The sequence below is a fragment of the Micromys minutus genome (assembly GCF_963924665.1).
Source record: "Micromys minutus genome assembly, chromosome: 29".
Taxonomy (NCBI): Eukaryota; Metazoa; Chordata; class Mammalia; order Rodentia; family Muridae; genus Micromys; species Micromys minutus.
In genome coordinates, this window is record NC_137964.1 from 19,123,278 (window position 1) to 19,266,839 (window position 143,562).

At 44.8% G+C, this 143,562-nt stretch overlaps 5 protein-coding genes and 3 pseudogenes across 8 annotated transcripts; 5 read left to right on the plus strand and 3 right to left on the minus strand.

The window, feature by feature from the left end:
- Positions 1-11,351: 11,351 nt before the first annotated feature.
- On the minus strand, positions 11,352-47,807 carry CRCP (CGRP receptor component). The gene is made up of 6 exons (XM_080940662.1): positions 47,682-47,807; positions 40,128-40,164; positions 38,798-38,896; positions 34,926-35,020; positions 25,338-25,395; positions 11,352-12,447 (listed from the first exon to the last, which is right to left on the minus strand). Exons 1-6 carry the CDS (start codon positions 47,687-47,689, stop codon positions 12,298-12,300), a joined length of 447 nt encoding a protein of 148 aa, XP_080796788.1. The 5' UTR covers positions 47,690-47,807; the 3' UTR covers positions 11,352-12,297.
- LOC308439240 (ubiquitin-conjugating enzyme E2 Z-like) lies at positions 31,607-32,346 on the plus strand (annotated as a pseudogene). Its single transcript has one exon. The product of its transcript is annotated as a ubiquitin-conjugating enzyme E2 Z-like (transcript).
- On the minus strand, positions 33,271-33,893 carry LOC308439241 (ATP synthase F(0) complex subunit C1, mitochondrial-like; annotated as a pseudogene). The gene is made up of 2 exons: positions 33,877-33,893; positions 33,271-33,671 (listed from the first exon to the last, which is right to left on the minus strand). The product of its transcript is annotated as an ATP synthase F(0) complex subunit C1, mitochondrial-like (transcript).
- Positions 47,649-63,922, plus strand: ASL (argininosuccinate lyase). Its single transcript, XM_080940661.1, has 18 exons — positions 47,649-47,773; positions 52,756-52,833; positions 53,023-53,077; positions 56,317-56,511; positions 57,245-57,328; positions 57,538-57,594; positions 57,738-57,835; positions 58,965-59,042; positions 59,163-59,240; positions 60,340-60,392; positions 61,410-61,472; positions 61,884-61,998; positions 62,143-62,227; positions 62,348-62,407; positions 62,638-62,721; positions 63,208-63,288; positions 63,380-63,486; positions 63,672-63,922. The coding sequence occupies exons 1-18, from the start codon at positions 47,688-47,690 to the stop codon at positions 63,814-63,816; spliced, it is 1,602 nt and encodes a 533-aa protein (XP_080796787.1). The 5' UTR covers positions 47,649-47,687; the 3' UTR covers positions 63,817-63,922.
- A 1,733-nt stretch (positions 63,923-65,655) lies between these two features.
- Positions 65,656-66,448, plus strand: LOC308439124 (catechol O-methyltransferase domain-containing protein 1-like; annotated as a pseudogene). Its single transcript has one exon. The product of its transcript is annotated as a catechol O-methyltransferase domain-containing protein 1-like (transcript).
- A 10,556-nt stretch (positions 66,449-77,004) lies between these two features.
- Positions 77,005-90,448, plus strand: GUSB (glucuronidase beta). The gene is made up of 12 exons (XM_080941255.1): positions 77,005-77,254; positions 78,969-79,154; positions 79,382-79,563; positions 79,897-80,039; positions 80,396-80,583; positions 81,332-81,475; positions 81,666-81,844; positions 81,950-82,096; positions 84,448-84,532; positions 86,179-86,355; positions 89,207-89,342; positions 89,849-90,448. Exons 1-12 carry the CDS (start codon positions 77,045-77,047, stop codon positions 90,016-90,018), a joined length of 1,947 nt encoding a protein of 648 aa, XP_080797381.1. The 5' UTR covers positions 77,005-77,044; the 3' UTR covers positions 90,019-90,448.
- A 2,660-nt stretch (positions 90,449-93,108) lies between these two features.
- VKORC1L1 (vitamin K epoxide reductase complex subunit 1 like 1) lies at positions 93,109-138,925 on the minus strand. Its single transcript, XM_080940769.1, has 3 exons — positions 138,650-138,925; positions 100,971-101,080; positions 93,109-97,629 (listed from the first exon to the last, which is right to left on the minus strand). Exons 1-3 carry the CDS (start codon positions 138,841-138,843, stop codon positions 97,403-97,405), a joined length of 531 nt encoding a protein of 176 aa, XP_080796895.1. The 5' UTR covers positions 138,844-138,925; the 3' UTR covers positions 93,109-97,402.
- LOC308439242 (non-histone chromosomal protein HMG-17-like) lies at positions 120,471-125,907 on the plus strand (the record flags this gene model as incomplete). Its single annotated transcript, XM_080940992.1, has 2 exons — positions 120,471-120,744; positions 125,807-125,907. 2 exons carry the CDS (start codon positions 120,471-120,473, stop codon positions 125,905-125,907), a joined length of 375 nt encoding a protein of 124 aa, XP_080797118.1.
- Positions 138,926-143,562: the final 4,637 nt, after the last annotated feature.

The window sequence follows — 143,562 nt, forward strand, 5'->3', positions numbered from 1 at the left end:
GGAGGTTTGCAGGTGCTGGATCAGCCTGGACTACATAATAAAACCATATCTGAAAAAAAAATTTAATAAACCCAGCACTAATTTGATTCTATGACCTAACAGACAATATTATCACATAACATTTTCCTTCCATTATTATCTGGCTGCTCTTACTCCTGGTCATTTCCTCTCTCTTCCATTGTGAAGAAATTGAGGCACAGTAGTTATTTGTCCTAGATGTGGCACTCTGCCTTTCTCAGTAGCAACAAGTCTGTCTGTCTCACTTTGGGCGACATATCGATGCCTCAGTGAATACAGAATCTAAATGTCCCCATTATAAAGTGACCGATTTTGTCTTTGGAATAAGTCTGCTGAGAGATACTTGGAGTATTCTGCTCCCTGACCACTGAGGATTCCCTGCCCAGGCCCCACTGAGCTCCAATCATTCAAGGAAAGTGGAGCTGACCAGTGTTCAGGATGTGAGGTGACCAAGAACCAGTGCCAGCATAGGCAGGAAGGGAAAGAAACCAGAGCAGAAATCTGTGCCTAGAACCATGGAACAGACTGTACACTGAGTGTGGGCCATTCCGCATCTATCCATCAAAACCCTCCAGGCACCTCAGTGAAGCTTACCTTTTGCCCTCATGGAGAGAAGCCAACTTGTAGGAATGGAAGAGGCCAGGGGTCAACACGTCCTTCCTTAGCCCCTACTGGTCCATGAGAAGGGTTCGGGGGGTGGGGCTGGAGGATGACTATGCCTGTTAGCTCGTTAAAACACAGCATTATTTCCAGAATATTCCAAGGCTCCGCAAATCTGTAAGGCTACATGCTTCTGGATCTGGGGTGGCCCTCCTCCACAGCAGCTCTACATGCTCCTGCCTGTTTGCTCGGCTCCCTACAAATATTTGCCGTGCTGTTGTTCCTGGCTCCGGGGTAAGAGGCAGTGTAGAATGGGGGAGGGAAGCAACAGTGACGCCCACAGGACACAAACACAAGCGTGGACAAATTGGCTACGAGTCCCTGGATGCTTGACAGAAGGTCTATTAATTTCCTGCAGTGCCATTTAACCAGTGAGTCATTTACAGCCTAAGGTAACGTTTCTTCTCTTTCTTTCCTTTCTGCCCTCTCTTTCTTTTTTCTTTTATAAGAGGGACAAGATCTCAGTGTGTAGACCAGCTTGGCCTAGAATTCACACTGATCCATCTGTCTTGGCTTCCCAAATGCTGGCATTAAAGGCCTGTGTGCCACACCCAACTGTCTGTGTGTGTGTGTGTGTGTGTGTGTCCTCTCCCAAGTAAAGCCATGGGGCTGTAACACAATGGTAAAGAACTTACATATCATACACAACACTATGGACTCTATCTTAGGGTTTCATTGCTGTGAACAGACACCGTGACCAAGGCAACTCTTGTAAGGACAGCATTTAGTTGGGGCTGGCTTACAGTTCCAGAGGTTCAGTCCATTATCATCATGGCAGGAAGCATGGTAGCCGGCAAGCAGACACGGTGTTGGAGGAGATAAGAGTTCTACAGCTTGATCTGAAGGCAGCCAGGAAGAGGTTCTCTTCCACCCTGGGCCAAGCCTGAGCACAGGAAGAGACCTCCACATCTACCCCCACGGTGCCACACTCCCTCCAAAGGGCCATAACTACTCTAACAAACCATTAGGAACACACACACACACACACACATACATAGGTATACTGTACTGGGTGTGCTTATTATTTTTTTCTCTAATACACTAATACATTTACAAACCATTGGGAACACACACACACACACACACACACACACACAAGCCTGCACACATGAGACAAAGTCTCATACAACCTGTGGGGGATGCTGACTAGAACTTTCAATATAGCCTAGACTGGCCTTGGACCCTGACCGTCTCCCTTGCAGTTTTCCAAGTGCTGGATTCCAAGCCTGCACAACACCTGACCTCCTGACCTTCATTTTTGTTTTTTCAAATTCTTATCATGACGTCATCAGACTACCTCATAGAGCAGAGCCTCCAGAGAAAAAACAGTATTTTGAGCCATTTAAATTTTATCTTTACATGTTTTTTTCCCCTTTTCACTTTTCTTCTGTGTGTGATGCACATGAGTGTACACACGTTTTTGTATGTGTGGAGTGAAGGTGCCTGTGTATAAGTGTGTGTATGCATCTGTCCAATGCTGATGTAAGAAATCATTCTATTCCACTAGCCACTGAGGCAGGAACTGGAGATCAAGCCCAGAGCTTGTCAATATATCAAGTCTTGCTAGCCAGCTTGCTCTAGGGATCCTCTGTCCTCTGCCTGTGGGAGTGGGGGCAGAGTTACATGTGGGCCACTACACATCGTGGACTCTAGGGATCTGAACTAAGAGACTGTGTGCTTGTGTACCCATGAAGTCATTTCCCCAGGTCTCTGCTTCATATTTTCATAAATTTACAAGCTCTCTACTGGACTCTATTAGGAAAAACGCTGAGCCATGTGTGGCGCCCTTCCAGTTCCAGTACTCAGGACTGGAAGCAGTGGTATTGCTCTGACTTCAAATACACACTGTGAGTTCCAGGCTAGTCTGAACTACAGACTGCAGCCCTGTCTCAGAAACCCAAAAGGAAGAAAGAATACATTAGCATTTTTATAAGAATTATGCATAATACATAAGTTTATTTTTAAAAGATTTTTTTAAAAGATTTATTTATTTTATGTATGTGAGTACACTGCAGCTGCCTTCAGACACACCAGAAGAGGGCGTCAGATCCCATTACAGATGGTTGTGGGACACCATGTGGTTGCTGGGAATTGAACTCAGGACCTCTAGAAGAGCAGCCAGTGCTCTTAACCACTGAGCCATCTCTCCAGCCCTTAAAAATATTTTTAACAGACTTAATTCATTTGTTTCTCTTGTATAAAAACCCTTATGTGGTACCCACAGCTGGAGCCCGAGTCCTCTGAACAGAGACTCCGGTGTGGATTTTCACAAGATGATCAGTGAATTCCTGATATGGAGACTTGGTGAACACAGTCTCTTTCCAGAGGTCAGGGGTGAGGTAGCTGTAGGCCTTGGAGATGGCATCAAAGGTGGCCTTGGCGAAGTTGCCCAGGGTGGCAGTGCAGCCTCTGGCTGAAGTGTAGCAGTCATCTATACCGGCCATCATCCATAGCTGCTTGGGCTCAGGAGCAGAGACAATGCCAGTGCCTCTGGGGGCAGGAATGAAACACACCAGCACAGAGCCACAGTGGCCTGTCACCTTGCATGGCACAGTGTGGGGCTTGCCAATCTTGTTCCCCCAGTATCCTCTCCACACAGGGATGATGGAATGCTTGGCCAAGATGATGGCAGTGGCAACTTCCTTGGAGCACTTAATGCCAAGACCAACATGACCACTGTAGTCCCCAACAGGGACGAAAACCTTGAACCTGGTCCGCTGGCCAGCCTGAGTCTGCTTCTGCACTGGCATGATTTTCAGAACCTCATCCTTTAGAGATGCACCCAGGAAAAAGTCAATAATCTCAGACTCCTCAATGGCTAGGGAAAGCAGACAGATCTCCTCCAAGGACTTGATCTTCATGTCCTTACCCATCTTGGTGATGGGGATCTTTGTCTTCAGCTTTATCTCCAGGAGCCCTGTGGCCTCAACCATGACCTCTGCCCCTAAGACTGCTGCCGAATCCTCCATAGATGTCCCTGTAGCCTCCTAATCCTGGAACCCCCGGCCCTCCTGCTATATCAGCATCATTTGCCATTTGATGTTTTCCTGAAGAAGTTAAAGATTTATTTTATGTGCACATATGATACATTAAAAATAGAAAGGTGATAGATGATAGTTGACAGATAATATAGAGAACAGATCTGATAAATGATGTATATACATATCAGTTAATAGAAGTTAGATAGAGATAAAGATGATAGATAAGAGATAGATGATAGATAGATAGATAGATAGATAGATAGATAGATAAGGAATAGATGATTAATAGGTGATAACTTGCTGTTGAGCATGGTTGTGTATTTCTATAATTCTAGTATTCAGAAGGCTGAAGCAGGAAAATTCAGAGATCTTCTGTCTCAAAAACAACACCCAATGCTAGGTGTGGTGGCCAATTTGCAATCTCATCACTTGGGAAGGAAAAAGGAAAAGCTATTAGAGATGGTAGAGAGGAGGGAGGGAGAGGAAGGAGGGAAAGTGAGAGAGAGCAAGAGAGAGCGAGAGGGAGAGAGAGTGTGTGTGTTTCATGGAGCCAATAAGGCATTCTGGCCAATTGTATCTAGGTTACATTCTCTGGAATAGAAACAATCCAGATTTCCAGAACTGGAAATAGAAATGCTGGAATTGAAGTTCTAGATGGCCAGTGACACATTTTATTCATTAGCATTGATGCAGGCCGGGTTGCTTTCCAAGAAACCCTGCCTTCTTCTTCCCTTTTCCAGCTCTTCCTGGTGGAAGACACCAAAGGCTTACGCAACCTGGAGGGAAAGTTGTGCCCTTGCATGGTGGCCAGCTCTCAGGAGGAGCAGATGCAAGCAGGAGGTGACAGAGAGGTGAATCCAGCAACTAGCCCCTGCCAGAAGGACCACACTCCTCCCTGTCTGGAGGCCCGCCTCCATAGTCCAACTATGACCCTATTTACCCTGTGCTTCTGAAGTCCAACCAGGGCTTAATTCTCATCCAAAACTGTGTCACAAAGTGTGGCAGCTTTAAAAATTGATTCCATATGTCACATACAGCACTGTAAGGTTTGGGGCTATAATAACTACACCCTTTGTTCCATACTTTATTCTGGCTTGTTGATTGGTTGGTTGGTTAGTTGGTTGGTTGGTTGACTGGTTGGAGACAGAGTCTCTCTGAGAAGCTCAGGTTGCCCCAGGACTCATTTTGTACTCCATGCTGGCCTCCAACTCTTAAATCTCCTCACCTCAGGCTTTCAAGTGCTGGGCTAAATTGTGCCATGGCTTAAACCCTGTAATGTTTAATCTTGACTTCAAATGTGATGGGATTTACAGTCACCTGGGACACAAGCCTCTGGATGCATCTATGAGAGTCTCTAGGCTGTGCTAACTGAGGAGGGAAGGCTCACTCTAAATATACACAGCACCATCTTCTGGGTTGAGAGGCCTTAGGCTGCATAAAAGGTGATTTGAGTCAGTATTCATTTCCCCTGTTTCCTGGCTACAGGTGCAGCCAGACTTCCTAGCTATGATGGACTGAGCCCATCTTTGAGACAAATAGACCTTTCCTTAAATGGTTGTCACAACAGTGGGAATAACAACTAATACAACACACACACACACACACACACACACACACACACACACACACACACATTCCAAATCTGGAGCCTAGTCCACATTGCTTGAGAAAAGACCATGGGGAACTCTGTGGCAAGCCTCAAATTAAGGACTGGTGTATAAGGTAGCCTTTCTCACTGCTGGTACCAAATCCCAACACAATACAATTAAATAACTGAAGGATTTATTCTGGCTCCCAGTTTGAGTAGACAGGTTGTTGTGGGAAGGCTAGGCACAGTGGTAGGAGCATTAGGCACAGGGTCCATCTCCCCTAATCTGGGAGCAGACAGAGACAAACACTGGGGCGCAGCTCACTTTCTCCTACCTGTGTAGTTCAGAAACCCAGCCCATGCAATGGTGTGGTTCATATTAGGTTTGACTTCCTACCTCCCCAACCTACTCTACAAACTCCCTCCCAGCCACGCTCAGAAGCTCATGGCTTTGGTGACTCTAGATCCTGTCAGGTTGACGATATCAGATGTCACACTAAAGTGCCACAAGAGAGGTTAGGTGATGAAAGAGCATCTCAGGACCGGGAGAAGCTGGCCTGGGAGACCATGATCTAATCAAGCACAATTACCGGTGCCACGATTTGCTCTGGAAGGAGCTCCAACTCTCCAGCTAGGCTGTCCTTATTTTCACTTCATCTGCAACAAGGCAGAGACCCTCCCACCCACAAAGATCGGCTCCAGCCTTGCTTGCTCTTGGATGATGAAATCTACCCAGTACTCTGAGGGACCACAGAGCCCCAGCATACAGACAGTAGTAGAGCATTTGCCTGCATATGCAAATATATATATATATACTTGCGAATCTTACAGCAAAGGCCTCCAGTGTGTTTACAGGTCTTATAACCTGCTGCAGAATGATCTCTTGCATGGACTCTAGACTTGGCGAAATGCTAAAAGTGGTGGCAGGGAAGCTCCCAAAGGAGGGCCCAAACTAGCCTGAGACTGGGATCCTTGGGATTTCAAAGGGGGGTGGGGTGGGGGAGATGACAACTGTGAGGAGAATCCAAATGCCAAAGCATTTATTAGACCTCACTGACACAGAAGGATCACAGGATCGATCACCGGTCACAAGTTCATGGCTATCTTTGATCACATAGTGAGTTTGAGGCAAGCCTGAGCTATATGGGACTCCATCTCAAGAGAAGTAAGAGAAGGGGAAAGAGGGAAGGAAAGGAAATAAGGGAGCAGGCTCCGTGAGGAATGTGTTTGTCAGTGAGGATGGCAGGAAGGTACGCCCAGAGCTGAGGGTGGGCAAGAGCTGTTAGGCGACCCCTACACAGACACAGCGACATCAGAGCTGGCGTCAGTAGTGGACGTAGTTGTGCTGTTGGCAGCCATGGGCAGGGCTCTGTGGTGAGCAGGCTGGTTTCCTCATCAGGTCTGGGCACCGATCCTGGAGGCTCGATTGCAGGTGGTTCCGAGTTTCCCATCTCCCACTAATAACTGCTTCTTTTGTGCAAACTGACTGCAGGACGTTCTGATATACATCAAGAAATCTTATCCGACCCAGTAAACAGAACTAATCGGTGAAGGGGGTGCATTCAGATGAACTGTAGTTACAGCTACTTGGTAGTTAAAGTGTGTGTCATTACCAATGGCACCAGGAACTTGGTAACAAACACATCATTTGGAGGCTGGGGCTACAGCTCGGTAAAGTGCTTGTCTGGCATGCACAAAGACCTGGATCGGAATCCCGGGAATATGTAAAGTTGACACAGTGAAGGAGCCTACAATCTTAGACTCAGGAGGTGAAGAGGCAGGAGGATTGCAAGTTCAGGTGAGGCGGGGTGGTGGTGGTGGGACACGCCTTTAATCTCAGCACTCAGGAGGCAAAGGCAGCCTGGTCTTCAGAGAGTTCCAGGACAGTCAGGGCTATAACAGAGAAACTCTGTTTTGAGGGTTGGGGAGGAGGGGAGTTCAAGTTAATTCTCAGCTACACAGCACGTTTGAGATTAGCTGTGGATACACAATATCAACTCAAAACAAAATAAAACCAACTAAACAAAAGAAGAAGAAACACAAAAAATTGAGTATTTCTATGAACTTGTATGGCATAACTCCCAGAAGATATTAAATATATTGAATTTAATAATATAGTAAATAGAAATATAGCACATAGCAAGTTCTAGAACAGGCTAGGCTACAATGTCTCAAAATTAAACAAACTAAAAAGATAAAAATCAGTAAGACCAGAAAGAAAGCAAGAGGCAGATTACATACAATGAGATCAGTTTTATTTCAAATTAATTGTGTAGCCACACTAAAATTTTCTAAAGAATAAATTTCACTAACTTCATCAATTATTTGACTCTATACCCTCAGCTGGGGGCAGAGGGTATGATGGGGAGGAAGAGGAACCAACAACAAACCCTAAACTCTTTGTTTTCCTGTTGGTTTTGTAGACAGGGTCTCTTTATATAGCTCTAGCTGTCCGTACATCAGGCTGGCCACAAACTCACACAGATCCACCTGCCTCTGCCTCCCCAGTGCTGGGATCAAAGGCAGACCCCACCGACGACTAGCCTCAACGCTTGTTCTTAAAAATCAAGTTTTATTTACCAGTCTGTGCTCTGTGTTGGCAACTCTGGCACAGGTAGGTGGAGTTTAGAGGACAGCTCTGTGGAGTAGGCTCTCTTCTTCCACCTTTATGTAGGTCCCGGGCCAAGTCTGTGCAGGAAGCACCTTTACCCCAGGAGCCATCTCACCAGCCTCTAAGCTCTCTTAAATAGCGCTGCTGTTCCCAACGGCATGTGTGAATCTGGTCAGAGACTGTTTAGACAGGACAGGGGACTGAGTGAACATGCTGATACAGGGTTCTTAGAGGAAGAAGCAAACGTGGGTTGGGGGGATCAGGTGTGGTAGTATACATGTGCAATTCCAGGACTTCAAAAGCGGAGGCAGGATTGCAAGCTTGAAGCTAACCTGGACTGCATAAGCGAAACCCTGGCGCGATAACCAAAACCAAAACACTGACTGTGTAAAGGGGCTGGAGAGGTGGCTCAGTCCTTAAAGGCATGTGCTCATGTGGCTCACAATCACCAAGACTCCACCTTAAAGCACTCCAGTGCCCTCTTCTGGCCTCAAACAGCAATGCAACCATGTGCACACAGACAAAGACAGGCAAACACAAAAATAAATCTTAAGCGGGGAAAATAAAACTGTATTTCCTTTTACTTGCAATGATGTCAACACCCTAAGCTTGACCTTGGTGAGGGCTGTTTGCTTGCTCTGTTTTCTTTTCCTTTCTCTTTCTCTCTCTCTCTCTCTCTCTCTCTCTCTTTCTTTCTAAGGCCACAGGAGCCCAGGAAATATTTTGAGGGGCTTCTGCTAACAAATCTGAGGCAATTTGAACATCAAAATAATTTAGTAAAAAAATTTTGGGGGCTAGTCTCCTATAGACCTGGCTAGTCCCAAATTCACTAATCAGCTAAGGATGATCTTCTGACCAACGTATGCATGGTGGACCCTCACCAATAAATAAATGCAGTTTACAAACAACAAAAACCAAATAGCCATACGTGGTAATGTACATTTGTAATCCCAGAACTCCAGAGGCTGATACTGGACTGTAGACTGAATGCTCCTAGACCAGTGAGAGACTGGCTAAAAGCAAAACAAAGTGAATGGTTACCAAGGAATCCACTTGAGGTTGTCCTCTGACCTCTACACACACACAGAGACACACACACACAGACATAAACACAGAGACACACACACACAGACATACACAGACACACACACACAGACATACACACAGACACACACATACAGACATACACACACAGAGACACACAGACACACACACACACACACACACACATACACAGACACACACACAGACACACACACACAGACATACACACAGACACACACACACATACACACACAGACATACACACAAACACACACACAGACACACACAGAATTCAGGGAAAATGTGCATTTATTTGTATATCACCTATATTTTTAATCACATTTTATAAATTTGTTTTCACGTATTTTAAAAAGAAAACAAAAGGTCTGACATAGAACAAGGGTCTTGATGATTACAGGTTTGGAGGGGAGGCAGCAGAGACTCTACAGAGGAGCTGCAGCATCAGGGGCTACAGCTGGTGAGACATGGAAGCTGGGTCTCCATGGAGCAAAGAGTAGGTCTGGACCTGGGCGTCTATTGATGTCCTTCACCATAGCTGGAAAGCTGAGCACTCTCCGTGAAGCCTGAATGTCACCGCATCGGATGCGTCCTCCTAGTCTTGAACACTTCTAGCCCTGGGCCAATCAATCCACCAGGCTCAGGCCACTGTCCACCCTTAGCTCAGGTTAGCAGCTCTGGGGATCTAGACACAGGCCATCCTCTCCCATCCCAGTCCCCAAGATTTTGCCTTGCCAGGTTGGTTCTTGGCTCCAGGCTTGATGCTGCTCCCCACGGTGACCTTGCCTACAGCTGCCGACTTCCTCCACGGTAGCTTAGCCCCTGGCTTTCCTTCAGCAGTTCTTGCTTTGTGTGCCTTACTCTAGCCCTGACTCTCTGCCCCCTCTATGACTCAGGACCCCACCCTCACTGTGCATGTTCTGATTCTCCCAGCTGAGGCCCTCACTCGGGGAAGAACTGCAATATTTAACCCATAACCTCCCAGCTTTCCGGGTTCCCCCAGCGTGCCCTGCAGGACAACTTGGAGCTTCTGATTCTGTAAATAAAATTACCAACTCAACCATGACCAAAAAGACATGTAGGTGACTGATGAAGCCAGAATAGTTGTAGCTCTAGCCCAGAACCGACTGCAGAGTGAAGAACATAGCCACCCAGCATGCCACAGCCTCCAGCCCCCGGATTGACTGCTCAACCCTTCTGCTGAGTAGCTTTATGCCGACTTAATACAAGTGGACTCCTTTAAGAAAGGGAACCTCAGGCTGGAGAGATGGCTCAGTGGTTAGAGCACTGGCTGCTCTTCCAGAGGTCCTGAGTTCAATTCCCAGCAACTACATGGTAGCTCAAGAATATTTGTAATGGAATCCGATGCCCTCTTCTGGTGTGTTTGATGACAGCGGCAGTGTAACCACATATAAATAAATAAATGTTTAAAAAAGAGAAAAACCTCAATTAAGAAAATGCCCCATAAGATTTTTCTGTATGCAACTCTGTAATGCATTTTCTTAGTAACTGATGTGGGAGGACCTAGCTTATTTCTGAACAAAAGCTAGGTGAGCAAACCAGGAGGAAGAAATCAGTAAATGTTCTTCCATGACCTCTATGTTCCTTCCTGCCCTGGTGGTCTGTAACATGAAAGTCTAAGTTGCTTCTGGCATGACCTCTATGTTCCTTCCTGCCCTGGTGGTCTGTAACATGAAAGTCTAAGTTGCTTCTGGTCATGGTGTTTGGTCACAGCAATAGAAACTTTAAAATAATCCCTTTCATTTTCTTTTGAAAAAGAATTCAGTAACCCAAAAGGGAAATCAGAAAAGAAATGTTACCAAGCAGTGAAGCAGGCTTGATAATAGGTCTCACATCAGTCTGTGGGGTCTACGCCTGGAGCAGATAGATAGTCCTGGGGTATGTGTCCCCAGCTTGCTGGCTTTGAGTCCTCAAGCCACTGTTTCTCACTATCAGTTTCAGTGTCTCCATCTGTTAGGCAGGGACAATGCACATGAGCCACCAACCACCGCTCCTCCATACTAGAAACTTTTGTAGCCAAAGCCTGACAAAACAGTGAACAGGAAAATAGGACTGTCTTGCTTCAAGTCTACAGTTTGAGCAACAAAGATCCGATCGTGACTTGGAGAGATGTCTCAGTGCAAAGCATCAAGTAAACTGCCCAGCCCTTGGGCAGTTTTACAATCCTGTGTAACTCCAGCTCCAAGGGATCCAACTGCCATGCTGTTCGAAGCACACACACACACACACACACTCACTCAGACACACACACTCACACAAAAAGGGCTTTAAAAAAGAGGTCTCACAACACCCAAAAGGAACTAATTCCCTCCCCTCCCCACAACACACACACAAACACTAGAGGTATGGTGGCACACACCAGTTCTTTTGTTTTGTTTTTTTAATTATTTTTGTTTTTAGAAGACAGGGTCTCACCGTATGGCGCCGGCTGGCCTGGAACTTGCTGTGTGAACCAGGCTGGCCTCCGCCTCCTAAGTGAGTGAGTGACACACTTTGAATCACAGCATTAAGGAGACTGAGGCAGAAGAATCATAAAATGTCTGATGACAGACAGAATCAACAACATAATGAGTTCAAGGTAAATATGGACTACGAGAGACTCTGAAAACAAATGCTTCTCGTTTTGTAGTGTGCTAACCTATGCTACCTGAGCACTCTGAAACAAGAGTGCCATACCCAGGTGCCCTTTGACCTTGGACCAGAAACAGGAGTCAAAGTAAGACTTTTTCTTTATTTTGGCCTCACCCAGGCCATAGCGCTGTGGGTTAGCCACAGAAAATGGACTAATTTCTTTGTATGTGTGTGGCATGCATGCATGTTAGGTGTGTTTACATGTGTTCCTTACTGCGTACACCAGGCTGGGCTCAGACTGGAGTTTTCTCTTATCTCCTTTTCTTGCCTCTTGTTCTGCCGAGGACATTCCTCTACAGTGAGCTAAGCTCTGGGTCATTTCCCCTGGAGCAGCTGTGTGCAGCTCTGGGAGCTCATGACCGTCTGAATCCTTTCCCCAAGCTCCATTCTACCCAGCAGTGCCTGACACTGCCTACAACACAGTCATCAAAGCGCCTGAATGGCTCTTCACTGTGTATGAGTGTGACAGGCCACACAAGTCTCTCTACCCCAGAGAGCTGCACAGCCATGCTCCCCCATCTTGAGCCCTCTGCCCTTCTCTGACCCCATGTTTCTTGAACTCAAGGCACAAAGATTTCTTTTCATCTTATTTTTGTGATTTCTTTTTCCCCCAACCAATCCCAAGATCAGAGAGGGTATCAGGCCGAGCAAACAGTTGTCTGAACATCCAGGAAATGGCTGCAGTGGCTTTGAGCATCACGAACAACCCGGCCAGCTGTGCACATCTATGCTGGCTCCTCCTCTTCCATTGCCACGTCATTGCTAGTGCTTTTGCTCTGTTCCTCCTCTGGACCTGCAGGCAGAATGCTAGTGACAGTTTGCAGGAGAGCTTCGATCTGCTCCTCCGTGAGCCGCTCTTCGCTCTCTTCTACCATCTACAAGGGAAAGGAAGCCTGTCAGGGTTAGAAGTAAGCAAGCCTCCCGGCCCAGCCATGCAGTCCACAACGCCAGCCCAGCACTTGGTCCTGAGCCAGCCAGAGCCTCATCAAAGATCCACAGTAGGATGACACCAGTTCAAATCCCAGCTCAAGCCAGACCAAGTACAGAAAATCACAAAATGAGTCAGTGAAGCTGATTGTCTGTCCGTCCATCCATCTGTCTATGACCAGGCTGGCCTCCAACACTCAGAAATCTGTCTGCATTTGCCTCCTGAGCTAAAGGTGTGTGCCGCCACCATGTCCAGCTTGTTTTTCTTTAAGTAAAGGAAAATCCTAACTATTCTATTTCCATTCCCATCAATACATTAATGTTGGCTGTGCAAAGAAATTTGCTGTTGGGGGGGTGACATGGCTCTAGGTTAATTTTTGGACTTCATAACAAGCACCCCTGTCACTGGAGTGGTGTTGCCCATTCACTCTCTGCTGCTTCCCTGGGCCACACACTTTCTATCTTTGACTGGTTTCTCCTTACCCCTGCCACTCACCAGAACTCTGTGGGAGCCTCCTGTGTGCCTGTAACCACACTAGAAATTTTATAAGCATGATCTCTTACAACATTCAGTACAAGCCTATCGAGAAACAGAACTGGACTCCAAGCCTGTCATTCCCAGGAGAAAAGGCTCCCAGCTAACGCATGCCATGTTGTCCCTCAAAGGCTGTGTGTGGAAGGTTTGGTCCCCATCTTATGGCAGTACTGGGAGATGGAAGAACTGTTAGTAGGTGGGGCTTAGAGGGAGGATTCAGAATGCCAGGGATGCTGGGACCCTGGCCTTTTTATTCTTCATTTCTAGTTTCTTAAGGTGAGGAGTTCATGGCATGACATCGTCACAGGCCCACAGCAACAGGGTCATACATACTTTGCAAGATGAACCTTTCTTCTTTGTAAGTTGATTATCTTGGGTATTTCATTAGAGCAAGAGAAAGCCAGCTAACACAACCCACATGGCCCCACTTGTCTATGAAGAGTGCAGAACAGGAGTCTGACAAGTAAGTAGGAAAAGAGAAGCTGACGAGACAATAGCTCGGTGCTTGGAGCACTGGCTGCTGATGCAGAGGACCTGAGTGGGGTTCCCAGCACCCATGGCAGCTCATAACCACCTGCAACTCCAGCTCCAAGGAAGACAATGCCCTCCTCTGACTTCTGCAGGCCATACACACATTCATACAGACACATAAATGGAAAATACATTTATGATTTTAACTTATTTGTATTTTTTATGTGTATCAGCATTTGCCTACATGTGAACTACTTGTGTGTCTGAAGCCTGCTAAGACCAGAAGAACATATTAGATCCTTTACAACTGGAGTTAAAGATGGTTCTGAACTATGTGGGTGCTTGGAACTGAACCTGAGTGCCCTGGAAGAGCAGCAAGTGCTCTTACCTCTTCATCCTCATAAAAATACATCTATAAAGCAGTATCAAGTATTTAAAGACTAGTTTCACATGGACACACAAGCATGTGATAAACACTTCCTGGATGAAGGTTTCCTTACAGCACTCTGAAATCTGGCAACTGATACAAAGGTGTTCCAGAAAGAACCCTGGCAAATAAAGGAAAGTAAAGCAAGGAACAGGTTCCAATCCTGAAAAGGATGTCAGTCTGACTGCCTCCTCTTACAGACACAGGACTGTTCACTTAAAGATATCACAAGACATGTCCAAGAGCACACCCCAGGTGCACACAACACCTCCACTCAGCCAAATGATTTCCATAGCTAGAGAATAGTTTTGGGTGTTTCAAGTAGGGAGTGTCCTGAACAAAACCATTTTTTAGGTTCTTTGGTTTTACCAATTTAGAGAAGGTCTTAGGTAGCCCACGCTGGCCTCAAACTTGCCACAAAATCAAGGAGAGTCTTGAATTTCTGATTTTGCTGTGGCCACCCTCCAAGTGCTAAGATTACTAGATGCAGACCACCAGGCTGGGTTTGTCCAGTGTCAGGAAAGGAACTCCAGACCTAGCAGTGGCTAAGTCGCCACTCTAGCAACTGAGCTACATCTTCAACCCAAATAAAACCTCTTTACTGAACAAGAACCAATTTTTAGAAGGAAAGGCTGGAAGGGGCAGCAGGGAAGAACTTGGGGGACCCTGCATCAGCACCATGAGGCCAAGTCCCAAGGGGATCATTCCTCCTTGCACACCCCCATTCCTTTGTGACTCCTCACAGACATGCTATCTACCAGGGACCCCACAGCCACTACAACTGGCAAGGTCAAGACTGGCAACAGTAACTAAGAACAGAACACCCACCAAATAAAGGCAAGACCAAATATCTACACCAAGAAGCATCTGCAGCACCATGACTCCATACACACAAACAACCAAGACAATATGCCTTCTGCAGAAGCCAGCAACCCTACTGTGACAGACCTGGGAAAAGTAATGTCATTGAAGCACAAGACAAGGGCTTCAGAATAACAATTACAAGTATGTTCAAGGCCTGTAAAGAGATGGGATGACTGTCTTAGTGGAGACTGTGAGAACACACAGGTGGGTGAAGTAGTGAGAACAAACCGGGGTGTGAAAGAGGAATTTAATAAAGAAACAGATCACTAAAGAGAAGCCAGACTGAAATAAAACCCAAAGTGAAAAACTCGGAAGTCAAACAAGAAGCTGAAAGGTGAGCTGTACTAATAGATTGAAAGACACAGAAGACAGAGTTTCAGGTCAGAAGACAAGGTAAAAGAAATGGGTAGCTCAGTCAAATAAAAAGTTAAATCTAAAAATTAAAATTAAAATCTAGGCATTAAGCATCCAGGAAATCTGGGACTTATGAAAACACAAAATTTACAGATAGTAAGTTTAAAGGCCCAGATAATTATTTTAAACAAAATTATAGAAGAAAAATTCCAGTCTAAAGAAAGAGACACCTATCAGGTACAAAAGGCATAAAGGACAAAGGATATTAAAGCTGCGAGGGGAAAGACCAAGTTACATATAAGGCAAACCCATCAGACTAAGACAAGACCATCCCATATTCCAAGTGGTATCACAGTTATAATAATAAAAACAGCACGATATTGACATAAAAACAGACATGCTCATTAATGACATAGAATTGAAGATGCAGGCATAATTCCACATATCAACACACACCTGATTTTTGACAAACAAGCCAAAAATATACACAGCATTTTTAACAAATGGTGCTGGTCAAACTGGATAGTTGCATGTGGAAGAATGAATATAGATCCATACCTACCATCCTCACAAAACTCAGTTCCAAATGGGACAGTTTCAGATCTCAAACATTAAGACCAGATATTCTGAATCTGACTGAAGTCAAACAGGGCATAGGCTTCAACTCATCTGCATAGAAAAAGACTTTCTGAACATGATACTGGATACCAGAGGCATTGATAGCAACAATTAGTAAATGTTACTTCAGGAAGCTAAAAAGCAATGGAGAACATCATTATGTGTGCAAAGCAGCAGCCTACAGCATGGAAAAAATCTTTAGTAATTATACACAAAATCTTTATTAGTTATATATAGTGATAGAGATTAGTACCTAGAACATGAAAAGAACTTTTTAAAAAGACTGAAGACCAAGAAAACACTAAGTTTTAAAAATGGGGTAAACTAAACAGAGATCAAAAGATACAACACGAATGGCTGAGAAACACTTAATGATGAAACAGCCAACACCCTGGGCCATCAGGGAAATGCTGCAAACTAAAACTGCTTTGAGGTTCCACCTCACCTCAGTCAGAACGTTCAAGATCAATAGAACAGGGCTGGAGAAATGGCTCAGTGGTTATGAACACTGACTGTTTTTCCTAAGGTCCTGGGTTCAATTCCCAGCAACCACATGGTGGCTCACAACCATCTGTAATGGGATCAGATTCCCTCTTCTGGTGTGTCTGAAAGTAGCTGCAGTGTACTCACATTAAATAAATGAATAAATGAATGAATGAATAAACGAACAAAACAAGTGGCAGCAGATGCTGGTGAGCTCACAGGCACAGCAGGCGAAGTGCAGCACCTTTCCATTGCTGACAGTTCGAAGTGACACAGCCACTGTGAAAGTCAGGGAGGAGGTACCTCATGATCCAGCTACACCACCCCTGGGCATACATCCACAGGACTCTACATCTTACTATAGAGACACCTGTTCATTCATGTTCATTGCTGCTGTATCTATGATAGCCAGAAACTAGAAACAACACACATGTCCATCAACTGATGAACAGATAATGAAAATGTGACCAGCAATGGAATATTGTTCAGCTGTTAAGGAATCTGCATAGGAATGGATACAGTTAGAACCAATCATCCCAGGTAAAGTAATCTAGACAAACACTCAATGTTTTCTCTCATATGTGCATGCTAGCTTTTAGGCTTTACTATGTGTAGAATGCCCACAGAGATTAGGTAGCTAGTAAGTAACCAGGGGGAAGGCAGGGATCCCCCATGGAAGGAAAAATAGAATGCAGTGTTATAAAGAGATAAAGAGACAAACATATGGCACACACCTTTAATCCCGGTACTCAGGAGTAAGAGGCACGTTGATCTCTTTGAGTTTGAGGCCAACCTCCTGGTCTATACAGTAAGATCTAAGACAGCCAGGGCTATGTGGAGAGACCCGGTCTCAAAAAAAAAAAAAAAAAAAAAAAAAAAAAAAAAAAAAAAACAGCCAGAAGCTGGAAAGAACCCAGATGTCCTTCAGCAGAGGAATGGATACAGAAATTGTGGTACATTTACACAATGGAGTACTACTCAGCTACTAGAAACAATGACTTTATGAGATTCTTAGGCAAATGGATAGATCTAGAGAATATCATCCTGAGTGAGGTAACCCAGTCATAAAAGTACAGCCATAATATGCAGTCACTGATAATTGGATACTAACCCCAGAAAACTCTGAACACCCAAAAAACAATTCACAGACCATACGAAGCTCAAAAAGAAGAAAGGCCAAAAAGTGGAAGCCTCAGTCCTTCTTAGGAAAAAAAAAAGTGTGTAGCACTCTCTGAGAATCTGGTACACCTAGACATTAAATCATTAATAATTCAAAAGCTGAGAATGCAGCCTTGTAGCAATTCTTGGTATTTAAAAATCATTATGTTTAATCTTTACACACCAAGAAAACTTTTGACTATTTCCATGTTACGTTTTGTTTTACATGTACTTTATGCTCATTGTAACTAGTAAGATTTCAATGCATCAAACCTTTAAAAAAAAATCAAGTACTGACAAAAATATATTCATATAGTTTTATGCAAAATGCTTTTAAAACCTTTATATTTATCTGTTTTTTAAAATAAAGTTGTTTAATAAAAAATATTATCAATGATGTTCACATTCTAAAATATGTATACATATATTGCAAAATTTATGTTTTAGTTTGGAGAAAACATATTACATCCATGTGTCAATGAACCAGAGAGGTAAAGGAGAGTACCACATTTTAATTAAAAACAGTACTACAAGCTGGATTTGAAATGACTTAAAATACCCAGGTGATCTGCTTAGCCCCATGAATGTGTTTGAATCTTGCATCTCTTAGCTATACATACTATTTATATCAGCTAAGCATCTGCTTTGAGGGTTACTTCAAATACAAATGTGGAATGTTAGCAGTATTTACAACATGCTATTATTTTACAAAGTAATAAATTAATAGTAATAAAATTACCTCAAACAAAATAATTAATAAGTAATTTTATCTAATGCAATATTCATATTTTATAGTATAAATTCCTTTTGCAGCTGAAGTAATTAGTCTTTACCAAAAGGTTTATATATGTGGCTAGTGAAACATTTGTTCAATAGCATGGCTAACCAGAGAAACACGTGGTAATTTGTCACTAGGATTTTGCCTCTCTGGACTTGAAGTCTTTTTCAAACACTTGTTTTGAATTTTTAGATTAAAATTCATCATTTTAGATTTTATATCTAATGATGTGCTATATATAAAACAATGTGAAAAGTTATGAACTAACATCAGAGTAAACCGGTCATTTAATTGAAATCTATTGCATGTGCTAGAAGTGGGTAAGTTATAGCTTCATTTCAAACATGACTTGAAATCTTAGCATTAGAGCTTTTTAGAACTGTCTACATTTTCCTTAATGTGCATCTTCAATTGCTCAAAGCCTTCTTTCATGTTCAATTTAACCCATTTGTATTTTGATGTGCATATACTTATGAATACCTACCAGTATAAGTAATTATATACATATGTAAACTTATTTATTATGGCTTATTATTTAGTCACAATATTTTTATCATAAATCCAAAAAACAAATTTGAGTTTCACGTAACATGTAAATGTCAAAACATGTCAGTCCTATTTCTCTTTTTAAAGATAGATCTACCTTATCTATCATAACGTGGTCTTTATTGCTGAACTGCAAGAGTAAGCATTTATTTTTATCAGCTATTGAGAAATATTGTTCTGTGACTGTGAAATTCATCTCTGGAGAAAACAGTCCTATGAATATGGATACTAGACAAAAAACTAAATGTCTGCTTTCAACATTAAAAAAAAACCATCAATAAACCATCAACAAAAGAGATGAAGGAGAAACAGAGCTAGTGCCCAACTAGAAGCTTCACACCTGCTGACTCACAGGCACAGTACTAGAGGGTACATACACCCTACCAGAGGAGAAAAGCAGTCATTAACAATCACCCAGCCATGGAACCTGTCTCCTAGGTATTCTGGTACAAGAGTAGTACAAACGTCATAGGAGTGTCCAGGCCTGCTATCTGGATTTAAAATCCACTCCACGAGATGGAGACCATGTGACACTGCTAACATGGCCAGGGACCTGAGACTACACAGGCCATGGTCCTAAGGGAAACCTGCAACTATTCTGCTAAGGGAACATAGGAATGAAATGATTCCTAATGACATACTCCTATACCCAGAGCTTAACACATCACTCAAGCCTCATCAGAGAAGCTTCTTCTTGTCACAGATAGGAATCAACAGACCCACAACAGGACAATGCGCAGACACTGGAGCACTCAGCTCTAAATGAGAGACCCCTCCCTCCCATCAAGGATCAGGGGTCTATGCTGAAGAGGAGGAAAGATTCTGAGAGCCAGAGGTGATGGATGACACTAAAGAAAGATACACATAAGAACTCACAGAAACTGTGACAACACATACAAGACCTGTACAAGGGTAACCCATCCTGGAGAGGAAGGTAGAGGTGTGGGGGGGGGGACACAAGGGTAACCCATCCTGGAGAGGAAGGTAGAGGTGTGTGGGGGGAACACAAGGGTAACCCATCCTGGAGAGAAGGTAGAGGTATGGGGGGGGGGGGACACAAGGGTAACCCATCCTGGAGAGGAAGGTAGAGGTGTGGGGGGGGACACAAGGGTAACCCATCCTGGAGAGGAAGGTACAGGTGTGTGGGGGGGAACACAAGGGTAACCCATCCTGGAGAGAAGGTAGAGGTATGGGGGGGGGACACAAGGGTAACCCATCCTGGAGAGGAAGGTAGAGGTGTGGGGGGGGACACAAGGGTAACCCATCCTGGAGAGGAAGGTATAGGTGTGGGGGGTGGGGGGGACACAAGGGTAACCCATCCTGGAGAGGAAGGTAAAGGTGTGGGGGGTGGGGGGGACACAAGGGTAACCCATCCTGGAGAGGAAGGTAGAGGTGTGGGGGGTGGGGGGGACACAAGGGTAACCCATCCTGGAGAGGAAGGTAAAGGTGTGGGGGGTGGGGGGGACACAAGGGTAACCCATCCTGGAGAGGAAGGTAGAGGTGGGGGGGCGGACACACTCTAAAGTCCAGCCTCTAATCAAGAGGCTATGCAACTGAAAACCTACTGGGGAAAGGAAAACCAGTTTTGTCCAGTGGAGTGCACATGCGTCACACTTCAGGCCAGGCCCTGTGCCCAGGAGTAGGGCCAACAACATAAAGCAGACTCCATGTTTGTTATGCTTTGTGTTTTACTTTGGTAATTTTTGTCTTATTGGGGTTTCTTTATTTGTCTGAACTTTTGTGGGGTTGTATTTTTTCCTTTGAGAGAAAGAGAGAGAAAACAAAGTTAGAATACGATCAAAATATATGTTAGGAAATGTTTTAAAATAATAAAAAATTAAAAAAGAAACAATTCTCTAAAAATGTATTTTTATATAGGTATATATATGTTGATACATGCCTAAATCCCAGTACTTGGGAGGCAAGGGCAGGAGGATCAGCCCAGCCTCAACTACATATTAAGTTTGAGTCTATCCTAGGCTACATGAGACCTTATGTCAAAAAAAGCATCATGTTTTAAGATCAGACCAACAAAATTAATAGCAGTAACCAACACAGTGTGCCCCCAAAGAGGGAAGGGGTTTGGAGGGAAATACCTGATTTCACTGTTTAATCCACAGGGAGGACTGTAAGCTCCTGAGTAACTGGCAAATGTTGCCAATTAACAACCTGGCTAAAGCATCTCTAAAGAGCTCCATCATGCCAGGAGCCACACTAGAACCATACGGACCAGGACACTTTTGGGAGGTGGTGACGTGCAGAGCCCGAAACCCTGAAGCCAAGACAACGGCCGATGAGTGATGGCAGGCAAGGCATTCTGGGAGCAGCTCTTTGCACCCCAGTGAGCAGGCAGCAGGTCTCCAAGCTCAATACCAGCTCCTTCTAGAATGCCGACCAATGCTGTCCAGCAGGATGGAGTCCTCTGCTGTGAGGCCGTCCTTGGTAGATAAGAACCAGTGTCACTGCCCTCATCAGTCTCTAGGTCTGGTGGCTGCAATGCCAATCAGGAGTCACCAAGTGTACCCGGAGCAAAAAGGCAATAGCTCTCCAATTTCACCAACTTTCCTAACAGCAGAAGCCTTTTTATGAGAACCAAATCCTCAGGGATAATTATAGTTGGGAAGATGTTTTAAACATAAGATTCTCAGTTCTCAGGCACGGAAAGAAATCTAAGCAGCATTATGCTAAATGAAATACACTCCGAAGAGAATCTTTTCTTACAAAAGAGAGCTTAATTACTCCTCTTGGACCACCAAGGTAATCAACAACCACACCATGCCTCATGTGTCCCCTGAACACATGCGAACAGCTCGAGGCTCCACCTCACTGTTCCCCAGTACCAACGTTGTTCACGATATAAAGGCAAATGAGAATGGAAAACCCCAAGTGCTAGCAGCCAGCTTGGTGAAAGACAAATCTCTGCATATACAAAGCTCTCTTAATCCCTGGAGGCTGCCAAATGCTCCAGAAGAGCTGCTCCCCACTGGAAGCCGCCAGCCCTAGCACACAGCTTTCCTCGCATGACCCCAAAGCTAACGTAAGGCCAAACAGCTCTGAAATCAAAGGCTTTAACCCTGAAAACATTTTAAAGTTTCTTTTTGCTTGCATTTTTCAAAGTTTACAATCTTTGTGTATGTGTGCACTCGTGCATGCTCAAGCAGGTGTGCCACAGTATGTGCGTGTGCGTGTGTGTGTGCGCGTTCCCCCTGTGCAGTATGTCAAGAGAGCCGATTTCCACTGACTCTCCTCTCACTGTCACCCATCTCCCTAGAAGGGCCCCAGGATTGCAGACACCACACAACCAGCTTTCTGCAGGCTTGGAGGATTTGAACTCAGGTCCTCAAGTTTGTGGGGCTTTACCCACTGAGCCATCTCTCCCATCCCATTGCCTAAGAATCAGAACCTTTCTGAGCGCTAATGCAACTTCTCCTTAGGTAAAACTAGATAGAAAATTGTACTTCTGACCTCATTTGATGGGTTGTAGTTAAAACAAAACCAAAAACAGAGGTTTACCTAAATCACTGAAATATAGTGTACAATTTCTTTGATCTATATGTTACAATATATATATGAAAAATGGCCTTAAATGAGATATCCTGGAAATAAGGTTCAAGACTAAACAGAGAATCCATCTTAGATTAGGAAAACTCAGCCGTAAGAACTGCAATGACTTCCAGCTATTTGGTCCAGCAGCCCACGTAGCCTCCGAAACCTCCACTTCCTGTACTAAGTTGAAGTAAACCCTACAGCGAGCACCAGTGGGGGCCTGGGAGAATGTGTAGTAAGCCATGGAATTAATGTGCAGGACATGACCTCGTGAGTTCACAGGGTTCACCAACACACACACCTACAGAGGCTTCCTAGACTGTTCTAAACAGATTACAGCAGAGCAAGCTGGAGTCACACAGCAGACCCACTTCTTCACAGAGCCTCCAGTCAGTGGGCAGTCACCAAGGGACCACACCAAACCCAGAGGAGGCACTTCTTGCTCTCAACTGAATTCTAAAAAGCATGGGCGATGTAGCTGCCTTCTGAGAATCTGGGGAGAACGTATGGCTGTAGTTACTACAGAGAGTCTGGGAGAACGCATGGCTATAGTTACTACAGAGAAGCTCTCCAGTCCTCTGGTCTCCAACGTCTGTGAAACCCTCACTCCTCATGCTCTCTGATAGACAGGATACTGCTCTAAGCCCCAGTAAAGGGCTTGCTACCATTTGCAGCTAGTTGTAGGTGAAGAAAAAAAAAATCTGACTAGAAAATGGTCTAGCTTCAGGGAAACAGGAGTTTGTAGAAGGAGAAGCGCCTAAGGAAACACCACACCAGTCTTCTCACTGGGTGTGATGGGTGATTTTAGGAGTCAACCAGACTGTGTCCTAAAGCATACCCAGCCAATTGGCTAGGTTTTGGGCGCATCTGTGCTGTGCCTCTAGAAGCCTGTGTGTGAAGTAATGGACTTGGTGGAGAATATCCACTTTCAACGTAAGTGAGCACCATTCAAGTGGTGGTCCCATGACAGCACCATTCTTAACCCACATGTGCCCTGGAGAACATTTCACCCACATCCCGGCTCAAGTTCTGGCCTTTAGGTTGTCGGACACACACAGCCATGTCAGCTTCATACTGTTAAACCATCAGCTTCCTTGATACTGAGGACTTCACACCTGGACTGAGCAATCTTCTAGTACCTTGGGGTCTTCAGCTTATAGAAGGCTTTCAGGGGGCCTTGGGGGGGGGGCTCTGTGCTCTTATAACCTTATGACCTACTCACCTAGTAAGCCCCCCTCTCATCTCTGTCTCTGGAAACACAGCTTGGAAGTGGAACAAAGTCAAAGTCCTGATCAGACCCCAATGAGCCCCTCACCGGAATAAAAGGTAAGAATCTTTGTCCTCCTCCAACACTGAAAGTGACACTGACTAGGCCTTCGAAGGTGGCTGACGTGGCTGAAGCACTTGGTATCCGTTCTCTCACTCTCTCACTAAGCGAGCCAGGAGCTTTTTACAGGCTCAGGATGGGGCCATGCTAATCTTCATGTCTCCTCTCATAATACCATATGGTGCTGATTAAAGCTGGAGGAGACCCAACATGTGATCCTAACCCAAGGGACAGGGATTGATCCTCCTCTCGCCTGTAGGATGAATGTGTCTAAAGTCGAGAACAATGAGAACACACAGACGAAGAAGACCTGTGTTTAGCATAAGGGCCAAGTCCCCCAGGAAGCTCCCCAGAATGGAAGGAATTTTTATAATTTAATTTTGGGTACATTCAAAAGGGCAGGAAAAAAAAAAAAAAACACTAGGAAGACAATGAAGGTTTTAGTCAAAAATTAAGTACATTATAACCTCTGAAATGTTGTAAATAAGAAATTCTTGAAGATCATTAAGGTAATTTAGCCACTGACTTCCACACTTTTTGTAAATCTTACAAAGAGCTGACTGCTTTGTTCTTGTTTTTTATTGTGTATATTTTTTCTAGATAGGGGTATATCAAGTGACCCGGGCTGACCTCAAACTGCCATCCTCTCGTCTCCGCCTCTACAACAGTGGGATCACAGGCATGCACCACCAACCCTGAAGTCCTGGCTGTCCTCAAACTCAAACTCATGGAGTTCTGCTGCCTTTGCCTCCAGAATGCTGGGATTAAAGGCGTGTGCCAGCTAAGAGCTACATGTTTCTAAGACAAGCACTGGAAACTAATTTACACTTCTCAAAGCCAAAGGCTTTTCTGGCAGTGACAAGACTGCTTGCTGATGCTCTGTTCACGTGCCAGGGGGAACCTGCAACAGCTCATAAGAGAAGCCTCTCACGGGCCCTCACCTTCACTTTCTCCCTGAGCTCCCTCTGTCCACCATTGCTGAAGCCGTACACTGTGACTGCTGCTGAACTTTACACATTCTGAGACCCCACTAGATATTTTTATGCATGGAAATCAAACCACATTTATGGCTTAGAGAATTATCTGTAAGCCAGGTGTGCTCACTCTTGCTTGTAATCCCAGCACTTGGGAGGCTGCTGGCAGTGGAATCATGGGTTCGAAGCCAGTGGGGCTGACCGGGACATCCTTTCAGACAGGGATGTACAGAGGTCAGAAGCAGGGGAAGGACGAAATGACTGCAGGCTGCGTTGTGAGATGTCGACAAAAATGAATGCTGTGTAGCGAGAGCACAAGCAGAGGTGGGAGTGACAGAAAACAGGATAACTGGGAATCAGCTAGGACAAGAGCCTCTGCTTAGAGACTGGCCCAGGAGGACCAGAGAGAAAGACAACATGTGGGAAAGAAAGAACGACGGGGAAAGGGTGTGTGGGGACACTCTGAGTTTAATGTTTTTATGCAACATCTGGTTGGCTATAACCTCTACAGGCAAGCCATGGCCAGAAAGGCCTAGAATAGCGGGACACAGGCTGCCAAACCCAGTTAAGGAATTAAATTTCTAGCATCCCATTCCCTCACATCCACATTAACTAGGACCAATTGCTGAGGCCTCTGGTCTCTCCCTTCACTTAGGGCAAGGGTGGGTGTACAGGCTTTGGCTGGTTCCTCCTCTGCCTTTCTGCATCTCCAACCTGCAAAACAACCCCGGAGTCCAGTGCCCTTCCCCCCACTCACCAGCTGGATCTCAACAGCAGTCATTGGCCTGTGATTCAGCAGCTGAAGCTTCTCGGCTCTGTCAAAAGAAAAGCACAAACTGCTTAAAACTCTCGTGCTCTAAAGAACCTTGAGTCTCGACCAAATTACTCTCAGAAAAGAACTGGAGAATCACTGCCATGTGGCCCTGCAATAAGGGAGACTCAGAGATCGCTACTCAGAGGTCCAGTATCCTACAGGATACACAGGCAGTGTTTCCTAAGACAGCAACAGCAGAGGTGCAGCTTCAAATCGGGCAGATTTGAGTGAATCGGCTCAGTAAGTAGAGGGCTCTCCTGCAGACCTAAAGACCTGAGCTCCGTTCCTGAATTCTGCAAGGTTGCAAGAGAAAACTGACCCCTGAGGGTTGTCCTCTGATCTCCCCACACTGAACACCCCCACTGGTACAACAAAAAAATTTAAAAAACAAAAACGTAAATCCCATTTAGAAAGAGAGCTCTGGCTGTGCATGGTGGCCCGAGCCTTTGATCCTAGCACTTGTGAGCAGATCTATGTGAGTTAGCGGCCAGCCTGATCGATAAAGTAAGACCCTGTCTCTAAAAAACAAAGCAACGACAGAACCCCATAGGTGTTATACTAAGCTTTACTTGGAAAATGAGATTTTTTTTTTAATTCCTGTTTTCTTAATTCAATTAAAAATACAGATAAAATTATCTTCACTGGTTAGTTACTGCATAGAAATGACTAAGAATTCAGTTTTGAGAGTAAAATGATAAATTGCTCAGGTTTGTTTTGATTTTTTAAAAGAATTTTTATTTTTAAGATGTAATATATATTACATCTTCTAAGAAGGCACTGGATCCCATTACAGATGGTTGTGAGCCACCATATGGTTGCCTGGAATTGAACTCAGGACCTCTGGAAGAGCAGTCAAGTGCTCTTAATGGCTGAGCCATCTCTCCAGCCCCTTAAAAAGAATTTTTAAATGTTTATTTATCTAATGTGTGTGTGTGTGTGCACACTCCTGAGTGTGTATTTGTGTGAAAGTCACAGCACACATGTGGAGATCCAAGGACAACTTGCAGTTGTTTCTCTTTCTGCCATGTGGATTCCAAAACCAAACTCAGATGTTCAGACTTGGCAGCAAGTACCTTTACCCACCGAGGCATCTCATTTTTATCTATGACAGGCTGGTCCGGAACTCGATATCTACTTGAGGATGACCTTGATCTCCTGATCCGTCTGCCTCATTCTCAGATGTTAGGATTACAGTATGTGAAGGTCAATACAGATTGTCACCCTGGCAGGATTTATCACCACCATGGAAAAAAACCCCTGGACATGCCCATGAAGTAGTTTCTAGATTAGATAAATAGGGGGGAGGTTGCAATATAGATGCTTCCATCCCATGGGCTAGGCTTGTGGATTAAATAAAATTAAAGGAGAAAGTGGGCTGAGTCCAGACAGGGGCTACAATGTGAGCATCTGCCTCCAACTCTGGCTGCCATGCTTTCCCCCATATAATAGACATACATATCCCCCCATGATGGACATACTCCTATGATGGACACACCCCCCATGATGAACATACTCCTGTGATGGACATACCCCCCATGATGGATATAACCCCTCCATGATGGACACAACCCCCATGATGGACATACCCCCATGATGGACATACCCCCATGATGGATATAACCCCTCCATGGACACACCCCCCCATGATGGACATACCCCCATGATGGACATACCCCCATGATGGACATACTCCCATGATGGACATACCCCCATGATGGATATAACCCCTCCATGATGAACACACCCCCCATGATGGACATACCCCCATGATGGACATACCCCCCATGATGGACATACCCCCCCATGATGGACATACCCCCCATGATGGACATACCCCCCATGATGGACATACCCCCATGATGGACATACCTCCATGATGGATATAACCCCTCCATGATGGACACACCCCCCATGATGGACATACCCCCATGATGGACATACCCCCCATGATGGATATAACCCCTCCATGATGGACACACCCCCCATGATGGACATAACCCATGATGGACATACCCCCCCATGATGGACATACTCTTTCTCTTCTCAAATGGCTTTTGTCAGGCATTTCCCACAGCAAGGAGAAAAGTAGCTTCTACACAGTGTTACTCAGATTTGAATTATCTTAGTAAAACAAAAAGAAGCCAGGCTTGGTGGCTCAGGTCTGTTACCTCAGAACTGAGGAGGCAGAGACAGGATAGTGAATTCGAGCCAACCTGGGCTCTGAAGATAGTAATTACCATCTGACCTCAAACTTGGTATAAGACCAAGGATGACTTTAATACATTATCTTCCTGCCTCCACCTCCTGTCAGGATTACAGCAATTATCATCTGACACAAGAGATACACAGCCCACTGCTGAAGGTTCAAAGGTGACAGGACTTCAAAGATGTATTTAATCTTATTTTGTGTGTGTGAGCATTTGTCTGCATGCGTATCATGTACACTACACATGGATACCAGAAGAACGCATCAGATTCCCTTGGACTGGAGTTAGAAACAGTTATGAGGGTCTTTATGAGTGCTGGGAACCCGACCCAAGTCCTATGCAAGAGCAGCAAGTGCTGCTAACCAATCAGCCATCTCTCCAGCTCCAGGAACAAGACTTCAGGGGGAGAGGAATGGCTTCACTTTCACCATCCCGACACAGGTGATAAAGTTCTACATTTCCATCTCAGTCCAACTCATCTTTTAGCTCTGTTCAACACAAATGAAGTTTAAAGATAACTCTGGGTGAAGATGAAAAGCCACACCACAGTTGCCTTAGCCAGGTTTTTGGGACGCAGTGTGAGCCATGTACCTCCCAAGCCTCAGGTTCATGCCTGTAAAACAAATCGAGTAGCACTTAGCTCATGAGGGTCACGAGAGGCAACAGTCTCACATCTGAAGTGGCCACTAGCATCACTTGCCTGTTTTCCATTTGGCTTACAAATGGGAAACACTTCTGATACAGGGAAGGATGGGACATGTCCAAGCTTCCTGCTACTCAACCACCCCAGCTCACATTAGCCGTACGCTTCTAGCAGAAACATTCACCATGACAACAGCCCCACAACTGTTTCCCCACTGATGCAGGTACTAACAATCACAGCACATGTGCTGTCAAGTTCTATGACTCTGCATCCCCTAAAACATTTAGTAATCATCTACTCAACAAATGAGACTTCACATAGTGGAGTGCTGGCCTCATACATAGGGGGCCTTGTGCTTGGTCTGCAGCAGGACGGGGAGGCAAGAGGGAGAGGAAAGATGGAAAGAAACACAAAGGAGAGTGTGTGGAGAGAAAAGGAAGGCTCTGCATTGAGCCCTAAGTTTTCTGGGCAAACAGGGAAGCAGGGCTGGGGATGTGGCTCAGAGACTCCTGCCGACCATTCGCAGACCCTTGGCTCCATTGCCAGGACCAGATAAACTGGGCATCCTGACATATACCCTAACCAACCTCTGACCTGCACGGCCAGCCACTGTTTCCTTCAGTCTCCTCCCATGGATCAGTGCCACTCTTTCTTGCTGTCCACTTTCTTTCTGACTGTTCTTTCCAAGCCTCTTAGAGATTTCCCCATACAAAAGGCACAATCTCAAGAGCTACTACAAGCTTCGATGGAGAAATTCATGTTTCCAAGCTTTGTGAGCTGAGCTTCAGACCTCTGTAGCTAAGTGCCTCCCACACTTCTCCACGTAGATACACCAGATGCTTTGAAATCAACATACCTGAGGCTATTGTGACAACTGTTTCCAGCACTCTTAGCTCCTCTAATCTAGAAGGACCTGCAGTCAGAAATCTGGGAGCCACCCTTACCACTCACCCACCGCCAAGACTCAGCTCCCAGGTACTTTTGCTTATGTGCCCACCTCACCATTACCTTAAATCCCTCCAACCTCTTGGTAACAGGACAAGAGCTCCATCCTCTGGACCCTTCCACTTTTCAATACAAGTAAAATGTCTTTTAAAAGACTGAAAGCGTGTGGCTGCAAAGATGGCCCATCAACTAAGAGCTTGTCAGAAGATCCATTGGTTCCCTGTGCCTACATCAAGGCTAACAACTGTCTGTAACTCCTACTTCAGAGGGTCCGACACCCTCCTCTTCCCTCGTGGGCACCAGACAATACACATCCATACATGCATGCCATTCCCAGCAAGTCCAGAAGGTACTAAATCCTCTGGGTGCTAGGAACTAAGCCCAGGTCCTCAGCAAGAGCAACAAGTGCTTTTAAGCCCTGGCCCATCTTTTCAGCCATGATGCTCCCAAAGGTGTTGGTATAAATTTAGGTTTCTCTAGTTTGCCCCATAGAATCCTGTGAACTCTTCAGCAGTCTACCTCCAAATGTTTTCACTTCCATGAAACAATCTAAACTACAGACTGATACAGAGAAGCCTCAGGCCAATCCCCAACTCCATACCTAGCAAACAGCATTTCTCAGCTGCATTCGGGGCTTCCTTCATCTTACCATCTCCACTTATAAACCACACAGTATGTCCTAAAACCGACACTCAATGCCTCTCCACGATGCCCCCTCCATCACAGCACTGAGAGTCAGACTGAGTATAACACAAATGTAATCTGAAGGGCAAGCTAAAGGCAGGGCTAGGGAAGCCCTGACTTCTAATAGAAGCTTGTGGGAACTCTGAAGAGGTAAGAAGCAGGATTTTATGATCTGAGAGCAGATCTGGTACGACAACTAGGGAAACCTGAGACTCCACCATCTGTACTTGAGCTTGGCTGGTCTGAGGTACACATCCCAAAACTATGGTGTTAAACCCCTGGAGTAATGTGTGCAGAACAGAGGGGGCTCAGAATGACTGCAGACCTAACTGAGCTGGCCCGTGAAGGCTCAGGTAATCCCACATAGCTGTTGCTTACAGCGGTGATCTCAGGATCGGACCAGGGCTACTAGTCAGATACTGAGAAATAAAGTACAGGGCAAAAAAAAAAGAGTACAGGGCAAATCTAAAACATTAAAGAATCAGTTCTGGGTGGAAACTTGGGTAACATACTAAAAAATTACTTAACACACAGTGCCAGAGTGACTTAGAGTTGACCTCCAACTGTATTATGATGAAATCCACCAAGTCAAACAAAACCCAGCTCCTGGCCTGACCTCAAGGACTCCAGCAGTCAAGATAACTACACAAAGTAATAATCCCTGGAGCAAAACAGAAGGAAGGTGATTTCAAGATCAAATGTAGGATTTAAAGAACACATCAGTAGTTCCTCTGTTAAACATGATTCTCGTTTTAAAATGCACTGACTCTCTTAGTTGGCATTCACCCCCTTCACCAGCCACGCAGGCCAAAAGGCAGAAGCCAGCCCCACAGTGAATGAAGCCTGTTGGATCCCTCTACTGGACATTGTACAACACTGCCAGGAGCTCTTGCCCAATATGATTATTTCAAAGGTTACATAAGGCTTGATAAATAATTAGTTTAAAGACAGCAAATTGGAAAAGGGAGCCAATAATGCTCTACTGAAGTGTCCTTTCAGCTTATGGAGATTACAACCAATTTTGAATCAATTTGCAAGTTGGTTCTTATTTTATAGGTCTCTCTCTCTCTCTCTCTTTCTCTCTCTCTCTCTCTCTCTCTCTCTCTCTCTCTCTCTCTCTCTCAGGGTGGGGAGCAATACTGGTGCTGGAACCCAGAGCCTCGGCCATGCCCAGCAAGTTCTCCACCATGAAAAAGATGCAGAGACCATACCCAGACAGTCCACACAAACACCTAGAAAGGACTTGAAAACCACTCGTGAGAAGGCTCAGGGATTAAGAGTGCACTGCTTTTGCAGAGAACCTAAGTTCAGTTCTCAGAAGGGTTGTGTCAGGCAGTTCACAACCCTCTGGAATCCTGGGGGATCTGCACTCACCTGAACTTATCGATGTACAAACACACACTCGCATAATTAAAATGATTTTTAAAAGCAACTGCCATACTTATTAATGCCTATTGCCAATGGTAACAATGAAAACCCTTAGAAGTTTGGCTACGCACTACAAAACAAATAGCAGCATTAACAGAGGCTCTGATGGGATTGCCAGTCTAAACTATCTAAATATAGTATTCAAAAGGCCCAGGATACAATTCACCAAGTTATTTCAACAAGGAAAGTGCAACTTACTTTTAGAGGGAAGGAAGAGATGGCAAACTCATGCTAACTTGGATCTTGGAATTATCAAAGATGTCAGCTACCACAACATGAAACAAAAGTGGTCTTGAAATGAATGGATGACCAGTCGTTCTAGCAAAAGGAAGTCATTCAAAAGGGGGAGGGCCGCCACAGTTGGTGTGGCTGGATCAGGGGCTGGCATTGGCACAGTATTTGGTAACTTGATTATTGGCTATGCCAGGGATATCATGTCCATTTATAAGGAGCCTCCTCCAGTAATGTGGGTTATACTTGACACTGCTGACGTAACTAAGATTCATGCATTGATCACGGGCCCATTTGACACTCCTTATGAAGGGGGTTTCTTCCTGTTGGTCTTTCAGTGTCTGCCTGACTATCCCATCCACCCACCTCAGGTCAAACCGATGATAACAGGCAGTAACACAGTGAGGTTTAATCCCAACCTCTACCGCAATGGAAAAGTCCGCTTGAGTATTCTAGGTACGTTGACCAGCCCTGCCTGGAGCCCAGCCCAGAGCTTGTCCTCTGTGCTTATCTCCATCCAGTTCCTGATGACTGAGAATCCTACCACAACGAGCCAGGCTTTCAACGGGAAAGGCATCCAGGGGACAGCAAAACTATAATGAATGCATCCGCCAAGAGGCCATCAGAGTTGCAGTCTGTGACATGATGGAGAGCAAGTGCCCCTGCCCTACCGGGAAGTCAGTCCCTCTTGATACGCCTCAGACTGATTCCACAGAAAGTGCTGGAAAGGCTCCATAATGAGAATGCTGAAATGGACTCTGACAGCAGCTCATGTGGGACAGAGACAGACCTGCACGGGAGCCTGAGGGTCTAAACCCTGCTCCTCTGCCCCTCCCCCAGCTCGAGTCCCAGCAGAGCCTCTCCTCTCACCCCGGGGACAGGCGAATAGTAGTGACTAAGTGTGTTTTTCTTGGGGTGGAGCACAGGAAGACTGATGCTATCCCTACTTTGTTTGGCTGTTCTGTCTGTAGTCACTGTCCTCCCTTCTGCCCTACCCCCATTCCCTGGGGATTTGTGAACATGGACAGCCAACAGCTTGAAGGAATTGTGTGGCTGGGACTGAAGACTCCTCCCTTTATCCTTCCCTCTCCTTGTCACTGGCGCTGTTCCTTTCTTTGAATTTAGCTACAGTGATCTTCGGCTGATTGAGTAAGAAGTTAGTTTTCAGTGGATCGGGGTCAGAGAACCCACCCTTCCCAGTTCGATACAGTCCACACTTTTCAGGTTTGCTGTTCTGGTTCCCGGTGAGTGGTTAGTGATCCACATGATGCAGGCCTTCTGCTCAGTGTCCAGCCCTGAGGAATGGAGAACTGCATGCCCTGCCCGCTGCTATAAAGGTCTCTCCCTGGAGAGATAGGGAGAAGACAGGGCACAAAGAGGGATCTCTCTCTTGGGAGGGCAGAAAGCAGAGAACTGGACAGTCACTTGGGGAAAAATTTTGACGACATGGAGGCTGGGTCATATGTGGAGATTTGAAAAGGGACCCTGCTTCCAATTTCCCTCCTCCATTCCCAGAGCTAGTCCAGGGCTGAGAATGCCTTTGGCCTGTGGGTCCAGTGTTGTCTGTTATCCATGAATTGTTCCCACTTTCAAGTGACAATCTTTTCCTTGGTCCTGCCATGGGGCAGAGCATGTCTGGCATAGAGAAACAGTGTTTAATAGTAAAGCTCAGCACACTCCAGCACCAGGACTGGCATGGAGTCAAAGCAGCAAGGACGGCTGGGTGACCCATGAAGCCTCACATGGCGAAGAGGATGAGGAAGGCGACCATCAAACAAAAGAGTCCCATGGCCTCAGAGAGGGCAAAGACCAGAATGGCATAGGAGAAGAGCTGCTGCGTGAGAGACGGGCTCCTAGCATAGCAATAATCAAGCTACCAAGCAATGTGCCAATGCCAGCCCCTGATCCAGCCACACCAACTGTGGCGGCCCCAGCACCAATAAACTTGGCTGCTGTGTCGATGTCTGGGAAACAACACTGGTCTGGAATTCCCGTCTGGCCACCTGGAGAGGGGAGCTGTTGCAGGAAGGCTTTTTAGATGGGCCTCTGGTCTACTCAGAGACAGGCACAGGCCTGATTGGATCCCTGGTACAGGAGCGGATCAAAACCGGAGAAATACATTTTTCAATCTTGCAGCTTCTTGGTCTCAGCGCTCAGCTCCCCCACTCACCAGCAGCCTAACTTCTATGCCCTGATTTTAAGTTGAGAAAATACAGGAGTAAAAGAGATGTCTTTATATCTGACTACATAAATGAAGTTTTCCTTTTTTTCCCCTTTTGGTGCAATAAAGTTTGTTTTGGCAGAAAAAAAGAAGAAGTGGGGATGAAGGGCATGGACGCCGTACTGGAGAGATGGCTCCATGGTTAAGAAAGAGTACTGGCTGCTCTTTCTGAGGACCAGGGTTTAGATCTCAGTACCCACATTAGGCAGCTCACAAACCCTTGGAACTCTAGCTCCAAAGGATCTGTTGTCCTCTTGTACCTCCAAAGGCAACTACACACACACACACACACACACACACACACACACTCTTTAGAAGCTATTTGTGTTCAGTGTTCTTTAAGAACTTAGTACTGTGTGAGCCATCATCATCCTGAGGGATAAGACAAAGCTTCCGGAGGGCTGGGTCAGTGATTCAGCGAGATCCACCTAACGTGTGCAAGGCCTAGATCTGATCCCAGGACTGAGCACACAGACAGTGAACTTACAGAGCAACTTTTGGAAGTTACCAACACTAGGGCTGATCTTAAAGATATGGGAAGGTTTTCTCCAATGCAAACCCTTAATCTGTGTTTTTACCATTTGTAAACTAAACTCCCATGTCAAAGGCCAAGAAAAGTTGCTGGTAAGCACCTAATGTTCAGATAGACTATAATCAAGCTGCTTCTACTTCAAGCAAACACAAATGTCAGGTGACTTCATTGACCGACCTTAAGAAAGTACTTACATAGAATGTACTTTTGTGGTTGGTTGGTTTTTTTCGCCTGCCTTCCCTCCCCCTCCCTGCACCCTCCAGTATCCAACAGTGCTGGGGATGAAACCCCCTCATCCATGCTAGGTAAACACTGAGCTATACTCTCAGAGCAGTTCAGACTTCTGAACCCTGCTTTTAATCTAGTCTAGCTGTAATGACAGGCAGTAAAGAGCTTCCTGAACCGAAGCTTCCTGAACCTGAAGAAAAGACTCTGAGGGAAGCACGCTGTGGCTGCAGAGCTGTATGTGTGAATCTCAGTTGTCTTTCTGCAATACTGTGATCCTACCTTAAAACAGTGCTGCATACAACTGTGAGACCACAGTGGGACTGAATGCAGACATGGCTGCTGCATACAGCTGTTCAGTGACATTACTCTTACCAAATTTCTTGGTACCTGTCATCCCCTGAGGATAACTTACTTGGTCAGCTTGTGGCTTTTCATTGCTGTGAGGAATTCTTGGACGATCTCTGGACTCTGGTTCCTACATGGTGTTTTTGATATGTATTTTAATGTCTAAAGAATAAATACACAAAAAAAGGCAAACGTAAGTTATAGAAATTATGAGGCTTTTAAAAGAGATCTATTTTTATTTTCATGAGTCTATACATGTATGTGCACTTTAATATTTATGGAGGCAGAAGGCTTCGAAACCTGAAACCAGAGTTCCGAGCAGCTGAGTCACCTAGCATGGGAGCTGGGAGTCCAACATGGGCCATTCCAAGCCCTAGGATATAGACATTTGAATAAGCTGGAGAGATGGCTCAGTGGTTAAGCATGCATACTGCTCTTGCAGAGAACCCGGGTTCAATTCTTAGCAGCTACATGGTGGCTCACAACTGTCTGTAACTCCAATTCTAAGGATCTGATGCCCTCCTCTGACCTCCACAGGCAAACAGGCATATACATGGTACAGACATACATGCAAACAAAACACCCATATACAGAAAGTCTTAAAAGAAGAAATTTGACTAAGGAAAAAGGAAAGCAGTGCTAGAGTTTAATAGGCTAAATTTTCCAGAATTTTAAGAGTTATTTTTTTATTTTTAAATTCTGTTTCCTGTGTGTCTGTATGTACGTATGTTTGTAGAAGTACAGGTTCCTGCAGAAAAAGAAAGCAACACTGAAATTAGCTACAGGTGGCTGTGAGCAGCCCAGTACAAGTGCTAGAAACCAGACTCAGGTCCTCTGCAGAAGCAATAAGCGCTGAGCCATCGCTCCAGCCCCCAAGGCAGTCAAGTGTGACAGCACGAGCTTCAGGTTTAGCTGACTCATCACTATAATGTAATACCTTCTCGCTGTTTCCTTTTGGTTCCCAAACAGGTTAGGAGAGAACAACCTTAGGAATTTGTTTTGCTATCTTCCTTTTTTTCTTTATGCTTCTGGATTTTTCCAAGTTTTTCCTTAAACAAAGCCTTGGGTTTTGTGTGTGTGTAGTAAAGAATCTGGCCAGCCAGGTGGGGATATATGCCTTTAAACCCAGCTCTAAAGAGGCAGAGGCAGACAGAGCTCTGTGAGTTCCAAACCAACCTGGTGTACAAGTTCCAGGCCAGCCAAGGCCTGTCACAAAAGACTGAAGAAAAAAAAAGAAGAAGAAGAAGAAAAGAGAATTTGTGTTTGCATAGAGAGAGTTTTAGCCTTTGTCCTAGACTTGTAGGTGGTAATCTTGAGGTCCTTGCACTGCTACCCCTGGGCCCCTGGGTCATATGCTTATCAGCATAACTTATTGGCTAGCCCTACCTGTATAGCTTTAGAGCAATGGTTAACCAGTAAGACCAGTGCACACAAGCCCAGTGGGGCTTCCCCGTGCCATTCCATGCCTGTGCCACACAATGACTGTCAGAAAGTAACATGGCCCAAGTCTATGTGACAACAGTAGGAATCATGACTTGGGTATCCTCTGGGTTTTTGTTTTTTTCCCTCTTGGCTAATTTTAACCCTTTCTTTGTAGCGAGCTGTCACTGTGAATGTAATAGCTTCTCTCCAGGGACGTGAGGGGGAACTCACCTCTTGCTGGTCACTGGACAGATGGTAAGCATTGCTAAAACACTGTTTAAATCAATATTAGTGTTTTCTCTATTCTCATCATAAGCACTAGTTCCTTCCATCTTCTTGTAGATAAGCAAAGACCCTGTGGGATGAGATGCTTTCACCCCCTCACAGCTGTGCTCTCCTGTACTGAGTTACAGGACTATCAGTCAAATAATCAGTGGGCTACCACACTGGCACAGCCATTCTGATGTCTCCTAGAGGTCTTGGGGAACTGCAGTCGCTGCTGCTTGCTGTGGCTCCTGAACAAACAGAACTGTTTTGAACAACCCACACTGGATTGTTGTTGTTGTTGCTGTTGTTGTTACCGCAAGCCACAATCAACTCCTGATGATCCTGCACACATTACCATGCAAACCAGAGGAAAAGCACTTCCCGATGTAAGACTTGTGTGAAAGAGACGAGGCTATGATTGAAGCAAACATACACCCTCATCTGCATGTGAGGCCTGCTGTGGTCACTACAAACAAATACCCCTTACTATGGTTGGTTGTAATTTGGCACACATTAGAAATTACCCGAGCAGGAAGCCTCACCTAAAGAAGTATCTGACTGTCTTAACTGATGTGGGGAGTCCCACCCAGATTGTGCTAGTAGTCCAGCCTCTCCTACTAACTTGCCCCATTGTTGATGCTTCCTAAGCTGATATCAGAAACTGTTTCCAAGTTTTGTCATGGACTAGGGACCATCAGCTCTCCAGGAAATGTGTGGGCTTCCAGTCCCACATAGGGACTACTTAGGTACCCAGCTTTGCAGACTGAGCAACTACCAGTTGCCCCCACCCCAAATGACAGACGGCCATTGTGGAACTACTCTGCCTGCTGAGGGACTAAGTTTCAAGCACCAAGTAACTACAGGGTTCTCAGCTCTCGGGTGTGATTCTACCATCGTTACTGTTTTAAAGCTAACTGTGCGTGTGTGAGAGATATTTTTTTTCATCCCATTAATTCCATTTCTCTAGAGAACCCTGACTAGCACAGCCTTCTCTGACTATCTAAGCAGGCTGTTTGGCTCGTTGGTGAGATGACTGGGGGCACACCTTCATCCTCAGTGCTGCCTGCCTTCCCTGATGTTGCAACAGGTTCAACAAAATGCTTCTTTTGGGTGATTTGGGTTTTTTGTTTTTTCTTATTTGCTACTGCTTTCTCCTTTTCCATCTCTAGTAGGCGAGCCACACTGGCAACATGGGGACGTGAGAGACAGCAAAGCAGCAGCCCAGATGGTGGTGGTGCAGCAGCAGAGGTGTTAACTGCAGAGCCGCTGGCAGCCCAAGCTACAGAAGTGGGGGGGCAGCTGGAGAGACCAAGCTGCAAAGGTGGGATGGGCAGGCTGCTCTGACAACGGAGACGACACAGAGCGTCAGGCTGGCAGCAATAGCAACAAAAGATCAATGGCAGCCGCCCCTCAAAGCAGCCATAGCGGGAAGAGAGCACCCAGACAGGAACAGGAGAGACAGTGAGAGTCCGAGGGAACGGAGGGCTAAAGCCAGAGAACACAGGCTGTAAGGAGCCACAAGTAGCCAGGGCGTGGTGGCCCGTGCCTGTAAACCCCCGGCCCTGGGAAGTATGAGCAGGAGGATCGGGAGTTCAAAATCTTCCTGGACTACATAAGAAGCCGGGGCTATGTGAGACCCTGTCTCAGAACAGACAGACCGAGAAAAGAGAAACTGCAGGTGTACACAGCTGCTAGAAGAGTTCCAGAGAGCTAGCAAGTGTTTAGGGCCAAAGGCGTCAGGCACCATAGGCCTACAAACTGTAACCCTGGAACCATCAAGGGCTGAAGAGTCCTAACTCCTAGTTGCTGGGAAGCTACAATGTCAACTGCTGCCAAGAACTGTGCAATCCTGACTTCCTAGGCCTGCCCAGGACCTGGACCGCTCAGAGCTGGAAGTCACACTACCAAAAGCCTGCTCGAAGTTATAACACTAGAGGGCACCATGCGCTGCGGCTCCCACCCGCTGGCTATCACCTCCAAGGAAAGAAAAGCTGCTGCAGACCAGCACTCTATCACTGTGAGAGCTTCCCTGCCTGCCTGCCCAGGACTCTCAGCCAGCGAGAGGAGAAAAAGGATCCTAGCCAGCTGAGATCACCTTATGGTGGTTCAGGTAGGGACCCCGACTGTGCACCTAGTGTCTACAAGGGAGGGCATTTTATGCTGTCTTACTGTCGGGTGGCCACACCCCTCCCATTTTCCTAAGCAACAGCCACCCTCCTGGCTGACGAGACCCTGAGAAGTGGAGCTGACCTCGTAGGTGATGGAGTTCAAGTTCTGCTGCCCGGCACTATGTTTGTTCTTCCCACTCTCCTTCCGCTGCTCTTTGAGATCCGTTAGTAACTGGAACACCTAGGAAGGGGCATGGGAGATACCGGTCAGTAACACAGAGAGATGTGCCTCTTCAAAGGGTTTAAGACAGTCAGGTAAGGCCACTTTCTTTTCACAAGCCTGCTTCCCAACATCTGGTCTAGAGCAAAGTATTATATCCTAGAACCATGCAACATCTTTTAGATGCTCTCTTAGCTAAGTCAGTTCAAATCGTCCATTTAGTCAGAATACTGGAAAGATGGCTCAGACATGGCTGTGAGCACTTTCTGCTCTTACAGAGGACCCTCACATCAGTCAGCTCACAACCATCTGTAACTCCAACTCCAGAAGATCCATGGCTTCTATGAGTACATGCGCAAACACACATACAGACATACTAAAAATAATAATGTAATATTATTATTACCATAACAATATATTACTAGTACCTATTATGAACGAGAGCCTCCCTACTTCTCTGAAGAACTATATTATTATAATATATTATTAAAATTAAGACCCTTAAAAAATAACCGCGAAGACTATTTAAAAATATGTATCACAGGCCCAGCCAGTAAAAGCACTTGCTATCAAACATAGCAACTTGAGTTAGATGCCTGTACCCACATGATAGGAGAGAATCAATTCCCACAAGTTCTCTGTCCTCCTTGTGAATGGGGATACACATCACACAGAATAAATAAAATGCAATTTAATTTTTGAAATCATTTATCACTAGTCCTTCTATCCCAAAGCCTTTATAAGTATTTGAAAGCAAAATTTCCCAAGCTAAATATTTTAAAGGGGCTTTGCTTAATACACAGTCTAGTATAGCAATTTCTTTCTATAACAGAAAGAACATGAGACAAATGATATAATATAGCATTAAAAAAAAATAAGAGCCAAGGATATAGCAGTGGCAAACTGCTTAATATGTCAGAATCCCTGGGTCCCCAGCATAACAAGAAAAACGAAGGGAAATGCAATGGATTCTTAGAAGTCAACTTTCTCCATAAAAGAAAAGCAAACACGGACAGACTCTGGAAATTGCAGAAGAGTACCTATCATGAACCAGGGCCTCCCTGCTTCCCTGAAGGACCATGTGTAGTTCACCAAAGTCAGATCACTCCAAGATCCATCAGGGGCCACCTGTCCGGTGTTGAAGCTGAAACTTCAAATGAGTTCTCGTTTCTAAAGGAAACTAATGCAGTATCTTCACGAGCAGAGACTAACCAAAAGCGGACAATACAATGGCCCACGTGGGGGTCCTCACCTCATAGTTACTGAGCAGTGCAGCATTCGCATCCTTCCTGCAAAAGAACAGTGAGCACTCATAAGTTCGCATCCTTTCAAGGTTAAGTGCCTACAAAATAAACCCTTCAGGCAGGGCCAGCTATCTCACTCAGGAATTCGGAAACAACCTAGAACTAGAAATGCCCTAAGTTCTGCTCCAGTTAGCTGGCCTTGCACCAGTAATTTCAGATAGAGACAGCGTTCCTTCTTCTTTTAATATTATTTCTGTGTGTGCATGTGCCTATGAGAGTGTATGCATGTACTACACAGGTGTGCCTGTTGTGTCTATATTGTGTCTGTTCTTTTTGTGCACAGAAGTCAGAAGATGCACTGAACCCTTTAAAGCTGGAGTTTGCAGGATGTGTGCTTATGGGTGCTGAGATCTGAACTCTAGTTCTTATTATTCTTAACCACTGAGTCCCCAGACTTTCGTTTTTACAGACAGCATATCACAAATCCATTTCTTAATGGAAGACTAAGATACCATGTTATCCCAAATCTATGAAGACAGAAGTTGAGGGGTCGGAAATCTAGCACAAGTTAGCTACAAGAACATAGAGGCAAACCCTCAAAGGAACCCCACTCTAGAAGGGTCTGTAAGTATCAAGAGCATCAGAAATGCCTGGAGATTCAAGTGCTGATTTGTCATGAGCCAGCATCCTTGTCTCATTACCACCACCAATCACTGGCATCTTGGACAGCCTGAGTCCTGCCATGCCGACAGAAACGGCCCATGTACTTTAACACTGGCAGTGTCACCAGGAACTCCAGAAAGGGTCAAGGATCTTGTGCAAGAGTCACAGAGACGTCATATAACTAGTTGCTAAAAGCCTGGTTTTTCCCCTGGTGTAACAGCTGATTAAGCAAACTGTCACCAACCCTGTGTGAGCACAGCTACGGCACAAATAACTGATCCACTCGGCAATTCCGCAGAGATAGCACATCAGGAACGGCACAGACCACACGGTGCGTTCCACACCATCCAGAAGAGGATGGATTGCTGTAAGCAGCCTGGAGCTTACTATGATAAATAAGTAACAACACAGTTTTGAAACCAGACACATATAGGTTCTGATTTCCTCTCTGTTAAGTGTAAAATGTAGATTTATTGGGCCAATTTCTTCCCAAGATCACCCTAGCTAAAACAAGATATGGGGATAATTTAGTCCAGCGTGGGAGGTGGAGAGATGGCACACTGGTTATAAGCTCTTGCTGCTCTTGTAGAAGAATGGAGTTCAGTTGCCAGCACCGACATCAGACAGCTTACAACTGCCTATAACTTGTTCCAACACTCTCTTCCAGTGTCCAAGGGCATATGCCCTACATGGTACCCAGGCAAGCAGACACACACATACACATATAAATAGTTTTCAAACAAATTCAAGTGCAACTTGATTCTAGACCCCCACACTATCACTGGCCATCTGAATTTTCTAAAGTGAGATCCTCTCTACAAATAAATCTCACCTATAACGTGTAGCTTATACTGTACTCATTTGTAAGGTCACATAATGTGATTATCTAGAACACTCCAAGTACCTGAGAAACAACACTGTCATTATGTTTACCTAAGCTCCTAAACTTCTCACTTCAGAAAGATGCTCAGATGAAACTCAATGACAGAGTTTAAGATTAGGACCTCCATGAATGGGAGCTCTCGTTTTAAAAAAAAGAGAAGATTATTTCCGGCTGGACAGATGGCTCAGTAGTTAGGAGCACTAGCCACTCTTCCATTGGACCTGGGTTCAATTCTCAACACATACATGGAGACTCACAACCATTTGTGATTCCAATTCTGGGGGAATCCTATGCCCTCTTCTGATCTCCAAGGGCACCAGGCATGCACATGGTATATAGACATACATGTAGACAAAACACCTATGTGTGCAAAATAAGTAAATATGTCAACTCTCACTGAAACCTCTTGCAGGAACTACTGACAGGATTTCAACTCTACAGATGACGAAGCTGAGGCCCAGAGATTAAAAGGACTTGCTCACACATTAGGAAGCCCCAGTGAGATGGAAGACTAGGAAAAACGAAACTAGACTCTGTGAAGGGAAGCTAGTGACAGACCCCAAAACCTTCAGGTGGAGCAGTCTAGAACAGACACCATGCCGTCTGCTCCTTCACCAGGAGCTCGTCTAGATGGTGAAAGGACAGCACAGCATTCCAGAGCTGTGGGCCCAGGGATGGCTGCTTTCCCTGGCCAACAATGGCGGAAGAGTCTCCCACAGCTGACACAGGGGTCACCTTCGGCCTCAGGTCAATAGCACAGTGACGTGAGCACAGAGCCTAGCCACATGCTATTGGTAATTCTGCAAACAGCCTCGATTTCACAAATCTCCTGCTTCATCCCAAAGACACCTCGCCCAAGTCACAGAGCATTCTATTCAGAAAGAATCTAACACAAGAAAATGGTGCAGGACTCAGCTGGAAGAGGGCTTGTCTAGCATGCACAAGGGCCTTGGTTCCAAATATACCAGGCAGGGCGCCTATAGAGATGGAGGCAAAATTATGGAAAGTTCAATGTCACCCTGAGCTACACAGAGTAGGAGGCCAATGTGAGCTAAACGAGAGCCTGTCTTTAAAAAAAAAAAAAAAACTGAAAAGTCAAATCAAATCATGTCCACTTAGGCAGGAAAGCAGCCCACAGGCTTCCTGTTTCTGCCTGAAATTGAGTTACACTTGCTGCGTTCTCAGAGCAACACTGCTCCTGGGAGATCTCTTCAGGGACCAACGGCTCCAATCCCCTGTCACTGGTATATGTCACTTCCAAATCACAAGCTACTCTGCTGTTGTGGTTGAGAAATGTGACCTTGCCACTCCAAGTCACTCAAGATAGCACAGAAGTGGGCACGGTGCTGTGCACTTGTAAGAACAGCACGCTAATGGCTGTGGCTAGAGGACTGCATTGGGTACACGGTCTGTCTCTCTGTCTGTCTGTGTCTTTCTGTCTCCCTCTCTTTCTCACACACACGTGCACAGATGTAAGAATCTAACAACATCAACTCCTTCTCTAGCAAATACAGAGAGGGAGGGAGGGAAGGAGAAAGGAGACAATTGAGAATTCTCTTTCACACACAATATGAAAAAAAAATAGGGTGTTGGAGATTTGGTCCAGGACCTGCCACATGTTAACCAAGTGCTTACTACCAGTCTCTCCAGCCCTCATGCACAGTTAGTCTGTCTGAGGACCAAGAAAACGATCCAGATACTGCACCCTGCAGACAGCCTCTGGCTGGAATTAATAAACCAATTAATCCGTTGCTTTCCAGCCCTTCCCCACCTTCCTCTCCTTAGTTTCCATTCCTTTTTGTTTTGAGGGACAGTGTCTCACTGTGTAGCCCAGGCTGGCCTCTATGATCATGACTCCCCTGCCTCAGGTATCTGAGTGCTAGGAATGTGATTGTGCACCACCATGTCTGAGAGACCTTACAACCCAGCCATTCAGCCAAATAGTCAGATTAAGTGCCAAAACATTCTAGGCATAATTTTATTCAGCACGAGAGACTGATACAGGTCAGTGCTATGTAGCACATGTGCTTAGCATGCAATCCCTGGAACCAAACTTTCTGTCAATGTGTATACGAAACACCTTTTCCCATGAAGGCCTACATGAGCCGTACATCTGAGAAATTTCTTTCTTTCTTTCTTTCTTTTTTTAACTTTTATTTGTATGAGTACACTGTAGCTGTCTTCAGACACACCAGAAGAGGGCATCAATCTCATTACAGATGGTTATGAGCCACCTTGTGGTTATTGGGACTTGAACTCAGGACCTCTGGAAGAGCAGCCAGTGCTCTTAACTGCTGAGCCATCTCTCCAGCCCCACTTGGAAATTTCTCTTTTAAATATTTTTTATTTATTTATGTATATGTGTGCACACATGTTCAGGTACCTACAAAGGCCAGAAAAGAGCATAGGATAGCTCAGGGAAGTTACAAGGCGTCACAGGCCACCTGACGTGGGTACTGGGAACTCAGTTCTTCTTCATGGGCAGCAAATGTTATTAGTCCAAAGGAAATGCTATCAAAGGTAGTTTCTACCCTCGATAAGTTCCTACAGTCACCACTAGGTTGTTGGCGTAGGAGGGCAGTTACTTAGTGTTCTTGAACAATTCCTTAGTGAACTGAAGCTGACTTACTATTGGAATTTTACCCTGCAAAGTTTGCTGAGTGTGCTGAATCAGTCCAATGGAAGTAAACAGCCACTCTGGAAAACAGAATTCTGAATACACAGAACAAGACGATCTATTGACAGTCTTTCCTTAAAAGCACACACAAATGCACACAAAACAAGTGAGCAGTGCCTATTGCCACACACTTGACTTAGGAACGGAATGACGAATGGAATTGCTAAACCTCTCTAAGCTTGAGAAACGTGCCATCAATTCATGTTCTGAAAAGCTACCCTTTGATACAAGAAAACAGAAAGCGTCAAAGTCAATGGACACTTCACCCACAGCTCCCGTCTCACAGACAGCCAACCGACCCTCTCTTCTTAAGCCTATTGCTGGTCTGTGATGTGCCTGCTGCTTCTCTTCTCTAAGTCTCTACACTGCTAGCTGTAAAAGGAAGATAATGTCCACTTCCCAGCTCCAGCTATATAACAGACCATATACTAAGACACAGGGTGCTGCACAGATGGCTCAGCAGTTAAGAGCTGGTACTGCTCTTGCAGAGGACCTACGTTTGAATCCCAGCACCCACATCGGGTGGCTGACAATCACCAGTAACACCAGTTCCAGAGGGATCTGACGCCCTCTTCTGGCCTCCAAGAACACTGTACTCATACACAAACCCACAAACCGAGACATATACACACATAATAAAAAACAGTGGTGGTGCAAACCTTTAATCCCTCAGCACTTGGGAAGCAGAGGCAGGCAGATCTCTTGAGTTTGGGGCTAGCCTGGTCTAGAGAGTGAGTTACAGAAGATCCAGGAATACTCAAAGAAAACATGACTCAAAAAAAAAAAAAAAAAATTGTTTAAGCCTTAAGAAAAAGGGGGCCTTGGGAGTACCATGACTTAGGAACTTAGCTCAGTTAGCAGAGTACTCTCCTAACATGCATAGACCTGAGCCCCATCCTCAGCGATGCATAAACAGGGCATGGTATCATATACCAATTAGAACAGCACTGAAGAGTAGAGGCAGGAGGATCAGAAAAGCTCAAGGTCCTCCTGAGTACATATCAAGTTCAAGGCTAACCCTGGATACATGAGACCCTAGCACAGGAAAAAGGAAAGAAGTGGGTAACATACAGTCTAATGACTGGAAAGGAAAAAGAGATACACTCTTTATGTAAACAACCTGACAAAAAATGATAAAAGGTCAGAAACATTTTTGGGAACCACCATCATAAAAATGAGTAAAAACAAGAGAATATATGCAAAGAAAGTGTCCCAAGATGAAATACTATGGTGTGAAACATTTAGACATCAGCAGGCGAAGAGGAGGAGCAAGAAACGGACGCCAAGCAGCAGGATGCAGGAGAGCCGGGGGACGTGTTAGAGAGCTGACAATGTTCACGGTTTCACACACAGCTACCCAAGGATGGAGAAAGTTGAACCAGACAGCCTGAGCTACACAGTGAGAGACCTCCATCTCAGAGTCTGAAGGCCTAATGTAATGTGGCTTGAGGTGAAGACAGGACATCTGAATTCCATCATCCTCAGCTAAACAGCAAGTTCAAAACCAGCCTGGGCTACTTATGACTCTGTCTCAAAAAAAAAAAAAAAAAGGCTGACCAACTGTAGTATATATAACAACTGAGCAGAAGAAAAAGAAACATGGATGAAAATAACACAATCTGGGTATGTCAACCATGGACATATAGAGTCTACAGGTAGCATAGATTAAAAAAACTTCATTTGCCCATCAAAAAATATTTTTTTAAATAAGTGTGAGAAAAGAGGCTGTTAGAATGGCTTTGTTGTTGGGAGAGTGGCTGTCTAGCATACGCCTTCCATCCCAAACACCACAATACGATAATGGGGTGCCTATGGCTTAGTGGTAAAGTACTTGCCTAGCATCCCTAGGTTGTATCCCCAGAACCAAATAATAATAATAATAATAATAATAGTGATAATAATGGAATAATGGTGTGGAAGGTGTCTGTCATTCAGTGGTACCTGCCAAGCGTGAGCAAGACTGTGGGTATCAGCCCCAACATCACAAAAAGATGACCATAATGAGGAGGAGTTAGAAGAGGATATTCCAACAGTGGAGATGTAACTCAGAAATTTGCCTAGTTGCCAGGTAGTAGTAGCACACACCTCTGATAACAGCACTCAGGAGGCAGAGGCAGGTGGATATCTGAGTTCAAGGCCAGACTGGTCTAAAGAGCATGTCCCAGGACAGCCAGGACTCTACAGCAAAACCTTGTCTGGGGGGGGGGGGGGGGGGGGAGAAAACTTTGCCTAGTTTCCTGGTTAGTCTTAACTGTCAACTTGAAACAGCCTAGAATCATCTATAGGAGAAACTTCAATGACAAACTGTCTTTTACCAGGTTGGTCTATAGGCATGTCCGTGAGGGATTGTCTTGATCATTAAATGATGCAGGATGGTACAACCTGGCCAACTGATGGTGGCACAGGCCTTTAATCCCAACACCTGGGAGGCAGAGGCAGGCCTATCTCTGTGAGTTCAAGGCCAACCTGGTCTACAGAACTAGTTCCAAGAGAGCCAGGACCATAGAGCGAAACCCCAACTCCCCCCCGCAAATAAATAAGAATAAAAAATAAAAGAAATGGGGATGATACAGACCACTGCAGGTGCTCCAGGGCTTAAAAAAAAAAAAAAAGAAAAAAGAAAATGCCAGAGAGTAAACCAGAAAGCAGAGTTCTTAAACTGTTTCTGAAGCTTCGGTTTCCTGCCTTGAGTTTCTGCCCTGACTTCCCTCAGTGATGTCCTGGAAGTGTAAGATGTAAAAAGCCCTTTCTACCCCTAAATTGCTTTTGGTCATGGTGTTTGTCACAGCAACAGAAAGAAAGCTAACACACCCAGTATGTTCACAACCCTGAGTTCCAATCGCAATTTCCAAAGTAACGAGGTAACAACGATGGCAATGCAGGTCAATGGCAAAGCCTTTGCCTAGCAAAGTCCTGGGTACCATTTCCACCATTACAAAACGATGATGGTGATGCCGATGGCTGGGGATCTGACTCAGTAGTCGAGTGTTTCCCGAGCATAATATGCAAAGCCCACATCACAAGATAATGATTATGACTGGGACGCATCTCGGGGTCACACTACTTCCAGTGCATGTTTAATGTGTTGGGTTCCATTCCCAGAACCAGAAGAAAGAGAAAAAAGAAAACACCTCTATCCTTCCAACATTCCCCTCCCCAAAAGATGTGAGAGGGGAGCGGGTTCCCACACCAGCAGGGTCCCTCCCCTGCCGCCCCACTTCCAAGTACTTCCGGCCCGTGCACCCCGCCCATCCGTCCTGCTTGCGGGTCCGGAGATCTAGCCGCCAGCCACCTCACGGTCCCCAGCTGACCCCGGTTTGCCCTGGACGTGTCGCTTACACTTCCATGTTGCCTCTGCCTCGTCGTACGCAAACGCTGGAAGAGAAGAATCTCACGTTTCGCCAGCACTGCTCGGCTCACCGGTTCTGTGTGTGCGCACGCATGTGTGTGCCGCAAGGCACTCTGGGGCCGTCGTGGTGCATGCCGGGATCGCGGCGGGGCTCGCCCGGATCGTCCTTAATTTTAGGTGTTCCTACCCTGGTCTAATTTCAGTCTGTCAGGCGGTTTCATAGTGTAGGTTTTGTTAGGGTTTGCCTTGTACACGGTAAAATCCCTAAACCGGGCGTGCTGCCTCACACCTGTAAGAGGCTGAGGCAGGAGAATTGTCATGAGTTTCTGGCCAGCCTGAGCTACATAATTACTTTCAAGCCATCCGGGGCTATTTGAGACCTTGTGTTTAGAAAAAAAAGAGAGAGAAAGAAGAAGCCAAGCATGGTAGCACAAGCCTCTAATTCCAGCAAAAAGTTAAAGAGGGAGGCAGAGAAACCCAGTCTCAAAAGACAGAGACAGGGCTGAGAGATAGTTTAAGAAGCACTTAGGAAGCTGAAGCAGGTAAAATGCCTTGAGTTTGAAGACAGTCTGGGCAATATGGTGAGTTTTAGTCAGTGTATACAATGTAGAGATCCTTTTTCCCATACAACCGTTAAATTTTGGGAAGGAGGGGAGACAGATTTTCATTACGTAGTCTTTCAAACTCTGAGATCCGCTTGCCTCTGCCTCCCAGTGCTGAGATAAAAGGTGTGAGTGAGCCCGCGCTGCTCAGCCATGTTTGCGGGTGATTGTGTCTGAACAGTTTATTAGAAGGCGGGGTATGGTGGCACATACCTGTAATCCCTCTACTTTGGAGATGGAAGCAAGAAAATCCATTTCTCATAGTCCTCTTCAGCTACATGGGGAGTTTGAAGACACCCTAGGCTATATGAGAACCCTGTCTAATAAAAACCAACATGTGTGTGCATGTGTGTGTGCGCGCACGCACGTGTTCAACAGGTACATCCAAGAATGATTGTTCATGTCTATAATCATGGTCCAGAAAGCCAAGGCAGAAAAATTATGAGTTCACAGAGGCCAGCCTGAGGCACATATAAGACCCTGTTTGAAAATAATAAGAAAAAATTAAAACAAAATTAAAAATCAAGTAACTAAAATGTCATCCCGGGCCCAACTGACATAAGACTGAAGGGTCCCCTGTATCTGTCTTGAACAGATTGGGTGCCACAATGCTGTGTTCGTAGTGTTAACCGCTCAACAATCTTACAGTGATTGCCCCCTGGGCACTGGTGATTCAGATATGAATAATACACATTCCCCAAGCCTGCCAACAGCCTAGTAGGGGGACCAGCTCAGGGCATAAATAACCATGACACACTGTGTTTAGACTCTAGTAGAGACAGGAGAATGACTAACAAGGACAAAGAGGTGTCCCAAAGCCAAATGTGTTTGAGGTGCGTGGAAAGAGGGTCGTTCAAAACCAAAGCTTCAGAGATAGACTCATGAAAGACAGGCAAGTGCCTCGGAGAGCCCCACTATAAAACGGTTCAGAGATGAATGCAAGTAGGGAATTGGCTGACACCCAGGTTTAAATACCATCCACCTAGGTACCTGCACAGTGAGCTTAACCTGGTTGATACATCAGTTAATGTTCTGAACTACCTGGCTTTCCTTTGTTTTGAGTCAAGGTCTTAAGGAGCCCAGGCTGGCCTCAGACTGGCTATGTAGCCAGGGATTCCCCTGAACTCTCTGTTTTCCTATCTCCACCTCCCAAACAGTGCTGGGGTTGCTTGGGAAGCACTTTCTCACTGAGCTGCATCCCCTGCCTTTCCTTGACAAGTGTTTGTTTTCATCTCAAGGACTGGAAAGGCAGGTGATTGTCATGTGAGGCTCGGTGGCAACCCAGTTAGCCAGTTGTTCATTAATGTGATCCCTCGGGTAATTAGCATCTGACAAGCCAGATCTTGGAGAGATTTCCCTGGATAGATGTTATGTTTGTCTGAGATGCTAGATGCAGTGCCTAGCCCTCACACTTCCTGTCTCCGTGTCTTTAGGCAAATCACTCCTTCTTTCCTAGACTCTCCTTTCCTCACCTGGAGGAGCTTGGTGATTATCAGGGACACCTTCTAGATGTGCTTGTGAGAATTTGAAAAAGCCATCTATATAAAATACTTAACACAGTGCCTACAATACTGTTAGAACTCAAGATATTGCCAGGTGTCTTGCACACGCATGTCACTCCAGCCCTTGGAAGGCTGAATCAGGAAAATGTCAAAATTCCGACCAGCCTGAACAACACAGTGAATTCAAGTCTAGCTACATAGAGTTCTTGCCTCAACACACACAACAGAGCAAATAAAGGAAATACAAGTACTGATATTTTTATTACATTTATATAGAGGTGATGCCTCACTGGGCAGTGTGGCACATGCCTTATCCCAGCACACAGGAGTCAAGGCAGGCAGATCTGTGAGTTCAAGGCCAACCTGGTCTACAGAGTGAATCCTAGGATAGCCAGGGCTACACAGAGCCTGTCTCGAAAAGCCAAAGAATGAAAGGAAAGAGAGAAGATGTCTCTAGTTAACTCTTCTAAATATTTTTCATTTATTTTGTTTGACACAGGGTCTCATACAGCCTAGTCCCACCTTGAACTCACCTATGTAGATGAGGATTGACCTGGAACTCCTGGCCCTGCTTCCACCTCCTGGGGGCTGGAAATCCAGGCATGAGCCACTATGCTAGTTTTAAGGAGCATTGGGAATCACACTGGGAGCTTCATGCATACTAAGCAAGCAGTCTACCAACTGTTTTCCCAGGCTTCTCCTAAGGTGTCTTAAACGTTCTCTTTAGGTAAGGACCAGAGCTTGAGGTTTCCTAGGGTGATGCTCACAGAAAGAGAGTGATTTAAGACTCTCAATTCCTCTCTCTGAGCGGGCTCTACTCTGAGCTGTGCCACCAGCTCTTCATTTGGGAGAGTTTGGGCAGGCACTCTATTGTGGAACCAAACTCCAAATCCTTTCTGGATGATTGGAGACAAGTGTTCCCTGCTGAGCCATGCCCCTTGCTCCCCATTTCATAGATTCTAAGCAGGCGCTCTGTTTCTGAGCCATGCCAGAAGTCTGAAGCATTTACTGTTATCTAGGTCTGTTGCGAATGAATTCGAAAACGTGTTTCTTCACAAGGCATGGAAGTTTGATTAAAGCCCTATATTGTGTGATACAGACACTCTGGCAACTGTTGCACATGCTCCCCAGGGGCTTCCAGTCCCATCTTGGCTATCACTAGCATATCTGATCTGTTCGTGATCAAAAACATTCATAGTCCACAAGGAGCTGTAGGGATGTCTCCAAGATTAAGAGGATGTGTTGCTCTCGCAGATAATCCAGTTTCAGTTTCCAACTCGAAAACAGTGGCTCACAGTCACCTGTAACTCCAGTTTCAAGGATGACGACTTGCTCTTCTGACTCCCATTGGTGCCAGGCACATGCTCAATGTGCCTACATACACGCGTCCTCCATGATAGACACTCATGCCTGGTTTCCACAGTGGCCCGCTGCCCACTCTTCCAGCCATGCTCCCGTGCTGATTCCCTGGGTAAACCTAGACCTCCTGCTTTGAAAATGAACGTGGCAGACTGAAGGATGCCCTGAGTATTAATCCTCAATCGCCGGTTAAGATCCCTTTCTAGACTCTCTAGAGAATACTAAAGGGGCTACAGCCCAACATTTTTTTAGTGCTTTTTTTTCTTCTTGTACATGAATTTATGTAGTATGTGTGCATGTGTGTGTGTCCTGTGTAAGCATAGAGTTTAGAGGACAATTTGGTGAAGTCATTCTCTCTTTCCACCATGTGGGTCCTGGGATCTAACTCAGATTGTAAGACTTGACAATAAGAGTCTTTACCCGTTGAAGCATCTCACTGGATCCATCTTTTCTTTAAATACAGGTGTTTTCTGGGGTGGGGGAGGGGAGTGTGTGCACCACTTGCCACAGAGCATGTGTAGAGGTTGGAGAACAGCGGTCTGGAGTCCGTTCTTCCTCTGGAGTCAAGGCCATTCTTGCCTTTCCTCTTATTGAGACGGGGCTTCTCTTGCATTTGCCACTACTCCAAGTTCCAGACTAGCTGGTCCCCCAAACTCCCCAATATTCCTTCAGTCTTCTCGCTGTTTTCAGTAGAAGAGCTGAGACTACAAATGAGCCCCACAGCTGACCTTCTATATGAATGATTTCCAGGGATTGAACTCAGGTTGCCAACCTTTCAAAGCTAGCTCTTTTGCTGAACCATCTCTCTAGGTCCTGTATTCAAACTCTTGACATTCTTACCTCAGGCTCCCGACTGTTGAGATCACAGGTATGGGCTATCACAGGTAACTTAGCATTTAGCAGTTATCTTTCCACAGCCTGACTGCCAGCCATTTTTTTTGTTTGTTTGTTTTTTTTTTTTTTTTTTTTTTTGTTTTTATGTTTTTTAATTGAAAACAGGGTCCATAACCCAGGCTATTTTGAGCTGGCTTATGCAGGTTGGAAAGATCTAGAACTTCTGATCCTCCTACCTCAGTCTCCCAAAAGCTGAGGTTGCTGGCATACACCATCACACTTCGTTAATAGTCTGTGTTGACCTGGAACCTGGAGCAAGCCTTTTGCCTCAGCCTCCAGAGTACTACAAAACCATACCTGATTTAGCATGTGACCCACCCTCTACCCTCTACTCTGAGAGGGTCTCACTATCTAGTCCCGGTTGGCCTGGAACTCACTAGTTAGACCAGGCTGTCCTTGAACTGGCAGATCCACCTGTCTCTGCCTCCCAAGTACTGACATTGTTTTGAAACAGGTTCATCTGCAACCCAGGCCTAGGACTCCCAGCAATCTTCCTGCCTCAGTCTCCCGGGTGCTGCTGGGATGACAGGCCTGTCATCTGTCTTCACCCTAGCACACATTTTATGTGCTTGCACTTCTGTACATCTAGTGCTGACTCGCTGAAAATCACCTCTTCCTGCTGCTATTAGCTCAACCAGAGGTGGTCCCGCCCATAAGCGTGATTGATGAGTCACACCCACCTCTCCCAATTGGTTCTACTCTTCCAGGAGGCGGAAACAAAACAGAGGGGCAGCAGACGCCATCCGGACCAGGAGAAACCAGAAAAAGCCAGGAGAGACCAGAAGGTACCTGGTCCCCGAGAGTCTGATGCACTAGGTCCGGGGAGCGTGGGACAGAGGAACAAACAAGAGGGAACGCGAGGCCTGTGGCGCGCTTGCTGAGTGCTGCCCACGTCCCGCAAGCCGAGCAGGTGTCCCAACTCTGTCCCTGCCCGGTAGACCTCACGAGGTGGTCAGTGTGGTCTTGTCTTCCAGATTCGTAGGACGGAAGCTCCAGGAGGAGGAGGAGCCGCCCAACATGGCATCGGAGGTGTGTAGGACTGAGGGGACTTTGCAAAGGAGCGGGGAGGAGCCAGTCGGGTTGAACCGCGTAAGGGGCCACCTCCTGCCACACAGACCTGCTGTGAACCTGAAATTCCCGACCACACTTCTAAAGACGTTGGGATTAGACTCAGGGAAGTCCTCTTCGTTATCTGCCCATTGAGCGCCGCCAAGTGGCCTATGTGATAATCTCACTATTGGCCACTATGTCGGGCTGTTTTCCCCTTGTTTTTGTTGTTTTGTTTTGTAGGTTTTTTTGTTTGTTTGGTTGTTTTTTTTTTTTTTTTTTTTTTTGAGACAGGGTTTAAATGTGTAGTGCTGGAACCAGGTTGGCCTCGACCTCGGAGATCCACCTGCTTCTGCCTCCCTGAGTGCCAGGATTAAAACCATGAGCCACTGAGCCGGGCATTTTCCCTTTTTAAAAAATAATTTTAAATGTATATGTGTATGGGCTTTTTTGTCTGCATGTATGGACGTCTGTGCACCACGTGGGTGTCTGTTCCCTATGGAGGTCAGAAGAGGGTGTGGGATCTAAAGGGTCTTTGGGAGCCACCATGCGGATGAGGATCAAACCTGGGTCCTCTTTAAGAGAAGCCAATGCTCTTAATGGCTGAGCTGTCTCTCTCCAGCCCCTGTTTATCTTTCTTTGAGACAGCAGCTCACTTTAGCCCAGGCTTAGACTGGAACTCACCTCTACCCAGACTGGCTTCAAACTTCTGACAGTTCTCCTGCGTCCACCCACTGAGTGTTCAGATTCCCTGTGTGAGCTAAACACTTCCCGCTTACATTTTTCACTTTTAGCTTTCTTTATTTGATTGTTTGTACGAGAGGATGTACATCTGTGAGCATGGCACACATGTGGAGATCAGAGGGCAGCTTGTGGAAGTGGAGTCTCTTTCCAGCAGGCTTGGCAGCAAGGGCCTTTACCCAATGAGCTACCTCACCTCCCTTGCACCCGGCTTTTCACCCCACATCCTCTTATCATGCATTTGTTCCCATGTCTAGGAAAAGTTGAGCCCCTAAATTGTACTTGAGGTCTGTCATATGGAACCAGTCAGGAAGTAGGGACCTCTCTCCCCCCCCCCCGCCCCAGTGACCCCCTAGGGTGTCGCTGTCCTCTCCTTTGGGCCAGAAATTCCTGGCTGCTCTTCCTATTTAGTGAAAGGTGTGCAAGACATAGGTCTTCCGTGGACTTGATCGATTTAATCTGGGGACTGGAATAATGACAGCTATTGGGTTCCACCCATATGGGATGGATCATGGAGTCATTACTTTGAACTCGGAGGGGAATGGCGGCTGTAAGGAAGCAGATGCCTGCATGTCCAGTCCCTTCTGATCTTCATTAGCTTCAATTAGCCCCTTTCTCGTAGCTCATCATCCAGATTATTGCTTGCGTTAGGAGCCAGGGCCGGACTTTGGAGCCAAACAGATGTGATTTGTACACCAGGGTCAGCCTTGACCTCATAGTTCCTTTGTGAAGTAGGGGTGTTGGTATCCACTTGGTAAAAAGGATATAACCACAGTGCCAGCTACAGCGGCACACGCCTCTAAGCCCAGCACTCAGGAGGCAAAGGCAGGAGAATCTCCGTGAATTCAAGCCCAGCCTGGTCTATAGAATGAGTTCCAGGACAGCCAGAGCTACATGGAGAACCCCTGTCTTGAAAAACAAACAAACAAACAAAAAGAAAACCCCAAAACTATTAATCCTCCTACATCTACCTCCCTAATGCTGGTATTACAAATGAGTACCGCTACACCCAGCTTACAGTAACTATCCCGATGCTTCTCTTGTGCATTTGAATTGAATCTTGCTCATTCCACACAGCCGCCTCTGTGCCTCTCCCCCTTCTCCCAGGGTCCCAGCCCGAAGCACTTCCCTCTCCTTCTGCATCGGTCCTTGCCCACTTAATAACACCTCACTCTGACCTCCCAAGATCCTTTCGAAAGTTTTCCAGAGCTAAGTGTGATGGCTCACACTTGTATCCCTAGCCTTTGGGAGGCGGAAGCAGAAGGATCACCAGTTTGAGGTCAGCTTTAACTTTGTAATGAGCTCTAGGTCAGCCTGAAAGACAGAGCATGGCCTTATTCCCACAAGCCAAAAAAACATGGGTGGGGTTATAGCACAGTAGTAAAACACCTGCTTAGAATCCCCCAGTAGGGGACTGGGATGTGACTCAGTGGTAGAGCACCTGCGTTTCACAAACAAGGCCCTAGGTTAAATTCCAAATATGGGGAGGGGTGGGGTCAAAGGGAGTGTGTGCCTGGAAGCCTGCTGATGGAATCAGAGTTCGCTCCTGGAACACAGTGGTCTGGGCTACAGATGACCTCAGCTCGCCTTAAGCCATTCTGTGGGTTGGTACTAATTGTTCTGGCGGCTGGCCTGCTTATTAAGGAGTTGCTATTACCAACACACCAGGCACAGAGGCCGGAAATCTGGAAAGGAAGGCAGTGGCAGGATCCTTCCTGGGCCTTTCCCTATAGGCTCCTGACTTGCTCCCCATTCTGACTGTCTGGCCCTGACCCATAGGCCCCCAGGGGCCCCTGGGGAAGGTCTTTGCAGAAGATCCAGCTTTTGTTGAGGTAGCTAAAGATCAGGTGTAGAACCTCACAAATCTGGGGGTGATGCTGGAGGCTGCTTCTGTGGATCAGAGTCCTTTTGAGTGGTGAGCCCCAGGGTGGCCACCAGGAGCCAGAGCAAAGAGAATGCTCCCTTGATACTCTTCAGGGCTCAAGAGGCAGTGAAGCCTTTGTGATGATTTGAATATTAACTAAGACACCCTGACTCGAAAATAATAAATATTAGTAATAAGGTAGAGTACAGTTAAGAAAGACACTCACATTGACCTCCCGGTGCACACACAGCGAGTTCCAGGATAGCTAGTGCTACAGAGAGAAACCCTGTCTCAAAAAACAACAACACAAAACAAAATAACAACAACCACATAATGTGACCTGTCAGTTAAAGGAAGGTCATTTTGGTGTGATCCCAGGAAAGCCACCCTGGACCATGCCACGTGGTGAGAAAGAACCCTGACTTCTGTGTCTGTCATACCCCTTACATGCTCACCAGAACCCGAGCCTCTGAGTTTCAGTTGCCCTATTTGTCCAGTGAGATTAATGTCTAATACCTATGCCTCCCCACCCTCCGCCGCTCCCCACCCCCACCCTTTCTAGCTAATTCTCCTAAGGGTCCCTTTTGAGTCTGTTCTGTTCTATCCTCTTGACCAGAGCGGGAAGCTATGGGGTGGCCGGTTTGTAGGCGTTGTCGACCCCATCATGGAGAAGTTCAACTCGTCTATCTCCTATGACCGGCATCTGTGTAGTGTGGACGTTCAGGGGAGCAAGGCCTACAGCAGGGGCCTGGAGAAGGCGGGGCTTCTCACCAAAGCCGAGATGCAGCAGATACTGCAAGGCCTGGACAAGGTAATCTCCAAGTCACAAGCCACACCCTACATTTCATTCCCCTGGGAACCCAGGCTCCCGGCCAAAATCCCTAACACTACATCCAGCTTTATTCCCTTCTTCTGATGCTGGAGATCGAACTCCGGGGCTGTGTGCATGATGGGTAAATGTTCTACGCTGAGCCACGCCCCCAGCCCATCATTGGGAGATTCTAGGCAAGTGTTCTGTTCTCTCACTGGGCCTTGTTCCTGCTTTCATATCCTGGGGCATAAGCTGTAGAATGCCAGGTTTGTTGTGTGACCTTGTAGTAAGGTCTATATAATACTATAATACTGCTATAAATGACTAGTTCTATAGTTACCACCTCTATCCTTTTTATTTATTAATTTAGTTTTACTTCACGTGCATTGGTGTTTTGCCTGAATGTATATCTCTATAAGGATGCCGGATACCCTAGAACTGGAGTTACAGACAGCTATGATCTGCCATGTGGGTGCTAGGAATTGAACCCCAGATCCTCCGGAAGAGCAGCCAGTGCTCTTAACCCCATCCCACCCCAAACTCTTTCCAACCCTATCTTTTAATGACTTCTCATTGCTCATGACCAAGGTGGACTGGGTCTGAGATCATCCCTCAGGGATGGAGAAGTGTTCTATGGGTCAGCTTCCATGCAAGGGCATTTAACGGGGACCAGGGCAGGGAGACTCCTGGCTCCTGATACCTAGATACCCTGAGTTGCCTCTACCTTCTTCAGGTGGCTGAAGAGTGGGCCCAAGGCACCTTCAAATTACACCCTAACGACGAAGACATCCACACAGCCAATGAGCGGCGCCTGAAGGTATGGCATACCCTTCTTCGTAATTGGTCTCTGTGTCTTGCCTTATCCTGGCACTAGGTATCCGTGGCAAAGCAGAAATGTTAAGAGTCTTGGGCAGGTCAGGGGTCCCTTGCATACGGAAGGAGAGCCATGGGGTTGGCAAGGACCCCTACCTCGACTCCAGTGTCACCGTGAACAGAGAGTCCCTAACCTCTGCCTCTTCGCTCCAGGAACTCATTGGTGAAACTGCAGGGAAGCTACACACAGGCCGAAGTCGCAACGACCAGGTGCCCCGTCCCTCCTGCCCTGTGCTATGAACCTTTCAACCGTGGGAACCCAGGAGGCTCTTGGGTGCTCAGCTACAGTCCATGGGGTTCTCTAGGGAAGCAGCAAACTTTACTCCCTGAGTTTGGCCTTCTCCTCTCCACAGGTGGTCACGGACCTCAGGCTGTGGATGAGGCAGACCTGCTCAAAACTCTCCGCATTCCTCAGGGTGCTCATTGAAACCATGGTGGACCGGGCTGAGGCGTAAGTCCCCCGGGGATACTGCCACAGGAATTTTCTCCTTGGAGGGGGGGAATCTAAGCAAGGAATGAGTGTGGGTAACCGTAAACCAGCTTTGCCAGAAGGTCTGCACACAGCATGGACAATGGTTCCCCTAGGACTGCACAGTAGATAGGGCCTGGTCTTACCTAGTCCTCCCTGGTCTGTGGTCTGTAGATTCTAGCTTCTCCTGGGGCCAGAGGTGGGTCCATGTCCAGCGAGGGCAGAATCTCATACGAACGGCTGGGAGGAAGAATATAGAACCAAGTAAAGGTCCAAAGACTCTCCTGCACCCTCCTGAAGGAGGAGAATGTCAATATTCCACAGGCCCAGTTGGGTTTGGGTTTTTGTTTTTCAGAGTATTTGTTTATTTGTGCTGTTGTTTATTTTTGTACGCATAAGCGTTTTGTCATTGTGTGACTGCAAAGGGACATGAACTGAGGTAGGGGTGGGTTGCTGGGAAGAATAGTGGGGTGAGGGCTAGTGAATACAGGCAATCAAATATAGTGATAGCTAGACACTAAGGGTAGCCTGGGGCTTGCTATGTAGCCCAGGCTAGCCTCAAATTTCCTTTCTCCCTTTCCTTTTTCTATCTGTCCTCTCCTGTCCTTCCCCACACCCCCCCCTTTTTTTTTTAAAGACAGCCCAAGCTGGCCCTAAATCCACTATGTAACTGACACAGACCTTGAACTCCTTCCTGGTTCTCCTGCTTCATCCTCCCAATCGCTAGGATTGCAGGTGTTCACCACCACACCCAGAGCTTGGGCTTTGCTTTTGAGACAGGGTCTCATCGGTAACCCAGACTGTCATCGAACTATAGAGCCAAGGCTGGTCTCAATCTTACGGCCATCCTTCTGCCTCAACTTCCCGGGCTCTGGGACCCCAGACTCGCATTGTCATACCCTGCCTGGTTTGGTATTTGAGCTCACTGAGTCACTTTCGGTTTCATCCAGTCTGCAGCATCTGGTCCCTTTTTGAGGCGGAGCACCACAGGTCTATTCTTGCCTTCCCTGAAAAGAGCCTACCCTGTGAGGTTCCAGGTGTCCTAAGCAAGCCTTACCTGTCCCTGCCAGACTTCAGTCCCTCAGGTCTCCTGTTTCTTTCCCGACTACAGGGAACGCGATGTCCTCTTCCCTGGGTACACACACTTGCAGAGAGCTCAGCCCATCCGCTGGAGCCACTGGATCCTGAGGTGAGCTGTGCAGAGCAGGGGCGGTAGGAAGCCACACAGGCCCGGGGCTTTGATGGAAGGGGAGGCTCTGTCCCTGGTGTCCGGCCACCAACCATCCACCCCATTCCCTATTTTTCACAGCCATGCTGTCGCGCTGACACGAGATTCAGAGAGACTGCTGGAGGTGCGGAAGCGGATCAATGTCTTGCCGCTGGGGAGGTGAGCCAGTAGTCCTCAGGGTCCCCAAGGCCTGATGGAAGCTGAGGGTGTATTGCTACCCAATCAACAAGACTGAGGGAAGCGTAGCGAGTAGGGGGAGGGGCTTATGAGGCCCTGCCCCTTCCTCAGGGGGTATATATAGACAGTTGTGGTTGCTAGGGGAGGGACATTTCTTCAGTGGTTAAGTTGTCTGTGCTCCTATTGGTAAGCACTCATGCATGTGCCTCTTAGTAACCTCAGAGAAACTGGGTCACAAAGACATAAAATATAGGAGTTGAGAAGAAGAAGGGATTTTCAAGGTAGGGGGGAAGACAAGCGAGGGTCGTTGAGAGAGCAAATATGATTAAAATACATCCTAGACGTGTATGTAAATGCCATAATGGAATCATATGTATAATAAACATGCTAATTAAAACTTTAAGGTAGGCCACAGAGACGGTCAGTGGTTTAGAGCACTCGCTGCTCTTCCAGATGACTGAAGTTCAGTTCCCAGCACCCACACTGGGTGATTGGTGTATAACCTACCTGTAACTCCAGCTCCAGGAAATCCAGTGCCCCCTTCTGGCCTCCATGGGCACTGCACATATGTGGTATACCTTCACACATGCATATATGCACACACATAAGTAAGAGTAATAAAAACAAGACTTTAAACAAAACTGCAAAGGCTGGAGAAGTGGCTAAGAGCACCGGCTGCTCCCACAGAAGGACCCAGGTTCAGTTCCCAGTGCTCACATTGGGTGGCTCACAACTGCCTCTAATCCAGTTCCAGGGGCTCTGAGGTCCTCTTCTGGCCTCTGTGGATGCCTAAATGCACACAGTTCACATACAGACAAGAAAGCATACACACAATATTTTCAATGAAAATGAAGTAGACTGGCTCTGCCTTTCAGATCTCTAACACAGAGATAACCAAACTTGTAAAAAATGTTGACAGCCCAGCCAGCTTCCCATCTCAGACCGTGTTCCCTGCCTGGTGAAAGCCTTTTGGCTCTTAAGGTGGTCAGGCCAGGAAAGGGGCTGAGCAGCTAAGGCTTACTTCTGGGTGTTGCATGTATATGGTACACAGAACCTTAATCCCTGTGAACTGTCTCTACAGTGGGGCCATTGCAGGCAACCCTCTGGGTGTAGACCGGGAGCTACTCCGTGCAGGTGAGGCACCTTGCTCATCCAACATCTTCTTCTTCTCTGGAGACTGTCACTCTTAGCATCTGCTGGTCTCAAAGACACATGAGAGGACGTGTGGGGGGCACGGAGAATTGGTGCCCACAGAGAAACACTAGGGGACCCAGGAGTGTCAAACACACAGGCTATAGGTTCGCCAAGACTCATTAGGAACTGGAGAGTCTGGCCCCAAGTACTTTATTTTAGGCATATTTAAACACACCACAATTTGGCGACAATTTTCCTGATGATAATTAATTCAGTCCTATGTGCACAATAGAGCTTAATACATGACTACCTTGACGCTCTTTGAAAAGTACACGTGACAGCTTCCATAAAGATGAGTTCTACTCACTGACAAGCTCCTGATTAGGATCTGGGGGTGGAGGGCTGGAGAGATGGCTCAGTGGTTAAGAGCACTGACTGTTCTTCCAGTGGTCCTGAGTTCAATTCCTAGCACCCACATGTGGCTCACAAGCATCTGTAACAGGACCCAATGTCCTCAGAGCAACAATGTACTCATATACATAACATAAATAAGTAAACCTTGAGGAGGAGGAGGAGGAGGAGGAGGAGGAGGGAGGATCCGTGGGAGGATCCGATATAGTCTCATCTACATAGTGCAAAAAATCACCAGCTCTTAACTATATCCATTCCCAGGCTTCTGGGCAGAAAACAGGTTATACATCCCTCACCTTGTAGTCTAACCTGTGTAGCATTTCTGGTTCCCCCAGTGCTCATCCAAAGCACAAGAACCTCAGCTCCTCTCACAGTGGGAGGCCCATGGGTACTGAGACAAATGGAGTTGCCTATGTCAGACTTACCTGTTGCTGGGAATATTTAGACTTCCTTCTGTCCTCATAAAATCTGTAAAGAGACCCTCTTCCCCACCCCATACCCCTCTTCAATTCCCATTTCCAAGAAGGGGTTAAGGGTGAGGCTGGGCATCCAGGTTTGGGCACTGCATGCCTTCCAGTTCAGCTGTTTTTCCTCCCTCACCCCCAGAACTGGACTTCGGGGCCATCACGCTCAACAGCATGGATGCCACCAGCGAGAGAGACTTCGTGGGTAAGACCTGGGAGTTCAGGGGATGCACATCAGATAGTGTGCCTGCTTAGTGAGCGTGAAGCTCTGGGTTTGATCCCCGACACTGCATGAACTGGGCACCGTGGTACACAGCCATAGTCCAGCACTTGGGAAGCAGAGGCAGGAATATCAGTCATTGACGGGCATCCTCCGCTAATTCATCTGAGGCCACCCCGAGCTACATAAGACCTTGTCACAAACAAACAAAACCGAAATAACTACTACCAACAAAAAGGGACATCGAAATGACTCAGTGGGTAAAAAGGCACGTACTACCAAGCCTGGTAAACCTGGATTTGATACCCTGACTCCCCCCAAGTTGGCCTTTGACCATCTCTGAGTGAACACCCACCAGAGAGTAAATGAAAAGAAAAGGCCTGCTGTCTCTTCCAGCTGAGTTCCTGTTTTGGGCTTCTCTGTGTATGACCCACCTCAGCAGAATGGCAGAGGACCTGATTCTCTACGGTACCAAGGAATTCAACTTTGTGCAGCTCTCAGATGCCTACAGGTAAGGCTCATATCTCAGTACCAACAGGAACCTTTTCCTACCATCCCGTTGCACCGCAGCCTTTACCAGACCTACCCAGCGCCTCTGCCAGCAGGCCAGCCAGGCATAAACAGACCCATCAGTCCTAACACCTCTGTCCCCCAGCACCGGAAGCAGCTTGATGCCCCAGAAGAAAAACCCAGACAGCCTGGAGCTGATCCGAAGCAAGGCGGGCCGAGTGTTTGGACGGGTGAGCTGGGCAGGGCTGGGGGCAAGGCTTCCAGACAGACCCAGTAGGGGGGGTGGGGTCTTCAGGGGACTTCTTGTTTGGCTCTGCTGTCCCAGTTGCTCAGCGTCACTCTCCCTGCAGTGTGCAGGACTCCTGATGACCCTCAAGGGACTTCCAAGCACCTACAACAAGGACTTACAGGTATGAAGCTGGGGATGTCATAAGGAATCCTCCGGTCTATAAATACCTCTCAGAGCTCTGATAGAGCCAGACAGATCCTCTAGAATGGGCACACAGTCTGTGACTACCCTCAGAAGTACCCTGCCTTTCCTCGGTAGCAGGGAGAGGTGCTAAGAGTACCCAGTGAAACAGGGATGAGGCCTGGGTGAAGGGCGGGGCTGCTGATCCCTTATCTGCCACACCCCTCCCAGGAAGACAAGGAAGCTGTGTTTGAAGTGTCTGACACCATGACAGCTGTCCTCCAAGTGGCCACTGGAGTCATCTCTACATTGCAGGCAAGGCTAGCCTTCCTCACCTCACCTACCTCTCCCCCACTCACCCCAGACAGGGATTTGCAGGGGAGGGAATGAGACCAGAAGACCTGGGAGGCGGGTGGATGAGTTAGACACCAAAGCTCCAGGTTTAGGCTAGAGTAGGATTTTTGTTCTGTTTTGTTGTGTTTGTTTTCTGAGATGTGGTTTATCTGTGGACCCCTGGCTGTCCTGGGACTTACTCTATACACCTGGGTCTTATTCTTGGCCTCAAACTCAAGAGATCCAACTGCCTCTGCTTCTCTAGTGCTGGGACTAAAGCCTCAGCCACCGTCACCTGGCCAAGTCTTAACCCTATCTCTAAAGATAAAAACAAACTAATAATAAAAACGTTCAAGCAGAGAGTGGATTGCTCTCAGGGTGGGCCATAACTCAGTTGCTAAGGGCATGGTAGGGCAGGCTCCAGGGGACCCCCCCAAGCTCACTTTTTGCTGGACTGAACGCCTCCAGATTCATCGTGAGAACATGGCACAGGCACTCAGCCCTGACATGCTGGCCACCGACCTCGCCTACTACCTGGTCCGCAAAGGGGTGAGTGTGAAGCAGCTGCGCTTGGGGGACAGACAACGGTGGTGTCTCCGGAGTAAACAAGTTCCTGACCGCTCTCTACCTGGGTATATAGATGCCGTTCCGCCAGGCTCACGAGGCCTCAGGGAAAGCCGTGTTCAAGGCAGAGACTAAAGGAGTGGCTCTCAATCAGCTGTCCCTGCAGGAGCTGCAGACCATCAGGTGTGGTGGACCCCTCCCTCCCTCCCGCTCTCCCTTCCGCTGTTCTCCCTCCCCCTTATCCCCAACCTCTCCTCACTCCCAAACCCCCATCTCCACCTCCACGCTGTGCTGATTCTGAAGCTGATTCTGGGCAGCTGCAGGCTGAGAAGCCCCGGCTACTCTGACCCCATCCTCTTTCTCGCCAGTCCCCTGTTCTCAAGTGATGTGAATCTCGTGTGGGACTACCGCCACAGCGTGGAACAGTACAGCGCCTTGGGCGGCACAGCACAGTCCAGTGTCGAGTGGCAGATCAGCCAGGTGCGGGCCCTGCTGCAGGCCCAGGAGTCCTAGATTCCACCCACCCAAAGCTGCTCCCCAATAAAGTGGAGCCCTGAAGAGACCACCACAAACATACGCCTCAGCTTGTCATCCTCATGAGTGGGCTTGGGGATTTGTTGAGCTGGCCAATGGGGTCATGAAGGAAGTAAGAAACAAAAAAACAAACAAAAAAAAAATGAATGCCAATTCGAGTCGAGAATCTGAATCAGTCATTTCCTCCTACACCTTAAATCCCAGACACACACACACACACACACACATACACCACCCTTAGTGTAGACAGTATAGCTATGAATGTGAGATCAACATAAAATCATAAACGTAAAACATGATGAAGAGCTGGTGTAGAGGTTGCCACAGCACACTTACTCTTGCGGAGATCCCAAGTTAGGTTCCCAGCACCCACCTAGGAGGCTCACAAACCTCTGGGAACTCCAGCTCTGGGGACCTGGTGCCCTCTTCTGGTTTCCATGGGTACTGTGCTCATGCCTATCACACACTCCTCACCACATACACATCCTTTTTTTAATTAATAATCTTTTTGATCTGGGCCGTGGTGGCACACTCCTTTAATCCCAGCATTCGGGAGGCACAGGTAGGCAAATCTCTGAGTTCAAGACCAGCCTGGTCTATAGAGGGAGTTCTAAGACAGCCAGGGCTACACAGAGAAACCCTGCCTCAAAAAAAAGAAAGTAACTTTGAGAAAAAAAAAAAAAAAAAAAAACCAACATCACAAGGATCTAGGGCTACGTGGGATACTGTCTCAATAAAACACATCAGATAAAAATACAGTACAATGGCGGTGGGGCACCAGCCTCCACCTGTCGTCAGTGAAAGTGAGAAAGGACGACAGGAGAAAAACTTGCTAGCGCTGGAGGCAGGCTGTTGTAGAGGCTCAGGAAAGCTCCCTGATCATCCTGGGTGGAAGAAACCCGTTCTTAGGGACACACGGAGCAAGTTGGGGGACCTGCGCTGTAGCCTTGTCCAGAATATCACAGAAGGCAACCTCTCAGGCATTCCTGGGGAAGCAGATTGGCAAAATACAGTGTCTTTGTGCATGGTGTGAACATAATTCTGGGCAGTATGAACTAGAGCCACAGGCAGTGCTGTGGAAGTTTTGCGTGTGTGTCTATGTGTGTCTATGCGTGTGTGTGTGTGTGTGTGTGTGTGTGTGTGTGTTGAGTCAGGGCTTGGAGCCCAGGCTAACTATGAGTTCACTAAGTAGTTAGGGATGACCTTGAACTCTTGACTTTCCTGTTTACACCTGCCTCATCCCAGGGTCATAGGTGTGTAGGTTTATGTGCTGCTGGTGGTTAGGCTGAGCACAGGGCTTTATGCATGCCAGGCAAGCATTCCATCAGCTACATCTCCAACCCTTCAAACAAGTCTGTACCAAAGGTAGACCCGGGAGATGATTTGCACCAAGTCCAATGACCTGGGAACAATCCCCCGGAGACAACCAATCTTCATAGCCGTCCTCTAACCTTCACATGCATGTCACAGCATGAACACTCCCAGGCATGTAATTCAGCAACCCACACACAAAGTGATGGTTGGTTGGTTGTTAATGGCCCAGTGGTTAAGAGCACTGGCTGCTTTTCCAGAGGACCCGTGTTCTGTTTCCAGAACCTATATGGCAGTTCACAACTCTAGTTCTAGGGGATCCAACTCCCTCATCTGGTCACCACGGGCACAGACATGTGGCATCGATTCATACACACTCATGTAAATCAAAACAACAACAACAAAAAACAACCTCCTGTACTAAGGAGGTTGGAGAAAGGGCTCAGCCATTAAGAGTACATATTATGCCCAGTCCCATCCTGTCTACTCCAGCACACAGGACCTCCGCCACCGCTAGCCCGCACCATGGCCCAGCTTGTACCTCGGCTATCTGTCCCCGCCTTGCTGGCCCTGGGTTCGGCCGCGTTGGGCGCCGCCTTCGCTACTGGTCTCTTTCTGGGGAAACAGTGGCCTCCGTGGGGGTCCAGGCGGCCACAGCGCCTGTTGCCCCCTGAGGATAATCCCCTGTGGCAGTATCTGTTGAGTCGTTCCATGAGGGCACCCGGCGCTGCGGAGCCTGCGACTGCTGACCCTGGAGCAGCCGCAGGGGGATTCCATGATGACTTGTGAACAGGCCCAGCTTCTGGCCAACCTGGAGCGGCTCATCAAGGCCAAGAAAGCTCTGGACTTTCACGGTCTACTCGGCCCTGGCCCTAGCCTTGGCGCTTCCCGAGGCTGACCGCGTGGTGACCTGCGAGGTGGACGCAGAGCCCCCGCAGCTGGGACAGCCCCTGTGGAAGCAGGCAGAAGTGGAGCAGAAGATCGGCCTCCGGCTGCAGCCTGCCCTGCAGACTTGGATGAGCTCCTGGCGGCGGGCGCGGCCGGAACCTTCGACATAGCGGTGGTGGACGCCAAGGAGAACTGTACTGCCTACTACGAGCAATGTCTGCAGCTCCTATGTCCCGAGGCGTGCTCGCCGTGCTCAGAGTCCTGTGGCGCCGAGAGGTGCTCCAACCTCAGCCCAAGAACAAGGCTATTGAATGTGTGCGGAACCTAAACGAGCGCATCCTGCGGGACGCCAGGGTCTACATCAGCCTCCTTGCCCCTGGATGATGGACTCTCCTTGGCCTTTAAGATCTAGGGTTAACACCAAGCTTAGGGCTTGGGTGTGAGAACTTAAGAACCCCAACCAGTGACCCAACTTTTAAACCTGACCATAAAAATACTGAACATCCATGTCCAATGGGGGGGGGGAGTACGTATTATTGTCACAGAGGACCTGTGTTTGTTTCTCATCACCCACACAGTGGCTCCCAACCACCCGCAACCCCAGTTTCAGAGGATCCAACATCCTGCTCTCACCTCTACCTGCACAAGGCACACATGATGCACATACATACATGCATGCAGGACAAACAGACTAAAATCTAAAATAAATATATTAGAATAAACAAGACTTAGGTCACCTACAATAAACGCTGTCTCTAGTATATTAATTAGGGTTTCTTACCAAGACATGGGCAACTTTTTTTACTTTATTAATTTATTTGTTGGTGTTGGTTTGGATTTTTTCAAGACAGGTTCTCGTTATATAACTCTGCTGTCCTGGAACTCACTCTGTAGAATAGGCTGACCTAGAACTCATGGAGATCTGCCTGCCTCTGGGATTAAAGGCATTAGCCACCACCACCTGCTACATGGGTAGTTTATGACTGGTCACTCTACTGAAATAAGGCACATTCTCTTTGGGGTTTCCTGCATGCTAGACAAGCAGACAAGCTATGACTTCAACCATGAATAGTTTTCCTTTATTTTTAATTTTTTAAATTTTGTTTTGTTTGTTTGTTTATTTGTTTGTTTCCTTGTGTGTGTGTGTGTGGTTTTTTTGTTTTGTTTTGTTTTTTGTTTTTTTTTTTGTTTTTGTTTTTGTTTTTGTTTTTGTTTTTTTTTTGAGGCAAAGTATCCTGTAGCCAAGGCTGGTCTTTCAACTCAGGATGATCTTGAACTCCTGACCTTGATCCTCTTGTTCCTCTCCCCGGCACAGGGATCACAGGTTTGAACACCACTCCTGACCTATGGAGTGCCAGCAATGGAACCCAGGGCTTTCTTGCATGCTAACCCCATTATAATGAATACTTTTTTAAAAAGATTTATTTTTTAGGCTTATCTATGTATAAGTGTGCATCTGTGTGTGTGTGTGTGTGTGTGTGTGTGTGTGTGAGTGTGCATGCCACATGTGTGCATGTCCCAGCTGAAGCCAGAAAAGGACATCTTATCCCCTGGAGCTGGAGTTACCGGCAGATGTGAGCCACCTGACCTAGGTGCTGGGAACTAAGCTGAGATCCTCTGAAAGAGCACTAAGCTCTCTTCCCCTGCCCCCCAAGACAGGGATTCTCTGTGTAGCCCTGGCTGTCCTGGAACTCACTCTGTAGACCAGGCTGGATTTGAACTCACAGCTGCTTGTCTCTGCCTTCCAAGTGCTGGGATTAGAGGTATGCAGTATCACCACGCAGCCGCATGAAGCCCTCGTAGTTGCTGAGCCATTTCTCCTGTTCAGCATCCATTGTTCCTTCCCAGCTAACTTTTCTCTTTCTATCCAGCCTCTAGTGATTTCCCACAGCTTTGCCCACCCTGCAGATTTTTTCTTTTAACCAGATCATTTGTCATCTGCAGTAACGTGACCATTGTCTTCCTTAAAACCTCTACTTCACTGCCAAGAACTGACCACTTCACTGCAAAAGCTGCTCACTTCAATAGCCACAAGCCCAAGATTCAAGAGTGGATTACCTCCCGCCCCTAGAGGCATTACAGGTGTGGCTGCTGTGTCAAAAGTTCAGCAGTGGGTGGCAGACAGGAGAGAGGCCATGTCTATGTACAGTGTTCTGATCTATGACGATTAGTAGCCTAACACTCCCTGAAGAGAGCAAGCCTGAGATGACCAGCAGTCCAGCACCCGGCAGGCCCAGACAAGCTCCCAGAATAGGGAGCAAGCTGAAGAATAAAAGAAACACACCTGGGACTGCTGGTCCTGGGCAAGAGTGAGCCGGAGACAGAAGACACTTGCCTGGGGCCACTTGGGCAGGCTAGGTGAGGAGCAAGCCTGAGATAGCCACCATGGTACACCAAATAGGGAGCTAGCCTGAGATGGTTACCAGGCTGGCACTCCCCAGGCCTCAGGGGACGGATCATGTCCAATATGACCCTGCTTGGCACCATAATGTACAAGTGGAGATTTTTTTTTTCTCTGTTGGGGGAAGGTTGCACGGGTAGAGGGCACGTACAAGGAGAAGGGCAGATGAGTGGGAATGGGGTTGTTGATGTGAAATTCACAAAGAAGCAATAAAACGTTCCAAAGAAGAAGAAGATGAGTGGACTGAATGTCACGTTTGTTGGAGAAGGAGGACTAAGGAGAGCACGGGCCTGATTGGTCATTCCTAACTCTCCTTATCTGGTATCCATCACTTGTTGGCTAAGGAACAAGAACTGTGACACAATAGATCATCTACAACCAGGTGGCGGTGCACACCTTCATCCCCAGCACTCAAGAGGCAGAGGCAGCCAGATCTCTGTGAGCTCTAGGCCAGCATGGTCTACAGAGTGAGTTCCAGGACAGCCAAGGCAAGAAAGAAAGGAAGAGAGAGAGAGAGGAGGGAAGGAGGGAGTTAAACCAGCTAGCTAGCAGCATCCCTCCATGGCCTCTGCATCAGTTCCTGCCTCCAGGTTTCTGCCTTGAGTGCCTGCCCCAACTTCCCTTTCCTCCCCAATAATTTGGTGATGGTTTTATCAATACCACTAGAAACCGTAATTATGACACACTCCCTTGTTGGCTGGCTTCTGGTTTCTTCTGGCTTTGAACTGGCCAAGTTAAGAACTTGGACACAATTGACAGAGTTCAAATTGCTGTCAAGATTTCTGGCTGAGACATTGTTTCATTTTTTTTTCCCAAGAATTATCTCAAAAAGGAGTGTTAAAGAGCCAATAAGCCTTGTTTACAACCAGAAAGTCTGTGACCTTTGAGTTTGGCCTTATCAGCTCTGCTCTCAGTTCCTGGATCTGAACAGTGTACTCCAGGGTAAACACACACACACACACACACACACACACACACACACACACACACACACACACATATCTTAAAAAACAGTTTCAGTTACAAGAGAAAATTCTCTAAGATAAGAGGAATACATGTAGAAGCTCATTTTTTTCAAACAATCTTTATACTATGCTTAATATTTAAACTCTGGTCAATCTTTGAATCTGGTTCTAAATAATATTGCTGGATTAATTTTTTTTAAAGATTTATATATTTATTTTATTTATATGAGTACACTGTAGATGTCCCCAGACACTCCAGAAGAGGGCATCAGATACCATTACAGATGGTTATGAGCCACCATGTGGTTGCTGAGAATTGAACTCAGGACCTCTGGAAGAGCTAGCCAAGGCTACATAGTGAAAAACTACAAAAAAAAAAAAAAAAAATCTCCAAAGTTTCCTGTCTCAGTGAATCAGTTGCCCAGCTGGTAGGTTTTAGGGAGGTGTCTGGGTATGACATAAACATCTAACTTGAACAATGGATTAGTGTATTCATGAATTCTCACTGAACAAACCACACTGAGGAAGGACCTCAGAAAAAGCATGTCACTCTGGGAATGTTCCTGATGCTTATTCCCAGACCTTGCCTCTTCCTTTTTTGGTTTTGTTTTGGTTTTTTGTTTGTTTAGTTTTTCAAGACAGGTTTTCTCTATAGCCCTGGCTGTCCCAGAATACCCTCTGTAGACCAGGCTGGCCTTAAACTCAGAGATCCTCTTGCCTCTACCTCCTGAGTGGATTAAAAAAGTGTGCCACCAGTACCCAGCAAGAATTTGAGCATTTATAAGATGACAGAAAATTAACTTGTATGGCCTACTTAATCACAGCTTAAGAATTTAGCAGCTTTCTACTTTTCTTTAATTGGATATTCCTACTTTTTTAAAAATTGGATATTCTCTGTATTTACATTTCAAATGTTATCCCCTTTCCCCTCCCTCCCATCCCTTCTTTCCCTTCCCTTGCCTCCATGAAGGTGCTCCCTCTCCCAATCACCCTCTCCCACCTCAGTGCCTTGGCATTCCCAGAATTTAGCAGCTTTAATAAGATTAGGATTTTACAATTTTATTCCTGTTAACTTTTAGCCTTAACATTTAAAATTTTTTAAATTGAAGATCTCTTAGTTTAAAATAGAACTCTAAATCATAAATGTAGCCCATAGAGAGGTGAGGAAATTTATAAAACCATAAATATAGTCCATCGAAAGATAGGAATGCTTTTTTATTTTATTCTTTTATAGAACACCATTACAGAATATTATAGTTTCTTGTATGACTCAGTTTATCCAAATAATTCAAACTTAGTGAAGTTAGCAAAGACGAGGAGTCTAGACACACACCTTTAAATCAGTTGCTGTTAATCCAAGTAAACTGTAGGGATTTATAAGCATTATGTATCTGTCCTGGAACTCACTCTGTAGGCCTGGCTGGCCTCAAACTCACCTCTGCCTGCCTTTGCCCCCAGAGTACTGTTATTAAAGACATGTGACACCAACACCTGGCTTACATATGTTGTCTTTGCTTTAAAATTTCAGAACAAAACAAATCATCATATAAAAACATCTACCCTAATCTGAAATATCCTGGGGTTTTTTTGTCTTATTAGTCTAAAAGGGAGATGACCAGAGTTGAGTTTAAGTTATGTATAAACATGAAATAGTAAATTATGATTACCCATGTATAGATTTTAAATTATTAACCTTTTTGTTACACCTTTAAGCTATTTTTTTAAAACTTGGAATTTTATGGTTTTCCCCTGCCCCCATCCCACCTCCCAAAATGGTTTTACAGATCCTGAGAGTAAAAAAGGTTTTCATTTCAGCAAGAGTTTTGAAATCTATGACTTTGAGTGAGGGAACAATTTTTGTAAACAAGAACCAAGAAAGAGGGAGATGTCAAAGAGTTAAACATCTGTAGTTACACTTATCCATCCTAGCTATTATATAAACAGTTTTTTCTTAACTTAAATAACAAGAGACCGTAACAGTAACAAGTAAGTTTATCATTTGTTGTGAGCAACTCTTGCTAAGCAGATCTTAGACAATATCTGAAGCTTTACTTGGTATCTACAGCAGCTTTTCCACTGTTGCATAGGTGGACTCTCTCTTTACTCTTAGTTTCTGTTGGGTTTCAGGAATCACCCCACAAACCATATATGAACACTGATCTCAGTTAAGCAAGAATAGTTTATTGAACGCACACCCTAATGCTGGTCAGACCAGGGACATGGCTCAGAATTATCTGAACTATGACAACAGCTATCTTTTTCTGTCAACTTATAAAGGAAAAAAAAAAACAAAACAAAACACAGGGAGTGTTACCCAGTGGTCAGCTCTGACTCAAGATTATTTTAGATATAACCTTTGATTTTAGACGTTGACTTTTGATTTGACAGGTCCGAGGTAAAGCTTCATGGAATTTCTTAAGGTTAACAAACCATATACAGAACATTTAGAACATACAGAACAAGACAGGGGGTGTGGTCAGCATGTCCTTGCTCTGAGCCAAGTTACTTCTCTGTGTCAGTGACTGGCAGGGATGTTACAGCAACAGTATAAGATCGTTGGCAGGCATGAAACAGAATGGCTACAGCTATGCTGGAGGGCATGGGTTAGATCATAACAGTTCATAGTCTGTATACCCTCGTTTCTCCAGAAACCCTGGGGCTCCATGCTATTAGGGCCTAACTGCACACAACCAGCTGGAAGGAGTGACTGAAAGCTTAGGTGAAGGTTCACTGACCTTGCTTATCTTCTTTTGCAGGAATATTAACTTTTAACAAGCCTAGCCCTGATTGATTTAAGCAAGCACATCTAAAGAGTTATTACTTGGAAATGTTAGACACTAGTTTACTTTATTTCATAACCCGTTTGTGTGGCGTCTGCAGATGGTGGCAGACAACCCGAAGAGCTTAATAAGTATTTGTTTTCTTGGAAAGACATTAAGTTGTAGGGTAATAATCAATGTCTATCATCTAGAGGTCATTAAACAGAAAAGGATAAAACCCACACATCTACAGCAACTCAGAAAAGGTTGGGGCATCAGGTTGTCTTGTTTTCTTTATGGATTTTTGTTTGACAGATTTTTAACCATATCCAACAAGCTTACAAACCTTGAGGTACAGAGAGTTTATATTTTAGCTTTTTAAAAGTATATGGTGTCTTTTCCTGGGCTTAGGTTAGAAAAGGGAAACCATACTTCAACTCCAGAGCTGACTTTTTAATAAAGGACAACAATAAAACAACATCTTAATTCATAACCATACAAGAAAAAAAAAAATACCTAATATCTGCAAAACGAAACCCAGTGATTCGAGGGAAGGACCAGAGAAAGGTGAATACGAAGAAAGTTTGGAGATAAGAAATTCCGGGTGCAGGCCAGCTGCAGCAGTGCAGAAAGCAGCAGGCAGTGGTATCCAGGAGGGCTGCATGCCCTAATCGCCGGGGAGTGGCCACAGCCAGAGCTCCACAGTCAGAGCTCTTGACCTCTGAGCCATCTCTCCAGCCCAATTCTTACTTTCAATATGCATATTTGGGTAGGTTGTAGTCTGGGATCCCCAGGACCTATCAAGTACACTTTAGACCTTGATTCCTCTGGGGCCTATACCAGAACCCTGGCCCTGAGTTTGTGGTTTCTCAGTAGTCTTGCCGGGGCCTCCAAATATAGAGTTTGTGACCCATGGGGAAAGACCATAGAATAAATCTAATTATAAAGAAAAGATTTATTGATCAGCTGCTAGCAGGATGAATAAATAGTCTCTGAGCCGAATTTGAGATTGGCATGCAGGAAGGGTATGGGGAAGGACTTTTAAAGGGGAAAAGCCACATGAAGACCTTCAATATTTATGCAAGCAAGTGAAAACTGTTCTGTTCTGCCAAGTTAAGTGGTTAAGGCAACTCAAAACAATATTTGGACATCTGTATAAGCAAGTTACAGAAGCAAAACCAGCATTTAGTTATATTTGAATAAGTGTATAGACACAGCTGTACATTTCTGGGTGGGGGTCACTGAGTCAGGGTTACTGGGGACTTATCTTCTAGGGACTGGAATCAGAAGCAAATGGGTGAGAACCAAGATGGATGCCTAGCATAAAATGGAGCTTCTTTAGCTGTCACATTTACTCATTATGAGAGTTTAGGACAGCTCACTTGTTAGGGACAAGGACAGGAGGGAAGAGTTTACTCATCAAGGTCAAGGATATAGAAGCTTCCAGGAGGAGGAATAGGCTAGACCCAGAATCAAGTCAATTTAGTCAAGCATGGGTAATGTTTGCATGCTGCTAATCGGGATTGCAATTTGAGAAAATACAGATTTGGTTACAATAGTTCAGGTTCTTTAAAACAGCACTGCATTTATAGCTTAAGATAAACAAACTGGCCTGGGCAGGTGGCTCAGTTGGTAAGGTGACTGCCGGGCAAGCATGGGGAGTCTGAGTTTGAATCCCCAGCGCCCACATAAAAAGCCAGGCATGAAGCACCTGCAGCCCTGAGCTGGAAAGACAGTGAAAGGTGACTCTCTGGAGTGCTCCAGCCAGCCAGTTTAATGGAATTCCTGAGCTCCAGGCCCAGTCCCAAAATACAAGGCAGAGGGGCTTCTGAGATGGCTTAGTGAATACAGGTGTCTGCCACCAAGTCTGATGACTGAGTTCAGCCCCTGGGGCTTACAGGGGAGAAGGAGAAAACCAACTCCAGCCAGAACTTCATCGGAACGTCACACAGTGCAGGCACCCATGCAAATTAATATATAAATAAATGAATTAAAATTAAAACAAGTGGGATGGGACTTCAGAAATGGCTCAGTGGTTAAGAGCACTGGCTGTTCTTTTCAGAGGACCTGGGTTCAGTATCCAGCACCTACATGGTGACTCATAATTATCTGTAACTTTAGTTTCAAGGGAATCAGTGTCCTCTTTTGTCCTCCAAGAATACTTCATACACCCAGTACACACACATAGGTGCAGGCAAACACCCATATGATATATACATACATACACACACACACACACACATATATATATATATATAGATAGATAGATAGATAGATAGATAGATATAGATATATGAGACTACTATGTGGCCCTTCTTTCTACCTCAACATCCTGAGAGCGGGGTCACAGGTGTGAACCGCTATGTCCAGTTTATGGAAGATTTTGTTGTTGCTGCTTGCCGCTGTTCTCAGTGTTTACTTATTTTCCGTGTCCCAGTGTTGCGCTGGCGTGTGTGTCTATGCACCGTGTGGTGCAGTGTCTGCAGAAGCTAGAAGAGGTCATTAGCTCCTCTGGAACTGGAATTAAAAATGGTTGTGAGCTGCCATGTGGGTGCTGGGAATCAAACCGGTTTCTCTGGAAGAGCAGCCAGTGATCTTAACCACTAAACTATCATCTCTCTAGCCCTCTCCAGTGAATAAATAAATAAACATAAAATTAGTCTTTTTTTAAAAAAAAAGTCAGGATTGACCTCTGACCTCCACCTGCACCCGGTCATGTGTATAACGCCTCTGAAGGCAGGCACAGACTATAAATGCTCAACTATAAACAAGTGGATTAGAAGCTAGCATGCCTGTGTTGGTCAAGTTCTCCCCCTGCTAAGGAACATTTTGACTGTTCAGCTTCATCCCCAACCCCTTGACAAGTATACCGATAATTGCAACAAAATTTAGGTATTTTGTAACAACAAGGAGGACAAAAATTGGGAGCGTTTGTAAGAGTGGTTGGGGACCCTTCTATTGTGCTCAAGGTCAGCAGGCTTTAATAATGCATTAGGGAGCAGGGACTAGTGGCCCTTTAATCCCTCAGGAGGCAGGGACAAGTGGATCTCTGAGTTCCAGGCCAGCCAGGACTAAACAGAGAAAACCTCTCTGGAAAAACCAAAACCAAAACGAACCACAAAACAACAACAACAACAAAAAAAAAACAAAAAAAAAAAAAAAACAAAAAAAAGCTTTAGGGACCTGCCTTTTGGCTCAGTCTGAAAATCCAAATGCACATTGCGGGGTGGGTGTATCATTAGTCCAAGGATTTAGGTTGAGACCTAAATGATATTCACCTTCATGTTAAGAATAGGAAACTGAGCAGCATATGCCTTTAGTGTCAGCATTCGCGGGAGGCAGAGGCAGGAGGATCTCTATGATTTTGAGGTCAGTCTGGCCTACAGAGTTCCAGGACAGCCAAGGCTACAGAGAGAAATCCTGTTTCCCAAAATCAAAACCAACCAACCACAAAACAACAACAACAAAATCCACGTGGCCATCAAGACTGGCTTAGCTGTCTTACTTCACCAAGAAGGAAATCTGAGCATTTAAAAGTCTGCTAGAGGGTTGGAGTGATGGACTGGGGGCGGGGGAGGCGGGCGATACTAAGACCACTGAGGACTATGGTGAGCAGGGAGGGGGTGTGGGGGTGGCTGCTGCAGGTCATGTGACCTGCATAGCACTCGCCTCAGCCTGCATTTGTGACTCCTAACACAAGCCCAGGACACACTTCTTTTATGTCCCGTGCAGGCAGTTCTACAAGGATCTTGAACTTGGATGTGGATGCTCCAACTCTGCCCAGAGTCCTAACGCTCCCTCTTTGCCTTAGAGGCATCAGTAATCGGAAGGATTACTTAAAATTCCAAGATCTCCAGGGTACAAAACATATTCTAGGCCAACCTAGATGCCTTGACACCATGTCTCAAAAAACAACCAAATAACACAATAAAGTGCATATATAACATACATAATTATAATAATAAATTATATGATTACAATTATAGATTGCTGTCATTTTGCTACTCAGACTTTTAAAAAATTTCCTAATAAAAATGCATTATGAAAATAACCATAATCACAGACAAACCATTAAATGATTTCTAGAAAGCAAAGAGGGAAAAGGAATATCTATTTGCTCTTATAGATTACTTGATTCTCCCCCCCCCCCTTTTTGTTTGTTTGCTTGTTTTGTTTTGAGACAAGGTTCTCTGCTCTCCTGGCCGTCCTGGAACTCAGGCAATAGATCAGGTTGACTTCGAACTCACAGAGATCCGCTTGACTCTACCTCCCAAGTGCTGGATTTAAAGGTATGCGCCAAAACCTCCTGGCTTGATTCCCTAGCCCCTTACTCCCTTGGGCATCAGGAGAGCCTGGCTGCAACCACGCGCTGTGAAACCATCCTTTTTCTCCGAGACCTACAAGAAGAGACCCCGCCTCAAAGTTGTCTGCATGTCCTTTCCAGACCTTAATAACTCCTTTAATAAACACTTAACTCCCCAAATCCATCTCAGAGTGTCTTTTGAACCCTCATCCGGGACCTTTCACAGAAGAAATAGTGGGGTCAGGGACTTCAAGACCTTAGCCTAGTGGTCCTGGGAGGCACAGCCCCAGGGTGTGAGGGGAGAAGTTAATGGATGTGAGGCAGGCAGGGACTTCTTTCAGGCTGACCGTATAGGACGATCCGGGATTTCAAGCCTTTGGGGCTTCCTCTTTCTGCAGAGTGTAGCCTCGGGGCCTCCAGATGGCCTTGAGTAAGCAGCAGTTCAAACCCTTGCCCACAACCAAGTTGGCGCGGGCGGCTTCTCTAGAGAACATGTGACCATCCCAGGGCCCGCCTCCGCCCTCCCAGGGACAGCGAGGCTAAAAGGCCCAGCCGCGGGACGGTGGGCAGCCGGGCCAGCATGTCCCCAAAATGGAGCGCTTGCTGGATCGCGCTGGGCCAGCTGCTGTGCAGCTGCGCTCTGGCGCTGCAGGGCGGGATGCTGTTCCCGAGGGAGAGCCGGTCGCGGGAGCTCAAGGCGCTGGACGGACTGTGGAGCTTCCGTGCGGATTTCTCGAACAATCGAAAGCAGGGCTTCGAGCAGCAGTGGTACCGGCAGCCGCTGCGGGAGGTGTGCGCCCCCCGGGATCCGGGGTCTGGAAGCTTCCAGAAGCCAGGGGGTGGACGGAGGGGTGCCTGTACCTGGAGATCCCTTTGTGCTCACTTAGAAGAGGTTAATATAGGTTTGCAGGCTGGGGAGGGCAGCTGCCGGAGCAGGAAGTGGGACCCGGCGTGCTTGAAAATTCAATGAACTCTCTGCTAGGCAGGCGCTGCCTTAGGCAGCGGATTTTTTTCCCCCTAAGGCTTTTAATTTTATTTCATAGTGCTTGGGGTTGAGCCCGGGGCTCTTTACGTGCTTGTCACTCCTGAGCCTTTTGTTTATTTTGAAGCTGTCTCCGTTCTATAACCCAGGCTGGTCTGACTATCTGGGTGAACCTCCTTCCGCTCCTGCTTTCCTGGAGGTTCTCAGGCCACCTAGAGTGTTGGAAGTTTGTGCACATGCCTCCTGCGTGCTCTTTCACATCTAGTGAGAAGCAGAGCCCTGGGAGATGCTACCCACCACAGGGATTTGGGGGTGGGTAGAGAGCGGGGAGCCGGTACACCATCGGGACTCTGCTCAACCAAGTAAGATTCAGATAAAGGACAGGACTTTGCACACAGCTGACAAAGGACCCCACTCATCCCTGCTCTCCCTTCCTAGCTTGGTAGGGTTGGTGCAGAAGCAGGTTGAAGCAAACCTGTGTGCTCACAGCCTCCGCCTCTCTCCAGTTCATTCATTCATCCTACCTCAGTTCCTCTTACCCCATTTGACTCTCGCCTCTTCTTCCTTGTCTCTCCGTTTAAAATGTGTAACCTTTATGCATCCGTGTGCGTGTATGTGGGTACCCCTGTGCTACCAGTGCACGTGGAGGTCAGAGGGTAACTTGCTGGAGTCTGGTCTCTCCTAGGTCTCAGGGTTAGAACTCGGGTCATCAGGCCTAGTGGCTAGTTAGTGCCTGTAACCCACTGTGTCATCTCATCAGCTGTGTGTGGGGGTGGGGACAGCAGCCCACAGTTAGCCTCTGGTCCATAGCAATCCTGCTACCTTAGCCTCCCAGGTGGCTAAGGTTACAAGTTGTGAGTCACCACACCTGGCTTAGACTCTCAGTTTTCAATTGCACTGCCTAGCATTCAGCAAAAGAGGAAGTAAGGAGGGGACATTGCCTCCTCGTGCCTTCTGTTTCCTCAGGGGCCCCTGCTGTCAGTCTTCCTCCCTGTGGTACCGATCACCTGCCTTTTATGTCAGGGTCTGGGTCTTCCTGTCTCAGGCTGGCCTGTGGCCTTTGATCTCACCCTTTGCATGGAAATCTTGGCCCTGGTACCATCTGCCCTGTGGAAGAACTTGGTTTTGACATTCTTTTTCACCAACTGTCCCTGCAGTTCACTTGTGGATAAGTTCTCCACCCACGCAGCCAGTATTTACAGGGTCCCTCCTCCGTGTCCCCTGCTTTTCTAGGGTGCTGGGGGTGCGGTTATGAAGAATAGACCTGATCCTTCTCTTTAGCTAGAGTCTCCTGTATGCTCAGTCCAGCCTCAGATATGCTGTGTAGCAGAGGATAGCCAGGGCATGACCCTGATGCCGTCTTCCTGGCTGCACCTCCCATATGCGAGGATTACTAGTACCCACCACCGTGATTGGCTCATGCAGCCCTGGAGTTGGAACCCAGGATTTCCTCTGTGGGAGGCCAGGGCTCTGCCAGCTTCCCTCCATCCCTAGCTCGTGACTCCACTTCTTCTTTCCCTAGTCGGGCCCAACCTTGGACATGCCTGTCCCTTCCAGTTTCAATGACATCACCCAAGACGCAGAGCTCCAGAACTTTCTTGGCTGGGTGTGGTATGAACGGGAAGCAGTCCTGCCACAGCGGTGGACCCAGGACACGAGCATGAGAGTGGTGTTGAGGATCAACAGCGCCCATTACTATGCAGTTGTGGTCAGTGTTTGGAGAGGTTGGATGGGGGAGGGGACTGGAGGAGGCAGTCTGGGCTGTGGAGAAGAGCTCTGTGCCCTGGGGCAGAGAAAGGGTTGCTTCCTGGGCTCTGTTAGAACACCATTCTTCCATGAGGCTTGATGGCAGGCAGCCTCTCCTGGAAGGGGGTACCTGAGACAGCAGAGCCCTGTAACCGGTTGTCCTTTACTCATATTTGCTTATGTCTGCAGTGGGTGAATGGGATTCATGTGATGGAACATGAGGGAGGTCACCTCCCCTTTGAGGCTGACATCAGCAAGCTGGTCCAGAGTGGGCCCCTAACCACCTGCCGGGTCACGATCGCCATCAACAACACACTGACCCCTCATACCCTTCCACCGGGGGACATCGTCTACAAGATTGATACCTCCATGTGAGCATCCTCCTTTTTCTCCCCTCCTCTCCCCTCCCCCGCCCAGTGGACTTGCCCATAGGGAGAATGGCTCTAGCCCTGGATCTGATGAGGAGACCAGGGGATGCATGCTAGCTGACGTCAAAGGAGGCAGAGTGATTTCTGGAAGTTCTCAGGCTAGCCAGATCCAGAGATCCTGTCCAGGGGTAGAAGGCAAGAACCGGTGCCCAATGTTGTCTTCTGGTCTGCACGTGTGCACTGTGGTACACTCACACAGAGATAAAGAGGGAGTGAGGGAGGGAAGGAGGATTTAAAAAGCCCCAGGGACGATGGACCTTTGTTTTCCCACCCTAGGTATCCCAAGGGTTACTTTGTCCAGAACACAAACTTTGACTTCTTCAACTACGCCGGACTGCATCGGTCTGTGGTCCTCTACACCACCCCTACCATCTACATCGATGATATCACTGTGACCACTGATGTGAACCAAGACATCGGTGAGGCTCTGGGCGGGAGGCACTGTGCTAGGCTGGGTCCGTTTTGTCTCGATTCCCAAGAGGAAAAATCCCTAAGTGTGGGGGGGAGGCTTCAAGCATCTTCTAGCCCCCCCCCCCGCTTCATTGTCCTCAGAAGACAAGACTAAGACTGCCCAAGCTGACGCCTTTCTAGTGGATCTAAAGTGAGATCGCTTGAGATATTGGGTTACTTTTCTCCTACCCCTGTTGTACCACCCCTAATCTCTGCACAGTAAGATTTAAATAAAAAAGGACACACAGTTGTACAGTTGTTCACTAGGGTCTTGGGAAGTAAGAGGACTCCTGGGACTGGTAAGATATCTATTTCTGTCCCACAGGGCTGGTGAACTACCGGATTTCTGTCCAGGGCAGTGAACATTTCCAGCTAGAAGTACATCTTTTGGATGAGGATGGCAAAGTTGTGGCCCATGGAACAGGGGACCAGGGTCAACTTCAGGTGCCCAGTGCCAACCTCTGGTGGCCTTACCTGATGCATGAGCGTCCAGCCTACCTGTACTCCTTGGAGGTAAGGGTGACTTTGGAATAGGGACTAAGGAAGGACCTCTGCTGCCACCTGGTGACATCAGCAGGCATCCAGGACAGGTGGCTAAATGGGTACAGGCTGAGGTTTCCGGCTTTTTCTATCCCTTGTGGAAGAGTCCAGCTGTGAAGTGTAGCTCTTGGGATCACGTTATGGTTAAAAACAGACTGTGGTAATTTCTGCATCTCAGGCACAGGCTTGTGGGACACATAGGCCACAGGGGCATTGAATAGGATCAGATGAATGTAGTAGTTGAGGTCAACCTGGTCTCCATAGTGAATTCCAGGACGGCCAGAGCTACATAATGGGACCCTGTCTCAAATGATCAGTTGCCACCCCTCCCCCTACAACAAAACAAAACCCAAAACCAGCTGGGCTTTGGTAGCACACACCTTTATTCCCAGAATTTGGGAGTGGAGGCAGGTGGATCTACAGAGAGAGTTCCAGGACTGCTAGGGCAACAAAGAGAAACCCCATTTTGAAAAACAAAATTTAAACCCAAAAACATTAAAAAACAAAACCAAATAGCATAGAGATGCGTGCCTGTAATCTTAGCACTTGGGAGGGACTGGCTGGAGAATCAGGAGTTCAAGGTCACCTTAGCTACACGAGACTCTATTTTAAAACAAAAACCAAAACCTCCAGTGTTACGTGCTGTTGGGGCGAATCCTTCCTGTTGGGTGAGGGTCTCAGTTCACCTGGGTGCTCATGCCTGGCACATGGGCTCTTCTAGGTGAAGATGACAACACCTGAGTCTGGGTCTGACTTCTACACCCTCCCTGTCGGGATCCGAACCGTGGCTGTCACCAAGAGCAAGTTCCTCATAAACGGGAAGCCTTTCTATTTCCACGGTGTCAACAAACACGAGGATTCAGATGTGAGTTGTAGCTGCGGCATCCCGGTGTGGCATGTTGGGAGTTACTCATATCTCCTTCCCCTTCCTCGGTGCCCTGGAGACACCATCACGTGCTGGGGTGGAGGGGTGGCTCCCGGAGCCGGGCTTCGGAGGAAAGTGTGTATTTTCCAGTCACAAGGGTAGAGATCACGCAGGCCTGCTGTCTTCCTAGATCCGAGGGAAAGGCTTCGACTGGCCTCTGCTGATAAAGGATTTCAACCTCCTCCGTTGGCTCGGGGCTAATTCCTTCCGTACCAGCCACTATCCCTACTCGGAGGAGGTACTTCAGCTCTGTGACCGATACGGAATTGTGGTCATTGATGAGTGTCCCGGTGTGGGCATCGTGCTGCCGTGAGTGCCCACCCCCTCCCCGCCCCGCCCCGCCCCCACTGCCCAGCGTACCGTCCTCAGCTCTTCTTAGAGCCTTTGGTGACCCTTCCCTCTCCGGCTCCACAGCCAGAGTTTTGGCAACGAGTCTCTTCGGCACCACCTTGAGGTGATGGAGGAGCTGGTGCGCAGGGACAAAAATCACCCTTCGGTTGTGATGTGGTCTGTGGCCAATGAGCCTTCTTCTGCTCTGAGACCTGCGGAGTATTACTTCAAGTGAGTGCCCTTTCTCCCTTGGCTGAGTCAGGCCTGTGGCCTTAGCCATTTGGCCTGGCTCAACTTCTATAGGCAGCCGGAGCGTGGTAGTCAGCCATAACGGGGTGGACAGGTGCTGTGAATATCAATATTCCTTCCATCACTCTGGGGACCCAAATCGCGCCCCAAAATTGTGCCTTTTCTACCCGTTGACCCTCCTAGTCATACTTGAAATGAAATCCAGAGTTCCCTTTGATACAAGACAGGGTTTCTGGGTTTGGCTGTCCTAGAACTAGCTTGGTTGAACAGGCTGGCCTTGAACCTAGAGAGATCCACCTGCCTCCACCTTCCTATGGCTGTGATTAAAGCTGAACTCTTTGGATCTTATATAATTTTATTAATTTATTTTTTTAGATAGGGTCTTACTGTATATCCCTGGCTGGCCTCAAGCTGGCACTGATTCCTTTGATCTCGACTTCAGAATACTGGGATCACACACAGGACCCAACAAGCATTAGATTTATTTTTAATTTATTTCCGTGTGTGCCATGGTACATATGGGGAGGTCAGAGGACAGCTTATAGGAACTGGTCCTCTCCTCGTTGATGTAAGTCTCTGGGCTTGAACTCTAATCATTGGGCTCGGCAGTGAGGGCTGAGGAATTTCTCCAGCTCCTTTTCAGATTTTTGAATTTTTTTTTTCCAGACAAGGTCTCAAATAGCACAGGCTGGCCTCAAGTGTGCAGTGTAGCTAGGGCTGGCCTTGAATTCCTACTCCTCCTGTCTCTACCTTCCACTCACGGCTAGGATTGCAGTGTTCTCCCTCATATCCGGCATTCATTCATTCCTGCATATATTCATTCACTCTAGACCGAAACATGTGCTAAAACTATAGGAAACCACTTTGGGTTCATCTTTATGAAACCAATTTATTTACAGAAGCACGTGAACATAAGTGGGATTTTAAAGTATTTGTGTGTGGGGGTAGTTTGTCTACATGTATGTCTGTACCACACGTGGGCCTTCTGTCTTCCCAGGCCTGAAGATATCAGATCCCCAGGAACTGGAGGTATAGTCATTGTAAGCCACCATGTGGGTGCTAGGAATTGAACCCAAGTCCTCTCTAGAAGAGCAACCTCTGGGTTCTCTCTCCAGCACCATAAAAGGGAACTTTTTTTAAAAAGAGGATTTATTTATTTAATGTATGTGAGTACACTGTCGCTCTCTTCAGGCACACCAGACACTCATGCGTTACAGATAGTTGTGAGCCATCATGTGGTTGCTGGGAGTTGAACTCAGAACCTCTGGAAGAGCAGTCAGTGCTCCTAACCGCTGAGGCATCTCTCCTGCCCCCCAGAAAACCAATGAGACAAAATGTTTTAAGTGTATTTTCTGGTGCTGGGGATCCAGTCCAGGGCCTTGCTTATGCATGCTAGGCAAGTGCCCTACCATTGAGCTTCATCTCCAGCCACAGTTGTTCATCTGTCATAAGACTGTCACAGCCTTCAGGATGATTTATACTGCTTGTCACACAGAGCCAGCCGAAGCTTCCTGATCAGAAGTTCTCAGCCTTCCTGATGCTTTGGCTGTTAATATGTTTCCTTATGTTGTGGTGACCCCCAACCGTGAAATGATTTTTGTTGCTCCATTGTAACTGGAATTTTGCTACTGTTACGAATCATAAGTAGTTTTGGAGATAGAGGTTTGCCAATGGAGCTTCGTGAGAACCCCCTGTTCTCCATGGGGTGGCTGCATCCTAGCTCCACATAGTCTTTTAGGCTGCCAGACTTTTTAAGGAGGTGGTAAGGAAGGTGCATTCATTAAGGGACAACGGGGATGAGGGCAGGACTGGGTAGGCTGGAGTACCCCAGGGTGGCTTTTGCTGGTTTGGAGCTATTTTGAGAGGACAGGTTCAGGACTTATGTCTAAGGGGGAATACACAACCTTCATTAAGAAGAGTAATGATCAAAGAGACGTAAAAGAAAAAAAAAGTCTTCAATCTGTGCTTTGTAGACTGGGAGTAGGTCCTGAGGAACAAACCCTAACCCTAGATTAGTCCTTACACTGGGTCCTCTCCTCGCCATTCCTCCTGGCCCAATGGTTAATCAACTCAACACTAATGCCATTTCTTCAGGAGGCTTCCCTGACTCTTAAGTTAAATCATGTCCCCACCCCCACCTTAAAGGGAACCACACCCCTTCATTTCTTCTGCCTCTTGCCATTTCGGTTTGTGCTCATCTCTGTTTTCATGGCTCTGGGCAGCCACCGCCTTTAGCTGTGACCCACCACTGACGGGGAAGAGGGGAAGGAAAGGGAGAGTCTGGGAGAGCTCTTCCCAGATTGATGAGCCTGTCTTCTGCCTTCCATGGACAGGACGCTGATCACCCACACCAAAGCCCTGGACCCCACCCGTCCTGTGACCTTTGCGAGCAGCGCCAAATATGATGCAGACCTGGGGGTGAGCCTGGAGTGGGGGGTGGTCTCCACACTCTACGCCTCTGCTTTGGCCTTTAGGCTTGTGCTTACTACCAGGAACCAGCGGTGGCCAGTCTAGCCATTTTCACAAGTGGCCTTCTGGTTAAAGGGACTAACTTCCTGTTAACTCACACTGCTTAGGCAGTGTGGCTTCTAAACCCAAGAAGGCTGGGCTCCATCCAGGCCAATGAGCTTGTTTAACCCTGACAAGAGAACAGGCCCGGTAGTCAAGAGCACTTGTTGCTCTTACAGAGGACCAGCGTTAGGTTCCCAGTACCCACATGATGGTGGCTCAGATCCATCTGTTCCAGGGGAATCTGACACCTTCTGACACAAATATAAAAGGGGAACATTCATTTATAAATTTTCTAAAAATAGTTGACAACAGAGGCCTTGTTAGCCCTGGTTTCTCTATGTCTCTAGAACCCACCCTTCAAAGAAACTGAGGCAGCAGCAGTAAGGCCCGGGTTGCTGGCTGTTCCAGTGCTTGTCCTATGATCTGTGGCCTCGGGAAGGCTTTATTAGACGCCCCATGTCTGGCCTCCACCCAGAGTGTGCTTTACAAAGTGATGCTACTTTATCCTCTGCAGTTCTCTGCTGCTGGCATCCTCAGCCACCACAGCCTGGAGAGGGTCTGTGGTCCCTTGGAAAGACCTCACCGTTCCCAGGGCAGCCTTGAAGCTGAGCATTGTTGCTAGAGAGGCATGCTTGCCAACTAGACACGGAACTTTTTTTTTTTAATTGATGTGCATTTGGTGCTTTGCCTGCATCTATGTCTGTGTGAGGGTGTCAGATTACCTGGATCTGGAGTTACTGTGTGAGCTGCAGATTGAATCTGGAAGAGGACCCAGTCCTCTTTACCACAGAGCCCTCTCTAGCTCCCTGGACTCAGAACTCTGATGCTGTTTAGGCCATACCTATCCCTGTTCCATGGACACTCCACCAGTGCCTAGGAAGAAATCTAGCGATTCCGCCATTCACAGCGCTGCCTTCTCAGTTCTAGCTCAGAGGACACATCTATGATGGGCTGAGGACGTGGCTCAGTGGAACAGCCTGTGCTCAGCACATACAAGCCCTTGGGTCGAACCCCTCCACCCCAGTGCCCACCCCAAATTAAGGAGCAGGAGATGTAGCTCAGTTGATGAGTGTTTGCCTTAAATTCCCTAAACTGAGAGCTAGGTGCCGTCAGTGCACGCTTGTGATCCTAGCACTTGGGAGGTAGAGGCGGGTGAGTCATCAGTTCAAAGCCAGCCCTGAACACATAGAAGTTTGAAGCCAGCTTCGGCTATGTAAGTCTTGTCTCAAAAACTTAACTATAAGGGGAAAAACGTATCCACTCTGTCGAATCACATCCCTAGGCAAGGCCACAGGAGACCAGGAATAGGATTAGAAAGAAGTAAACTCCAACAAGGTCAGAGGCAGGCTGGCTGGAAGATGGTCTACTTTGCTTCCAGCCATGGCCCAGTCAGTAGCCTCAACCTAGCTTTATATATTAGCCATATTTGGGTCTGGTCTTGACTTTATTTCCTGCGTGGGGTGGGCTAACCTAGGTCAGCTGCATTCTATTCTGACCTTGAAGAGGAGGCCCTCGGTGTGAGAGGTAAGCTCACTTGAACACTCTTGTCCTAGGCCCAGTACGTGGATGTGATCTGTGTAAACAGCTACTTTTCTTGGTATCATGACTTTGGGCATCTGGAGGTGATTCAGCCACAGCTGAATAGCCAGTTTGAGAACTGGTATAAGACGCACCAGAAGCCGATTATCCAGAGCGAGTATGGAGCAGAAGCAATCCCAGGGATTCACGAGGTAAACAGTTTATTGTCACAACGGCAATGTTACTTAGTTACTTATCTCTTAGGGCTTTCCTTACCAGTGACCTGGCCTCAGATCTCAGGCACCTTCCTAAGCCTGTGTCCCCCGCATGCAGGCCCGTTTGGCTTGTGTGCGTCCCAGAGACAGCCCATGTTCGGCTGTGTTTCTGCATAGCTAGCCACGTTTTTTGTTCTGTTTTTTTTTTACCCCCCCCCCCCCTAAGGTCTCTGTTTGATGCCCAGGCTGGCCTCAGATTCACAAATTCCTTAGACTTCTTGAATGCTGAGTTGAGGTTAAGGTGTCCTTCCGCACCAGCAACTTCTTAAAATGCATAGCCTGTGAGGTTCAGTGGTTAACACGTGCTGCCCTTCCAGTGGCTCTCAGACCGGTTCCCAGCACCCACACAGAGTACTTTAAAACTGTAACTCCAGTTCCAGAGGATCTGATGCCCTCTTTAGGCATCCACGGCTGTAGAGCATAGAGGAACAATTTTAATCTTGATTAAAAGGATTTCTCAGCCTGGGAGGGGGAAGCTGAGCTGCCAGAGTGTTTGTGTAGCATGCACAAAGGTCTACGCCCTACTCCAGCACTATATAGGACAGCTGTGGTCATACATGTCTGTAGAACTGGTGCTGGGGAGTCGGGGGCAGAAGAATCAGAAGTTTAGAGTCACCCTTGCCTACGAAATGAGTCTGAGGCCAGTCTAGGATACAGAAAACCCTGTCTCAAAATAAACAAACCAATTCTTCCCATATCAAAGACAGGTGTTAGTAGATCTTGACAGTGATGGAAATGTCTCTATCTTCCCTTCCCCGGGAATGACAGCCACCAGCCGAGCAACAGCTACGGGCTACTCTAGCCACATGTGGTTTGCAACTACTGCATTAGTGTGGGTATGGGGCTTTCCCATTCAAGATTATGATGGGCAAAGTGGCCTGAGTCGGGCTGGAGAGATGGCTCAGCGGTTAAGAGCACTGGCAGCAAGCACGTGGTGACTCATGACCATCTGTAATGGGATCTGATGCCCCCTTCTGGTGTCTGAAGACAGCTGCAGTGTGCTCACATACATAGAATCTTTTTTTTTTTTTAAAGTGGCCTATGTCTATGCTACCACTTGGATGGAGGCCAGCCTGGGCTACGTGAAGATAACTCAGATAAAGCACTTGATACACAAGCTTGAAGAGCTGAGTTCAGCTGCCCCCTCCCATGCCTGGTGTGGTGGCACACATCTGTAACCCCATTCTCCTCTGAAACGAAGTTCCCTTTAGCTCCCAGGCTAGCAGGGTGATATACACAGTGGTAAGCAAGAGACCTTGTCTCCCACAAAGAGGAAAGTGAGGACTGATGAGTTTTCTTCTTCTACAAGCATGCACTGCTGCTCGCACACATGTGTACCTACATCATACACATGTTTTAAGATTTTTCACTGTGGGCATGTCTGTGTGTCTGTCTATGGATATGTGCTCGTGTCTGGGTACCCACTGAGGCTAGAGGTGTCATAGACTGTCCTGGAGCTGGAGTCACAAGTGATTGTCAGCCACCTGATACAGGTGCTAGAACTGATTCGTCTATGAGAACAGGATGCTCTCTTTTTAATTTTTTCTGTACCTATGTGTATTAGTGTTTTGCCTGCACATGCCAGTGAGAGGGTGTCAGATGCCCTGGAACTGGAGTTGCAGACAGTTGTGAGCTGTTATGTGGATTCTGGGAATTGAACCAGGGTCCTTTAGGAAAAACAGTGCTCTTAACCACCAAGCCATCTCTCCAGCCCCAGCCAAAGTCAGTCCCAGTCATACACAAAGGAACTGCTAAGTCTGAATGAGTGTACCTTCGAGGTCAGTCTGGCCTACATCCAGGCTATGTGGTAAGATCCTATCTTGAAAGAAACTGCACCCCTCTCCCTTTAGAGTTGAGGTAAACACAGTTTTACTTCCAAAGTACTTTTGCTGATAGCTGGGAAAGTGCTTGTTTTGTGAATGTGAGAAACAAAATTCAGATCCTCACCACCCAGGTAGCTAAGACTGGAATGGCAGCCTTCCTGTAAGGCCAGTGCTCTGGCAGAGATGGGACCCCCAGAGAGCAAAATGCCTCACCAGACTCACTGAAATAGCAAGAGACCCTGACTCAATTAAGGTAGCATAAAACTAAGGATCACCTGATTTCCAACATGGGAAAATGAAAATAGGTTTGACAAACACATTTCCTTAACTAAGGTTTTTATTTTGTTTTCCAGACAGGGTTTCTCTGTGTAGCCGTAGCTGTCATGTCCTAGCACTTGATCTGTATACCAAGCTGGCCTCGAACTCGCAGAAATCTTCCAGCCTCTGCCTTCTGAGTAATGGGATTAAAGATGGGTGTCACCACCACCTCCAGGTTTCTACATTTTCAAAGGTTGTTTTTAAAACGGTCTCACGGTATAGCCCTAGCTGGCCTTAAACTCTTGATCCATTTTGCAATTTGGGCTTCTTGAGAGAGTTCTGGGATTAAAGACATAATCCACCTTGATGATAGTGATTTATTTGTTTTGCTCCCTTTTTCCCCTCCTTTCCTCAAGACAAGGTTTCTCTGTGCAGCCCTGGCTATTCTGGAACTCATTCTGTAGACCAGGCTGGCCTCGAACTCAGAGATCCTCCTGCCTCTCCAATGTTGGGTCTAATGGCATGCGCCACCACCGCCAGGCTGAGGGTGTCCTTTAAAGTTTTTTTTCAGAGCCCAGGGTCTCTGAGCCACCATCAGTTTAGTCCTACAGTTAATACAGCCTCACACCAGGACAGATCTTTTACTCGAGGTCAAGTGGAGCTCACACCAGGCCCAACTCTGACCTTCTATTCGACTTAAATCCCAGGATCCACCTCGTATGTTCAGTGAGGAGTACCAGAAGGCTCTCCTGGATAATTATCATTCGATTCTGGATCAGAAACGGAAAGAATATGTGGTTGGAGAGCTCATCTGGAATTTCGCTGACTTTATGACGAACCAATGTGAGTGTCTGTTAGACTTACGGGTTTTTCTTAGGTTGGCGTTTTCAGTTCTGGGCATTTGTAAGGATACTGGAAATGGGGTTGGGGAGATAGCTTAGGTAGAAAAGTACTTGCTTTCATCTATTTTACAGTAGTTAAAAGGAGAAAAGTAGGCTTCAGATTGGGTTGTACCTTCTCCCAGCTTTTGATGAGCGTCTCACTATGCAACCCTGGCTGGCCTGGAACTCACAGTAATCCAACTGCCTCTGCCTATAGGGTACTAGGATTAAATGTGTGCACCTCCATGGAACTTGAAATGTCATTACATTTTGATGTAGTCAGGGAGCAGTATGGGGGTGCGCACATGCCACGGTAAGTGGGGAAAGGTTAGACAACTTCAGAGAGTCGACTTGCTCCCTCTACCACGTGGGTGCCCATGATTGAACCTGGGCTGATTAGGTTTCAAAGCACCTTTACTTTCTGAGCCATCTTATCAGCACCGCCCCCATTTGTTTGTTTGTTTTTAGCACCACAGAGAGTAGTAGGAAACAAGAAGGGAATCTTCACTCGCCAGAGACACCCCAAAACTTCTGCCTTTATTTTGCGAGAGAGGTACTGGAGAATTGCCAATGAAACCAGAGGTAACAGTTTAGTGCCAAGGACCCAGTGTTTCGGAAGCAGGCCGTTCACATTCTAAAGCCACGACTACTTCACTGCAGCCTCCGCCCGAGGAAGTGAGAGGATTCTCTCAGCAGAGCAGGCGTCCCCAGACACTTCCTGGCACCAGTGTCTTTACTTTGGACTTTGTGAACTGCTACAAGGGGATTTTAGAAGTGACACTGAAACTTTTCTTCTGTGGGGATAATGGCTTTCTATGCCTTAGACTCAGTAATGTGTTAGGGGCTGAGGGATGGCTCACAATTTAAGAGTACTGACTGTTCTACCGGAGGTTCCAAGTTCAATTCCTAGCACCCACGTGGTTGCTAACTATGAGCTGTTACTCCATTTCCCAGGTGATACAGATGCCCTCTTTTGGTCCCTGCAGGTACCACATGTATGTGGTACATATGGACATACATGTGGGGAAAATAATTATACATGTAAAATAAAAATAAATCTAAATAAAACTGTTTTCTTTCTTTCATTACTATTACTGTTGTTGTTTGAGGCAGGGTTTATCTGTGTAGCCCTGGCTGCCCTGGAACTTATAAAGTCTGCTTTAAAGTGCAATGACCCCCCACGCTTGGGCATCTAAACAGACTAGTCTTGACCCAGTAAGAATGAAAGAGTCACTCATTAAATGTCACAGAGGAAATGGGGTATGATGACACATGGTTTTTAATCCAGCACTCTGGAGGCCAAAGCAAGACCTCCAAGTTCCAGGTCAGACCTGTCTCAAAACAAAGCCCCCACAGATTAGCCACAGCCCACAGGAAGAAAATAGGGCAGGCAGCGACTGACAGACCACTTTCTATGGTTGAGAAGACACGTGTTAAGATTCAAATGTCACGTCTCTGGTCTTCATGTGCATATGCATGCTTGTGGGAGCCAGAGAACAAACTCAGTGGCTTTCTACCTTGTTTTTTGAGACAGGGTTTCAGATTAGGGGAGGACTCACTAAGTAAATTAGGCTGCTGGCCAGCAAAACCCAGGGTTCTTCTGCTTCTCCTGTGTTGAGATTGCAACCACACGTTACCAGTGAGTCTAGCTTTTAAGCATGAGTTCTAAGGACTAGATTCAGGGTCTTTATGTGTGTACAGCAAGCTCTTTACTGACAAAACGGACTTCCCTATAGTTTAGACTGTATTTATTTATAGACAGGCAGGTCAGCTTTGTGTAGAAAAGCTATACAATTGGATCTGACCAATGCCACTGACTAAGACCCGCCTCTTTAATCGGGGCCTACCTAGTGTTGTGTCTGGTATCTCCATCATGATGACCTATTGTCATGTTAAGTCTTCTTTTGGGGATTTGTCTCTTTGTCTGGTCCAGAGGTTCCACTGAGGCAAGGGTATATAGCACATTATTCTTCCCAACATCAATCCTGGTTTTCTGAGCTGTTCAGTCAGATGGAAGACAAGCCACGTGCAGTGCTGGAGACACTTTTTTCTCAGGGTCAGTCCCATGCCCCTGCACATATCCCTTCCTGATCTTCCTTCCCTAGACCTATGAAAAGTAGAGTACCTGTCCTTACAGTACCTGTCCTTACTCTTGAAACCCTTTAAAAATGGAACTGGTGAAGCTGGGTGTGTGGTGGCACCGTCTCTAATCCCAGCGCTCAGGAGGCAGAAGCAGGTGGAAAATGTTGGGTTTAAGGCCAGCATGGTCTACAAAGCTCATTCTAGGAGAGCATGGGCTACAGAGAAACCCTGACTTGAAAAAACAAGGAGGCGGGGGAGAAGAGACTATTGTTAGTTCAAGTGGGAAGAAATTTTAGGGGTTCTGTATTTCATGTCACCACAGACCTCTTAAATTTTCCAAATACCCAAGTTTTGTGTCTTAGTTTAATATAATTTTTTAAATTATTATTTTCTGTGTGTTTGTGAACCACATGTGCTAGCCTGATGTCAGTAAAGGCCAGAACATATCAGATCCTCTGGAACTGGAGTTATAGGTAAGCCACTATGTGGATGCTGGGAACTGAAACCCAGTCTTTCACTGGGCTGACTGGTGCTTTGGTCCTCTTGCCTGCAATGTGATGGGATCACAGGTACTATCCCTCCCAGTTTATATCAAACCCCAGGCCTTACACATTCACCCATGCAAACTATTAACAGGACCGGATCCCCAATCCAAGTCCTAAAGTTTCATGCAGAACATGTCACTTTTTCAGGATGGATAAGTTTGATTTCAAATGAACTCATCTTGTTTATAGATGTAACCTCTATTGAGAACTCTGTAGGAAAACTTGCCCCACCCCTTTTATGTATATAGGTGTTTTGCCTACATGTATGTCTGGACACCTCTGTATTTTACATGCCTGGTTCCTATGGAGGCCATAAGATTCCCAGGAACTAGTTACAGATGATTGTGGAATGCTACATTGGTGCTAAGAGTCAACCATAGGTCCTCACAAAGAACAGCCAATGTTTTTAACTGCTAAGCAATCCTCTGTTGTTTTTTGAGACGGTGTGACACAGCCTAGGCTGGCCTCCAACTCCTGATCCTTTGACTTCTGTCTCCCAGGGACTGGGATGTTAGGCAAGTGTCACCAGTATCTATCAGGCACACACACACACACACACACACCCTGTCCCTTTTTCCTTCTCCTTTTTTCTTTTAGGAATTAAACTTAGCCTGCTAAACAAAAGCTCTCCTACTGAGCTGTGTCCTCTGCTTCTGTTTCACTCCTGGAGCTATACTTACAGGTGGTTATGAGTCACCATGTGGGTGCTGGGAACTGAACCTGGGTCCTTTCTCTCTCCACTCTCATTGATTTTTATTTTTATTGAGACAGGGTCTCATCAAGTAACTCTGGCTGTCCTAGAAATTATGTAGATCGGGCTATGTCTGCCTCTGCTGTGATTAAAAGCCTAAGCCACCGCAGCATCCAGCCCTGCCATAGATTCTTGACAATCACATGTGTAATAAACCCACAGGAATCCAGGAACGTATAGGCCCTGAGACATCTGAATAAGGATTTCAGAGAAAAGCTCTAAGTTAGTACCTGTAGGGATGGGGTTTCAGCACCACCGATACTCCAGTCCTCCCTGACTCTAAACTGTGTCTTATCTGGATTCATTTTCTGAAGACTCCACGCTGAAGGAAGAATGATGGCAGCACAATATCCACAGGTAATGTCTACATTTATTTTATACCAAAAAAGTTATGTGCAACAAATAAACATTCTTACATATTTACATGTTTTTATTTACCAGTTAGCAAAATGGTATCCTAAATCTCTGATAAAGAATATTTCTATCTATATTAAAGAGGGAATCTTCCCAATGAACTCCTTTTTACCTGAATGTTTACTCAGGAGCTTTCGAGGCAGGAGTAGTATTTTAGATGGAGCATACTTCACAAGTCATATACACCTATTATCTGGGCCACGCTCAATACAGCCTCGTAATATTTCACCTCTCCTGGGCCAATTCTTTAAAGGAGGGTGTTTGGTCACATTGTCTAGAACCCTACTCTTGCTCGTTTTGACTCAGGGCTATTCGCACAAAATTAGGATTCATAAATGTACTTCGTAAAATGCTAAAAGGTGGAGAGGGGCAGGGTACACTGATGAATATGCGTTGGAAGAAAACAGAGTGGGTGAGGTTCATAGCCCCAAACAGATTCCTGGACATGACAGTGGGGAACTTGGCTGACATTTTTCTGACAAATTTTAAGCACAGGTCACCAACCACCTGCCAGTATCCATCAGAATCAGCTGGTGGAACCACTGGAGCTTAGCAAGTAACTGCTGCAGTTGTTGTGTCTTGAGGTTTTGCTTTTCTAGAGACAGGTCTCAAAATAGCCCAGATTGCTCTTGAACTTCTGGTCTTCCTGCCTCTAGTTCCCAAGTGCTGGGATTATAGGTATGTGCTACCATGCCTGGCTGCACTTTAAGTTTTTGACTATAATTATAAATAAAAAAACAAAAAGCAACAATATTAATTTTATTGTCCCATATCTTACAGCATAGGTACCAAATGCATAGGAAGCAAATACTTTCATATGTATATGGGTGTTTTGCCTTCATGTACGTCTATGCACCATATGTATGCAGTGCCCTTGGGGGCCAGAAGAGGGTGTCAGATCCCCAGGAACTGGAGTTGCAGATAAAGACTGTTAAGTAGACATGTGGGTGGTTGGAGCCAAAGCTGGGTCCTCTGTAAGAATGGCAAGTGCTCTTACCTGCTAAGCCACCTGCCCAGACCCCCCCCAACTAGTCTCTTTACATGAAAAAAGTCAGTGCTTTTCACCATTCCTTATGTATAATGAATTTGAACCACGCATCCTAGCACTTGGGAGGCTAAGGTAATAGGAATGTCAAGTTTGAAGCCAGCCTGGGCTCTGTACTGAGTTCTAGGTCAACCTGGGCTACAGAAAAAGATCATGTGTCTCTTTAAAAGCAAAGCAAAACAAAACAACAACCACAATAAAAGAGCTTAAGGAGAGGCTACATAGACAAAGTAAAAATAATTCTTGGCATACAGCTAGTGCAACTTAAACCTGAGTTGTACCAGAAGTGTACCCTCCCTGACAGAAACTAGCTGTGTGGAAGGACCAAGGGAAATCGCACAAGCCAATCATAGGCCCTAGAACATACCTAACCAGAACTTTTCTTACTCCCTCAAATCTTGTTGCTATGAAGTGCGGCTTCCTTTGTTGTGCATCGCTTCAAAACCATGAAGCACAGAATTACTGTAGGAATCACCTTCCCCTTCGTCTGCCCTCTGTATTTATTCTAAGCCAACAGCAGTGTTTATTATTATTTTGTGGGTAGGCTTTTGAGTCAGGGTTTCACTAAATAACCTGGCTGTCCTGGGACTCATTATCTAGGCCAGGGAGGCCTAAACCTCTGAGATCCATCTGCCTCTGCTCCCCAAGTGCTGGGATTTAAGGTGTGTATTGCTAGGTATGGCCAAACCCTGCTTCTTCAGTGTTTAAACACGCAACGCAGCCTGAAACAGAACAATATTAGCAGTTTTATAACAGTGTTTTCTTCCCCATTCCACTGGGTTTAATAGAAGGTACAGAGAGAAGCCCGAATTCCCTCAGGGCAAAACTATCCAATGAAACGCAACAGGCTCACTTACAGAGAACATATATTTTAGCCAATAAAAAAAAAATTTTTAAAAAAATTTACTTTAAAGATAGGGTCTCCTGTAGCTAATGCTGGTCTCTATTTTGCTTATGTAGTCAAGGGATGACCTTGAATCCTGATCATCCTGCATCTATATCCCAAGTAATGGGACCACAGGCAAGCATGAGCACACGGGTTGGCAAATGCTGTTTTTGCAACAGCACCTGTTAACTCTCAGTGAGAAGGGGGTATTCATTCTATTAGATCACAGGAATGTAACAAACAAACAAACAAACAATTCATACAATCAATAATGGTGGTACTCCCAAGACTTAGGAAAGCAAAGGGAAGCCTTGAAGGGTCTGGTGGGTAGAACTCTCTCACATTTTGAGTAAGGGTTGGAGACATCTGTAATGTCAAGACAAGCTTTACTGCCACTCTGAGTGATAAAAGTCAGACAAGGTCATTTGGAATTGGGGCCCAAGGGACATGTTTAGCAGAGCCTTATTTGATATGTAAGTAGCAGAAGTTTAGCCATTAGCCATTCCACTGCCTTGGGAGACCTGGACACAGGGCTATGAGATGACCTCACTGTACAGTTCTCGAATGAGGACTTGGTTTACCATAAATACCATTCAGTACTTTCTAGACGTTCTTCTTTAACTACTTCAGAAGACAACAGCAGTGTGTACATAGTAAGATAGTCATGGAAATGTTCACATTCATGGGGAAACACCTTTGATGCGATCCGATCCGACTTAAGCTGTCTTTAAGACACTGGTCAGAACCTCCTAAAAGAGCTTTACAATTCCTATTTTATACCTGCCCCAGGGCCAGAAATCCTATGGTGCATCAGTTAAGACTGAAGGTCGTCAACTGCTCAGAATTTGCTGTCTAGTTGCCTATTTTTTAACATATGAACCAAATCATAAACAACACTGCCACTTCTCAACCCGAGGAATAAAATGGCCGCACAGACCCTTCTGGTAGAATGCAAGTTCTCTGCTTCGTGGTAAGGAAGGAAAGGAGGGATTCTTCTGCCCCAGTTCAACACACAGAATGATTTGGTTTGAGATTTAAGACAGAAGGCACTTTTAACATCTCCTTTAAGATGCTAACCAGAGAAACACAGTTGCCATGCCATCGGGTTATTCAGATCACCTTGGGTTTCTTCTCACTGCTTCTGTGTGGCTACCGGAGTGGGACAAAGTTTCCACGTTTCTCTTCCAGGTCTTTCTACATGTTGTGTTTCTTCTGAGTCAGCAAACAGTTCCTCACAACAGCCCTAAGATTTACAAATTCAGTATGTGATTCTGAAACACTTACTGACAATCCTTAGTGCAAGAGAAACGACAAGGGGAAACACTATGGACCGACCTCAGAGCACTTGGCTTGTGCCTACTTCAGTCTAATACTGCTGAGCTGACTGGCACCGGAATCAAGGAAACACGTATATTGAGAGGTCAGCTACTGTTCAAGAGGCTTTGCCCAGAAATGCCATAGTGGTTTCAGTTTTTCTCCAAAGACTACATCCACTTCCCACCATCAGTGTCCTGAGAGCCTTGGAATTAAAAGGTACAGTTACGATCCATCCAGTTCTGACTAGTCAAGCTTGGCTTGGATGTTCAGACTTAGTTTCTTTCTCTCAGAGTGGGAAATGGAAGGGAACCGACCACCCTGTTTCTGCTGTCAGTACTGCACCAGGGCTGACAGCACATTTCCCAAGATCCTGTTTGCGCCTACTATCTCCACTGTTCATCAGTCACGGTGAGCTGACAATTCCTCCCTATGCTTCACCTAAACTGTACAGTAAGTTCTGCAGGGGTGGATCCAATGTTTCTACCTTTATTTACAAATATCACACGAATGGACTCTAATTGAATCTACAGGTTTAAATCCATCGGCTAAAAACATATTACATATTGTAAACATGGCAATATTTAATACAGTATCTATTCTAAAATATTTTTATGTTCATGATCACATTTGTTATACCTGAAATTGAATTTATACACATTAAAGAATTACTAGCAATGGCTGCTCACTTTACGGTTGAGGACGGGGGGGGGGGGGGGGGGCTAGGGCTACATTTTAGTATCTCAGAAACATCTTCAAGGTAAAGTTAAAGCTTGTCTTTGATTGGCTCGGCGTATCCTTTTTTGTATCCGAATTTAAAATGAAGACTGACACAGGAAATAGCTAGGGCCCCTTCTAATTTACAATATTTTTAAAAAATCAGTTTAAGATTCTCAGGGAAAGTGTCTGTTGTGAATTAAAAAAAAAACCTTGCAAAATAAACTTAATGAAGAAGTGAGACGGTCAGGTGGAGACCCGCTGGCCGTCAGTCGTCCTTAGGCTGCAGCTGGCGCTTCCAGGCCTCATTCAAGTAAACTAGTCGTTTGTAATTGATGATGAGGAGGAGGAAGTTCAGCACATATGTGGTGACGCAGATGATGCAAAACTCCTTCAGCACAAAGTACAGAATGTAGGCCAGGTACAAAGAGCCCACCACGGACACGATGGAGGAGGTCATGAGGACCAGAGCTGCAACTGCGCTGGCTGTCATGCCTGCAAAAGAGAGACAATGGCTGGGTCAGGGGCTGGGCCTAGACAGAAGCTTTTCCACTGACAAGTGACAGGCTGTGGCTGGAAGCAGTGTATCAATACTGACCTTACCTTCTTGACTGTGAAAGAAAACAGAGTGCAAACACTGCCCATCTGTTTTAGCACTAAACAGGCTGAATTTTACTGACAGGATAGTTTCATAGCTGCCGGGGTTCTGATCTGTTTTTATTGCACAGGAAACTGTGCACATGAACTATGCAAGCTCTTGATCACATGGAGCCAAGATGCTGGTGCAGTCTCCTAATGAGCACAGGAACGAGGGCAGCAGCTTTCCTTCCAAGCCACGTAGTGGGTTAGGTCCACTCTTGTCACTTCACTACAGCTTCCCTATCTGGGGAGATGCTGCCTTTCATGTTTAGATCAAATTTACCAAAAAGCCAGACCAGGTGATCCCCTTGCATACACTGTGCTGAAGAGAAAAAAAAAGAGAGAACGTGTTGACATTTTCGAATGGCTAACTGGTGGAGAAGGGAAAGTAAACCAGACCAGTAAGCCACATCTGCATCAAAACTCATCAGGCAAAAGGGCAGTTGGAGCGGGTATGGTGGCATATGTCTATAATCCCAGCACCCTGGGGCTGAGGCAGAAGGCTCAGACTGGAGACCTGCCTGCATACATAGTAAGGCCCTGTCTCAAGGAGGAAAATAGACAGGTATTAAAAGCCATGGCTCAAGACAAAAGTGTCTGGAGTCTTTACTACCTTCATACACACTGTCCTATAACTCCCTAATGCCAGCAACACAAATACTATACACATTGATTTTCAAGGTCAGAAAGGGCAAGAGCATATTAAACTCCTGACCTATCTAATTGCTAATGGGCCAGAGAAGCCTAGATGATGTCAAATTCACTCAAACAGCACTCCACTCGTCTATGCTCAAAATCTGAGCCTCAATAATTAGTGCCCATAACTAATAACTTTATCCACTCCATAATCCAGTACTCAGGAGGCTATGGCAGGAGAACGTCTGTGAATCTAAGGACAGTCAAGGCTAGGAATGGTTCCGGACACTGCAGATATGTACGTAAATATTTTGAAAAATGATACTTGTAGGCTAGAGGTGTAGCTCAAGAGCAGATCTCTTGTCACCTAGATGCACAAGGCTGTGAAGTTCAACTCCCTGAACAGCAAGCAAACTCTACATACATACAATGACGTGTGAACTGTTTACTGTGTTTTTCTCTGCTCCTACTACCTCTTAAGTCTGCTGTGAGGGAGCTTAGATGAAGCTTGACTCTATGAACTGTGACAAGGTATTCAGAATGCCCTGTGAGCGCTGCTGTTGTACTAACTGTATGCAGGTACTTGTGATTTGTGGGAAAATTGTGGAATTTATAATGTACCATTATTGTAACAATAGAGTACCTATAGTTGTAATAACATTAACCAGAAAAAACAAAAGCAAAACCATTTAATGTATCCATTCCATATAAGAATAGCACTAAAGTCGATCAGTTTGGGAGGGGTTAAAAATGGGAAAAGGAAAAAAATAAGCTGTAGGAAGGACAGGGAACACAGCATTTGCTTTTTATATTTTGAGAGTAAAGAAAACTTAAGACCACATGTTTGCATTTTCTTATCTATTAAAAAACTAACTCCAGAACCATTGCTGGGGTGGAGGCGGGGTGGGGGCAAAGGCGATCAGATGAAGTGGATCTGAGATGGGATTCCCTTCACCACATAGCAGCTTGGTTTTTTTTTTTTTTTTTAACATTTCAACTATATGGGAAAAAATAAATTTCTAATGATGACTGTCAAACAGTCTACAAGGGACTGAGGTGGCAAGCTCTGAACGTGTTGGATGACTCAGAAGAGCTGGCATTACGAAGGCACGTGGAAACTAAAGTCAGCAAATGTGAGTGGAAATAATGCCTAGGATGGGACTAGGGACTTGCACGTGAAATGGAGCCAATGCTTTAGTACTATAAATGCAAACCCTCCTCACTTTGGTCTCCCACATGAACTTTTTTTCTCTGCTTTTGCATGATTACCCTTATCTTTAAACTCCATTTTTTGCTTGTTTTACTGAACCTTAATCTCTTCACACTAACTTCTTTAATGCTATACACAACTTTCTAAGATGGAGATGCCTCCACTAGCTCAGCTAGTGCTTGCTGCTGAGCCCCCAGGAGTAGTAGCTCGCTGTTTGAAACTGCACTAGCTTGAGTATCATGTCTACACCTTCCTATTTCTGCAGGATAAATACGTACACTCGGATTTGGGCAACCTTGATAATACTTTTTTTAAAAAGTCATACTCCAAATATGAATCCCAGCAAGGCAACTCCAGACTTGGGTAACCAACCACTGCACAGAAAAGCTGACAAACAATAGAATAATATATTAACAGCTGAATTGCAAAGCACAGGTGGGAGCACAAGGCCCACCACAAAACTAACGCTTCAAAGGATTACTACAAATAAACTTGTTGGGCAGTAAAGAACATAAAGTATGATAACAGTAAATGGCGGCTACTGATACTTGACAACTAGAAAATTTGACAAAAAAACAAAACAACAACAACAACAAACCAAACACTTCCAAAATGGACATTAGATGGAGACTGGACGATTGGAAGAGGGGAACGATTTGGCAATAACTGTTAAAATTCATTTAAAAAAAAATCCCCCCCCCCCACTTGCCTGGAAATTTCTTTCAGGGAAATAATTAAGAAAGAAAAGGTGCTTTAAAGAAAATGGATCCCCATGGCATTGTTGAGTAAAAATGTGACCCTGAGATTTCCACAGACACTTAGGACAATAATATTGAAAATAAGAGGCTATACAAGTTTGTTGTTGTTGTTTTCTTTTTCTTCTAGCAAAAGGCAGGGCTGAGGATGCAGCTCAGTTGTCCAGTACTGGGTTTGATTCCAGCACCAAAGGGACAAGCAGAAGACCCACAAGACAGAAAACAGTAGATACATGGACGTGCTGAATTATGGCAGCTTACTACTGCTGTTTTCTTAAGATGTGATACTTTAGGATGGCTATAGTCAGATACAACTTTAAAAACAAGCTTACAGGGAAGACTAGAGTAATAATTCCCATGAACGGGGCTCAATCTCTGGACATCATGACACACTACTAGCCATGACTAAGTGTCCACTGATACTAAGGTCACCACATGATTAAAAGCAGTGACTCACACTTCACAATACAAAACTGCTGGGCCCTTGTGGTTCTCTAATATTAGCACATGCTTTTTACTAGGAAGACACACTAGGAAGACACAAGCACTAAATGTGTATAACAAGCTTATTTCTGTATGTCTGTATCAATACTTACCAAGTAATAACTGTAGTATATAAAATATAAGTCCAAAGACACTGTTTGGCTGGTTTAATACACCATCTTTTCCAAAAATGGAACCCAAAAGACCAAATCCTCGACCCCATCTGTAAAATAAGGAAAACCAGTAACCCTATATTTGCGATTCCCTAATTTTTTAAATGTAAAATTATTTGAAAATGTTATCCAATTCCATAATCAATTATGTTGACAAAACATTTTTGTTCCATGACTGATTTGTGCAAGGGGAAGGCCAAACGTTAAATTTCTGTACTGTGCCTGAATTAAACTGATGGTTTAATACAAATATTCCTAAAAGCTCTGTATTTCCACCTACGACTCTCCAGGGCCACTTTCTCTTTTCCTGAGGTGGGCACACGCTTTCTTTACTGACAGTATTAGCATTTGCAAGAGTAAAGCCTCTCTCCGTTCAGTCACCTGTAGACATTTCCAACTACATAGTTCTCAGTTGTAGGGCCGTCTTGCATTACTGTGCTTAGGCTCCCTGGCCTCCACTCACTCCATTTCCCACCCTTGGCTGTGACCATCAGCAAAGTCTGCAGCCACTACTAAGTGCAGCAGCTGAAAACTACTCATGTGGTCCATTCCATAGCTGTATTCAAGCCAGACAGGGCTGGACATTTTAATTTTACCAGGGTCTGCATTAGGAGACACACCCTGAATTTTGAATGCGGGGGGAGTATCAGAAACCATAGGTCTCTTCTAGAATCCTGCTTCCAAAGTAAAACTGGTATTTTACATTCCACTATACATTTTCATTCAACCTAAAATCTTACTTTAAAAAAGTAATAAAATCCAACTTAATAAGGCAATACAAGTAAATCAACAGTAACTAAATAAAAACCCCAAGATACTTCAGCTTTAACCCAGAATGACAGTGCTTCCTAAATACAAAAAGGGAATTATGTCTGAGAATAGGAATGAATGACTGAATCATGCTGGTTTAAAGGAACTCATGTCCAAGCAACAGAACAAAACCCCTTCACAGTCACATTGAGACAATTCCAACATCCCAATCTTGGAACTGAGAGCTATAGAGGACTTTATTACCCAGACTTACACATTTCAAATACACAAAGCAAGATCCATTACATGCAGGAATTCTTTCACCCACCAAATACTTAGTGAGCAATGGAGTAGAACACCTGAGATGAAGCACCTGAGAGGCAGCCCTCATGGGACTTACATTCTAGTTACGGCCAAAAAGAAAAAGGAAAGGAAAAAATATTACCAAGTACATTACCTTCAGGATTGGACAAGAACGGGGTGGGACATTCCAGGTCAGCACTTGGTAAAGTGAAATCACTAGTAAGGACTTGTCAAATGCAGTGAGGCTAAGACTGCATTCAACAAAAGGAGCTGGGGCTGGGGTGGATATCTGTAATTCCAGCACTCTGGGAGCTGAAGCAAAAGGAGGATCATAAGTTTGAGGCTAACCTGAGCTACACAGTGAGTCCTAGGACAGCCTGGGTTTAAAAAAAAAAAAAAGAGAGAAAGAAAGAAACTCTGTGTCTAAACACCAACAAAAATAATCAAGTAGAAATAGATCTCCTATTTAAGCTGTAGCACTGACTCCCAGATATAGATTGAATGATTTCAAGTTTGCACATCAGTGTCTATTGCATATATGGGTAATTACATACATGTAATAACTTGAGTTCAACCCCCTAGAACCTACATAACCGACTCTATAATGTTCTTTGACCTCCACATGTGTGCCATGGCATGGAACTCCACAACCATCCCTGAACACATCACATATGCATATCTATATATAATATTAATATATTTTTAAAAAAATTAGGACCAGTAAGACAGCTCAGAGGGTAAAAGCCTTTTGTCACCAAGCCTGACAGCCTGAGTTCAATTCTCAGGACTTACTTTGGTGGAGAGAACCAACCCTCAAAAGTAGTCCTCTGACTGACAAACATGCCATTAACATATATACACCCATAAGTAAACAACACACAAATCTTGTCTGAAAAATAGTCAAGGAACCAGTATGGATGGAACATAAAAGGGGGGAGGGAAGAACTTGTTTTTTTGTTTTCTCTTGTTGTTTTGCTTTTTTTTTCCTTAAAAAAAATATTTATTTTATTTATATGAGCACACTGTAGCTGTCTTCAGAAAACTCAGAAAAGAGCATCAGATTCCTTTACAGATGGTTGTGAGCCACCATGTGGTTTCGGGGAATTGAACTCAGGACCTCTAGAAGAGCAATTAGTGCTCTTAACCACTGAGTCATCTCTCCAGCCCTTATTTTGCTTTTTTAAAAAAGATCTGTGTAACCCTGCCTGGCCTAGAATCATTATGTAAACCAAGATGACCTTGAACTCAGATTTTTGCCTGCCTTTGTCTCGCCTCTCTGCCTCCTTAGTGCAGGGATTAAAGGTGTGCTCCACCATGCCTGGCTTTATGTCAGTGTGTATTAAAGGTCATTTTGAAATAGGTCTTGTTGTATACCTCTATAATCCTAGGACTTGTCAGGCTGAGGAGGAGTATGAGAAGTTGAGGCCAGCCTCAACTTAGTGAGGATCCTACATAGTGAGGATCTGTGTCCAAAAAATCAAAAGCATTCTAGGGGGCTGAAAGATGATCCAGCTGCTAAAAGAGTATAAACTGTGTTCAGTTCCCAGCACCCACGGTCAGGTGGCTCACAACTGTCGGTAATGCTCCCTGGCCTCCTTAGGCGTGGAACTAACATGCACTCCCAGCACTCCCCCGACGCACAAAGTGGGGGCTGGAGAACAGCTCAGTGGTTACCAGAGGTCCTGGATTTGCATCCCAGTGGCCACACAACAGCTCACAACTGTCTATAGCTCCAATCCCAGGGCATCTGACATGACTCCTTCTTCTGGCCTTCTCAAACACCAGACATACATATGGTTCACAAACATACAATAGGCAAAATACCCATACACATAAAAATACATAAAATGTATAAATAAAAACAGTAAGAGAAACATAATCACAGAGTAGTGGTGTACATCTTTAATCCCAGCACTCAGAAAGCAGAGGCAGGTAGATCTCTAGGTTTGAGGCCAGCATGGTCTACATGGCAAGTCTGAGGTCAGCTAGAACTACATAGTGAGACCTCTTTCAAAAAAAATAAGTAAATAAGTAAGTGAAATAATTAAAAAGTTTATTTTAAAAGGCATTCTAGCTTCAATACTGAAAGCAGACTGGAAGGAGACAGCAGCAATAAGATGCCCAGTTAATCACCACTGAAGGAGTCTCAGCAGAGTGTGCAGCTGCTGCAGCCAAGTACTGAGAAATGAGATGCAGGCTAGCTGAAAGGTGCAGCTCCCACAACTTGCTCACAGATGGACCATGCAGTATGACACAAAAAATGACACAACATGACACTGAGGACTTGGACTTGAGCAGCTAGGCCGAAAAGCTAGGAAGGAGAATATGACCAGAAACTCAGTATTGGATACAGGTTTACACCGCCTTCAGCAGCTATGGAGAGATGAGAGATAAGTATAAACTGGCAGTGTAAGCTAGAGATAAATTCGGTGGTAGTCAGGATATGGGTGGTATTTTAGAGTCAGGAGACTTATAACAGCAACAATAACCTTTGATAAATTAATAGCTATCAATCAACAGCTGACATATGACTCAGCCTCAGCGATGGCAAGGGTGAACACGTGGCATAGGACTTTGGTGGCTTATGCTCCTGTTGACATAAACCACAACTGTTCTTGTTACATTTGTCAAACTTTGCGTTCAGATGTTCTCATATGCACATTTCAATAAAACAACACCCAAGCAACATTAGAACACTAAGTTTCCTCAAGAGATTCTAGATCTAGGTGGCTTTCCCTTTAATTAGCCCTGAAATTTAAATGCACTTCCTATAGGTACTGAAATGGATGCTGTGGCTATTTCCTCAAACCTGCCTGCAGGGATGGGGAATGGCTCATAGGGTAAAGTGTTTGCCAAGGAGATCTGAGTTCAAGCCCAAGAATCTATGTAAAATGGTAGATGTGGTGGCACCTAGGGGAGAGAGCCCCAACAAACGAATTCCTGCGGCTAGCTACCTAGACAACCTAACCAAATCAGTATGTGAGAGACTTTATGTCAGAATGAAGGTGGAGCTATGTATGGAGATGGTTCAGTGGTTAAAGGCACTTGCTGCGAAGCTTGGCAACCTGAGCCTGAGTTCTATCCCTGGGACCCACACACGGTGAATGGAAAGAACTGATTACTACAAGTCCCTTGACTTCCAAATAATTCTGTGGTGTATATACGCAAACACACATAAGTAAAAAAATAAGTACTGTCCTGTACATATGTGTACACACACACACACACACTGGCTGAGAAACATTCTGGACAAACTTGAAAGTCATTTCACCCACTCATTTCTTATGGGCTCTAATTATTTATTTATTTTTTAGTCTATACTGGCCTAGAGCTAAGTAAGCTATGTTAAGGCTATGTTAAACTTGTGACAACCTCCCTACCTCAGTGTCCCAAGCACGGGGATTACAGGTATGAGTCATCATGCCTGGCTGAGTTTCACTCCATAAATGTCTCTGGACAGCGCTATCTTTTATATGCAACTGTTTCCATGGAGTTTAATGCTGTATTGTCTTAACTACTAAAGGAACAGTTGTATGAATATTCATTTGCTAAAGGAATATTGCAAAAGCACCTATATCCTTACCTTAAACTTTTAAAAAAGATTTATTATATATAAGTACACTGTAGCTGTCCTCAGACACACCAGAAGAGGACATCAGATCCCATTACAGATGGTTGTACACCATTATGTGCTTGCTAGGATTTGAACTCAGGACCTCTGGAAGAGTAGTAGTCAGTGCTCCTAACTGTTGAACCATCTCTCCAGCCCCATCATCTTCATAAAAAACTAAATTATAGTGCTAGAGGGAGAAAGCTGTTGGGAGAAAGCCCGACAGTAATTTCCTCTAGAGGCAGATTCCTGGGGTTAAAGGAGTATAGCACCATGCCCCACCACTGAGCCTCAAGAATCTACTTGTCACGACGTCCCCGACCTCCATTTTGCATGGGTGCTGAGGGTCTAAACTCAGTTCCAGCTTGCATAGCAAACACTTTGTTCACCGAGCCATCTCCCTACAGGAACTCTCCATATAAAGAAAAGATATGGATGATAAAGCAAATTGGGAAGAAAAGACCTCACCATGTAGTATTTAATGTCTCATTATGCAGCCCCTGATGGTCAGGAACCCATCACATAGACTAGGAAGACTTCAAACTCAAGAGTGCTGCCTACCTCTGCCTCCCGGGTGCTGCTATTAAAGGAGCACATCACCACAGCTGGCAGACTTATTTATTTTAGCATTTTTCCTTTCTGTTTTTGAGTTTTGCTATGTAGCCCTGGCTAGCCTGGTACTTGTTATATTGCTGGCCTAAAACTAAAGGCAATCTTTCTTGCCTCCAATTCCTGAGTAGTGGGATTACAGCCACATGCTGTTATGCTGTTTAAATTACAATTTAACACTAATTCAACCAGAGAGATACATTTTACTTATGGACGGACAAACCAACACTGGCATATTGCACTAGCAGCAGCAACCCGGAAGAGGCTGGAAGAAACATCCTAGCAGACAAAGACAAAGTGTTGATCCTCCCAAAAACTCAGCCTCAGTGCCCAGAGTGATGGTGAAAGACTAACAACATGGTGCTCTGCCTGGTGGGGGGAACAAAACTGGTGCGTGTGTGTGTTTTGTGTGTGTTAGTGAGGTAGCTCAGTTGGTAAAAGTACTTGCTACAAACATGAGAACCTACCTGGGTTTGGTTCATCAGCACCCAAGCAAAAGCCAGGAGTGGTGATGTACACTTGTAACCCCAAACTAGTGATGTATAAGAATCCCTGGGGTTCCCTGGCTGGCTACCCTGGCCTTCCTGGTCCATCCAGGCCAATGGGAAAACCCTGTCTTAAAAATCAAAGTGGATTGTGCCCGAAGAACAACCAAGGTTGGCACTGAGGCTGGATTTTTTAATTTACTTGGAGCCAGGTGCAGTGGTCAGCACCCTTTGTTTATTTTTAATGTTTGAGATGTCATTAGTTTTATTTCACGTGTGTATGCGTGTTTTGGTTTGTGTTCTACATGTATGCAGTGCCCTTGAAGTCCAGAAGAGGACCTTATATCCCCTGCAACTAGAGGTACAGATGGTTGTCAGTGATCATGTGGTACTGGAAAATGAACTGAGATCCTCTGAAGAGTGTTCAGTGCTCTTAACCCCTGAATAATCTCCAGATGCCCCGTCCCCTACCTAATTTTTAATGGAAGGCCTGGGGACAGAACACAGAGTGCTCTATTTCTGAATTTTACTCCTAGCTTTACCTAATATTCTTCTAAAATAATTACATTTTGAGTTTTTTGGGTCCTCCCACACACATACGTTAACAGGGTTTCCTGGCTGTCCTAGGGTTTGCTCTGTAGACCAAGCTGGCCTCAAACTCACAGTGATCTGCCTGCTTCTGTGTGAACCAACACCACCCAACTTGAACTTATTTTTATACTTTTTTATACCCCAACACTCAGTGGCAGTCAAATCTGTGAGTTCAAGGCCAGTCCAATCTACAAATTGAGTCCCAGGCCAGTCAGGTACTAGACAGTAAGACAGTGTCTCAAACAAATAAAAAGTTGGTTCTAGTTTGTCTCCTATCATCAGTTCTAGAGATCTCAATACTTTTTCCTCAGTGGACAAGAGTTTAAGAGTGAAAACAAGGGACTTTCTTTTTTTTTAAAAAAAGATTTATTTATTTATTTGTTTATTTATTTTATGTATGTGAGTGCGCTGCTACTGTCTTCGGACACACCAGAAGAGGACATCAGATTCCTTAACAGATGGTTGTGAGCCACCATGTGGTTGCTGGGATTTGAACTCAGGACCTCTGGAAGACCAGTCAGTGTTCTTAACTACTGGCCCAACTCTCCAGCCCAACAAGGGACTTTCAAAATGGCCCTGCAAGTATTATATTATGGCTGGTTTTAATGCCAACTTCCAGAAGCCTCACCTGAGAGTGTCCCCAGCAGCACAGACGGAAAGGCTGTGGCTGACGGAGACTGCTCACCTTTTGCTTGCTTGGCCTTCTTTCTTACCAAGGAATTGATGTGCCTTGTCACTGCTGCTGATTCCTTCACTGATATCAGAACCAGTATTTCTAGGCTTCTCTTGTGGACTAAGGGCCAGTGGCTCTCCAGGAACCTTTCAGATTTTCCACACCAAACTGTAAGAGCTCAGGCATAGATAGCTTTGTGGATTCGGCAACACTAAGCTGACCAGTGAGAGACTGTTATTGTAGGTCTGCTCTGGGTGCTGAGTCACTCACAAAACCTCAAAAATGAACAAGCCTGATGTGGTTGGTGGCCCATGCCCTTAGGTCTAGAGCACTCAGGAGGCAACTGCAATTCCTCCAGAGGCAGTTGGATCTCTGCATTGGAGGTCAACCTGGAACAAGGAATTCCAAAACAGCCAGGGCTATGCAGACACCTGGTCTCAAAAAACAGAACACAAGTTTAAAAGCCTGGGCAACTAACAGGTTCTGAGTCTCTGGGGTGTGATTCAACTGTTGTTGTTTTAATGCAAGATGATTTAAATTCTTTAGTATACACATATGTACTGTGTTATATTAATCCCAATGAATCTGAAAGTCCTCCAGAGAACCCTGAATAATACAAGTAAAAGCACCTGCCACCAATCCAGATGATTTGAGTTTGATTCTCAGGATACACATGGTAGAAGAGAACTGAGTCCAGAAAGCTGTCTTCTGACTTCACAGGAGTGCTATGGCACATGGTGCCTCCTGACCTCCATATAAAATTAAAATGTACAAAAACAACAAAAAGAGTTTTTAAATAGCTAGAAACTTCCAGGGAAAGAAAAGGCTCTGAAAAATGCTTCTCACAGATTATCACCACCTTATAAATTCAAACTTAACTTCTCCAGCTAATAAGATTTATTTATTTGTAGTAAGAACTAGATCTAGTTGTGTCTAAAGTTACTTTACTCGTGCCATAAACTCTAGGAACTGTTCAAAGATGAGGCTGCATTAGAGGTCATGATATTACTTTCTTTTGTATAAAACTCAGAATAAGTACTCTGAATAGACTCCAACTGTCAAGGTCTCTTCTCCCAATCCTATAACAGAACTTGCTAATAGTGGTTTGGGACTTGTGAGGATTATTAAAGCACTGCCAAGTAAGCTGTCATCCAAGAGTGGTAATGCACTTGGATGACCAACCAGAGGCACTCTCAGCTGTCAGATGCCATCTTTAACTATTGCAAGGAGTGAATGGGGAGAGAGGAAAGGGAAGGGTGAAATGACATAATTATATTATAGTCACAAAAACAAAACATAAAAAATTTAAGAAACCTTTTAACTGTTGATGAAATAGTATTTGTACAAAGTACTGCTATTCTGTAGTTTTTTAATTGCAAAATAACTATGCATGTGACTCTGTCCAGTTTTCAGTGATTCATTTTATAAACACAATGGATTGGGAATTAGTATTTTTGTGTGTATAGTGCATGTTCACATGAGTGGGGTACACACACATACACATGCTTGTGGGGGGGAGGTCAGAGATCAACCTCAAGCTTTGCTCTTCAGATGCTTGTCAACCTTGCTTTTTCATTTTTTAGACAGTCTCTCACTGGAACCCAACACTTTCTGATTATCTGTCTAGCAGGAGTCCCAGGAATTTGATGGTCTCTGCCTTCCCAACACTGAGCTGACAAAAGCTCACCACACAGCAGCCTTTTTATGTGGGTATTGGGGGTTGAATTCAAGTACTCATGCTTGCCCGACAATCACTATACCCCGAGCTATCCCCAACCTTCACCCAGCCCCTGGATTAGAAATTAAAATCTGTATTAGATTTAGTTTATGAGTGTTTGCCTATATGTATGTCTGTGCACCCACAAGTGTTGTCTGGTGCCAGAGAGGATTGGAAAAGGAGGTGATAGATTCCCAAGAACTATAGTTACAGATTTTTGTGAGGCACCATATAAGTGCTGGGAACTGGGCCTGGGTCCTCTGCTCTTAACTGCCCCCAACTAGAAATTTTACAAACTTCACCACAGTTTGAGAAATACTGGGCTAGCCATAAGAAACTACATGAGTCTTCAGATGGTCACTAAATTATGTATGGATAAAATTCTGAATAAATCACTATCGCTTGAGATTATGTTAACACGTCAAGTAATTTGAAATTTTAATATTGAAAAATTAGAAATGTGAAGTTTACAGGAGCATATTTTTATCCATGTCAATATTTAAATGTATGGCCTTCACAAACCAGCAAATTAGTAGTCTCACACAGTTACCCTGGTTAAGTAATAAAAGCAGAACCGGGACGCAGTGATTCCTATTTAATCTAGCATTGTGGCCATAGAGACTGGTGAAGAAGAGACTAATGAAAACCCGAAACCTTTATGTGTATGTGCTAGGTGCCTGTGGAGGCAGAGGCTGCCGTGAGACATCTTCCTCAACCAACCCTCTAGATGTTTTTTTGAGATGGGGTCTTGAACTGATGCTAGAGCTCCTTAACTGGCTAGACTGGCAAATTCAAGGGATCTTCCAAGCTCTGCCTTCCCAGTGCTGGGATTACAGACAGGTCTCCACCAGCCTTTTCTGTGGCAAGCACTTTACAAACTGAGCCACTTTACCCGTCCTCTCCAAAACAAAACCTAACTATGTCAAACTGCTAACAAATTGTCTTTGGAAATACCAGAATGTTCTGTTACACCTAGACTCCCTAAAGTTTAAGTACATTTTAATTCAAATAATTAACCATCTGGCTCAAAGATCTGAGGATGGGGCTGGAGAAATGACTCGGCAGTTAAGAACACTGACTGTTCTTTTTTTTTTTTTTTAAACATTTTACATTTCAAATGTTATCACCTTTCCCAGTTTCCCTTCCATACACCTCCATTCCATCCCCTCCCTTCCCCCTGATTCTATGAGGGTACCCCCCCACCTTCCCACCCCCTCCCACCTTCACGCCCTGACATTCCCCTACACTGGGACATCAAGCCTTGACAGGACCAAGGGATTCTATTCCCATTGATGCCCAACATATGCAGCTGGAGCCATGGGTCCATCCATTTCTACTCTTTGGATAGTGGTTTAGTCCCTGGGAGCTCGGGTTGGTTGGTACTATTGTTCTTATGGGCTTGCAAACCCCTTCAGTTTCTTCAATCCTTTCTCTAACTCCTCCATTGGGGACCCTGTACATTAACTGCTCTCCCAGAGGTCCTGAGTTCAATTCCCAGCAACCACACGGTGGCTCACAACTGTCTGTAATAGGAGCTTATGCCCTCTTTTGGTGTGTCTTAGGACAGCTACAGTGTATTCACATATAAAAAATAAATAAACCTTTAAAAACAAAAGCTGAGGATAATTAGTTCATCAAGCAGCAATGACAGTCAAGAAGCAATGGAGGCTTCTGCTGGGATGAGAATGCAGCTCTGTAGGCTCTTTCAAGCTAGCTACCAGGAAAAGGATGTCGGAATACTGCACTATGAGTAAGTTCAGGTATGAGGGAGGAAATCAAAAGCTGGTTTCAGGGATGACTTTTCAGTGAGACCTCTGGTACTCTAGACTGAGGTGTAGGGTGGAACATTTTCCTGTCACTCCCACTCTGCTTCAAAGAATTCACTGTGAGTAAACTTAACACTCGTTCAATGTCACACCTACATAAGACATCTACTTAGCACTACAGGAGGTGTTGGGCGGGGTGGGTATGAATGAGAATGTCCCTGGTATCAAGTCTTAGCTTAAGCTTTGCTCTGTAATCTTTCTCTCAGGCAAGAGGTTTATGTAGGACCTTGCTAGTCGAGGCTAGCCTCAAACTTTAGCAGAAATAGGCCTTAAACTCTCACAGCAATCCTCCTGCTTCAGCCTTCCTATGGTTGGGTTTACAAGTGTATTCCATTCAACCCAGGTGTAATTCATTTTACTCATAGATGAAAATCCCCTATTACCCCAAAACACCCTAAATTCCCACTCTGCATAAAATTCCTTCTAAGCCAGGTGGTGATAGCACACATCTTTAATCTCAACACTTAGGAGGCAGAGGCAGGTGGATTTTTATGAGTTTAAAGACCAGCTTGGTCTACAGAGAGAGTTCCAGGAGAGCCAGGACTACACAGAAAAACTTTGTTTTAAAACACAAAAAACAAAAAGTAAAAAGAAAGGAATTTCTTTCTGGCTTCTCAGAAAAACACAGACTACGGGGGCTGGAAAGATGGCAGTAAAGAGTGTGTGTGCACTGCCCTAGCAGAGGATCCGGGTTTGATTCCCAGTACCCATGTCAAATGCCTTATTACAACTGCTGATAATTCCACCTTGAGGGTACTTGAAACTCTCTTCTGGACTCTGCTGGTACCAGATATTCACACAGGAAAAACATTCATACTCATAAAACATGTTAAATACATCTTAAAAAATAAAAAATTAATGTTTTGGGGACATCTACTTCTCTGTAAATCATCATAAAGTGAGAAAGTAACCAAAAGATCTGGGAAGTCTTTAGAGAGATGGAAGACTGTTCAACCTGAGCTTGGTGATGTGTCTAGTCCTAGGCATTTGGGAGGCCGGGGTGGGATCAAGACTTAAGTCAACAAATTCAAGGCTAGTTTAAGAAACACAAAGTGGAACCTCATCTTTTAAAAACTATCCCACCTAAAAAGCATGTCTTGACAAGTTTAAAACAGCAAAGGAAAGTACAGAGCAGATACAATCTAAAGAAACAAAAGCTCAGTAGTGAAGTTCTTGCTTGGCACAAGGCCCTGGCTGTGTCTTGGTGTGGTCACCTTTCTGTTGAGCTTTTTGGAATTGAGCTTTTTGGAATCTGTTCGTCTGTAATTTCCTTGATCTCACTTACAAATGTTTTACACTTAATTCTTAATTCTTTTGGGGGCTCCAGATGCATATGTTAGACCGTTTTTCTCTTAAACTGTTGCCCCTGCTATAGTGCCCAATGATTTATTATTATTATTTCCAATTTTCTAACATCTCATTTCTGCTTAAATTGTTACAGCTTCAAGTTCACTGGTTTACAGGTGTCTCCTTCATCTGTGTTCTTTTCCACCTCTAAAGATTTTATCTATATAAAATATAAATTCTTATCCCCATGTGTTATCCATTTCTTCTACCCTCTCAAACAAAAACAAACAAACAAAAACATTAATTGTTTCAAGGTCTTAATTCCAATGTGTTATCTCTGAGACTGATTTTTCTCCTCATTTGAAGCACATTTCCCTGGTTCCTTCTGTGCTTGGTAATTCTAAATGCTAAAACACTGTTTTCTCTTCTGAGTTCTAGGTTTTTGTTTTGGCACACAGTGTTTCTTGGGATCAGTCTTCAAAACTGCTTCTGTACTGAAGGATGGGTGCAGCACAGCCTTTAATTAGGGCTGAGTTAGCCTCATCCCCAGGGCCATCCATACCCTTTGATGACCTGCAAATACTCTGGCTAGTAGAGACAGTCTATGTCCAATGCTGTGTGAGGTCCTGGATCACTCTTCCTACAGCTTTCCGAGTGCTGAAGTTGCTCCCTCTCAAACAAGTGCAGATCAGTGCTCGCCCAAACTAAGACCCTTGGCCTGTCTAGAGTTCTCTATATCTTTTCTCTTAAGTAATCTACCTCCAAATTTTCTTCCCCTTCTCCTACTCTACCCAACTTTTATGTCTAGCTTCCCAACCAAGTTAAGAGCACCAAACTTTATTTGAGGTCGTTTCATTTTGCAGCCTGCAAACATCTTCCTTATGAACTGGGACAACCAGAGAACTCAGGTTTGCCTCCTTTCTCTCAGAGATCTCTAGCCAATGTTACCTAGTACCTACAAACTGCAATCTTGTATGCCTACTAACAGCTGTCTAGTTTCTAGTTTCTAGTTTCTTTTTCTTTTAGTGTTGCGAACAGGACTAAGGGCATTGCAATGCCTAGGCAGCACACTACACCACCTGAGCTAGTTTTCTGGGCTTGGTGGCTCTGGCCCAATGGGAACTCACTACCTTTACAGTTGCTCACCGTAATATGTGACTTGTTCTTTGAGGTAGGCTCACACTGTAACACTAGCCCCCACTTTGAGAGGCTCTTCATCTCTTACACATCCAACTGCTGGCATTATAGGACAAGGCCACTATACACAGCTAGTTTTCTGATTTCTTCTCTTTCCTCTTTACTACTTATTTATGGGGAGAGGCATATATGTGGATGTCAGAGAACAATTAGCCGGAGTCAGTTCTCCACTTTGACTGTGTGAGTTCCAGGAATTGAACTTAGATCATCAGGTACCTTTACTCCCTGAGCCATCCATCTCACTAGCCCTGTTTGCTGCTTTCTAAGGTAGCAAAGTATGATGAGTATGGTCAGCATCACAGGATTTAGACTTTCCTGGAACATGAGCCCCTGAGCATGCCTGTGAGGGATCCTCTTGATTATGTTGATTAGTGTGTGAAGATCCATTTGAACTGAGGTTGGACCAGTCCCTGATCTATGTAAAATGTAGAGTAAGCTGAACTCAGGGACCCATTGCTCCCTGTTTGCAAATAAAGCATGCCTGATGCTTCAAGTTCCTGCAGACTATAAACTGGAATAAACCCTTTCTCCCTTAAGTCACATTTGTCAGGTTGTCTTATCACACAGTTTTCCTTTTGAAGACTAATCCATCCTAGTTTTCCTACTCTTGCTAGATAGAATATTCCAAATCAAATAGTGATGCCTTTGCTTCACATCTAAAGCCTCTGTCTTACTCAACCCAATATGTCCTCTCTACAATGCCTGACCAATGACTTTCCTCTTTTTCCTGACATTTGCTCCACTTTCATGTCTGATACTGAACTCTCTCCTTCATAGTGTCTTGGATTTCTTCACTTAACAACAACACAGAAGAAAAACAAACTTTAGAAGTAAGCAAATATTTTTTTTTAAATCAGTCTATCCTTTTTAATACATAACCAGAAAAATAACCAGAAGTTAATTCCTTTCCAATATTAAGAAAGATGACCTGTTCTGGGTATTTTTGTTGTAGTTTTATGTGTTTTAACACAGTTTCTTTGTGTAGTCTGGTTGTCCGGAAACTCCCTTTTTGTAGACCAGGATGGCCTCAAACTCAGAGAGATCCATCTGCCTCTGCCCCCCAAGTGCTCTGATTAAAGGAGCACACCACTACAGTCCCACTGTTCTGGGGCTTTTGTTGTTGTTTGTTGTTGTTGCCTTTTTTAATGTACATGAGTGCGCTGTGTAAGATTGTGTAGGGAGAAAGAGGTAGATATTGAGGACAGGCTCAGAACTGGATAAGCCCATAGAAAAAACTATTGAGCAGGGTTGAGAGGCTGGGGATACAAGCCTGCCTTTCTGCTTGATGCCTGATAAAGGAGAAACACACAATGAAATCAGGCTTCAAAGAGCATTCTGACATAAGCTATTCTGACAAACAACTTGACAGTCAAAATGGTTGATTGAATAATGAACCTCAGCTATCAACTTTTTAACCTCAGAAACTGGCTCTGAATGATGGTATCTTTTTATGTTATTTTAAGTACTAAATAAAAAGAGCAAGGTACAGAATTCAAAAGTTGTACAATAGATGGAGTCAGAAGCATTGTATAAAGTAAATAAGCCTTTCAGCTAGATGTGGAGCACATGGGTGTAATCTCAGCACTCCAAAGGCAGGAAGGTCAGGAAAGCTTTGGCTGCATGTGACCTTTCAAATCAAAACAAAACTTACTCACAAAAGACAACTATTAAGTAAGCTTTGCTGTGTACATTTTACCTCCACTTTTAAATTCTTGAAGTTTGGGGCTGGAGAGATGGCTCAGCCTTAAGAGCACTCACTGACTGCTCTTCCAGAAGTCCTGAGTTCAATTCCCATCAACCACATGGTGGCTCACAACCATCTGTGTGGGATCTGAAACTCTCTTCTGATGTGTCTGAGGACAGCTACAGTGTGCTCATAAATAAAATAAATAAATATTTAAAAAATTCTTGAAGTTTTATTTTATTAAACTTGTTAATTTTTTTAAAAAGACAGTTACATGTAGCCCAGGTTGGCCTTGAACTATGTAGCAAAAGATGACTTTGAACTCCCGATTCTCCATCCTTTACCTCCCAAATCCAAGTAAACTCCATATCCAGCTTAAAGTTTTATTCTCATTAATTTTGTCCTTTTTTCTTCTCCTATTAGCCTTTTGAAACAGAACATCACTCCATAGCACAGACTTGCCTCAAATATATGGCAATCCTCTTGCCTTAGCCTCTTGAGTGCTGGCTGAATTAAAGGCATAAACTACCACACCCAGATAAAAGCTCTGTTTTAGTTTTTGGTTTCTCTGTGTAGCTCTGGCTGTCCTGGAACTTACTCTGAAGACTAGGTTGGACGTGAAATCAGAGAGCCATCTACCAGTCTCCAAAGTGCCAGATTAAAGGCTCATGCCACCATCACCCTCTACCACCTGGAGTCTTAATGTTACAAAATACTATGCAAAGAACCTGTCTTTCAATTCTGCTTCCCAGCCAGTTCCACATACTTTCCATGATGCATTCTACTCCCTCAGGGATCAGCTATACATGCGTGTATGTCTTTTATTTTTAAAAAGAGTGAATGTGGACTTAAAGAAAGAACTACCATGAGAAAGAGAGATTCCAGGGGAGGAAAAGAAGGCCTCATATCTTTAAAATAAAACTAATTACATACAAGTATGCTACTTATTAGTAGTGTATCTATTGCTTATGTACTTTGTTCTTTTCATGTAATCTATCTCAAAGACTTCTGAGTTAGTTCATATAAAATTACCATTCTCATTCTAAAAGCTAATTCGGCATATGACCAAGTCATTTTCCTTGTTTTTTAACGGACAGGAATTAGGATTTGTCCAAACTTTTATAATAACCAACCCAGCACTGTCTGAACATATTTAGCCCCTACAAACATTGTACATATGCCTACAATAAATTTATTGAAACACAAAGTAGTTGTTTTTCATGTTGCTACACTAGTGAACAATATTTTTCACATATGATTTTTACAGGTGGCCCTTGTAAGCTCTACAACATCTGCAGGCTAAACTGTGAACAAAAAATACTGGGGAGGTTGAGGGGGCCTAACCAGGCTTTAAGTGACTACAATCCCAGCTCCTTGGAAGACTGAAGCAGGAAGACCACAAGTTCAAGGCCTATCTGGGCAACTTAGTGAGACCTGCTTCAAAATAAAAATTAAAAAGAAGCTGGGCATGAATCTAATTAGAACACCTGCCAAGCACATCTGAGGGCTTAGATTTAGTATCTGGTACCATAAAGAAATCTGTACTAAACATGTATACCATCATTCCTGAAATAATACAGTGTAATAACAACTGTTTCATAGCATTTATACTGTACTAGATATGACAGTGAATCTATAGATGATGTAAAATACAGAGGATTCGCGTACACTATACACAAATACTACTGTGATGTATCTGAAGAACTGGAACATGGCAGGTACAGCCAGAAATGACCCCAGCAGACACCAATGTACAGCTATAGAGCATACTCTCAGCACACAAATCCTAATGTCAGAGTAATGAATATCCCAATATAAATACATCCAAGTAAACAGTACTCAAATAAAGAACATGAAAAGCCCCCAATGTCTAAATGCTTTTTAGTATATTCCCTACCTCTAACAACACTTCTAACAGTGATTCATTAATTTTGTGGCTTTGAACTTACAATTTTGGCCTGGCTTTTTCACTGATCATGTTTTTGAGAACGGCTTTAACTTTGTGAACTGCCTTTTTTGTGTTACTCTGTAGTACCCGAGTGTAAATGCATCAAAAGTTACTTACTATTCTCGAGGTGTGTGCACTCTTAATGTATATTATCGAAGTATTTTCATGCTGTTTAGAATTCTACCACTAACACACAGAAGCAGTTATTTTCTACACACTGTACTCAACAACCTCTTGACTTGGGCCCCTCTGATATAAATTCTTACGGCATAGTTTGTTTTCCTCTTAACGACCTGAATTGTGGATCAGTTTACGTTAAAGAGGTATGGAACTTTCATCTGCCATATCTTCAAATGTTCCATGCTCACCTACCAATTTTCCAGAATCAAGGACTGCTGCATTTTGTTATTCTTATGGAAATTAACCCTTTGAACATGATGCAAATGTTTTTTCCTAGTCTACATTGAAGTTTCAACTCTGTTTAGTCTTGCTTCTGCCAAGTGTAAGTTACCTGTTTGGTTTGATTTGGTTTACTTGGTTGGTTGGCTTTTCGAGACAAGTTATCACTATGTGCTCTGGCTGTCCTGGAATTCACTACACAGACCAGGCTGATCTCAAACCCAGAGATCTACCTGCCTCTACCTCCCAAGTGCTAGAATATACAAACCCATCAATTTTTTTCTTTATGATTTCTATAAAAGGCAAAGCAAGGGGAACTCTCAGGTATCAAAGTGTGATTATAAGCTGGAACATATCTAAAAATGTATTTGGTAATATACACTAAAATTAAACATCCATGAACTCAGCAGTTCCACCCATTTCAACTCCACCACAAAATTAGCACTAATGCTTACTAACTGTGTACAAGGTGAGTAGTCTTCCTTATTCATACTAGCTAAAAATTCACAACCACAATTTCCATCAATAAAAAGATAAACAATGCATATTTTAAAACCTAACACTGAACACCTGCAATCAAGTTCATAAACAAAATGTTAAACACAAGAAGCTAGACATTAAAGAGGACCTATTCTAAGACTCACTTTACTCAAAACAAAACAAAACAAAAAAAAAAAAAAAGACAAAAAAAAAAAAAAAAAAAAGGAAAAAACAAACCCTAAGGTATGGACTGAAGCCGGGAATGTGGTCACATCTAGGTGACACAAACTAGAAAGACAGTAGAGACTATGGAGAGCTGAAAACAGTTCATATTTTTATCTGGCTTGTAGCTACTTTTGTGTATTCAGATATAAATTCTTACTGACGAAAAACAAATAAATAACCATGCCTGGCTGTGGTGATGCATGTCTTTAATCCCAGAATTCAGCAGACAGGGGCAGGTGGATCTCTGTGTAATCGAGGCCAGCCAGGTCTATAGAATAAGTTGCAGGACAACCGGGGCTACACGGAGAAACCCTGTCTATAAACAAACAAACAAACAAAAGTACTCATTTGGTCCTTGAAAATGCATGTGCTATCTTAGATCTTTAATTTTTTTTTCCTTTTTCCCAAACTGGTATTCAGACTGCCAAATATAATTTCTTGAAGAACTCCCTTTTTTAAAAAAAAAAGTTATTTTTATTTATTTATATGTCTGAGCATATGGCAGATGTGTGTGAAGATGTGACCATGGAGCCTAGATCAGATCCCCTGGACCTAGAATTACAGTTTCGAGCCATCTGATTTGAGTGCCGGGAACTAAACTCAGCCAGCTCTGTTTTCTGATCATCTATGGTCTGCTGGTGTGATTAGACAAAAGACCAGCACCACTGAAGTGAAACTTCTGCTTCATTAGGACGACTGCTGTGGGTTAACTGGGGACTCTGCTGTGTTTAACAAGTGACCAACCAGCAAGACTGAGACAAAATCTGGGAAGTGGAACTTCTTCAGGGTGAGTACAAAGAAGCTGTAGGACAGAGGGGATCAAGTCTTCTGGGTATTTTCTGCATTAAAGATTGATGTCGGAAGATTACTCCCCTCCCAGGAGAGCCAGGATGGTGTAAGAAAGCAGGCTGAGCAACCATGGAGAACAAGCCAGTAAGAAGCACTCCTCCGTCATCTCTGGTTGCATTCCTGCCTCAAGATCCCTGTCCTGCCTTGACTTCCATCAATGAAGAAGTGTGACTGAGATACGTAAGCCAAATAAATCCTTTTCTCCCCAAGTTGCTTTTGCTGGTGCTCTTTATCCCAGAAATGAAAACGAACTAGGACCCTATGTAGATTATTTTGACTTGGAAGACTCTCTGAAATAGTCTCAGGAACCTTATGTCTCACACTTTAAGACAAAACCCCTATGTCTCATACTTAAGAACATAAGACATAAGCCCAATTTAAAAAAGAAGATTACAAAAAGAATGAAGTAAAAGTTGGGTATACAATTACCTTGATCTATGACAAAAGTGGCTCTAGAGAGCAGACTAACAGTTTTCTTAATTGTACAATACTAATAATGACAATATAGAAAACAACTATCTTATACCAATAAAAAATTTTCGTGTCTCAAGAGGAGAATGGGGGAGAGGGAAAGAAAAGCCAGGCATGGTGGCACATGCCTTTAATCCCAGCAGTCAAGAGGAAGAGGCAGGCAGACTCTGTGAGTTTAAGACCAGCCTGGTCTACATGATGAGTTCCAAAACAATGGGGTTATATAGATAGAAACCCTGGAGCAGTGTGAAGAAGCATCGAGGATGACCCTTGGACGGACCAAACCCGTGTGCAGCGGTACACTCGTGTTCAACACCAACGTCCGCTGCCAACATCATGCCCAAAAGAAAGGCTGAAGGGGATGCTAAAGGAGACAAAGCCAAGGTAAAGGACGAGCCACAGAGAAGATCTGCAAGGTTGTCTGCTAAACCTGCTCCTCCAAAGCCTGAGCCCAAGCCTAAAAAGGCCCCAGCAAAGAAAGGAGAGAAGGTACCCAAGGGGAAGAAGGGAAAAGCCGATGGCAGGAAGGATGCGAATAATCCTGCAGAAAATGGAGATGCCAAAACAGACCAGGCACAGAAAGCTGAAGGTGCTGGAGGAGCCAAGTGCCGTGTGTGCAGTTTTGATAACTGTGCACTTATGGTGACTGTACAGTCTGAAATACTATTCTTTATCAAGTTTTATAAAAATGCAGAATTTTGTTTTACTTTTTAAAAAAAACCATATTGTTAGCACACAGAACACTTCATTGTGGGGGGGGGGGGGGAAGGATCATGTGTCACTAACAAAATATCACCCAAGCTGGGTTGAGGACAGAAAACCTCTTTATTTGATAATTTTGAAAGGCTCCTGATCCTGCATAAGTGGCTACAAAGGCACACAATGCCTTGCAGTCTGGGAAAACTCTAAATTCATTTTTATAACCTCTTCCCCTTGTGTACCATGAACGTAGACATACTTCCCTTAAAACCAGAGACCTGTTGAACAAAATTGGTTTTCTAGTCTACTGGACAGTGTGGACTTTGCAGTGACTTCATCAAGTGTTCTCAGAAGAGCAATGGTTCCTTTTATAAAAGACTGTGGGTCTTCAGATTGATAATTCTGCCATGTTCATTTCCTGAAAGTCAGGGTCGGCTTGTGAAAAGTTGTTAAACAACATCCTTAATGTGAAATGTCAACCGTCACTCTAAGCTATTTTCCCCTTTTCGAAGCATTGAATGAAGATTTCATTGGGTTTCACAGTGGCTTTCTGATTTTGGTAGTCTGTACAAGAAGGGAATTTGGAAGTTCTTATATACAGTTGAGTGTCTGCCCATGTCCTGCCTGAATACCATGACTGTTTATGAAAAGTATCTTTAATAAAGCTAGTTACAGTTAAGCTTGGGGGGGGGGGGAGAAAGCTATAAACAAACAAATGCCAAGAATACACTGAAGTCAGGAAGCTGCTACAGGACTTTGAGTTCAAGGTTACCCTGAGCTATACAGTAAAAACTATGTTGAAAAGCAGAGAGGGGGAAGGCTAGAGAGATGGTTCAGCAGTTAAGAGTACCCTCTGTTCTTCCAGAGGACCCAAGTTTGGTTCCCAGCAGCCACCTTATCAGCCAATAACTTCCAGGGGATCTAACATTCCTGGCCTCCTTGGCACCTGCACTCACACAGACATACCCTTATGCAGACATATGCACACCTACACATGATTAAAATATTTTTAAAGTTCTTTTCAAAGGGAGAATAAATCCTATATGTTACCTAAATGCAAAACAAAGACAGGAAGTGATATGAAATATTTTCACATTAGAAGACAAAACCCCTTAATTTCAAAGGGGAATGTTGATAACATAAGGACTTAAATTAGTTGAATGTGACAGCATAGACTGGCAATTCTAGCACTCAAAAGAATCTCCAGCTGGGGACTAAGCAAGATGGCTCGGTGGACAGAGGCACATACATACATTCGGACCTGACAGTTTTGGTTGGACCCCTGAGTCCTATAAAGTGACTTGAGAGAACTGACCCCCAGAATTGTCTTCTGACCTCTATAAGCTCACAGCAGAAACACGGACACATGCATACATGGACACAAGCATGCACATATACATGCCCACACTCACAAAAGCAAAACTGTCATTCCAGCACCTAAGGAGGAAGAGGAAGAGGAGAAGACAGAAAAACAAGAGAACAAGTCCATCCTCTGCTAAAGGCAAACCTGGGCTATATGAAATCCTGTTTTAAAAAGAGCTGGTGGTGGCACAAGCCTATATAATCCCAGCCACGTGGGAGAAGGGCTGCAAATTCAAGTCCAGCCTGAACTTCAACTAGCCTGAACAACTTACTGAGCCATCGCAAAGTAAAAATAATGCTGGGAATGATGTAGTTCAGTTGTAAAGCACTAGCATGGGTGAAGCCCTAGATCCAACCCCAAGAATTGTAGTGGTGTGTGTGTGTGTGTGTGTGTGTGTGTGTTTCAAAGGGTATTTAAGAAAAAAGAAAAGGCAAAGCTATATATAGGAGTGAGTATGTGAGTAGAGTACTTGCATGATTATGCCTGTGTATCTCCTACACACTACACACAAGTCAAACAATGACAGAGTAACTGCTAGGGAAACAAGTCTAAGATTTTAATGAGTCTTTCAAAAGAGAAGTTATCTAAAGAGCCAAAGCCCAAGTGAAAGGCTGCACAATTTCTTTAGTAATCAGGGAAAAGCAAATTAAAACCAAAAAGGAATGTTAAATAGTACAATCACTTTGGGAAATTATTCTATAGTTTCTAAAGAACATTTACTCTCTGACCCAGAAACTATTCCCAAAGACATACCCAAGAGAAATGTGAAACGTATGTAAAAAGATTTGCAAGTGACTGTTCACAGCATTAGTCCATAACAGCCAAACTCTTAGAACCAGCACACAATAAAAATGAAGAGAACTGGAGGGAGGGGATAGGAGGTTTGTGGAAGGAAAACTGGGAAGGGGAATAACATTTGAAATGTAAAATAAAATAACCAATAAAAAAATTAAGAGAATTCAGCAACAGTAATAATGGCTTTTAAAAGTTCAATGAAAAAAAAAATCATTTAAAAAAGCCAACAAGTTCAATGAAAAACCATTATACTGAGCAAACAATGCCAAACAGCAAAGAGCAAATACAATATGACCCCATCTATAAGCTTAAACTACAGAATGAATTACCACTGTTAAAAGTTTACCTGGCACTGTAAAAAATGGCTTAGAGGTTAAGAACATACTGCTCTTGCAGATGATCTGAGTTTGATTACCCCCCCCCCCACTGGAGCTTACAAACTCTGTAATTTCAAGCACCAGAGAGATGGGAAACCTCTGGCCTCTGAGGGCACTGTGCGAGTACGTGGGCACACACAAACACAGGCCTTAAAAAAAAAAAAAAAAAAGAAATACATCCTTTTAAAAATATAAGTTTCAGCCCAGTGCTGGTGGCCCACATCTTTAATCCCAACACTAGGGAGACAGAGGCAGAGGGTATCTGTGAGGTCTACAGAATGAGTTACAGTACAGCCAGGGATACACAAAGAAACTCTGTCTGGAAAACAAGTCAACAAAAAGTAACAGTTTCAAAGGTTCGAAAGAACAAATAGGATTTCCCACACATTACTGGTAGAAATCTAATAAAAATAACCTCTTGGTTACTTGGTCTGACATTACCAACTAACACTATATATAAAAATGTTCATACAAGCAGTGTCCATACTGCTGTGAACTAGGAATAACTAAAATATCCATCAAAAAAATAATAAATGAGGGGCTAGAGAGATAGCTTAGCAGTTAAGAGCACTGGCTGTTCTTCCAGAGAACCTGAGCTCCAGTCCTAGCGCCCAAATGGTGCCTCACAACCATCTGTAACTGTACAACCATCTGTAACTGTACAACCATCTGTAACTGTAAAGGAGTCAACACTCTCTTCTGGCTGCCACAGGCACCAGGCACACATGTGATACTCAAACATACTTGGAGGCAAAGCACCCATACACATAAACCAAAAAATTAAATGTATTAATCAACTATACTATTCATAACAGAATTTTATCCAGCAATAGCTGACTAATGAACAGCTCCACAAGCACAAAATCTTACAAAGATTATTGAATGAGGTGAGTATTTGTAGTGTACACCTTTAAGCCAGTACTTAGCAAATCTGAGTTTGAAACCAGCCTGGTCTACACAGAGTTTCAGGATAGCTAGGGCTACATAGTGAGACACTCTCTCCCCCTTCCTCCCCCCCCCCCCAACATCACTAGGGCTGGAGAGATGGCTCAGTGGTTAAGAGCACTGACTGCTCTTCCAGAGGTCCTGAGTTCAAATCCCAGTAACCACATGATGGTTTACAACCATCTATAATGATATCCAATGCATTCTGGTGTTTCTGAATTCAGCTGCAGTGTGGTTATACATAATAAATAAATAAATCTTAAAACAACAAAAAAATATCACTAAGTTGAAGGCAGAGAAAAAACAAAATGAAAGGTTTCATTAATAAAGTTCAAATGAGGTAGACATAGTGATACACACCTATAACCCTGGCACTTGAGAGCCTGAAGATGAAGAGGGAAGACCCCATGCTCAAGATCAGCCTGGAGCATCCTGTGAGACCATCTGAAAAGTCAACTTCTGCCTTTCAGCTAAGCAGCCATCTTCCAGACATGGACCAAATGACAAATACATAGGGAAAAAGGACAGTCATTCATGTAAAATCTATTTCTCTTTCTTGTTTTTCCTTCTAAGGCCTGTATCTGTTTTTTTTATTATTTTTTTTTTCTTTTCTTGTATCTCTATAACCCTCTTTAAGAAGGTATATATTTTTAAAAACCTATCATGATTATTAAGATTAAGATAATAAATATCACCATAATCACCTTATTTGTCCCTTTATTAAAATTTTCACCTGTCTATAATTTTTCTACAGCCAGCCTCCTTTTCTTCTACTTTCTCCTTTCTCTTGGTTCACCAGGAAAGACATTTTGCCTTCCTCATACAACCATCCAGCCATTGGGAAGTGCTCCTCTCTCCGTCTCATTCCTCCCATCTCCCTGGGAAGTTGTCTTAAATGTACCAGGTGGCTTCTCAGGGCATCAGCTCATGACTCCCTAGCACGTGTGACTCCAGCTTCCCACACTCCTCTTAGGAACTCCCACACAACTAGGAAACTGCTTTGGGACGTACTGCTCTATAGCTAGGGCAGAGCTGGTTCTCTTTCTACTCAGCCTGGTCTTCTTAAAAGCAGCCATTTCTCAGCAGGCTTTATTTTAAAAGTGCTGGGAATTTCTTTTTTGCTTTTTTTTTTTTTAAAAATAAATAAATGCCTAGGCCATTCCATGACTATCCTGGCATGTATTAAACTATTCTGTGTCTACCACTTGTTAGTTACCTCTCTTCAGTCGGAGTGCGCTTATTCCTTCCCATCTCCTCAGCATCTCTCAGCTAGCTTCTCCCTGAGTTATCTACCTGCTGGTTTACACCTGACTCCTTGCAGCTCTCTCTTCTCTCCTATCATCTCCTTTTATTCTCTACTTCCCAGAACCCTCTCGCTTCCAGATGTGTCCCACCTCCTATTTCCTGCCTCAGTTCATTGGCCAACTGCTTTTTTATTAACAGGTAATGCTTATAAAAGATTCTCTCTACACACCCATTTTTATGTTCTCCAGGCTTTCAGAAAACATGGAGGTGCCACTTTGGCCACATGTATCTGGACCTTAAGAAGGGTGGTGTTACAGACTTCAAGGGAATGGGTGCTGTTGAAAAGTAACAACCCATAAATGTTAACACGGCAAAACTGAGTCAGCAGTGCTGATACCACGTTAGCTGGCACTGCTATAAACAAGCTCGTTAATTAAGGGCAAGATTCTTGTCAAGAGCGTTAACATGTGGACTAAGCAGATAAGCACTCTGAGGCACAGACAGCGTTCTGAAATTGGTAAAATGAGAAAATTATATCAAAACAAACAAACAAAAGGATGCTAAAGAGAAAGGTGCAGGGTTCAACTAAAGAACCCAAAAAAGCACATTCTGTGAGAACAAGTGGGAAAGAGCAAAAATGCTGAGGCCATTGTGAATCCATGGCTTAAAAAGAAATAAAAGACCCAGACTGTTAAAAAAAACAAAAACAAAAACAAAAACAGAGCCAGAAATGATGGCGCATGCCTTTGATCTCAGAACTCAGAAGGCTGAGGCAGGCAGATCTCTGAATTTGAGGCCAGCCTGGTCTAAGTTGTAAGTTCCAGGACAGTTGGGATAGAGAGACTCTGTCTCAAAACAAACAAACAACAACCAAACTTTCAAGTTTGGGTGAATCTTTACTTAAAAGGTAAGTGGTTACCAGGAAAAGTAAGACAGATACCTTTTTGAGCTAGAGGTCAGTTGGTCAGGAGAGAGCCCTGCATTTACTGACCTGACAGCAATCTATTGGGCCTGCTGACCCAATAACACTTGGTAAGGGAAGGAACAGAGCCTCAAACAAGCCACAGTAAGAAAAGACATGCTGATCTGTGCTCAGAGGAGATGGAAATTACAAACTTTGAATTCCTAATTGAACCTGTTAGAAACAATGGAGACATAACTGTTAGAGAAAAACTGAGTCACTCCAACATTTAATGGCCAGACACAAAACAAGCCAGTAAGAAAAGGGAAGCAATCAAGTGGTAGGAGGAAAATCAGGAGGACGTCATGAACCACTGAGTAAGATAACATGGCATGAGAAAGCCACTCCTCAGGTTGATGCAGGATACGGATTATGGGTAATACTCAGTGAGCCAGTTTCTACTCCACCCTTTCTGGTTGACAAGCAGCACCCCACCAGAACACAACTGCTTCTGAGAGTGGATGCACAAGTAGTTCTTGGTCATCTTGTGAGGAGACAAATCACAGCTCTTCTGCTCTGCTCTGCCTCTCAAGGAAGGAGATGGCAGCCTTCTAAGCACTAAGTCTTCGAAACTGGACAGTGTCACTATCAAAAGGTCATCGAGCAGGGGCTGGCTCACCTTTCTATTTCTTCCATATCTGAAGTAGCCTGAGAAGGCTCAATACCACCCACCCCCACTCTTCTCCAGGAGACACCCAGGGCCAAGGCGACTGCTTGCGCAGAACAGGCCTGGGGCAGGTGGCCAAGGCAGGACAGCAGTCAGCCAAGGCAAATGGGCTCCTCCTGTTACATGCCCCAGGGCAGGTGACAGGACTGAGAGAAATCAGGCTTTGCTCAGACCTCCAGGGAAGAGCTAGTCATAGTTGAAAATTAGATGGTTCACCTCCGAGTATTTTAGTTTGAATAATTTAAGTTAAGAGTCTAAAAAATACCATTCCTATATGTACCAGCTGAGCTCACGCTTGTCTTCTGTCCTAAGTTTGGTGCCAAAGTCTTAGTTAAGAATAAAACAGGGGGTGGGGTGGGGGCAGGGCTGGATGGGGGAAGCTGGAGAGACAGCTCAGCAGTTTACAGCACTTGCTGTAGTAGAGGACACAGAGTCTGTATCTAGTACTCAAATGGTGGCTCACACTATCTCCAACTACAGTTCTGGGGGAACTTGACCCCTTTTCTGGTCTCTGAGGGCACTGGGCAGGCATATGGTTCGTGCATATGGGCATGCATATGTATAATATATATACATATTACACACACATAAATATATATACACATGCAAGCAAAATATTTATATATATAAAGTTTTAAAAAAAAACAAAAACAAAACAAAACAAAAAAAAAAAAAAAAAAAAAAAACAACCAAAGCAGGGTCAGTAAAATGGCCAGAGGATAAGTCTGAGGTCAGCTGGGTTATACAGCAAGTTGTTGGCTACCTGGAGCTAAAAAGCAAAACCCTGCTTCAAAATACTAAACAACACAAACAACAAAACTATCACAATAGCACAAACGATGTAAACATGTGGGGAGAACAAGGAGGCACAGGCATCTCACATCTTCAGAGGTGGCACTCTCTTTCTTACACACTGTGTCCACTGTTCACAACCACAGGTTACCTAAAGACTTTCCTATCTTAATTTTTACTTTTTGTAATGTTTTCCAAAAAATGAAAACAAACTAAACTAAAGCTCTTGCAGGACATTTTAAAATAAAGTGTAAGTGTGAACACTATCAGTTTACACTATCAGAACTTGGAAGTGAGTCTGGAGAGGTGGGGCAGTGGACAGAGCATTTGCAGTGCTTTCTCTGCTGAGTCTGAATCCCTAGAACACATGGAAAAGCTGTGCAAGTGTGGTGGGCCCCTGCAACACAGAGACAGAAGACTATTAGGCTACACTAGCCAGAACTGGCAAGCTCCAGGATTCATTGGTCCTGTCTGAATAAATAAAGAGGAGAATAATTAAGGAAGACACCCAACATGCACTTTGGGCCTCCACCCACATATGTGAACACACATACATTCATGTACCCCATACAAACACACGCAGAAAAACAAAACAGGGCCGGAGAGATGGCTCAGTGTTAAGAGCACTGACTGCTCTTCCAGAGGTCCTAAGTTCAATTCCCAGCAACCATGTGGTGGCTCATAATCATCTGTAATGGGATTCGATGACTTCTTGTATGTATGAAGACAGATACAGTGCACTCATAAATAAAATTAATAAATCTTTAAAAAAAAAAAAACTTAGAAGTATCCTTAATATCCAACAACAACAAAAGGTATGAGTTCAGTCATCAACTTGATGAAATATCCTTAATCATTATATTAATAAATGATATTAAGAATAAAAGATCATAGCTAATCATAGTGGTGCCTTTGATCCCAGTACTGAAGAGGCAGAGAAAGTGTGAGGCTAGCCTGGTCTACATAACAAGTTTCAGGACAACCAGTGCCACATAGAGATTTTCTCAAAGAGACCAGGGGAGAAGGGAAATCACAATGTGGTGCCAACTAAAAAAGACTTGAGTACAGATTTCACAATAACGTCTCTGTAGGCTGCAAATTAAAAGACTACAGAAAGCTAAGTGGAGTTTTCCCCAACTGACAGACCCTAATAGCTATCTTTTTAATGCATTTACTTAAGAGCAAAATAAAGCCATACAGGAAATCTAAATTAAAAAGTCATCAAATAACCAACTGAAGAATAGGAAGATGCACTATATCCCTTGATGGAAGGATTGGTTGAAAAAACTGGAGAAAATGGACTCCTTCCAAAGTCATCTACAAAACCAATACAATTCTAATCAAAATCTAAAAAGGGACATTTTTAGAACCCAGATCTAAGATTCCCATGATAGTATATGCATGCAAATAGCTCAGAAAAACTTAAAAACAAGTACATTTACACTAATAGATTAACAAGTTTACTATGTAAAGCCACAGGGATCCCAGGAAACTGTGGTAATGGAATAAATACTGATTTAAAAAAATGTTCCGTAACAAGAAGTCTTATCTATCTAGGAAAGTCTGTACTAGCTCAAATACAGACAAGTCTGCATTTTGTGTGTGTGTGTTTGTGTGTGAGCATATTTGTAAAGGAAAGTTAGGAGTTAGGCAAAATCCTATCTATTTAGAAAAAAAAAAAACTAAGCAAAATATTTACTTAATACTAAACATAAAAGTTCCACATAAAATAAAATTTCGAACTTTTCCTTTCTTTTTTTATTCCAAGACTCAGTTTTCTCTGTGTGGCCCTGGGAGTCCTGGAACTGGACCTATGTAAACCAGGCTAGTCTCAAACTCAGAGATCTGCCTGCCTTTACCTCCCTGTATGCTGGAATTAAAGGGCAAGAAAGGAAGGAAGGAAGGGAAGGAGGGAGGGAGGGAGGGAGGGAGGGAGGGAAGACAGAAAGAGAGAAAGATCGATCTTAATATTCTAAATTTGACTAAATAGTAAAGGGAAAAAAATCAAAACCTATACAGAAGTAAAAGATCTAAACAAATACTTCACACTTTTATATAAACAAAAGTAGCATAAACAAAAGGTAAGTGACAAACTAGGAGAAAAATAAATGTATAATCCAAATATAACAAGTCCATACAGTTACTGAGTATAGTGGCACAGGAATTTAATCCTACTACTCAGAGGCCAAGCAGTTTATAGACCAGTTTATAGGCAAGACAGGTGAACCTCTGTGAGTTCAAAGCCAGCCTGCACAACACGACAATTTGTCCCAGGGCCCACATTCAGTTCCTAGGAACACCAAGGCAGCGCATAACCATCAGTTATTGCCATTCTAGGAAATCCATCACCCTCTTCTGGAACCACACAGTTGGATATGCACACATGCAGGCAAAACACACACATAAAATTAAAAAATAGATTAAGCTTTACAGATCCTTGGGGAGGGAGAAATGCCAATCAAGACAACAAGAGAACAGTTTTCATGTACCAAACTGGCAAAGACCTAAAAAGACTGTCCAACACCAGCAAGGGTACAAGGTTTCTGACAGTCTTCGCTCACATTACTGGTGTGACTTTTCCTGAAGAGGAAAACTAGCTCTGGTGTGCTGGTGAGAAGAAAAGACATTAAATACACATATGACTCAACTGCATTCTAGAATAATTATGAAGAGCACTTTACATACTACTAGTGCCTTTCATGTTCCCACAGTTCTGTGAGGTGACACTATTATTTCCCTTATCCGGAAAAGGAAGAGACAGAGACAGCAATGGAGTGATAGTGCCAAGGTTTCAACCCTGTTTGACTCATGTTGATGCACACTGTTTGACTCATGTTGATGCACACTGTACAGAAATAAATCAAATTCTAAACACAGGGGCGTTGACTTTACAACCTAATTTAGTTCTTCATTTTGTCATAGATTTTCTACTATTTTTACTATTTTACTTCTCAAATACAATAACATTTTGGTTGACAAAAAAGAAAAAAATCAATAACCACCAGACAGCAACAATATATCTCTAAAATTCCAGTAGAGAAACTAATACAGAAATTAAGTTTATAGGTCAAGTATGATGGAGCTCACCTGTTAATACCTATATGGGGAGGTTGAGGCAGAAAGGTGAAGAGATTAAGACTAAACTTGGGTTAGCCTCCTGTCTCAAAATAAAAGCAAAGGCAAAAATGAAACAAAGGGTCTACTCTTCCAGAGGTCCTGAGTTCAAATCCCAGCAACCACATGGTGGTTCACAACCATCTGTAATGGAATCTGTTGACCTCTTCTGGTGTGTCTGAAGTAACAGTATACACATAAAATAAATAAATAAATCTTTTTTAAAAAATTAAAAAGAAAATCAGTGCACTTGATAAAATCTGTAACATTTACAGTAAGAACAATAAAGTTCTTCTGATGAATAAAAACTAAATAATAAATGGGGCAGTCTATGTCAAATTTGTTTTGATCACACAGCATCAAGAAAAACCTGATTCATCAGAGACAAATAGCTGCAAATGATAAATATTTTGTTCTTTAAAACAGCAAAGGCAAGCCTTTAATCCTGGTACTTAGGAAGCAGAAGCAGAGGCAGGCATATCTCTGTGAGTTCAAGGCCAGCCTAGTCTACAAAGTGAGTTCTAGAATAGTCAAAGCTATACAGAGAAACCCTGTCTCAAAAAAAAAAAAAAAAAGTGCATTAAAGCTAAATTTACACCTGTCTAAAAAAAACTACAAAGAATATCTCCAAGTTAAAATTATACATTATTTTAAAATGTAAATACTTGCTAACTGCAAGTATTTTGGTAAAAATAAATAAATATATGGTGACTGTGATAAAAAGATATATGCATATGCATCCATATTATTGCACAAAGCAAATGCTGAATTAGTCCTGGATTAGCTTATATAACTTAACAGGAGTAAACAACCACAAGCATGATTCTTTTTGAGACAAAAGAGTCTACCTAGGTGGTTCAGGCTGACTTTATGATCCTCTTGCCCCAACCTCCCTAAATGCTGGGATTCTGGGGATGTGTCACCACCCCTGGCCTGAATTCTTAAATTACTATCATAAATTAGTCTTTACAGTAAAGACTAATCCCAGGTTATGCACAAACTGAGAACATTCCTGGATGCTTTTTCTGAGGGGTAGTAGCATTACAGATCATTTAAATTTTCTTCCTTTTTGCTTGTTTTTATTTGCCCTCCAAATATTTCAAATATACTGCTTTATTTTTCCTTTTTAAATTTCTGTAATTATAGACACAGAAACTTGCAAAAAGAAAGGAAAACTCTGGAAACACTCTTCAGCCAACCTTCTTGATGACATAACTAGTTCACTCTCATAACCAGCCCTTGACCTTGATGTACTGCAGTGTTACTCAGATCTCACATCAGGCACAATTCTATCACATTCACCCCTTTGTGCAGTCACAACTAATACAGAGCTGGTTCTGACCCTCAAGACCCTTTATGCTATTTCTTCTGAACCACACCTCCTCTTGGCTTCCATTACTAACTCCTTGCTGCATCTATCCCTCCATCTCTAACTTTGTTATTTCAGTGTTACATAAGTGCTCTCATAAGATGACATGCACTCTTTCAAGACTGGTGCTCTAGCTTGATGTAACTCTATTGCAATAACTTGGCAGTACAAACCAGTGGTCCCCAATACATTAAAGGATAGTACAATAATGATGTACTGTTCAAGTTTAAAGCACTAAAATAGAATCAAACACTTGTGAAATTCTGAACAAGGATTCTAAGGAACAAATTGTAGATAGATACTGGTCTAGCAGTTTTGTACAAGCACTTTGTAAGAGAACAGTCTAAGGCTCAGTGCTCATGATATGAAAGAATGCCTGGCTGTGCATTTTTCTGTTGGAACTCTAGATTTCAGTCCTTTCCTGAGGTAGGTCTATCATATTCAAAGACAACACATGCCGTTTAGTCCCGCTAATGGCCAGTTTTCCAAGGGCCATGCCTTTCCAAATGCCATTTCCTGCAGTTGTTTCTAATCATACAGGAAACAATGCCTGTAGAGTCTTAGTTTTACCTAGTGATTTAACCAGCTTACCAAGACCTGATCCTCTATGCTCACGATACTCACCCCTCTCAGAAAGGGTTACCCCAATGGTTCTCAATCTGTAGGTAGTGACCCCCAAAAGACCATCAGAAAATACAGCTTTTACTATTCCTAACAATAGCAAAACTACAGTTATGAAGTAGGAATGAAAATAACTTTATAGCTGGGGGTAATCTCAACCTGGATTAAAGGGTCACAGAGTTAGGAAGGGTGAGAACCATTGGTTTACCCCAACACAGATTCAAAACTTCCCCTTTTTGCAGGTGCCTAGATTATTTTATCTTTCTTCACAGGGTTAACCTTCTAAGTCCTTAAGATAGCTACTTCACCAAGTATCTGTTAACTACTGGGTGTGACAAAGGGCAGGCCTTCACAGATCCAGGCTTAGAGGGCAAACACTCCACAAACTTTCTTCCTCAACACCACACCTTAGTAATGTCCTTGTTTTTCCAAAAGACTGCTGTAGAAATGTAAAAAGCTATACTAAAAACTCAGTCATTTTTCTCATGCATTTCTATGGAAAAATTGTCAACACAATGTATAGCTGTTGTTTTGGTTTGCTAATATAGGCACCATTATAAATCAATATTCCCTCTAAATGGAATGCAAAGTCATGGAAAAGTCTAGGCATGGTGGCACACACCTGTAAACCCAATAACCAAAGGCTGAAGTAGGAAGATTACAGGGTCAAAGCCAGCCAAGACAATAGAGTGAGACCTTATCTCAGATAACTTGAGCCTGTGAGATGGCTCATGGGTAACATTCACTAATGAGCAAGCCTAACAACCTAGGCTTAAATCCCTAGAACCCAAACAAAGAAAAGCCACTTCACAAAGTCCTCTAACTGCCACATATGCCTCCCCTCCCCAATAAGGAAAGAATGAAACTTAAAAGTCGTCAAATTCTAGCTATTAAGAATGAGGACATCTTGAGTTTTGCAGGCAAATGGATGAAACTGAAAATATCATTGAGTTAATTCAGACCCCAAAGGACATGTACGGTATGTACTCACTAATAAGTGGATATTAGCTACCAAAAAAAAAAAAAAAAAAAAAAAAAAAAGGTACAGAACACCCAGGATACAGTTCACAGAACTCAAGAGTCAACAAGCTGAAGGGCCCAAGTGAGGACGCCTCGGTCCCACTTGGTAGGGAGAAGAAAGCAACCACAAGGGAGGAGGGAAGGCCTGGGAGGGAAAGGGGACAGGGAGGGGGGTGATACATTTCATTCGCACACTGTGTGCCTCAAGTTTCTCATCTATAAAGCACTAATGAGTTGAGCTCAAAAGACTGTTCCAAAATAATATATGTGAAGTATTTAGACTACTGCCCAGCATAAAACAAGCCCACCCTGTAGGCACACATCTATCTTTATCACAGGTTAGCTACTCACATTCACCTCTTTCTAGTCCTCGTTTGGCTTCAGCGGCTTCTAAGAGTCACAATAGCAACATGGCAATCTGTTTCTTAAATTCACCTGAATTTACGAAATTAGGAAGTATTCTCTCATACTCACAGTTACTAACTGTTCACTAATATGAATACAACACAAGGTACAGAGCTGAGAAATAATGCTTATTAGAAATGCAAGAGGCAGGTCAGAACATATGATGAAAACTTGTTGAAATGTTTAAAATACTTGGCACTGTAGTACATAGCCTCTGAAGATTCTGTTCTTTCAAATTGCTTAAAATACCTAAAAGTGAACCAATGATGGCGACACACAGTAGTGGCATTACCACTTTTTGTTTTTTTGAGACACGGTCTCTCTAGGTAGCCCTATTTTTAAGCTTGCTATATGGTGTAGCCTAGCCTTGAACTCAGAGATCCCATCTCTACGTCATAAGTGCTGGGACTGAAGACATGTGCTACCATGGCAGGCTCCTTTGCTATTGCTGTTATTGGCAATTCTGCTGCCTCTGAACATTGGGGGAAATGTCTCTGTTGAAATCCAAAAGTCTGGAACACTATTATGTAATTATACTTCCCAAAACAGAGGCCTTAGACACATAGACTGCTTAGGAATCTTCTGTTAACTTCCTTACCATTTATTCTATTAACTCTTGGGCCCAAACTCTTTTCCTGAAATCACTAGATCTCTGACTACTCCTGCTATCTGGCAGTCAATCCTCAAACAAAACTACTGTAAAGTCTGATAATGCTTCACTTAAGGGCTTTCCCACATTGTGAAGAGTATCTTGTAGATATTTATTCTACCCAATTTCAAAAGAAAATCAGCTTATAAAAGAAACTTTGTCAAAATCCTTCTTTCTTCCTTAAATACACACACACCCCTCATACACACACATACACAAGCACACATCACAAGATGGTTAATAAAAAGGCTATTTCCTGAACACAGTTTTAGTATACATAAGAGATGTATTTACTTTTATTAGAATGATTTACTTCTTACCTATCCTTCGGCAGACATCAAATTTTAAAGAGTTAAAGACTTTATGTGTATGTGTTTGTATGTAGGTATGTGCAAAAAAATGCAGGTGTCCTCTGAGGCCAGAAGAGGGTACTGAGGGCTGGAACTGGCTCAGAGGTGAAGAACACTTGTCTTTACAGAAGATCAGGGTTTGATTCCCAGCATCCACATGGACTGTTCACAAATGCCTGTTAACTCTAATCCCAAGAGACCCAATGCCATCTTCTGATCTCTGTAGGTACCAGGCATGCGTATGGTACATATACATATGTACAGGTAAAACACTCATACACATAAAACAATAAAATACATCTAAAGAAAAAAAAAGGTCATTGAATCCCCTAAAGCTGAAGTTACAGGTGACTGTGAACCACTATGAGTGCTGGGCATCAGACTCATCCTCTAAAAGAGCTCCTAACTAGTAAGCCATCTTTCCAACCCTAATTTAAGTATTTATGTACATCCCTATATAACTAAACATTAGTTCTAGCCACAACATACTAAATTCACCTTTATATATTATAGAGATATAGGAGCTAGACATGATAATGCACACTTGTAATCTCAGAACATGAATGAAGAGTAGAGGATCTCAGGAGTTCAAGGCAAGCCTCAACTTATGCTACAACACAGCAAGTTCGAGGCCAACTTGTGTTACACAAATAATGCCGGCATGGTAGCATAAACCTTCAATCTCAGCACTTAGAATACAGAGGCAAGCAGATCTCTATGAATTCCAAGCCAGTCAATGCGACATAAGACTGACAAAAAAGAAAATTAGTGAGCTGGGGATAAAACTCAGTCACAGAGTTTGCCTAACACTGGTCAGACTGACAGAAATTTTAGTCTAACATACTTTAAACTAACTTTAATTCACTAATTGATGTTATTAAATATCATGTTATCATGTCTCATTAAAAAGCAAAACAAAAACTTGACAGATATGTAGACAAGGCTATAATTCCAGTACTCAGGAGACTGAGATCAGAGAACTGCTTTCAGTTCAAAGTTGACCAGAACTACAAAGCAAGGCCCTGATTCAAGAAACAAAATGCATGAAAATTTGTTTCTTGTGGTACATATTAACTATGAGAATATTTACTGTATAATGAAATGGTTCAGAAACGGTCTCTTTAAAGAAAAGCCCATTAGAAGAACTTAAAATATACAGTAAATTACTTTTTACATGGCCAAACACTAAAAGGCTCAGTAAGATTTTTTTATAGACTGCATTAAAAAAAAAAATTCTAAAGTTGGTAATAATTATAAGTACATTTCATATTAAATTATCCAGTCATTTTTATTTCCTGGCTTCTAAGTATTTGAAATATGCTGCTGCATATTCTTCTTATTCTGCACTTATTCATTTAACTAATTTGGGGTGTTATATTTAAGTTTAAAAATCCTTTCCAAAAGTGCAAAGAACATAAAAAAAAAAATGTGTGCATAAAATATACTCAGTGGGCTCAGTGAGACAGCTCAGCTGGTAAAGATGCCTGCCACCAAGTCTGAGTTCAATCCCCAGGACCCATCTGGTGGAAAACTGACTCCAACATGTTGTCCACTGACCTCTACAGTGTGTGCGCTACCCAACCCCCAACATAAATATGTGCAATAGAAAGAAGCAATACACACTCAGTAGTTCTCAAAGTGTCTGCAGGAAGTCTAAGAAGACTTAACCTCTATGGACATAAAACTCCTGAGGGCTCTTTGTCATTCTGCATTCAATGATACATTCTGCAACATAAACTCAATGCATTTTAAAAAATACTTAATGAGGCCATAACAACAACCATTTCTTCTATTAAAAAGCTACAGGAATTCCACTTAAGAGCACATGAGCTAGGCTAGCTTACCTGGTCTATGAAAAGGGCTAAATACCAACAGCTTTAGTCTGCAGATAAACACAGGAGCAACTCCAACCCTAACTACTTCAAATACTTCTCCACCAATATGGAGGTCAAAATAAAATAGTGAGCTATACATTTCAGTCTCCCTGGCAATTTATCAAAAGGAGGGAAAGAAATGTAGTAAAATGTAAGTTCTGTTAACAAACATCAAAATACCTGGGATAGGAAGTCTGTATTAAAATGACAAACTATCAATTCTGCAATAATTCTTTTCACTTTTGCCGGGTTTGATGACTGCTATCCTTTTAAAAAGAAGGCTTTTTTAAAAGTGTAAAATACTTTTTTCCAAGAAAAAAAATTAGCATACATAAAATGTTAACAGAAAAAAAAATCGATTGTATTTTCAAGAAACAAAAACTGTTCAAATAAACCAGCTTAGCAAAGTTTTGTAAATTTAATCTTTTGAGGATTAGCCCGTTAATACTAATCAGCAACATTTAAAAGTCATTCTAAGTCACCCACCGTGGTGCATGCTTGTACTTCCCAACTCAAAAGACTGAGGCAGGAGAATAGTGGTGGGGGTTATAGTCAGATGAGCTTCAGGCCAGTATTGGTTACAACTCAGATCCTTTCTCAAAAATAAAATAACAGTCATCGTAGTACCTAAAACATCATCACTACATACAAGGTGCTCATCTTTAATCAAAACTTAAAGTAGACCCAAACTCTGGCCATTTTCTCCCTGCTGTGCACACTTCATGAAATACACGAGGGAGAAAAACCCAAGAAATCAGATAAGGTTAAGTGCTGGTACCTTCCTCTTCCAGAGTAGGGTCAAATTCGTGTCTACACGCAAATGTCACTGTCGCCTCCAGAAGGCTGCCAATTCTCCTTAACTCTGAGTACAAAGAGGCCTGAGCACCGAAAACACCTGTCCCGAGCAACCCAGAGGGAGGGCGATGATGAAAGCCACCCCCGGGAGCGCACATCCGGACTCAGAGCCACAGGGTAGCAGAGGTCCGAAGACCCCGGGGATGAATGCTGCTTCGTCAATCCCTGCATAAGGGTCTTCACACCCCGTGCTCGGCGACAACAAGGAGAAAAGTCACACCGGCCAGGACGTGCCCGCGCCCTCCTGGCTACACTGTGCCACCTCATCCCGGAGGCCTGCCCTCGGCCGCCGCCCCCCGGTCGCCGCCGTCCCTGTCGCGGGCCGGGCCCCGCTCCCTCAGGCCGGAGCTCCCCGCGCGCTCCCCGCCCCCCGCCGCCGCCCGCGTCGCGCTCCCCTCACTCAAGCCGGGCTACCTGGAGGCCAGGGCGGCGGAGCACTTCACCCAGGGCCCCAGGTCGCAGAGGGCCCGGTGCTCCGGGTCCCTCTCCTTCTCCCGCTCCACGTGGTAGGCGTAGATGGAGAGCAGGATCCCGGCGGCGCACACTGCATACCGGGCCACCCGTTCCCACCGTGGCACCGACACTCTCAGCAGGACGGGCGCCGCCATCTTCCCCCCTCCGCCGCCGCCGCCTCCCTCCGTCTCCACCTCAGACGCCGCCGCCCGTCGGGGCCCGACCCAGCCGCCGCCGCTGCCGCCACCGCCTCCGCCGCCGCCGCCGCCGCCACCGCCACCGCCGCGCCCCATTGGTTCGGTCGCCTCCTCCGGGCCCCGCCCCCACAGGCGCGCGGCCCAACCGCCCCGAGAGGAGTGAGGCGGACTGGGCGGGGAAGGCGCGCGCGGGCACGGAGGGAGGAGCGGAGCGCGCAACCGCCAGGGAGGCGGTGCGGCGCATGCGGAGGGCGGGGTCTGAGGGAGGGAAGGGCTTGAGAAGGGGCGGGGCTTGATCAGAATTGGGCGGGGCAAGGAAGGAGAACATAAGTGTAAAAAGGAGAAGGCGGAGCGCACAACAGCTGGGAAGTGGCGTGGCGCATGCGGAGGGCGGGGCTAGGAGTAGGCGTGGTTTTGTTTAAAAGGGGCGGGTGGGAAAGCCGCGCGCGGGCGGGGAAGAGGCGGAGGTTGTAACCAGCCAGGGTTGCGTGGCGCAAGTGGAGGGTGGTACTGAGAAAAGGGGTTCGTTAGACTGGAGGGCGCGGTCAGAAGAGAGGAGGGGCAAGGTGGGGCGGGAGCGGAGGGAAGGGGCGGAGCGCAGAAACTCTGGTGTGCTGGATGGGGCAGGGGCGTGATCAGGAGAGGTGAGGGGTGTGGCCTGGGAAGGGATGAGGCGCGAGGTGGCTGGGCTTAACCTAAGGGGCCTGTTACAAGGGACCGATTTCAAAGAAGCTACACATGCATGACTGGGCAAGCCCTTGGCCCTGGTAGCAATCAATTGCCTTCCCACACACACACATTTTCGTCGTTATCACTTGATATTTCTTATCCAATCCAAATTATCCCTGACCAATGACTCCAGAGCTCCAGAGACACGTTTGTGTGACATGATCTTTCCCTGGCACCACCTCCAGGCATCTTGTGTTCAACATGTGAGAAACTTTTTTCTTAAACATGCAAACCTATTTTTACATTAAAAAAAAACTATTTTTAAATGGGTTCATGAATACTTCTCTATAATTTGGATTTGAAGTGGCTTTAGCATAATCCATACTAAAAGGATAAAAATGAACTTAAAAAAAAAAAAAAAAAAAGCCTGAAGACTTGGAGAAAAGAAAACCAGAAGAAAATGAAAGGGGAGACAGTCTCCCTACCTTTCCTTCTCTCTTTCTCTTTCTCTCCTCTACCTTAGGTCAAATTAAGATGTGAACCATGGCTGTAGTTAGCTCAAACCCTGAGAGTCCTCTTTCAGGTTCCTTCCTATGGCAGTTTGAAGGCTGCAGGCCCTCCCTGGATGCTTGGCAGTAACAACAGTTCCAATTTGCACCTCCAGATAACCAGCTGGCTCCTCCCTCCTAAGTAAGGGGGGAAAAAACAAAACAAGATTTATCTCTGTCCCCTGTGGGGATGGGGAGGATCATCTGAAGGGACTCAGGACCACACAGGGGCATTTATAGGAGAGAGGGAAGGAGACAGTGGGACAGTGGATAAAAAAAAAAAAAAAAAAAAATCTATAAAGATATCAGATATCTTACTGGGCATTCACCCCCATACCACCTGGAAAATCTTTTAGGCAGAGAAACTGCCTTTCTACAGGTTAAATTCTATACAGGACGAGCCAGTCCCTCGAAGGAGCAAGAAAGTGCTATTTCCAAAAGCAGGAAGAGACAAAGCAGGAGACCAAGCTGAGGTATAGTCTGTGATAGAGTGCTTGACTAGCAGACAAGGTAGAATCGAAGGTGGGCACCATCACACCTGCTGCTGCTTCCGAGGTCCCTCCATTTTTCTTCCTTTTCTTTTTAAACCAGATCACTCATATCCTAGGCTAGCCTCAAATGCACCATATAGATAAAGGTGACCTTGAAGTTCTGGCTGTCCACCTCCACCTCCCTAGTGCTGGGATTATAGGTATACACTTCCATACTCAGCGTATGTAATACTAGGGATTGAAGTGAGGGCTTCCTGCATGCTGAGAAAGCACTCTGCAAACTGAGCCACATCCTAAGGCCTGGGTCCCTGTTTTCTGACAAATTCAGCTTTCTATTCAAAACGGTCTTTTCCTTAGAATACTTAATCCAATATTCCCATGTTTGCTCAAAGAAAGAGATGGCTGTCAACTCTGCTCCAGAACAAAAATCCCAGAAGCTTCTGGGGAGCATCTTCAATGACCTCAGATTTGATTTGCTGAATTAGAAATCTGTGCTTTCCCCCCAACACTTAGAAAATAATCCCAGCAAGGACTGAGCTGGAACTCTGAGGTAGAACAATAGCTGGGCTAGAAAGCTTTAGAACAGAGTCTCAATGTCCAAGGCTGCCCAGGTCCCTTTGGGAAAACAGCCTATGGAAAAGAGACAGGCCTTATTTTCCTATTTGAGAGATAATTTGTTCTGTTATTATTCCATTAGTGTGAGTATGGCTGATATGTCAATATGTCATATTTAAACGTAATAGCCGGGCTGGAGAGATGGCTCAGCGGTTAAGAGCAGTGACTACTCTTCCAGAGGTCCTGAGTTCAATTCCCAGCAACCACATGGTGGCTCACAGCCAATACCCTCTTCTGGTGTGTCTCAAGACAGCAACAGTGTACTCATATAAAAATAAATGAATAAATCTTTAAAAGTAAATAAACATAATAGCCATGGTGGCACACACCTGTAAACTGAGCACTCAGAAGGTTGAAGACAGGAAGATTGCAAGTTCAGGGCCATCCTGGGCTACACCGAGTGACCCTATTTTCCAAATAAACCTCTTTAAGGGGGAAAGAAAGTGCCATGATCCAATGGACATAAAGAATTAAGATTTTACCACAATGTAATCAAAGACCTACTATATGTATCTTGGTTTCTCCTCCTCTTCTTCTTCCTCTTCCTCCTCCCACTCTTCTTCCATCTTCTCCTTCTTCTGTATCTCCCCCTATGCTATAAGTCCCCCAGTGAGACTTCTTTCTCTGTTTTATCCACTGTCTTGACCACTAGATAGGTCAGGAAGACAGGATCTGGCCAAAGAGTAGGGACCTAGTAAGTGGACTTTTAATGAATGACTGGTTCCTTTAAAAGTCTAGTTTACATGCAAATCATAGTTGAAAAGCCAAATGCAGTTCACAAGTATAATCTCAGAAAGCGTCCCATTGCTTAAGAACACAGATTGGAATTCTGACATCTCCCCAGCTCTGTGTCTGGCCAGCGTCTTGCCCCCTCAGCTCCCATTGTCTTCATCTATAAATTAGAAGGGTTGTACTACTGACCTAGAGAGCTTAAGGAGGATTAAATGCATGGTGCCTGGCACATGGGAGTATTCAGTAAATACTCCTTATTGTTACCGTAATCCTCTCTGTGGGCAAAAAATGAAACATAGCACTGGGTGAGATTAAAATCTTCCAGAACCAATGGCCTAAAATAAACATTTGAAACTTAATTGAGCTGTAATTCAGCAACTATGATATACATAATTAAAAATGTGATTCCTAGGGCAGAGGCCTAGAAATGTTTTGTTTTGTTTGGGTTTTTTGGTTGGTTGGTAGGTTGGTTGGTAAGTTGGCTGGTTTTGTTTTTGTTTGGTTTGTTGGTTTGTTTTCTTCCTGAGATGGGTTTCTCTGTGTAGCCCTGGCTGTCCTAGAACTCATTCTGTAGAACAGGCTGGCCTCAGACTCTGAGATCTGCCTGCCTCTGCCTCCTTAGGGCTGGGATCAAAGAAAGGCATGTGCCACCATGCCTGAATGCTCTGGGTTGTTTGCTTGCTTGGTTTTAAACAGCGTCTCCCTAAGGATCCCAGAGTGGCCTCAAGTTCATGGTTCTCCTGTCTTAGCCTCCCAGTAGCTAGGATTATAGGATGCTTTCAGACAGATACGGTGGCCTGAGCCAGGATTTGGAACATGAAAGTAGTAGGACCAGAAGTTCAAAATCATCTTCAACCTCTTCGTGAGTTTGAGGTCACTGCAGGATGAATAACACCTACTCTCAAAAATAACAAAAGTAAAAGAAAAGCCACAAAACAGCAATAGGCACCATGACTAGAAGTGACTCCTACGTACTACGTATACAATGGCATGTGCACACCCATACATACATACATATATACACGCTCACACATGTGGGCACACACTCACACATACACACAATAAAAAAATAAAAGTAATTTTAAAGAAACGTGCTGGGCAATGGTGGCACACATCTTTTTTATTTTAATTATTTATTTGATTTATATGAGTACACTGTTGCTGTCTTCAGACACACCAGAGGAGAGCATTCCATCCCATTACAGATGGTTGTGAGCTACCATGTGGTTGCTGGGATTTGAACTCAGGACCTCTGGAAGAGAAGTTGGTGCTCTTAACCGCTGAGCCATCTCTCCAGCCCCCGCAACCTACTTTTAATAAGGGTTTGACTTCTGCTCTACCTGACCACCCTACAGAAGTAGCAGAAGAGAAAAGTTATTAGGATTTGGGGGAAGTGGACCTGTTCAGCAATAGTGCTATGGGGACAAGCCTGATTGTTGGCAGCAGTTCAGTCCCGTAGCAAGCACCAAATGTGACTGAGCAGCTGCAGACCGGTCCTCTAGGCAGGCAGGCACCAGACACAAACAACAGCTTCAGTCCAGTCCTTTCAGCAAGCAGACATCAGGCACGAACCAGCAACTGTAGTTCAGTCCTGAAGAAACTGCCAAGCTCACCAACCAGTT

Excerpts from the sequence above, each read along its gene's own strand:
- ASL (XM_080940661.1), top strand. The coding sequence starts at position 47,688 with ATGTTGCCTCTGCCTCGTCGTACGCAAACGCTGGAAGAGAAGAATCTC. Across the intron at positions 52,834-53,022 it reads AAGCCAGGAGAGACCAGAAG|ATTCGTAGGACGGAAGCTCC; the intron begins GTACCTGGTCCC and ends CTTGTCTTCCAG. Across the intron at positions 57,836-58,964 it reads ATGGTGGACCGGGCTGAGGC|GGAACGCGATGTCCTCTTCC; the intron begins GTAAGTCCCCCG and ends TCCCGACTACAG.
- VKORC1L1 (XM_080940769.1), bottom strand. The coding sequence starts at position 138,843 with ATGGCGGCGCCCGTCCTGCTGAGAGTGTCGGTGCCACGGTGGGAACGG. Across the intron at positions 101,081-138,649 it reads TCCGCCGCCCTGGCCTCCAG|ATGGGGTCGAGGATTTGGTC; the intron begins GTAGCCCGGCTT and ends CTTATTTTACAG. Across the intron at positions 97,630-100,970 it reads TATACTACAGTTATTACTTG|GCATGACAGCCAGCGCAGTT; the intron begins GTAAGTATTGAT and ends TCTCTTTTGCAG.
- GUSB (XM_080941255.1), top strand. The coding sequence starts at position 77,045 with ATGTCCCCAAAATGGAGCGCTTGCTGGATCGCGCTGGGCCAGCTGCTG. Across the intron at positions 80,584-81,331 it reads CCTACCTGTACTCCTTGGAG|GTGAAGATGACAACACCTGA; the intron begins GTAAGGGTGACT and ends GGGCTCTTCTAG. Across the intron at positions 86,356-89,206 it reads CAATCCCAGGGATTCACGAG|GATCCACCTCGTATGTTCAG; the intron begins GTAAACAGTTTA and ends CTTAAATCCCAG.
- CRCP (XM_080940662.1), bottom strand. Across the intron at positions 38,897-40,127 it reads CACTGCTCAGTAACTATGAG|GTGTTCCAGTTACTAACGGA; the intron begins GTGAGGACCCCC and ends GCCCCTTCCTAG. Across the intron at positions 12,448-25,337 it reads CTGCTGTTGAGATCCAGCTG|ATGGTAGAAGAGAGCGAAGA; the intron begins GTGAGTGGGGGG and ends TTTCCCTTGTAG.